The sequence below is a fragment of the Cynocephalus volans genome, chromosome 2 (assembly GCF_027409185.1).
Source record: "Cynocephalus volans isolate mCynVol1 chromosome 2, mCynVol1.pri, whole genome shotgun sequence".
In the NCBI taxonomy this organism is placed as follows: domain Eukaryota; kingdom Metazoa; phylum Chordata; class Mammalia; order Dermoptera; family Cynocephalidae; genus Cynocephalus; species Cynocephalus volans.
Genome location: NC_084461.1, coordinates 168,598,942 through 168,737,994, shown reverse-complemented (window position 1 = coordinate 168,737,994; position 139,053 = coordinate 168,598,942). Strand labels below are relative to the sequence as shown.

The following is a 139,053-nucleotide window of genomic DNA, read 5'->3' as shown; positions in this document are numbered from 1 at the left end:
AAAGACCGTGTGTAGACAGACTTCCCTCGGGCACGTATGATAATGCTGTTGGCCCTGAGTTGAGCGTGAATGAATAACCAGCATATATTATATAAGGTGTCTAAACAGGAATGTGTGTTCTTCCTCCTTGACAAATACACCTTCAGGATGGCCTGGAAAGCAGGGTTAAGTGATGGAATCTGTGCTGGAGAGCTGGGCCCTGGCCAGCAGCTCACTTGCGTCTTCCCATCTCCAGCTCTGGGGTGTGCTTGTGTCCAGACTCCTGGGGCCACAGGTCCAGCTCCGTGCACCGGGGCTTAGGTGGATGGATGATGGGAGGGGTCTGCACAGGCTCTGGAAGCAATCTCAGGACCAGATGGGCAGGAAATTTTGGGTTTAGGGTACCTGGGACATGGTCTAGAAGGTTGTGTGTCGGGGAGAGGGGGTCTCTGGCCTCACAGATTTCTTGCCATATCCAAAGTAAGGCTTCTGAAGGTGCAGGCCTCGTGAAGGGCCTCCTTTTGTCTGGAACTGTCTAGATGGCTTTTAACCCTTGCAAGCCAGAGAGTGAGGCTTGTCCATTGGGGGATTTTTCTTCATTTTCTGTTGAATGTTTCTCACATGCTTGTGGTGCAAAGCAGTGAATGGGGACCTTGTGCCCGAGATGGGAGGAGCTTGTCCTTCTCGGTGCCAGCGCCCTCTCCTCCGGATTTGTATGCTGCAGAAAGGGAGGACGGAGGATGTCTCTTCTAAACATGGATGTGAATTCTTCCCACACCTTGATATTCCCAGCTGTCCACACAGTGCTGAGCCTGGAGAGGAGAGTCCCTTTCTTTCCTCGCTACACGTTTACCACAAAGTGACAGGACCCCTCCCGCCCTTCACATGGGTAGCACACAGTGATCGCCACTACCTGGGAGCAAGGGTATTAACTCTGGTGCTCACTTTCTAAGTAATTAAAAAAGGTCTTACTGAGATGAATTTTGGGAGGAAAAACTTTCTGGAAACAGTATTTACTATCTGGAGAATTTCAACCCTGGTTCCTAAAACAGCCTCCCAGCAGCAAGGTTGGAAGTAGCTGCAGAAGGAATAATAACTTTCATCGGCTCCATACAGGCGTCCACCTTTTCCTGGGGCTGGGTCTCTCCTTGGCTTCCTCATCAGAAAGTCAGGAATCAGATTGTATCAGCCCACGCACGGGATCATGAAATTAGTCAGGGGCTGCTTCATACAGCTGAGCAGAAGAATGTTGAAATTATGACACTTGCTTTGGGAACCGGAGACTAGTGTGGGGACTGCAACCATGTGCCCCAGGATGCCCCAAGTCTTTATAAATGTCCCATCTTGTTTTTAAAACTGCGTGCCCCAATTTCGAGATGTGAGAATATTGTCAACTGTGGGTAGTGAATGTGCTTTTGGAGAGGAACCACACTGAACATTTTATTAGGAGCTTTATTACACGCTGTGGAGAATTTTAAGTCATGCTCTAATTTAGGGCAGCACTTGAGAATTTTGCATTGCAGCGTGTTCCTATTTCTTCTTTGCCAAGAAGTGAGGTTATGAGAGGGAGAAAAGAGGAAGAAAAGTGGAAGGGGCGAGTCCCTGCAAATGGGGAGAAGCTGCAGCAGGTGGAGTCAAGGGCTGGGTCATCAGCCAGTGTGCAGGACACTTGGGTAGCAGTGCATGGGCTGTCAAGCCTGCTCTTCGCAGCTGGCTTTAAAGTCTGTGGTACGTTCCTTTTACGGTTGTGGAAACTGAGGCACAGCACAATGAAGAAGCTGCTCAGTTTCCCAGCCATCGAACACCAGCGTCATGTTCTCATGCTTTGGCTGTAATTCCCACAAATACCTGTTTAATACACGTGTGCTACTTTCCTCATCATTAGCCTGTTCCCCCAGGCCACGGGCTACCTCCCACTCGCTCACAGTATTCATTCAAAGTGCAGAGCGCGCCCGTCAGTTTCTTTCAGCAGACTTCTGCTGGTTCTAGATTTCAGCCTTCAAGAAACCGTCCTTGCAGATATGAATCACTGTTTGGTAATTGACTATGGTCATTGGCCCTCCATTTATCTTTAGTAGGCTTCTTCAAAAGCTGAGCTCCTTAGAGAGACCACCGCCCTAATCCTAACTCCATTTACTGCCTGATTCCCTCCCTTGTTTGGGAAACCTTTATTAACTGGCTGCTATGGGTCAGGTATCTTGGAAGTTAAGATAACCACTGCTCCAGAAGAATGTATAGTCCAGTGGTGCTTAAACCCTGCTCTGGGGGGTCCTCGAGGCTCTTCAGGGTCACCAGAAAGAGGTTGTGTGTGCGCGAGGTGTTCAAGAGGTTGGGGTTTTACCCCACTCCGCACATTGTTCCAGAATGGTTCTGAGTTTCTCTGTTTTGCATGTTGGGCTTCTGAGTAAGATTTTATCCAAAGAAAGGATTGCACTGTTAAAAAAAGTTTGAAAACCATTGACCTATTTTTTTTCCATTGAATTTACTCTGAACAGCTTTTTATAGTGGTTTGACCTTCCTGGTTTGCTTTTGCCCAACAGGATCAACAGACTTATCTTTCCAGCACATTAGCACAGGTCACACATGGGACAAACAGAGGGGACCTTTGAAGCTGTCCCCTCAGCTGATGAGGCCCACGTTTGGCATTTGAGAAAGATCTTTTTGTGGTCAAGGCTAGTACTATTTGTTGTAACAAGTAAATAAGGAATTTTGGGGGGAGTATCACATATAAATTGACTCTAAAGGCAATCTCAAAAGAATTTCGAAGATATTTTAGGCAGTGATAACACTGTTGAAATACGTTTATGGCCCTCAAAAATGCTAGAAACTCTGAAATAAACTCTCAAAGTCTTTTTATAGGACTCATAATATCAAGCTATAACTTTCCAAAGGGCAGGAGACTGGACTTTGCTTTAACATTGTGGTATGTTTGTTAAGGTGAAAACTCAGGGATCTAAGATAATCAGGGACTGATCAATTGCTCAGTCACTGACCAATAAAAACGTATCTAATATAATCATTGAGAATATCTGGCTCACTCTGTTTTTAAAAAGATATTTAAAAGAGCCACATATTTGCATGTGCATAGAGCATTTCTGAAAGATGTTCTAGAATGTAAGCTTCGTGGGGCAAGCCTTTTTTTCTTCCTTTCCCTGCTTTGTACATTAGTGTGTCCCAAAATGATATCTGGCATATAATAGATGTTCAATATGCATGTGTTGAATGAATGAATTCGTGAGAAAATGGTAATGGCGGCTACCTCCAAGGAGCAGGACTGGAGTTGGCGGGGCTGTTAGTTTTCAACTTATACCACATGTGGCATGTATGGGGAGGGCAGGAAGAGTGTTTGCTTCTGTCCTTAGGCTTGTGCCTTTGCCCATGGAGAGGAAGAGACTTCTGTCCTTGCTTTCACTGTTGTCCTTTGACTATGGGCTATGACTTCCCCACCCTTTCCTAACCAAAGATGAAGGCATAATCTGGCTGGTTGTTCTTGGACCTCGTATTCTTCGAGGGCAGGATTCCATTCTCCCTTGCTCATTTCCCACCCCCATTGCTTATGATCAGGGCCTCACTCCCAGAAGCAGGCATGGCCATGGTTACACTTGCAATTTCAGCTTTCCTGCCAGCGTCTTGCTCATGGGGCTGGATGGATGTGGGCATTAGAGTTTGTCCTCGTCTTAGTCCATTCAGGCTACTACAACAAGAACACCATTGACTGGTGGCTTATCCACAACAGAAATCTATTTCTCACGTTCTGGAGGCTGGGAACTCCAAGATCAAGGTGTGGGCAGAGTTGGGGTCTGGTGAAGACCTGTTTCCTGGTTCATAGATGGTGGAATGTGTGAGGGAGCTCTCTGGGGTCTCTTCTTATAAGGACACTAATCCCATTCACGAGGATTTTACCCTCATGATGTAATCACCTCCCAAAGGCCCTGCATCCTAAAACCTTCACGTTGGGGATTAGGTTTCAACATATGAATTTTGGAAGGGCATTTAGTCTATGGCATTCCTCAAACCTGCACATTCTACATTCAAGCAAGTTGGGAGTAGGAAACCCTGAGTGAACCAGAACAGCTCAGCAGTGATGCTCTGGATTTGGGGACACAACTTTCCAGGGAATTAATAAAAATTGTACTTTGTTTCCCATTGGGCTCATATGTATGGCGATGGATAGCTCCTGCATAGGACAAATGCAGGGTGGTATGTAGTGCCACTCAGGCACCCAGAGCTCATCCCAATCCCATGACACTGTGGTGCTTTTACTTACTTAGTTTACCATGTGCATAAATTATTTTTGAAATGAGTGTATGGATCAGAACATAATCATAAGTAAGGAATGAGTGCACGGATAATGGTTTTTTCCTCCACCTACACAACAGAATATTTTTCATAAATTCTGTTGAAGGGAATTTGTATTTATAAACAGAAGTGATAATAATTGTCTGGCAGAATGATTTGACATTAAGAAGTTCTTTGTCTGAGAAAACTAGTACATAGAGTCATTAAATACTTTGGTTAAAATTGAAATGTAAAGGAGCAGAATTATCACTCAAAAATTTGAATCAGGGGGTGGGGGTAAGGAGTCAATGCCATATGATGTCTGAAAAAAGATTGAGATATTGTATATGTTTCTCAGAAGAGCTGCTCCATGGGAACTGACTGTGGATGAACACTTTTGTTGTTCTGAGATGCTTTGTGCTTACACGAACCAGTATTGTATTAACAACATCAACAACAACAATACAACAACAACAGCTAACATTCACTGAATGCTAACTGTGAATTTACACCGCAGGAATAGACAAATACCACCACAAATCATGCAGTTGTATTTTTTTTCTTCCCTGGAGGTCTGGTCGCGTAACATTACAGACACATCACTTGATAGGATTCAAACCCAGGCACTTTGACTCGAGAACATTCAGGCAGATGCATGTTTTCAGGCCAAAGTATTGATAAGCGTATGAAACATTTTCTTATTGTTCAGGCCCCTTTTATCTGGCTATTCTGTTACCTGCAGCCCAGTGCAGCTAATTGATTCCTAGCATTTCCTCGTAGGGTTGTTATGGGGATTCAACGAGACGATGCATTTGAACTAATCAGTACAGGGCTTCATGTAGTAAATGTGAACTCTGCTGTGAATGAACGCACAGCAGAGACACAGCCCTCACGTCATCGAAGCCATCTAGTTCCAATTATTTCTCTCCCTTCATGGGAATTAGTGCACAGCATAACTACCTCATCTGCACTTTATCTCTCTTCCATAGCGTACAGCCCAAGGCAAGAAATAGATGAGTTAAAGGCAGAAGTCCTCAGGATAATGCAGCGATGTTAGTCCGCAAACCAGTAATGCCACTTTCAAGTTCCATGAAAACAAAACCTGAGCAATCGAAAACTTCTGTGTACCTTAGGGTACCCCCCGCCCTCACATCTGCCCTCACTCCCCACCCTCTGTGGGGCTCTGGGGAGAGAGGCCAAGGTCATGCCAGCTGAGCTTGGACTGCGACCAGCAGGACATCTGTAGGACATGACACCCTCTGCAAAACCCAAATCAGTGTAGGAGATGTGGCTCTGTCATGTGACTTAAAAGCTAAGGAACTTGGAAATAATGATCTCTCCTCAGCAGGAAGGAGATGCTTATCTTTGTGGGTAGCCAAAATGACAGCCACACCGAAAACTGAAAGTTCAGTAAGAAAAAGAACAGGTTACACTTGCTGAGTGCTTGCTATATCAGGCATTTTCCTAAACAACATTCTACATGCGTTGTTTTATTTCAACATCTCAGCAGCCCTCTGAAGGATGCACAGTAAGTGTTTTCATTTTTTTTTTTTTGTGACCGGTAAGGGGATCGGAACCCTTGTCTTGGTGTCGTCCGCACCGTGCTCAGCCAGTGAGCGCACCGGTCATCCCTATATAGGATCCGAACCTGCGGCCTCGGTGCTCCCAGCGCCGCACTCTCCCGAGTGAGCTACGGGTTTGGCCCAAAGTGTTTTCATTTTTGAGGAGAGATGTTGAGTCACTGGCTGGAGATCACATAGGTGGCAAGTGGCTGAGGGAATGTGGAGACCGTAATGGGTCCAAGACAATCTGACTCCAGAGTTCATGTCCCCAGTGAGGATACAATGCTGCCTAAGACTCCCACTGAGGGAGCTTCCACATTCTGAGACCACGGTCAGACAAGAACCTCTATCAAGTGATTGTCCTTGGACTGTGTTGTCCATGACCTTCTCTGACCCCTCACCCCTGTACCCTATTGTCTTGGCTCTGGTCACTTCATACATCCTGCCTTGAACACATCCAGCATTCTCATGTCTGACTTCCACCACCACCTTCCCCTCCTACCTGATCAAGTTGTGTTCTGGTTCTCACTGTGTCCTTGATGTGGCCAGCCCACATACCGTATGTTCAGTCTGCCCTAATATTTAGCTGGCTAAAGACACCAGCTCTCCTTGTCTGAACTAGCCACTCCATTTCTCAACGGACATATTATGAACAGCATGTCATGACTGAAGGACTACAGCACAGGTGTTTAAAGAAAGAGGTTTAAAATATTTTATTAGAGAACATACATCAATACTGAACAATTAAATATGTAGCATCCATATTTGTAAGGACAATATAAATTCTTATAATTTGGATACTTTATTAAACAGATAAAATAAATTCATTATTAGCAGTGGGCTGCATGATTCATAAAGTATATTTTTTCAATAATTTATTCATCTGCTTAGTAATATGTACATTCATTTTCTTAAAAACAAACAAACAAAAAACCCAAAATGACAGTGTGATGGTTTACCACATCACATCATAAACAAATGGACCTGTAAGAATGGCATGTAGGAAATTCAGAAACACTTAAACAGCACATTCCAGGGATACCGAGTGCTTGGAAGCCATTGTAGTCAGCCTGGGTGTCTTATATGCATCAGTACAAAATGCTGCAGGAAATTCAAGTATAACGATTCACACGCATAAACACACGCAATCTGACATGGGTGGAACCCTCCCTCGTATAGCATAGAGCACATGCCACACTCTTAGCAGGATTCAGATTAACTATTTTTTTTCTTTTTTGTAACATGGAAGGAAAGGTAACGAGATCATCAACTCAGTTGACCAAATACAAGACCTGGAGAAGGTGGTGTGGTTCACAAACCTGGTGCGGTTAGGAACTGTAACTTACGCGGATCTCATTTGTCACGACAATTGTAAAGGTCACAGGAAACCATAGCAGCTACAATCAGCCAGTCATCACGTGTCCGCTTCTCTGGCAATGTGGAAATGCTGTGTCTGCATTCTGAGCAGATTTAATGAGGAGACAAGCAGAAAAGCTGCAGCAAGCCAGGCAAGGTCCCAGGGGTCACGGCATCAGCTTTATTTACTAAAACACAGTTTTAATTTCACAGGCAAAATGGACCTCCACATTTGTTTTCCTGAGCCACGTCAAGTCTTCCTTGATTGCTGGCCCATGGTAAAAGTGCAGCTCCAAGGCCTTCACTGCCCCTTCAGTTTCCTGCACCACCTTTGTAGTGTTCAGGTTGACATAAACTACCAGGCACCCCTCCCCATCCCTGGGCCCTGATGTGGCATAAGATGTCCACACTTCCATGACACTGTGAAAGCCAGTCTTGACACTATTATAGTGATCCAATTATTTTCTGCATTTTTTGTAAGAAAAACTCTTTCTTTCAAAGTGTATTGCACAACTTTTCTTGCTAAAAATGATTTCCCAATTTTTAATAACACTGAATTGCCTTGTATACGATTTGCTTATTAAGGCATCTGAAGCTTCTGGTTATTCTTATGGATTAGCCATCTTGTGCTCGAGCAAATGTTTATTTGCCTGATGAGAAAGAAATAGATCTTTTCGTATGTGTCTTTTGACATCCCATTATGATGCCATGCTAAGCCTTGAGAATAAAGAGAATCAGGCACCTGGGAAACCGAGGCCTTTCAATTTTTAGCAAAGTCAAACCTGGTAACTCCGTCAGGAAAGCCCTTGGAATCACCATTTACTGGCTCTTCTAGGGAGTTCTTCCTTGGCTTAAAAAGTATGAGAAGAAAAGCTGGGGAATGGGACTCTGCAGAGCTGAGTGATCTGTAAGCAAGCCTGATTTCCACCTGCCCTGACAGACTGGAGAAGGGGTGGCCCTAGGGCCTTTGCCCAACTCATTCCTTTCTTGCTAGGAGCAATTCCCACTGTTCCCCACTCATTTTGTCCTCCAGGATCCAATGTAGAGGTCACCATGTCTGACAAAGCTAACTCCGAGGTGGGGCAGGTACCCCTCAGCACCTCGCATCGCCCTGTATGAATGCTGGTGTCACAACACTCACCACACTCTGCTGTCATTGCTGGCTTGCCTGTACCCTCCTAGACCCAAGGAGCTTTGAGGGCAAGGGCTGTGTGTCCACCACTGTTGTCCTCCACCTCCTGGACTTGGCTGTGGAGCACAGTCAGCCTTCACTGAATATTACAGAATGGAGAATGCATGGGAGAGAGAGCAGCTCCCTCTGGGAGAGGATGATTCTTTTTTGCAGCATGGTGTCTTTTACTTCTACAGATGTGCTAGAAAATGAGGGACACGACAGGAACTTTAGTGTTTAACTTTTAACAGCGCAACAGGGGGAGTTGTATGAAGCTGACTTTCAAAACATTGAGCTATTTGTCCCCCAAACCTGCCTTCCTCTTTGTATTTGCAGTCATTCTTTATATTACTGGTGCTCCAGCGTTGACAACAGAACATGACAGTTTAGTGCCTTAGTCAGATGAAGGCTTAATAAAAATGTAAACCCATGTGTCAGGCAAGACTCATCGGTTTCAGAGGTGGATTCAAAAGACAGGAGCAGGAAAGGAGACTGGGCTGTATATCTCCCACCCACGCCCCTTCCCTGGGCACTAGGAGAACATCCATTGACAGGAAGCTGGCTTCATGCAAGGGTGTATGTCTGCTTAAAAAACAAGGTGGATTGACTTTTAATGAATCATATCATACTTTTAATATATTAGGTGTCATGCATCAACATGACCAACATTTTATCTTTCTGTAGAGTAAGAATTCTTACTCCAAACCCCACATATCCATCTTTGTAAGTTCAGACTTGGGTAGACTGAGTTCTTCTTCAGTCGAGGTCCCTGCTCACTTCCCCATTAGCCATGCCGCCCACCTTCTGCTCCCTGTTGGTTTTCTTTCTCCCAGCACTGAAACAACTGATAACTCTTTTTAATTTGGGCCAACACCAACCTGTTCACCCTTGTTACAACTCAGCAGCTGCTTCTCAAAACCCAGAGACCGAAATAGTCTCAGACTGTGTTTATACAAAGCAGAGTTGGGCCAAGAACCCCATCCCCGAAAGTGACTTTTTCCCCTTCGTTTAAAACAAGTTTGAGATTCTGAGTCACAAGGGACCATTTGGCAGAGAGATGGTGGCAGGTCCCTGCCAAATATTGCCTTCGAGTGTGGCTGACTGCCCTAGTCATTCCAAGTCACGGTGAGAGAAGCTTGGAGTGTGGACCCTGCTGTCATTCCACCTGCCCCGAGGGGCCCCCAGAATTGCCTAGACTTTGACTGGAAGAACCTGAAATCAGAACTGCCTGTTCATAATTGGGAATTTGCTATTTAGTTTTACAAACATTTACTTTTGACAGTTGCCCAGGCCAAGTGGTGCTCAGCCCTATTTATTTAGATGATTTTAAACCCAAGCTTTGCTTCAAAGGCTGAACCTTCTTCCAGTGGTCAGAATGACTTCCCTTTCTCATAACACCACACACGACCTGTTTATATAATGACTGCCTTTTATATAGTGTCTTTCATAGAACAATTGTGATAACTTAAAATACTTCTTTTTGCCAAGTAAGTAGCCAATGTGAAAAAGATTGCAAACACTAGCAAGGCATATTCTTGTTTTGGGCTGTCTATAATCTTGAGAGCATGGTGGAAAGCTTCAAAGTAGTATAGTTAATCTGATTTAAAAAATTAAAAGTTCCAAGTGGGGATATTTCCAACCCCAAGAGAATAGCACAGTGGGAAGTGGATAACTGAGAGTGGGAATTTGGTGCCCAGCACCCCTGATTTAGGAAGGTAGCACCCAAGCAGTCACACAGCACTTGCTCTATGACTTCCTTTATGATCAAAGAGAAACCAGTGTCTTCAGTGGCGATGATCAACTCCTGGAAACACATATGCCCGAAATAGGATGAAACGTAAAAGAAAGTGATAGCCTTACTCTGTCTTTTCCTGCCCAGGAAGTTTGCAGTGCTTGAAGATCCTTAAAGGAATTCAAATCTATAATAGTGTCTTATTTGGATGACATTTGGGAGGGAAAATAAAGACAGGGAAAAGGTGCTAGTATTTATTGGGGGCCTACTGTGATTTCCCAGCTTTGATCAACTCATGAGGCATTTTCACGTTCCCCATTCCACCTGCTCACCCCATTTCACAGGTGAGGAAAATAGATCAAGAGAGGTCAAGTGATTTATCCAGATCACTTAGGTGGGTACAGAGGTGGGGTCCCCACTGCAGTGAAGTCCAAGCCTGTAACTCCCAGGCTATTGCCTTTCCCACAACACCACTTTCAGATCCTCCCAGTTCCCCTTCTATGATGGGCTCCAGGGGCAGAAATGGTAAGGTCAGTTCAACAAGCCAAGAGGTCAACAGGAGAACTCCATGGGAAGGTACATGTAAGCTCAGCTTTTTCCCTGTCTTTCTCTTTCTCCCAAACTCCCTACAGACTTTCCTCTTCTCATACCCATATTATTGTATTGGTTCTTTGTGAAAATGTTTCTTCTGTGAAATGACTGTAAAAATCTTACACCTTTCCATATCAAAGTGTGCAAAGGGCCTGGCATGTAGTAGATGCTTTAAAAATATAATTTTTTTACTATTTACATTTTCTCTCTCCATAATTCATCCTGGGTGTACTATAGGAAGCAAAATCATTCTGTTGTCAGCAATGTTGGGTTAAGTTTCTGTGCTAATGCTGGAAAGTGGACTGCCTGTGACTTGTTATACCCAGAGACAAAAATAGCTGCTTTCCCTCACATCTGATGAAGAAAACATATGTTTTGTTTCAGGCTTTTGATGGAGAAGCAAAATTTCTGTTGCAGAGTGTCGGCTCTCACTTGGTGAAGTTTAGGTATTAGGGATGTGTGTGATGTTCAGAATAGGAAGGCGGGGGTCCAGAGCTGCTGGAAATGGAGGGGAAAGCAAGCAAGGGACCTCCTTTTTTTATTCAATGACTCCTTAATAAATGTTTAACCTGTTGAAAACTAGCAATAAATTATTATTCAAATATTTGTAATACTTGCTTGTTTTGCCTTTAAAAATGCTACACAAGCGTACTTTTTAATAGCCATCCTATGTGTCAGGGCATCCTTATTTGTAGATGAAAGCTGCTCATATGCCTACCCATTCATCAATGTCCCCTCATTCTCCGCTCTTTACAGCCACTGTCACTTCTGTGATGACCCAGGGACTGGGGGTGAGGGAGGTGCTGAGGACCATGAAGGGCTCGCCCTGATGCTCAGCTTTTGATTAATGGGCCTTGGGGCTCCCAACCCTTGAAACTTCAATTGGCTGAACTCTTTTTATGATGAAAGATACAGCTGGGTTTAGCAAAAGGAATGGAGACCGGGGTGGTGAAAGATCAATTTTTTTTTCAGTGGATAAATCAGTAAGCCATTGCTACACATTTGAACCTGTTTTTGGATGGCTTTTGCTATTTTAATGAATGCTTTTGTAGACCCTGCCTTTTCCTGTGATTCCCCCTCTAATTACTAGGTTGGACTGAAGCTGGTGAATCACCTTGCTCTGGTCAACAAGGGCATTCCATTGTGGTCGAAGTGGTGGGTCCAGGAACACTTCCCATCTGAGAGACACCAGGAAGGTGGCAGGGGGTCAGGGAACCAGAGAAGCATTGTCTCCTGCCCAGAAAACACAACAGCACATGTTATGCAGCTAGCATGGTCCTGATTCTTCCAAATGAGGAAAAGTGCTCTTTGCTTCTCAGCAGGAACCAGGGCAGAAGAGAAAACATCACTCTGTGGCTCTCAGACCATATGGGATTGGGTAGAATTTTGCAAGAGGAGCAAGGAGGGCAGGCCGAGATGCTCTGACACCAGGCTGAGTGTCAGCAGCACTGTGTCGCTACCATCACTGCAGGTGTGGGCAGTGACAGTGGGGGTGGTCTTCAGAAGATCTGAATGAAATGCCTTTAGTAGGGAGTGGATGTCTATATTCTCACATCAAATCAAGTCCGTGCAGGTTCCCTTCCTCTTTTCTTTCTTAGGCTATGAGACAGAGTAGAGGAACGTTGCCTGAAAGCCACTGGAGGCTCTTCGGTACTCATTTTCCAAGTCAATCCTGATGTGGGCCCACAGTATCAAAATACCCTTAACTCACCTATCGCTGGGTGGGGTCCCTGGGCGACCACAGGGCTTCCATGAGGTCCTCAACAACTCAGTTCCCAGAGTTGGGCTCTGCCATTTGCTCTTGATGCCATCTTGTCCTCTCAGAGTCTGCCCTGTTCGGTGATGGGGCTCTGTTTTCCTGGGTGCAGATGTCTCTGGGGTGACCATATGCCCACCTGCTCAAGACAGCTGCTAGCCTGGGATTCCCCACTGCTGGGCTTTGCACCTCTAATTAGCACCTGACCGTAACTTTTCAGAAACCCCAGGGTTGCCAACCTCAGCCTTCCTGGGTGGATCTTCTGATGTTTCCAGGTTCCCGTGGGCCTGGTCTCCCAGTCCCTGCTGTAACTAGTGGTTGGATCTTATCGCTTCTATTCTGCCTCCTCTCTCCTTGTCTGCTCGGGAGGGTCCCCGTCCTCAGGGCTGGAGCACTGCTATGAGCACTAAATGACATGACCGTTCCAGTCCCCAGGAGTTTTCATCCAGTTGAGAAGACAGAACCTACACACGTACAATGTATACAAGGTACATTTTAAAATATTTTAAGTAGATACAGACTTTAAAAGGCAACAGGCAGGTCACAATAAAGCACATAATTAGTTGCCTAATACATTTTATAGACAATTACTGTAGGAACCCAAAGAAAGATTGGAGTGATCAGGAAGGGCTGAATTTAACTTCTGATCTGGGAAAAGAATTACAGGTACATTTTGTATGAGCAGAAAGAAGAGAGTGGGGAGGAGGGTCATATGAGCTAAATTGAGTCCCCCCACCACAAATTTTAATGTTGAAGTCCTGACCCTCAGTACCTCAGAATGTGACTGTATTTGGAGATAGAGTCTTTAAAGAGGTAATTAAGTTAAAATGAGGTTATATGGGTAGGCTGTAATCCAATATGACTGATGTCTTTATAAAAAGTGGAGATTTGTACAGAGACATGTGCATGCGAAGAGAAAAACCACGTGAAGACACAAAGAGAAGACAGCCATCCATAAGCCAAGGAGAGAAGCCTCAGAAGAAACCAAATCTGATGACCCCTTGATCTTGGACTTTCCAGCCTCCAGAATTATGAGAAAATACATTCCTGTTGTTGAAGCCACCAGTCTCATTTGCACTGTACTGTAGGTGATGGCACATTATAGCTCCTGGGCACAATCTGGCCCATAACCTGTATTTTTTGAGCTAAGAATAGTATCTACATTTTTAAAGGGTTGCTACCCCCACCCCCCAAAAATCAAACAAAGAATATATGATAGAGACTGTATAGCCCACAGTGCCTAAAATAGTTACTATCTAGCCATTTACAGAAAAAGTTTGCCAACTCCTGGTGTACATTAAATAGATTTTTATTTTTTGGTTCATCTGGGAACATCCTTCCTTTCCCCCATTTATGACAATGCCTCTTGGGAAAATGCATTCTTGACTTCTACACAGATGAACTTGGAATCCATCCAGCTCATAAACCAGGGACTGTCTGTGCCTCTCTGTATTTTTTGTGCCAAGAGCAGTGCCAGGTGCAGGAGAGGTAGTTTGCTGCTGTTCACGATCAGGGTGGATACAGTGTCCCGCAGGCTTACTGGGAAGAGGACTACATATTCCCACAACTGCCTTTGGGAACTTTGCGTCCCTGAGGACCTTAAGGTGACAATCGCTTCTGGCTTTGCCTGACATGTCACCCTGTTGAGCAAACCCACAGTGTCATGTCCTGCCCATTCCCTGGCTCTGTACCTGCCTCTCTAGGGGGAAAGAATGGAATTACATGTGCTTGTCTTTCAGCCAAGGAGAAAAGTATAGACAAATGTGCACTCAGCTTCTAGAACAATCCTGGGCTGCCCACCACGGCAGAGGTCTAGCAGGAGACAAGGTGCAAATAGAACTGGAATCATGGGTTAGAGATGAATGAGTGAAATATGAAAGTCAGGGTGGCAAGAAACACAGTGGATGTGGAGACAGGGAGGTGTCACGGAAAAAGGAGTTGGAGGCTGGACATGGGGATATTCAAAGAAATCCTTAACACCCCGGCCCTGCCCCGTTTCTTCATAACCTAAGTGTAGATAATAATCACTTCTTTCTCTATCTGCTTGTCATGGGCAAAATCACTTTGACAAGTAGAAAGTGTTCTATAAGTGGATGGAACTATTAAACTCAAATCGAGGTTTTCTGTCCTGGCTGCTTCCCTAGTACATTTGAATACACCCACTATATTCAAGCTTTTTAACAGGCCAGTGCCTTCATTATTTTTTTTTTCCAAACACAGTATAAATCTGCCCTTATATTTTTTACCTAATTAAGTTTGTATTTTCCATAGGTTAGCAATAATCATTTCCAGCTCATAACATAGCTACACTGAATACGATATGGAGGGAAAGTACTGTAATAATTCCTGAGCCAGGTGAAAAGGAAAGGCAATTATTTTGTCTTTTGAAATGAGTGAGCAACCAGCTTTAGGGCAGTTCCTTGCTTGTCAGTTTCAGCAAAGCATTACTAAGCCAACCTGCGTTGAGCAATGTCTATGGTAAGTCATCCCCTTCCTCAACAGTCCCTTCCTTTCCCCCACAACTTTCCTTTTAGGTGGGAGAACCAGAAATCCATGTTGCAGTAGCAAAGAAGAAATGATGTTTTCCTGCACAGAGCAGATAAAGCCACTTCTCAGCCCCACCCCCATGACATTTGGGTCTGGGAGCATGAATGAGAAAGTGCTGGTGGCAAGGGGCCTGCGTCCTCTGCTGAATCCTCTCTTGCTTTTGCCAGCCCAGCCCCACAATAGCCGTCTCCACTCACTCCTCTTGCAGGGACTTTGGAGGCCGGAAGGCCACTGCTGCCACTGCTTTTGCAAGATGATGGACACCCCACAGCCTGGCTCAGCCCTGCTCCACAGCACAGCGTGTAGACCGGAGCAGGTGCCAGTAGCGTTCCAACTGGGCTCGACTGGTGCTGTGTGCAGGTGGTTTCATGGTTAAGAGTCCTGGTAGTGTAAAAAGAGATCAGAGTAACCAGTGGGCACACCTCCAAGGTCTCCACATTTGCCACCTCTGCTTTCTCTTTAGTCACTCTGGCTTTTGCTTGGAGAGTATACCTTCCACCTGCTCGGGCTCCCTTTGCTGATGAGCAGAGGTTTTGTGTTTGTTTGTTTTATTTTTTAAATTAAGCCATCAAGTACTCGTACACAGAGGCAGCATCTTTTTGGCAAAAGGACCTGAGCAGAACCAGCCCTAGCAGCAACTGAGAATGCCTGGGAAGCTGTGAATAAAGAGGGAATAGTCACCTGCCCAGGCAAATAGTTCCCCAAATGTTCTCACTCTCAGGCCATAACCATGAAACCTACAGGGCCAGGAGGTCTGCATGATGGCTCACTTTGAAGAGGGGGAGAAGCCCAGATACTCTGGACACACAGCTTTCATGTGTGAAAGGAAATCCAGGAACAAGCAGATGCCACCTGGTAAGGAGCCTCAGCTGCCAACAGATACCTCACTTTCAAAGACTGCCCAGGCCTCTGGCTACCTGGAAATCAGCATTCTGAACCCTTTTCCCATGATGACATCTGTGAAATTCACATGCTCGACACACTCTCTGCAATTCCTGCTGAAATACCTGTACTCCCTCCCCCCTCTCCAACTCAAAAAAGAAAAAAAAAAAAAGAAAAAAAACAAGGTGGGATACAGGTGAGTAAGAATGAGTGATGTTGTGTTTGTTTTCATTTATTTTTAAAAGGGACATACTTCCTAAAAGTGTTCATATTAACTGTGTTTGGAAATCAGTAATGTGAATACACCACCCAATGTGTTTTATATCCACAATTGTGTTTTGCTGTTCTTGGCCAATGAGGCTTTTCTGCACTCTCTTATAAGTCCATCTTCTCCCACTTTGGTATAATATGTCCTTGCGAGGCCTTAATAACATTCCAGGACATTATCCTTTAAAAAAGTGGTGCTGTTTAATAGAATTGCAGACACCAAACCTTTCCAACAGCAAACTGCTCTTGGGTTTGGCTGGTTTGCAGATTTGGCAGCATATTTTCCAAGCATATTTGCCTCCAACTTGGAGGCAAATCCCAAGGAAATGAAGCATCAAAAAGTTTGGGTATGGTTTGGTGTTCTCAGAATATCCCATCCTGACTGAAGGATTTTTACCCCCACTATTTATGAACTGGAGGTGCAATGGGGAAGGTACAGGCTGAGAGTTAGGGAGACCCAAGTTTCAATCATGGTTCTTCCTTGACCTTAGGCAAGTCTCGACCATCAGATTTTCATCTCCAAAATAGGAATGACAGAGTCACTGTAAGGTTTAGAAACAATGGGTGCAAAATGCTCTGCAGATGCCTGGCATACAGGAACATCTAACAGAAAAGCCTTAAGAGAACAGTTACTTACCCTAGTACTACTCTTTACTATGGATGGGCCAATCCAAGTAGGGGGTGAGAGAGTTAGAAGCCTTAATCTTTCGGAGAGTGTTAGATACACTAGGTGATTACAGGCAGAAGCAGTCTTGAGTGAGACACGAGACAGGCAAAAGGAAGAAAACTGATGAGCACAATACATTTCTGAAATCCTTGCAATAGTCTGGGGGAATTTTCAAATAAAGGGATTCAAGGTCTCTCTTAATACATACGATTTGAATTGCAGAATAAACTCAAATTTCACCGATCCTGTAATGTCACGTTGATTTTTGTGATGTTTAAACAATCCCAAAGCAACTGCTTTTTATAACACATTAGGGAAGACATTTTAACCAGTTACTCTGGGTAAATTCCTCTAACTCCAAATAGAAGCAGTAAACATGGGAGTATAAATATGACAATCATTTGTGTAACTGTAATAACAATTTTAGATCGTTTTTGGCATGCTTAAAGGTACAGAAATTTTTGTGGATGAGTAAAAAGTAACTCAGCTCCTATATTGTTTATTTCATTTTGACCAAGCTTTGGGTGACATTATTAATTTCTCATAAAATCGGCATGTTTATACCCAATATCATGCTATGGGAAAGGAAAAAAATGTTAAAAATTTGTCTCCCTGGAGAGAGAAGGGCTAGAGGAGAAAGCAGCAGACAATTATTCACAGATGGTTCTACATGGATACAATGTCATGGTTTTTATCTGATGACCTAAAGATCTTCTAGTTGGTTCTTTTGATTAGAAGTGGCATTCATGCTCATTTTCTGGTGTTCCTAAGCTTTCCCATATCTAAAATTTAAATTTGTCTGTAAAGGTGTTTAAAGATCATCTCTAACATGGAACCATATTTTATAGAAGAAAACTCTGACCACAGAGACTCTCTTCCCGTAAGTGGGAGGGAGAGCAAAGTTCTTATCCTGATCCTGAAAGAATTGCTTGTCAACAATGAAACTTATCTTTCCAATCAAGGGAGAAGAGAAACAGGGTTTGCATATGCCAGTTCTTCCCAGATGCCTGACTCCATAACTCGACACTCACATCTGGTAGAGCTGCTGGGGCCACATGGAAAGACCAGAAGAGTTGAAAACTCCAGCCAACGTCTAAGTGCCAGAATCCAAGTTCTGAACACAAGGCTGAGTATCTATCTGGCCAATAAGAAGATGTGTTCCAGAAAAAAGGCTGAGAAAGCAGTCATATTCTAGGCCCAAACACAATCAGCTACAAAACCCAAATACACATGCAAATGTACCATCTATTGCAATGTGGAAAGAGATGTGCCTTTTAGAACAATTTAAAGAAATTATCATTTTGCTGCAAGGGAAGAAGGGAAAGACGATGAGGTTACTACCCTTGCTTAACTTACCCTTACATAACAGCTACACTTGCTTTGAAATTCTTAGAGGAAATGACCCAAATTGGGGCAAGAGGCCAGGGAAATGATCAGTAGTGTTTGATCAGTGATTCATGTCAAGAATTATTCCAAAAATATAAATTCTATTTTAGATTCTTATTGTGGAATGACAGGCATATTTGAATTTTTACATATAGTTCTCATCATTATTAGTACTGTACTGAGTAATTAAGGTTTATCAAAATTTGGTATACATAAAGCAAAAAAATTGCATATTCCCCAAGTTCCTGCATAAAGTAGGTATAGTGGGCTACTGAATATTTTACCGGAATAAATGTTTGCAAACTACTGCTTTAGACAGTTCTTTGGTGACCAGCCAGTATCTGTCTGAAGCTAAGCATAAGTCTCTTTCAAATTTCAGGAAGGATGTACCTGGATTACAAAGTGCATTTCAGCATGCACAGGTGAGCCTCATCCATTATGCAATAGCAAAGCTGAAGAGAAGACACGGAAGTTATATCTCACCCTTCAAACTATTATCTACTTTAGGTTTTCATAAAGGAGTTCTGGGAAAGGTAAGTGATTTACCAGGAAAGGCCTTTCTAGATCACACAAAAGGCTGTGGAGTAATTTGGCATCTTCTGTGTTAGCATGAAGTTAGCACCAATCTCACCCCAATGTCTTGATCTTTTTTTTTTTTGGTGGCCAGCTGGTCCAGCCATCCAAACCCTTGACCTTGGTGTTACAAGGCGGCTCTCTAACCAACCGAGCCTAATGGCCAGACAGATCTTTAAGTATGTTACAGAATATGCCTTTCTTCTTCTGATCTTGGAATTGCTTAATGGATTTTTGTCCCTAGTAGTTAAGTTGAATAAATGACCCTTAGGTCTACTCTTGGGAAAAGCCACACATAGTCTGCCTGATTGGATTTTTTCAACACTCCCCAGACCCAAGAGCAGAAAACGTGCCTCCATTACATCCTGAAGCATAACAAGTGCCCCTCACCCTCATCTTTAGGGAATAAGGAGCATATTCAGGCAAAGTGCAGCAAAAGGTAGATCTCACTGTCAAGTTTCCCTCAAGTTGAGAAACTGAGTGTATGTATCGGAAATGGCGGAGTTTTAAAAACTCTGTCTAAAAATGATATGGCTGGGTATCAGCCAGCCTCTCCCCCCTCTCAGCCCTCTCCCCGTAAATGTCAGATGTGGCTGTCAGGAAGTTTAGCCTGAAAATAAAATCCCCTCACTTTCATCAAGAACTAGCTCCAAACTTAGAGTGCGTGCTCAAAATATTCATGATGAAATCATAATCCTATATTTATAGTCTTCTGGATTGTGTATGAAATTCTGTTTCCCATGGTGTTTTTCATTGAAAGGGCCAGGCGTGGAAAGCAGGCTCACAGGATGATTGAGAGAGCATTCAACATCACCCCGGACCGCTTGGTCATGAGACATCCTCCCTCTTCCCTGCACCCCGCTCGCTACCTGATGAGCTGGGTCTCCTCCCCTACCCACTTCCAGATGGTCCCTTGTTTGATGGTCCCGTCTTGTCCTCCAGGAACCGTGAGCTGGCCTTCCGGAAAGGGAGTGGGCTGGATACCTAAGGTCATCCTCCCTTCCTCCTGACCTTTCCTGTCCTCTAGACTTCGTCCCCATTTTCACTGAGGGAGATGGTGTGGATCTTAATGGTTGGAACTTGATGGTTCTCTCCAAGGCTGGGGCTTGAGGGCCCCACACAGCAGCAGACCTGCAAAAAGCTTTTACTTCTCACCCGGGCCGTGGTACAAGCTGATTCGTCTTTGGGCACTGTAATCCTGGCAGATCCACGGGACAAGGAAGAGAAAAATTTCCATTCACAAACGCCCTCTGTCTTGGAGATTTTATAGAAGGTCTCTCTTGATCCCACTGGGATACGCACTGTGTCTCGGTGCTGGCCCTCCAGGGCTTGGCTGGGTGGGTGCAGGGTATAGCCCAGGGCGTGTTTGTAAGACTGCTTTCTGCGGAGACACTGAATTCTCAAGACATTCTGAAAGGCCTTTTTGAACTCTTGACTGGAGCACGGGTAGATGATGGGGTTGATGCAGCTGTTTAGGTATCCGAGCCAAAATACTATTTTAAAAACTGTTTCCGAGGGCTTGAAATCAGGGAAGAAAGACCCTGGAAGAAAACACAGATTTGTACATATTATTTGTAAGCCAACAGGCTACGAAAACAAGCAAACATTTTTAATATCTTTAAAAAGTCTCAAATGATTCCAGATGCTTTTGAATTTCTCACATTTGATTGACTAGCCTCTGTGGATGGAAACCCTTTTTAATATCCTCAAAGACCATCCTTACTTGGTACCATCAATTACGGGGCAGGCTCAATGAACAGGGTTGTATTGGCTCTCAGTGATTGAATATAACTTGATGGCTCTTGTGAAACCTTAAAAAATAAAAACATGAAATTTAGCCTGTGTTTACATGTGTAAGTTGTTTTGCCCGAATTTAAAAATGAGTTGAAATCCATTCAAATAATCAATATTAAAATTCAGTTCCCTGGATATCCCCTTTATTCTCCAACGCAGTGTTGTATAGACACAGCCTAAACGTTTATGAATTCCTTCCCTCCTGAATACTGGAACTATGTATTTTAATGAGAATATCAAATTTGGAAAATATTAGCTTGGCCAGTGATTCTCAATCGTTTTTCCTAGGTGACGCCTTTAGATGTTTTTTATTTTTATTGTTTATTTATTTATTTATTAATATTACTATTTTTTTTTTTTTTACATTCTATGATGCCTTTTGATGTTACATACACTCCCCTTCTCAGTGTCTGCCCTAATGACTCCCAGATGTTTGTCGATTGCTTGACATGTAGGGTCTTCCACAGACCCTGGCCTAGCCAGCTTTCAAACATTATTGCTTTATTATTCTTTTACTCTAGCCAGACTCACTACAAACTTTTCCCCAAGTCATTGGTCATTTTGTTGTCTCAAGTTGAACCACTGTGTCTTCAGTGTCCTTTCCCGTCCTCTCTGCCTACCCACATCTCATCATCACGGGGCCCGAACTGGTCTCAGGTCTTTTTACATCCTGCACAGTGACTACCACAGAGCTCTTGGCAGCAGAATAGCAAAACCATGGAGCCTTAAGGTGGGAACAAGCTTAGGCATTATCTTATTCAATTTTGAATTAAAAAATGATTATTAAAGAGCTTGCCACAAACTTGATAGCTATAGTACTAACATAAGATGGATAAAGGGAATACAGAACTCCTAATCCGGTGTTCTTTATTCTCTGCTCCCCAGACTTTCAGCAGTTCTTAGTAAAGTTGCTTTATGAATTACATGACCCCAAGCTTCCCTCTTTGCTCCTTTCTTAGGCTGTAGAAGAATATCTGAATTTTCGTTTCTCCTCTTTTCTTTTCTTTCTTTACTCCCCAACTCCCATTCCTTCTTCCACCAGTGTTTAGTCTCAATTTTATGTACACTTGGCCGACTGGCTTTGGGGCAGTCTTACTATTCCTTTGGGCCTCAGTTTTCATATCTGAAAAAGAAGCAGATTAGATGGATAATTTCTAATGGCTCTGCACACAGTTTTTCTTTGTTTTCAGCTTGTGGTCTTGTTTATATGTTTTTATTTTTCTCTTTGGCTCTTTGGGCCCATCAGAGTCATGATAGAGTGCTGGGTACACTTAAAATCCACTCTGGCAGTTTACCTGGGGACCTGATGCATGGAGAAGGGGACTGGACCCCACTCCCACAACCAGGCACACCACGCCAGCACCTTGGGCCCTGCCCAGGGACGCAGGGCATGGAGAAGGGGACCAGACCTCCCTCCCACAACCAAGCACACTGAGCCAGCACCTTGAGGCACACCCAGGGGCCCAGGGTATGGAGTAGGAGACCGGACCACCCTCCCACAACCAGGCACAACATGCCAGCACCACAGAGCCCACCTGGTGTCCTGGGGCATGGAGAAGGGGACTGGACCTCTCACAACCAGGCACACCAAGCCAGCTCCTCGGGGCCCACCCAGAGACCCAGGGTATGGAGTTGGGGACTGGAACTCTCTCCCATAACCAGGTACACTGCACCAGTGCCTCAGGGCCTACTTGGGGACCTGGGGCGTGGAGAAGGGGACTGGACCTCTCTTCCACAACCAGGCACAAAAAGCCAGTGCCTCAGGGTCTACCCATGGTCCCGGGTTATGGAGTTGGGGAGGAGACCACCCTCCCACAACCAGGCACAACATGCCAGCACCTGGGGCCTGCCCAGGGACCCAGGGTGTGGAGTTGGGGACTGGACCTCTCTCCCACAACCATGCACACTGAGCCAGCGCCTCGGGGTCCACCCAGGGACCCGGAGTATGGAGTTGGGGACCAGACCACCCTCCCACAACCAGGCACAACATGCCAGCATCTTGGAGCCCACCCAGGGACCCGGGACATGGTGAAGGGGACCGGACCTCCCTCCCACAACCAGGCACAACATGCAAGCACCTTGGAGCCCACTCGGGGACCTGGGGCATAGAGAAGGGGACCAGACCACCCTCCCACAATCAGGCACACTATGCTAACACCTTGGGGCCTGCCCGGGGACCCGAGGCAAGGGCAAGGGGAATGGACCTCTCCTCCACAACCAGGCACACCACGCCTGTACCTCAGGGCCCACCCAGGGACCCAGGACATGGAGAAGGGGACAGGACCCCTCTCCCACAACCAGGCACATGGTGCCAGTGCCTTGGGCTCTGCCCAGGGACCAAAGGCATGGAGAAGGGGACCAAACACACCACACAACCAGGCATACCACCAGTGCCAAGGAGCATGCCCAAAACAGCACCCCCATGTGGGTGGCCCACCACAGCCACCACAATAACCATGGTTGCTGCAAAAGCAGCTAGACACCACAGCCACTATGCAGATGGTTCACCAACCACAGAGTGCATTGACACAAGAAGAGTCACCAGCAGAGACAAAGAAAAGAAGAGGATGTCTCTTTCCACAAAACCTATTTCAGAGTGACAGAAGAAGCATCTGCTCTATGATAATATTGGGGGACCTGATTGCACCTCTCAGCATTGGACAGATCATCTGGGCAACAAGTTAACACAGTACCCATTATTCTTTCAGAAGGAGAGAAGAAATCTAGGGCAATTAGAGGGCGGAAGAGGAGGAAATGGGGGAAGGGGAGAGGTTGGACAAGGGGCATAAAGAATAATTATGATTTGTAACAATATATACGCTAGTAATACTGATTTAATCAACATATCTCAATGTTCAACCCCCAAAATATGTATAATCGATTTTGATTCAATAAATAAATTATTTTTTTAAAAAACAAAAACATCCACTCTGGCAAACAGTGCTCTGAAGTTTAGCAGAAGATCTCATAAATATAAACAAAGAGTAAACTTAATATTCTGCAGAACCCAAAGAAGACCCAAAAATGGTGTGGTGGTTAATGGGATCATTTATTCCCTCTGAAGCGTACTACCTGCTAAGCTCAATGTTTCTCAAAGAAATTAACACGCACACGCAAGGATGTTTACTTAGGAAAACATGTGAAGTGTGAAAGTTTTATTCTTTAGCTTCAAAGCTTTGAATGTTGTCCTGTAATTACAATAAAATTGACAGTCATTGAGTGCTTGGTTAGAGCCAGGCACTGTGCTAAACACTTTACATAGAATTTAATCATCATTAATACCATAAAGAGTTATATGACTCCTATCAATATTTCCATTTTACAAACAAACAAACTGTAATTTAATGAGGTTGCATAACTCAATTAAGGTCACGCAGATAGTTCCTGGCAGAGCTGGGGCTTGAAATTTCAGGGCCTATGTTCCTTTATGGACTCTCAAAATATACTGTAATATACGTTTCTTGGAACAGAGGATGACATACATGGAGTGATGAAACATACTGCTGGCGGAAGCAGAACTGAAAAGATGCTTTTGCAAATTTCGTCTGGGCGGTGGAAACAGTGGCCAATACCAACATGACTGGGGGTTTGTGTGAATACAGTCAGATTTGAAAAAAATTCATCTTCCATGATGATGCCTATATATTCTCTAATATTTCTTCGTAATAATGACAGTAAGGTGATTAAGGGAACCCATTTTACAAAGTCCTGCCTAAGCTGTGCTTAATGATGACAGCAAGGAGCCTGAGCTGGGTACACCAGAAAATACCCTGTTGGGGAATGTCACTATTCTGTAAATCAGCTACAGAGGGGAGTGTATTTCCCTTATTTGAAGAATTTCAGTTAAAAAAGAAAAGTAAAAAATATATGAACTATGAATGTGAATGCTAACAAAGTGACTGGAGAGCCTCTGAATTTTCCCCGATTCCTTCAAGGACATTCATGTGGCTGGCAGGGCCCAGTTTCTCATTCATAAATCTCAGCATTTCCTTTGAGTTCAACTGAGCTCTTGGGCTCTCTCCGCTCTGGTCTCCCCGCTGAACTCACATCTTCAGAGGAGTCCTTTCCCTTTGTGCACACGTTCAAAACACCCATTTCTTCACTGTGGCTCAGATACAGGGTGAGAAAGGGAGTTGGTTAAAACTAAAGTACACTACGATTTGAATGTCAGAGTCCCCAGCCTTAATCCTCCAGGGATATTTTCTTGTTAATCCAAGCTATTTTCTAGATGTTGGCATTTAAGACATTGTGTGAGAAATGCTTCTGGGCCAGAGACCTTCCCATGTACGACACCATTTAGTTAATCCCATGAAGTGTGTGACTGGACCCAGATGTGTCTAAGTCTTGCACAGATTCCCCATTCCTAATGTGACAATTCCACCCAGGGCAGGTCACAGGACCCATTTCTCCTGCTTGGAGTATTCTTCCCTTGTGGGGAGCCACGTGATTCTCCTTGAGCAGCTTCTGGCTGGCTGAGGTTAGGAGAGGGACTCCTAACTGTACTTTCTTCAGGAACTTTCCAAAGGGTGAGAAAAGACAGAAAAGGGCTTTTCCCCTCTTAATTTACATTATTCTCATCCTGAGATCTCTTCCCTCCGTTCATTTCTCCTCTCTCAGGAAGGTGAGACTGAGCTGGAGTCAGGCTGGTCCCAAGCAAGGTCCCCTCATCCCGCTGTCACCTCTGCCCAAATTTTCCCGCTCAGGCCCCGTCTTCTCTGACTCCTCTCTATTTCTATTCCCAACCTCAACTTCTTCTTGGATCCCTTTCCTCTTGAGGACTGCTGGTGCTTTCTAGAGTGGGAAGACAACTGGAGAAAACTCCTTCTAAGTTCTCCCTCCATCATGACAGGGAGCACCAGGGTGGAACCAGCCTGGTCTGGGGTGGACACCTCTGACCCAGTTGCTAGGTTGTCATCTCCATCTGAGAAGGTACCATGTGAACTTTGCTCACATATGGAGCTCCAGAACCCAGCGCAGTGCAGGAATCTTGGAGGCATTCTCCCTGTTTTTGTTGAATGAATGACTGCAGGAATGACCGTGTCTCCTCTACCCCGTGGTTCTGCCTGGCAGCTGTAGCCCTTGTTTCTCTCTCTGCCTCTGCCCTCCTCGTGTTATCTTGTTCACTTCTTTGCTCACTGTTTCTGCTCATCATCTGGTTTTCTCTGTGACGGTATTTCACTATCTTTTTTTCTTTGTTGCATCATTATGTATCTAATATCCTGTTTTTTTCTCATCATGCTTCATAGAGAGAGCCAGACTTCTGAATTACCCACGTGGGAATAGGGTCTCTTATTTATCTTGTCACCATAGCTACATTCTGATTCTCAACAACCTCTGCCCAAACTCTGCTTCAAGAGGAGCCAGCAGCTCCCAGCTTAATTCCCTGAACACCTCGTTCTGCAGGTGGGGTCATCCTTTGCACGTGAATTTGCCTGGCTTCACTCTTGGGCTCTTGAAAACCACCAATCCCTTAGAAACTATTCTTTTCACTGTTTCCTTCCACTATTTGTTTTGCTGCAGATTTTCTGACTTTTTCTGATTTCCAAACACCCTGAATAACTTACGTTGGCCATTCTGAGATGGCTAGAATAGGTGTATGTGGCTGGCCACCATCATCAACATCCTCATCCCTGGAGATTCAGGATCCATGCCTCCACTGCAGGGGAATGTAGATTCCAAGGAGACATTGAAGCAAATGATTTCCCTGATGCCTTTGTGTCTTGTTACTCAATGTTCTATCCATTGGGAACATTCGACTTTTCATTTTTGATCCAGGGCTCATCTGATAGGCTCATGAAGGGGGACACTGGGAGCCATCCTAGTAAAGGCTTGGCCACAAGAGTTACATTTTAGCTATGAAGTTGCAACAGAGTTTTCTCTCAAGGCTCCCAAGACAAGAGAAAACCATTTTTTTTTCTGCAGCTGTTGCTCTCCTATGTGAGTTTGTGACACCAGTGCTCCAGTTTACTCTAAAACTCAGTGAGAGTAGAAAGAGAGTCCTCAACTTCCAACCCAGCCCTGGTAATTAGAAGGTTCCTCTTCGGTGTGACTGTTTCTTTTGGAATCGGGTGACTTGGATGGAAGCTGAAAGCCACGAGTCTGTCTAACCTCTCAGCTTCTTATGCTTTGTTTTACCTCCTGGAAACCTTGACATCTCAATGACAACTTTGAGAGACCCTGGGCTATGGTAATCCCTAGTTAGCTGTAATCACAGAACGCCAACATGTGGAGACTGGCAGGAACCTAGAGATCGCCTGTGACAGCCTCTCCTTTATAGAGGGGGACAGCTGGGCTGAGAAGGGCAGTAAGTTCCAAGATCACACGGCTCTTCTGTGGCCGAGTCAGGACTAGACCCAGACTCTGCTCCACCTCGTCCACTTCTGCTCCTGATCTTTGGGTGCCATTTAGCAACCCTACAATGGCACGGGAAGGGTTAATTGACACTACGTCCAGCTTTCACTGGATGGCCACAGGTTTTGCAGAGATAATGAGAAAGAAAGAGGAGGACAGCACCATCAACAACTACGTTATTTAAAAAGTCGGAATGCACTGTTCAGAAGGGCTTGTCCGCAGTGAATCATATTGTGAAAATTGGGGTTTAAATGACTCCTGTTAAAAAATGTGGACTCCAAAGGGGAAGCTAATGTTACATGATCATGGGAGAATATAAGCCGTAATTGTTTCTCATTGTCCAATCCGTGGCCTCTCTGATGTGACTGGTACACATCCAATGAACAGAGGAGAGAAACAAGCTGTCACATAAATTAGCGGCCAGTTCCCCAGGCCAGAGAGATCCAGTGCCAAGCAACATTCAAGCCGGACCAGTCAGCCCCTGCTTACCAGGAAGAAAACTTTGCACCATCCAACTAAATCCCAAAGAAAAGCTGCAAAAATCAGAGTAAGAGCAGACCAAGTTTCTTATGATCCCAGGGTTTACCAGATGCCTTTGTGCTGAGTTGCTAGTTTGGCTGTGTCTCAGTGACCTGGGGGGTCACACAGGGCCAACCTTGGGCAGTTCTCAGCCAACAAGAAGTCTTTAGGTTATGTGGAACAGTGGCCAGGAATCTCTAAGAATGCTGGACAGATTAGCCACAGACTGGAGCCCTAGGCTCACAGCCCAAGGTTCACGGACAGACCTCCTGTGAAACTAAACGTGTATGTACAGACTTACATTTTCCTGGGATGAGGACTTCTGCTTCTCACGGTGGACTGCGGGGACAGTGCAGATGGCAGGCCATGCTGTACCTCTGGCTGGTCTACCTCACTTAGCTCGTGTGTCCTAATGAGAGAGTCACGCTCATGTACAGGACAAGCAGATGACACGTCAGCACCTCTTTGGAAGGACCTTGCCTGGTCTTTTTTCCCCCTGTTTAACTGGAGCTTGAAATCGCACAGGGCTTGTCTTGTGCCTCTGAGTGAAGCATGTTGAGTCTTTTCTGAACTTTCTGGCAGGACGCTTGAATACCAGGCAAGGTGAGGAGGGCTGGAGGCATGGGAGGCACAGTGGTAAGGGGAAGAGTGCCTGCCATGCACTGGGTCTATGCACAGCCCCGAAGGGGACACCTGGGGCAGCACAGGACCTGCCTGCTATGCAATGGGAGTGCAGCTCTCCCCTTCTGGGACTGGGCTGCAGTGGCCTATGGTTACCATTGTGGAAGCATTGCTACCTCCCAGGTAGGCAAGGGAGGAGGTCACCTGGGAAGATGTCCTCTCATCCCTCATCCTGTGAGTGGCAGATAAAGCCCTCTTTACAGGACCCTTCTGGCTGGCCAAGAATCTCCAGAATCAGGGATTTCACCCTGGGGGAGTCCAAGCTATTCCAATTACAGCTCTGCAAATGGTTTGTCTCACCAGTTAAAGTCCCAAGCAGCACTTCTGCTCTTAGGGGAGCACATCTGTCTGCCAGAATGTGTGTGTTGGACCCGAATGCCCCTGTAACTGGGGAGAGAACAGCCCTGCAGGCCTAGACCCACTGAGAGCATGTCTCCCCAGAAGACCCGTTTGTGTTGAATAAATAATTCAAAACATCTCAAGAGATAGCACAATCGTTCTTCCTTTTATTTAACAAAAGATGATTTGGTTCAGAGAAGAGCTAGCCATGGAGAAGTCATCATGTTCTTTTATGAGCTGTTTCCTTAAAAGCAATCTCCTTTTATATGAGCGTACTTCAAAAAGTTCATGGAAAGATTCCCATTATCTTTTAATTCTATTTTCCGATGAACTTCTTAAAGTACCCTCATAAACCAGCTTATTTTCCAAATGTGGTCACTTTTATCAAGGTCACCATTGTTACTTGGTCTCCCATTTAAAACATCTTCTGCACACAAAAACTGTCCCCAGCACCCAGTCTAAAGGACGACCTCAAACTCACACCTGCTACTGTGGTTTCCCTCTCTCCTGGCACCTATCACAATTTGTCAGTTTTCCCATTTACTTGTTTTCTTTGATTGTATCAGTGCACAGTCCCTGAAAGAACGTGTGTTTGGCTCTTCCCTCTCTTTCACCACTGACATTCCAACGGCTCACCAAGCCTCACTGATCTTTTTCTTTCAAACACTTTCCGAATTTATCTCCGTTTTGCTCGCATCCCCAGTGCCCCTGCATGGTGGACCGCTTGTCAAAGCTGGATGAGTCACTTTCCCCTCCTGGGCCTCAGTTTCCTCATCTGTAAAATTACTACCCCTTCCTTTCTGTAAAATCCCATGCTTCTGGGCAAACCAAAACTGTCCAAAGGGGAAATCAGGCCCACTCCAAGCAGGATGATGAAGGGAAGAGGATGGGGCTTGGAAGGAAGGGAACCCAAGGCATTGGGGAGAGCTTCGGAGAGGGCAGCCTGATGTCTGTCCTGGAGATTTGTGTCTGAGCACACGGAAAGAAGGGCTGGGAGGAGGAATGCAAGGGCTGTGGTCATGAGACGCACCTGTGTAGGGCACAGGTGCTCCTGAAGTCCACTGCCAGTGAGTTATGCCAAGCAGGAATGGCTTTCACTTTCCTGGTACATGGAGCACAGCTGCTGGCTCCAGAGCTCTCGTGCTCCTTGATGACATACAGGGTGTACGCATGCACATCTGGACCTGAGAGGCTACAGCAGTGGTCGTCTGGTCGTCTCCAAGGAGATGCCAGAAAGGGAAGAAAGGGTGGAAGCCATGAGGGAAAATTCCCAGAAGTAACTAAAGGGAGGGGAGATTTGTCAAGGGCTCAGTAATGCAGTTAAGGGAGCCTCATAACGGTGTATCTGCCAGGATATGTGTGGTACATCACTTTTTGCTGCTGGTAAGGTCAAGTTCAAGCTTGTCACCTGTCGTTTGAAGCCTGTCATCATTTGGCTTCACCAGCCCTACATAAGCTTCTCTCCCATTATTCAGTCACTGAATGTGTAATTTATGCAGCACCTCTTCAGGGCCGGGCATGGTTGTAGATACCAGAGATGGAATGATCAGGAACACGCACGGGTTTCTGCCGCTGGCATTGACACTCTATGAGTATTTCCAACAAATGCCTGTTAAATTGAATCGTGAATTTCCAGCACAAGGCTTTCCTCCTGTCATGGTAGACTTTTCCCTGTCACTTTGTAATCTACCGAGGTGACTGTGGCCTCAGCTTGCATGGTTGTGGTTCTCCGCTCCATTCTCTGGCTCTTCTCTTGGTGAGCTGTCCCTGTCCCATCTATCTATTCAAATTTGAGCCTATTCAGATTTTCTCTGTCTGTCTGTCCCCAAGGCTGTGTCCCAAATGCAGCTCATCCTTGCACCCTTCCTTCATAACAATCCACTTTGTTTTCTCACCATTTTGCTTGTCTTTAGCACCAGTTACTTTTCTCTATAGCACTGATCATCTGCTTTATACTTATATTTCTTTTATGTTGTCCCTTTTCTTGAGTACAAACTCCTTGAGGATGGTGCTTTCTGCTTTTTTAAAATTTCACTGCTGTATTTGCAGCACTTGCAACAGTTTGTAGCATATTGTTGAATGAATGATACCTTTAATCCTTATGATTTTAGTTTCCTTAAAGACACATACGCCTTCTCACCCTTCATTTACATCTCTCTGTGATGAACACAGTTCTTGGTGCATGTTCATTGAACTGATGGATGACATTTGTTCATGAAGAGAATGACATTTTGAACAAAACTCCTGCTGTAACTACTCACTGCTGGAAAGATGCTCCAGTAGAGAAAGAGAGTCTGTCTTAACTCACATTCCAAAACTTATCTTCCCCGTCTTTATGACATTCATATTTATATGAAATCAAGACCTTTCTACAAATAATATTATATAGCTAAGTTGCAGGCACTTCATAAAATTATTACTTCCAGTACTTATAAAGACGTTTTATGGGGTCCTGTAGGAAGGGTTGAAGCCTGTATTTAAGATGCGATAACCATCATCTCCTCTCATATTTGTGGATTCTCATGCAAGTCCAAGGCCAAGCACCACAAATTCAAAGCAGTGACACCAGCAACCAAAATTGGTCTCCCAAGAAGGAAATGTGAGACTTTCTCAGCATGATGTCCCTTCACGTGTAGCTTAAAGGCTAAGGCACGTTCTAGTCTAGATTCCTGCCAGCAAAGACATGGAGAGTCGGCTGATGCTTGTGCAGGAAAAGGTGAGCAGGGGAGCAGGCAAATGGATTTTGGGTTCTAGGATACTGTAAAGATTCCTAATCTGAATTCTCTGGACAATTGCCTACTTGAAAAATACATGCCAGGTCCTCTCAATGGCCACCAGGTCATCTGGAGGTGTGGTCCCCAACACCGCAGCTGTCTTCCTGTAGCAGCATTTACCTGTTTACAGTAGGAATGTGAATAGCACCTGCTCTCCACTCCCTGCTCCTGAATGTCCCTCCCCTGCCTGCTTCAAGCCAGGTGGGGAGGTTGTCTGTGGACCTGTGCTATTTCTCCTCAGCTACATCGATCACTAACCTTAGGCTCAAACTGGACTAGAGACCACCAGAGTGCCTGACCTCCATCAAATGTGGGTGGTATTCAAATGGACTTACCAGGTATCTATATCTTTATCTACATCTATAACTATGTCTATATCTATGATTTTTTAATAGCTCATTTAAAGAATAAAAGATGTCTTTTTGGAAGCTATAATATGGCTTCTAAGAACAGCAGGACAAACCAATTTTAAAACACAGAAAGGAGTTGGGGGAAGTTTTCTCTTTAATTTTAAAAGGCAACAGAGTGTGGTACTATTTTGATTATAGACATCTTTGAAAACAAGAATTGGCCATGCCTCCATTTTTTTTCTTTTTCTTTTTTGTTAATAAATGCAACATTTAGGAAGCTCAGCTTTGCTTGCAGGGGACATCCTCACTCTTCTCAAACTTAACCAAGCCTGCAGTCTCCACTGGTAACTGGCACTTTCAGGGGGAAAGTCAAGGTCAGGGAGACTCATATGTTTCCATGTCCTCAATTTCCCTCTTTGCCCTGATGACCCTCAAATCTCTACCTGCAGACCAGATCTGGCTTCTGATCTCCAGTTTTGCATACACAACTACAACCAGACAACTCCCTGACGTTCTCAAACCCTGTCACTGTTAACACAACCTAACTCACCCTTCGCCTCTCACGAAACCCACTCTTTCTTCTCTGCTCCACCCTCAGCACAGCTGGCAGCCTTCCTCTCCATCATCCAAGCCAGAAACCCATTGTTCTCTCCAACCCTCACTTTTCCGTCTCCTCCACGACATCCAGTCACCCAGTCGTGACCACCGAATCTTCATTCTCCTGTCACCATCCATCCAAGTCCAGGTCACCATCATCTCTAGCTAGAAGCCTGTATCAGCTTTCTAACTGGGGTTCCTGCATCTGGTCTACCTCTTTCCAGCTGATTTCCCACAGAAATTCTGATTATATCCCTCCCTTGATTAAATCATTTCAATGACTCTTCACTGAATTCTAGATGAAGTACAGATTCTGTATTGTGACTTAGGGAGACTGAAAATACACTTTGTTGGATAATTACTTAGTAGATCATGGTGATCTAAGTGCCCGTCCAAAGACCCTAATTAGCGTCATAGAAGAGCACAGATAAACGACTGACAGAATTTGAGCTTTTGTGTATGTGTTAACTCAGCTGAGGGATATGGCATCTTTTGTTCACTAGGATGTGGTTTAGTGTTATAGTGGTTGATATATCAGAGGTTAATCCTAAGAAGTAAGTATATGGCTTCTAGATGGCAGCATGTGCACTAGAAACCACTCATGAATTTCCAACTGTTCCACTGGTAGTGAAAGAAAATATTGTAAAACCTGGAAGACCCAAGCCAGGAATGAAGATGTCTGAAAGTAAACGTGGAAAGTGGTGAAGAAAAATTAAAGATAGAGACAGGGTATTCAAGTCTGTCTCAAAAGATCTAATCCCTGATGCAGTGACTTTCTGTTACCCAAAACGGCCATATTTCTAAGGAAAGATTGTTTACCACTGTTGTGATTCCTCTCTAAAATGCCCATCCAATATCTGCTCCAATTAGGTGATTAATTCAGAACACATCAGAAAACTACAAATAATATTTTCTGGCTGGGCTGCTAAGGATCAGTAGTGTAATTCGGAGACTCTAGCACAATGGTATTAATTCCCCAGGCAAGCGTGAAAGCTGCAGAATTTTCACCTGGCTGTACTTGAGAATTTTCTCCCAAATCAATAGAAAAGTTTTCAGGAGAAGAGAAGGAAGCTGGGATAATTTGTCGAAATGAAAATAATGATACTCTTCTTTTTGTTTATCCAGATTTGATTCTGGTGATTTAGAAGTTAGCTTCACTTATGTCTCAAGTTAGGTATCAGTGTTAGTAAGTGGCTGGCTTAGGAATGTGCTAGAACCTTGGGCACTGGCAGGTTTCCATTTTCCTAATTTTTGCATAAGACATACATTTATCTAAGAATAAATAAAGAAGGAGGCTGCTAGGGTGGGGAGACCAACCAGGAGACTAGCACATCAGTCTGTCCAAGGTTGGAACTCTGACCGATAGTTAAAAGCTGTAGGAGGAGAGATTTGGCTTGCCCCGGAAGTTGGCTTTCCCATTAGCGATACATCAGAAATATCCTAAGAAAGGTTGGATAACCACTCCCACGACATCATCCTGGGAATTCAAGCAACACAAAGTGTCCTATTAAAATACTCTTCTGGAGGCATTCTAACCCTGAAGTTTTAGAATTTCCTGAGAATGCAAACACGATTGGTGGAGAGAAGGTTGGTTGTTTTGAATGTCTTACTTCCTTTTTAATATTGCAATAGAGAAATTGCACATTAGAAGCATTTTAAAAAAAACACACATATATGAGAATATGGACATATTATTGGATATGACAAATTATTTACTTAGCATGATTTACCTGTTTCAAAGAATGGGACTAGTCTACATGTATTCTGATACTTCTTAAATTTTCCTCATAGTCCATTTGGGATCCACTGTACACATTCGATCTAAGTTATTGTTAACATCATTTCTAATCATCTTCTATAAATCCTTGAGGCACCAAGAGCAGAGCTGTCACCTGAGCTCCAAATAGGTAAGGGTGTGGGCACTCAGAATGTGTAAGGCACTTGCTCAGGGTTCCACAGCCAGTGAACAAAAGGGCCAGATGAAAAACTCTGGTCTTCAGATCCCCAGTTTAGATCTTTCTCTTAATTAATACACTGAAATTTTCAATTGCAAGAGTAGCAGTAGCCTCTAGTAATTATTTGTGAGCTCTCAGAAAACCTAATCTAAAAAACATGGCCACCTTAAAGATTAATTAATAAGCATAAGTAACATTTAACCATCAAGACTGTAGTTTCAGTCCTTGCTCATTTTTTGAGTTCATGTTCATTCACCTCGACTTAGATGTCTCACAGGAACCTCAATATTAATGTGTTCAAAATGACACATGCTAATCTGCTTGTCTTTTAGAGTTTTCCATCTTTATAAGTGATATTTAACATTTACTCACTTGTTTGATATGAAAATGTGGCGATCAATCCCGATACCTTCTTCCTGATGTTTGCAGTACATTATACCTCTTAATATTGCCCAAGACTTTCCACATCTCTCCATCTCCATTGTCATGGCTTCTTCCAAGCCACTACCACCTATCAACCTGTAAGACGCTTCTCACTGGTCTCCTGCACTCCCATGTCACCCTCCCTAGGGAGATCTTTATAAAATGTAACTCCAATGTGGTGACATCTCTGTTTATATGCCTCTAACTCTTTCCAGTGCTCTTAGATGAAACCCAAAATCCCTAAAGTGGCCCATCAGGCCGTATGACCTGGTCTTGCCTCCTCGTCCTGCCCTGCCCTGCACTACCTTACCTGACGCCTGCTCTGATCGCCCCAATCTTCTCTTCATTTACAGGATGATCCTCTGCCTCGGGACCTTCACTCCAGCTGTTCTTCTTGCAAGGATTGTTCACTGCAGCTTCATCCCATTTAAGGTGTTAACTCCTACTCACTCATTAGGATTTAGCTTAAATTCTACTTATGCAGGAAAAGAATATCTGATCCCCTCCACCCATCCACACAAATGAGACTCCACACCAGGAGGGATTCTCCTGTTAGATGTGACCAAAGCATCCTAAACTTTTCATTCATAGCACCTATCCCAATTGGTCTTATATCATTATGTGTGTGATGATTTGTTTGGCGTCTCTCCCTATATAAGTTTCGTCAAGATAGGAATTGTGCCTGGCACACTGTAGATATTAAATAAATATTTATTCATGAACAAAACTTTATTATGCGCTAGACATCATGCAAAATATTTCACAAACATTATCCCATTTGTAATGTGAATATATTATCAATCCCATTTTACAGAGAAGGAATCTGAGGCTTAAGGAGTTCAATTCACAACTAAAGAAAATGGCTAAGCTCAGATTCAAATCCAGGTTTGATGCCCAAACTCATGTTTTTAATCTCCAGATTATGCTGTGTCTGTCCCTGCTTGGCTGGCTTTACAGTGAAAATAGTGCACAGTGTTATAGTACTCAGAGTTCAAAACAAAGACCATCATCTGTGTGGCCAAGAAAATTAATCACACATTCCATGTACTTTTTTTTTCAGAAAGCAGACATGTCTAATTCAACTAATTAAAACAAAAATAAAATTCTTAAATGTTAATAATTATGTTTGTTCAGGATAGAGATGTTTTTCCTATGTCTACGGGGAAAACCACGCACACTATATTCTGTCCAAAAACCCCTTGACAAAATTCTATTAATAGATGACACTTAAAAAATGATCAAGTAAGACTATGTTATAAAGTATGATTTGTCATTTATAACAAAACATTACTCAAAGTCCTCACCTCAAAGAAAAGCTATAATTTGCAGTTCCTGAACTTGGAGAATAGGCAAAGGTGAAGGAGAGACGGTAATGGAAATAGTCACCATCTCGTGTGTTGCATAAAAATATCCATTACTGACACAGACTTTTTCCTTCTTAGCCTTGTTCTCTGGAAAGGAAATGCTGATAGCTTGCTTAATTGTCCAGGGATGAGGGCAAGTCTGTCACCTTCTCTGTGTCTTGGTTTCCTGGTACTTGTAAGCGCGGGGGCTGGCTGTCACTGCAGCTGAGCTGTAACCACAGTTTGCTTGCTCCACAGGTGTCAGCTCTGCACCTACTTTCAGGGTCTCCCCTCACTCACTAGTGCTATCTTATCTACTTTAGCATTTGGGCATAATTTCCAAGGCTGGAAACTAAAACTTCTGATCACCTGTGAGTACGTCTTCCTACCGAGTTGCACCTGCGTCTCCGGTCTGTCTGTATGGCTCTGGCCACCTGCAAGTCCTACCTGATAACCAGTGCAGTTGCTTTGACCACCTTAAATGATGGCCAGCCAGCCATGTCACCTACTATTTTCTCAGAACAGCTGCTCTGAGAATTCCTGAGTACTTCGAGAAAATTTCCCTCATTCAGGGATTTGGGAAAAGGTATACTCACAATAAAATGTATTCACATTTCTGAAGTTACTTGCTGACAGATAATACCTAATTGTGGCTATTAAAAGAAAAAGTTCAGTTTTATCCATTTGAGAATTTTCCTGGACTAGGTTGAACCTAATTAGGTAAACAATAAGTGCTTTTTCCAAGTTGTGCTATGTCCAGTCTAGAGCTAAGGCCACCTAGTTATCACATAGGATTTCTCACTGGCATTCATTCCTCATGAAGAGACACCTGGGCTTTCCACCACCTCTGGCACTTTGCTTCATATTTTTCTCTGTTTTAGATGACAAGCATTCAGTGAGTTAGACATAATTTTTTAAAAAGTTTTTAATGTTTTGTTCCACTTAACAGGTACAGAAAGAGAAACACCACATGTTCTCACTTATTTGTGGGAGCTAAAAATAAATAAATAAATAAACACACAAACAAATCAAGGCAGGGGGAAGAAGACACAACAATCACAACAATTCTTTGAACTTGTTAAGACAATTGAACAGATATGATGTTGGGGGGAGGGGAGAGAGGGAGGGGGTAAGAGGAACGGGTCATGAAAATCAACCACAATGTATATTGAGAAGTTAAAATAATAAAAAAAAAGTTTTTAATGTTTTAAAGATTTTTTAAGTTTCCTGATCCCACAATACCTGCAAGAGCTGTTCAGAGCACCACGAGGGTGATGGTGAAGGTATTAGTAATAATAGCTGCAATAATAGGTGTAATTTATCGTGCATTTTCAAGTGTCTGGCATTGTGTTACATGCTTTTCATGTATTACCTTGTTACTTCATCTCAACCCTGAGGAAAATGGGACTTAGGGGATTTAATAACTTGCCGCAAACCAATCAGCCAGTAAGAGTGAGGTAGGTTCAAATCCACACCTGCTTGGCACCAGGTCCTACATGCATCCCTAATTCTGAGCTTGCCCAGAATCTGCATGGCCCTCTGCCTGGCTTCTCTACTGCTGTGTGGTGCTGAATGCTTCCTGCTACATTTTCACTGGAAATATCAGATCCTGATTTAGACAACAAAAGTAAAGTAGTTTGAACTGATTATTAGGAAATTTGTTGAAATTTCCTAAAATAAAAATTTATAGTGACTTTCTTTCTGGGATGAGTTTACCTGTATGCAGGCACCAAAACAGTTTGAAAAAGACCATAACAATGAGGTTTAAAAATTGCTTTTTTTTTAAGTTACAAAATTAATACATGCCAAATTTGTATGATCTGTAATATCCACAATCAGTGTGTCCTCCACACAGGCGCAGGCACACGTTTGTGTACATATGTGCACACACACACACACACACACACTCACACACACACATGCCAAAAGCCAACCATGTGCTACAGTCTAAAAATAAGAACATATTTTAAACTGGGATTTTATTTACAGCACATGCTTTTGTGACTACCCTTTTTTCACTTGATATATTATGAACATTTTTTCTATTTTATTTTTATTCCAGAACACAATTTTCCATGGCATCGTACCATTTCATCACACAAACATAAAAAAATTTATCTACTGCTAATTTGAACATTTTGGTTCTTTCCAAGTTTTCTTTATTGCAAATAACTATGAAATAAACACTTGCGTGGATAGATCTGGAGTATTTTCTCAAGATAAATGCCTAGAAAAAGAATTCTGGGTCATAAGAAATAAATTTTTATAGATCTTTTGATGCATATTGCCAAATGTTTCTCTGGAGAGGATATACTTATTTATACTCATACCAGCGATGGAAAAGAATGACAGTACTGTGACATGATGACAGCAGGGGAGGATGAGTGCCCCCAGGGGCTAAGCTCCTAGCTCCTCACCTGCAGCAACTGCTGTAATCTTTCCACCTGTCCGGTGAGGCTGAGCGTCACAAAGCCTGTTTTACACAAGATGTTATTTATCCTCATAAGGGAGAAAAAATAAACCCTTGCCGAGAACTACAAGCGGCAGCCTGATCTGTCCTCTGCCATTTGGCAAGGAAACATTTAATAGTCATGCTGAACCTCTTTCCATTCCTCAAACTTTCAAGATTTCCCAAACCCAAAGCATTTGCATTCATGGTCTCTCTTCTTGGGATGTTCTTCCCCTGGGTTTTCATGTCTAGATCCTCCTGTTTTATGTCTCAGCTCCAAAGCCACCCCCTTCAGTGATGCCTTTTCTAACATACTGTCTAAAGGATGCTTTCATTCCTAACACCCACCACCCCTCACAGCAGCCTCCCTTTCACATCAGCTTGTTTCATTTCTTTATTGGTTCTTGTTCCTTCCTGAAACATTTAAAAATTGTCTGGTCCACCCAGGAACTGTAATCTCCCTAAGGACAAGGAGCACTAGAATAGGGACTGGTAAACAGCAGGATCTCAATACATGCTTGCTGGCTGAATGAATAAATGCTCGTATGAAAGAGCAGCTAGAAAGAAGCCACCAGCATAGGAACCCAAGTCTGCTTCTGAAGTTGATTTTATCACAATGTACAGAGAATGCCCACCTCCCCCATTCTCAGCAGCAGTATGTATTTATTTTCTCTTTACTGATTTGATAGGCAAAATATACCATTTTACACTTTATTAGTCATTTGTATTTCTGCTTTTACCAATTACCTCTGCCCATTTTACCCATTGGGTGGACATCTTTTCTAATTATTTGTAAAATGTTTACTAGGCCTATATTTTCTTGCCAGGTAAGAACAAGAGATACAAAAAAGAAGAATCTATGATTAATTTGATAGAAATGGGAAGGCATTAAGTAAAATTTATCACCAATCCCAGATAAATCCTCCTAATGCACATGGACTGGATGGACACTCACTTAGCACAAAGAAGAGCTATCAAGTTTTATCATAATATTTAACAAAGAAATACTAAAAGCACAGATTCTTGAGTTAGTGTTTTCTCCTTAACACTTTGCCTCAGTTTCTTCGTGTATTAAATGCTTGCCTCATGTTGTGAGAATCAGATGAGTTAATATATGTAGAGAATAATATGTAGATCAGTGTCTAGAACATACCCATTGGTAATTGTTGTTATTGCTACTATGTAACATATACTATTAAAATAATACACATGTAAGCATTCATTAACTGTTGCTTATATTTTTGATATATCTGTGCTCACCCTTTGATGAGTAAAATAAATTACAAAGGTATTTAAACATGTGAATTGCAAAAATAAATGTAAATGGGTTAAAGTCCTGTATTAAAAGACAAAGCCTCTCACATCAAGTTAAATATGAAAATTAAATATATAATGTTTATGAAAGACACAAAATACAAAATAAAATATCTTTGCATGGTTAAAGAAATAAGATGGTTTGAAAATATATACCAGGCCAAGGTAAAGAAAACTGGGACAGCAACAGTTGTATTAAAAAAAAGCAGAGTGCATGGCACAAAGCATTTCATGGGATAAAGAGGATTATTTTATGTTGATAAAAGGCACACTTGCCAATAGGGTTATATTTGTTAAATTTTATGTATTGAATGATAGCAAATATGTATGTATATGTGTACATGTATGTATATAAAAAAAGCTCCTTGAAAAAAATTGGTAAAACTATACTCAAAGTAGATGACTAAGATATAAGCAAAACAAAATATCTACCAATAATTTTTTAGTTGAAGAGTAAACAAAAACTGCAATGTCAAACAACTTAAAAAATACTGTACTGACAAAGTTACAATTAGATAAGAAGACTAAATTCTGGTGTTCTAGTGTGACTATAGCTAATAATAGTGTCTTGTATTTTTTGAAATAGCTAGGAAAGAGGATCTTGAACATTATCACCACAAAGAAATGGCAAACATTTAGGTGCTAGACATGCTAACTACATGGAGGGGATCACTGGGTATTCCAACAACAATTTATGTGCCCCATAAATACGTACAACTGAGAATTAAAAAAAAAATACTGTAGTGAAAATGACAGCCTCATGCAAGAAGCCAAAGTTAAACACTTCTATGGACCCTCAGATGGGTTATATCTAGACAAGCAAGATAGAAATAAATGAAGTGGGCATTCGACTAAATTAGCTGGAAAAGAGCCACAAAATTAAAACAAGGAAAGCAAAAATTAATGAATTAGAAAACAGAAAAGTATTAGAATTAATTAGTACATTGAAGCTGATTCATAGAAAAGATCCCACATCAGACATGCCTCTGACAAAATTGACCAAAAATGTAAGAGGAAAAGCATAATTGTCCATTTTCAGATTCTGAGAACAGCAAAAACAACTTCAGGAGAAAATGGTTTGCAGATAATCTGAAGAATTTAGGTAATTTTGAGGATATTTGCTTAATTTTATTCAAGGAGAGATAGAATATCTGAATACTGTAATGACTATAGAAGACATAAAATTGACAAATTTATCCCTAGAAATTTTTGGATCCAAATAGTTTATTTTCATGCCATATGAATATTTTCAGAGCCTTTATGTATATAAAAGCCTTCCCAATTCACTTTCAGGGCTAGCATAGTTGTGATACCAAAACTGAGAAACAGCCCCAAATCAAAACAAAACAAGTAAAAAAAATCAACCACCCTTTACCACCACAAAACAAGCAAAATAACTCCACAGATTAGTATCATTTAGAAATAGAGTTGAAATACAATAAAACTTAAGTCAATTTAATCTACCAGTCTGTTAAATGAACACACACCGTGATGGGAGGGGGAGCAGGAACTGGCAAACTTTTTGTGTAAAAGTGCCAAATAGTACACATTTTAGGTTTTGCAAGCTGTATGGTCTCTGTTTCGACTACTCAACTTTGCAACTTTGCCAATGTAGCATGAAAGCAGCAGTGGACATTATGTAAATGAATGTGTGTTGGCTGTGTTCCAATAAAACTTTATTTGTGGACACTAAAATTTGAATTTCATATAACTTTCTAATTTTATAATTCATGTTTTAGAATTACTGCTGACTTTTGTTTAGATATGATAATGGCATTATGGTTATGCTCTTCACAAGAGTAATGTCAGGGTGATGTCATCAAGATGGTGTAACAGACAGTTGTCGGCATTGTCCTCCCCCCACAAACGATCAACATAAAACTATCAAAGTGCAAAAAGTGCCATCTTGAGGTCATGGAGCTTGGGAGAAGAGGAGGAGTTCATGAAGGTGTGAAAGGTCATGGCGAGGGGGAAGATGGACCACTCCAACTATCCCGAGCCCTGGCTCCCTCTGGGGCTGGCACAGTACAAGGCAAGGAGCAACTGCAGTACCTGGAGCAGCCACCAGGAGATGGCAAAACCACAGCAGCAGCCTTTGTGTTAAGCTACTTAGAGTCTGCAGGAAGAAGGGTGTTCTGAAGGGCACCATCCCATCACCCAGGCCAGCAAAGCCACTGCAAACTTCCCCTGGACCCACATAGCAGTGAAAGGCTGCAATTATGGCAGGAAGGAACCACCCAGAAGTTGGTGAATCTTCTCTGGGGACCAGTGCATGGCTTGCCCCACTGGAAATGTTTGGGTGCCAGGGGAGAGGCTGATCCATTGGGGAGCATTAGGGCACAGCACAGGCAGCTAATCTGCCTTCTAACTGACTTAGGTGCCACACAGTGGAGACCAGTCTGGGCAATGGAACTGCAGGGGGTGCAGTTTGTCAGAAAGACTCAGTCCTGGGCTGGAATTTCTGAACAACTCAGTTATGTCTGTGATGACCTCAAAGGACTCAGCAGTGACTGAAAGACCGAGAATTAAAATGTAATCTGCAAAAAAAGCTTTCCCCCAGTTTGAGAAATAGCAGCAAAGCAATAATTTAGCTCAAGCATAGAGCTCAAGTCTCAGTCCCCACAGGAAGTTTCCCCCAGTTTGAGAATTAACCATAGGAAAGCAAATTAGTTCCATTTCAGAGTTTAAGTTGTGATGGTAGCTATTAATCTGCCACAGGGTGATAAACAAAACAAAACAAAACACAGACCAGAGATAAAGCTCTGATATCACCCAGTAAAGGTCTAACTCCAGCAAAGAACAACTATAAAATCTGGAAGAGGTAGCCATCTCCTCAAAAGCACAGGCATCATCTTTGTAAAGATACAAAGATTGCAAAAGAACAGAAATATATGACACCACCACAGGACACACGCAAAGCACCAGCAATGGAACCAGAAGAGCAGAGGACTTATGAAATATCTGACAAAGAATTAAGAATAACCCCATTGAAGATGTTCAGGGAGTCACAAGAAATATACATAGAAAATTAAATGATATCTAGAAAACAATTCAGGAGCAGAACAAGAAACTTGACAAAAGAATACAATCAGTTAAAAAAAACAAATAGAAATTTGAGAAATAAAGAATACATTATCTGAACTGAAAAACTCAATAGAAAGCTCCAACAGCAGACTTGATCAAAAAGAGGACCTAAGGGCCGAGCCCGTGGCGCACTTGGTAGAGTGCTGCGCTGGGAGCGCAGCAACGCTCCCGCCGCGGGTTCGGATCCTATATAGGACTGACCAGTGCACTCACTGGCTGAGTGCCGGTCACGAAAAAACGACAAAAAAAAAAAAAAAAGAGGACCTAAATTTGACCCCAAACTATGAAACTACTAGAAAAAACATAGGGAAAATGCTACACAAAACGGGAGTGGACAATGCTTTTTTGAGCAAGACTACAAAGGCACAGACAACTAAAGCAATAATAAGCAAATAGGACTACATCAAACTAAAAAGTTTCTGCTAAGCCAGGGACACAATCAACAAAGTGATGAGACAACCTACAGAATGGGAGAAAGTGTTTGCAAACTATACATCAGACAAGGGGCTAGTATCCGGAATATATAAAGAACTCAAACAACTCAACAGCAAAAAACCAAATAAGCCAGTTAAAAGACGAGTAAAGGCCCTGAACAGACATTTCTCAAAAGAAGACATACAGATGGCCAAAAGGCACATGAAAAAATGTTAAGCACCATTAATTGTCAGGGAAATGCAAATTAAAACTACAACGAGATATCATCTCACCCCAGTTAGAATGGCTATCATCAACAAGACAGAACATAACAAATGCTGGCAAGGATGCAGAGAAAAAAGAACCCTCCTACATTGTTGGTGGAAATGTAAATTGGCAGAGCCACTGTGGAAAATAGTATAGAGGTTCCTCAGAGAACTAAAAATAGATCTACCCTATGACCCAGCTATCCCAATACTGGGTATACACCCAAGGGAAATGGAATCAAAACAACACCTCACCTGCCCTTCCCTGTTCATTGTAACACTATTCATAATAGCTAAGAGATGGAATCAACCTCAATGCCCATCAACAGATAAGTGGATTTTAAAATCTGTGGTATTTATACATGATAGAGTACTATTCAGCTAAAAAAAATGAAATTCTGTCATTTGCAGCAACATGGATGGAACTAGAAGCCATCATGTTAAGTGAAGTAGGTCGGACACAGAAAGACAAAACCACATGATCACACTCATATGTGGAAACTTAGGAAAAATAAAAGTGGTTGTCATAGAAGCAGAGGGTGGAATAATAGTTCCCAGAGGCCAGGAATGGAGGGGATGAGGGGACAGAAGAGGTGGACTGATGGGTACAAAACTACGCTGCTCTCCCTAAGTGAGTCACTGTGAGTACACGTGCATATGGAAACAACACATTGTACCCCATAACTACATACAAGTAAATGTTAAAATAAAAAAAGGTGTGTTGTTCAGAAGTACACAGTGAAATATTTAAGATGAAATGAATTGCTGTCTAGGATTTGCTTCAAAAGGATCTGGATGGAGTGAAGAGTTAGAATAACATAATACTGCCTACATATTCATTTGTCATCATTAAAACAGGGCGATAGGAACATCAGCTTCACTACAGTATTTTTACTTTTGTGTATATGTGATAATTTCCATGATAGAAATTTAAAGAGATTAAGAAAAATGAAAGCACATAACTCTAAAAATAATTCACTGGTTACCTATGACTTCTTGTCTTTATCTGCATTTTCGAGTTTCCTAAAACTCTCTTAAATGAGTTTGCTTTTTAATTCATCCTGCTTGTAAACTGAATGTGTTCAGGACTGTAAGTGACACAAAAAGGGGAGACTTTGTAGCTCCTGAATTCATATGAACCAAGACTAGTAGAAATCTAACAGTAATCCACAGCTGGAATGCCATACCAACCATCAGAGGAGACTGTCATTAAGGCAGGGAGCATTCCTGGAGGAAAGAGTTGGGGACAAATATACCCTACATGTGGCTTCAGAGAGCGGTCATTTGAGGGAAGGGAGTGAGGGCATTTTATGTAAAGGGAACCATGCGAAAGGAGGCTCATGAGGCACCTTGGTGGAGACGTTATTAAATTCATGGCAGGATGAAAGGAGACTCCAGAAATCAGGCAGAGGCATTCAGATTTGATACGCTGATGATCAGGCAGCCTCTGCAACGTGTGATCTCAGAAAACTCTGGGATACGGCTTTGTTTTTAAGGCAAATATGTTCAAGACATGCTGGACAGGTTTATTCACTCACTGAGCAAATATTTACAGAGATGGGACCAGAGTCGAGTGCGAAATGAAGAGTCATGTTAGAGCATCAGTTCTCAATGTTCTCAAAGGGTCTGCAAGGTGAAAGATAAATTCATAATAAACTAAGACACCATTTGCCTTTTTCACTCTCGTTCTGTCACAGAGTAGGGTGGAATGTTCCAGAGATGGCATGGTGTGTGTGTTTTGTAACAGATTGAATGCAGAATCAGATATGAGGCTCCGTCTGCCTTTTATAGCCAGACATTAAAGATATTTGCAAAAATGTAAAACAAGGTCACTCTTCTCACTTTGTTTCGATTTGGAAAATGAATTTTTTTCCACAAAAATATGTTATGTTAAATGTAATGGGTTTATTATTTTTATTTTAAAATAATTTATAAAATAAAGTATAAAACAGTGGTTACTGGGGATGGGGTGGGGATGGGAGAGAAAACAGGGAGTTGTAGTCAGAAGCTACAAAGTAGCAGCTCTGCAGGATGAAAGAATCTAGAGATCTAATGCACACCACGAGGACTATGAGTAATAAAATTGTACTGTGTTTGGGATTCCTGCTAAAGGAGTAGATTCTAGCAGCTCTTGCCACAAAACCAAAAAAAAAAAAAAGAGCTAACTATGTAAGATGATGAATATGTTAGTTTGCTTTGCTATAGTAACCATTTTACCATCTGTATGTATCCCATAATATCATGTTGCATACCTTAAATATACACAATAAAATTATTTTTTTAAAAAAGAAGGGAATTCATAAATATTTAAAAAGGCTTTAGTTTTAATTTTAATATGGTAAATATTGACAAATAGAATCCACATAAACAAAAACTCTTCGAGGTCTGGCATAATTTTAAGAGTGCACGGGGCACTGACACCAACAGGTGTGGGGATTGCTGGGTTAGAGTGTTTATCGAGGCTTCATAGAAGAGGGACTTCAGAGGAACAGTGGTCACGACATGGGTCTTCGTCTTGAATAACTTCTAGTGGTGCTCCAAGCTGTCTGGCCTTTTACCGTGGTGGATGGGCAAGGTTTCATACTCCTCTCGCTCAGAAAAGCACAGCTTTCTTATCCTATCTAGACAGAACATGTTCTAAAAGGGACTCCCAATCTACTAAGCAGACCTAAATATACTTATGCTTTTGCTTACACAGTCATAAGTCCTGTCTTCTCTCACCTACCTCTTCCTCCTTCTCATTTATTTCTGTTAGAAGGACATTTTTCATTCCCAAATTATTTCTCCAGACAGTCAATAATTCAGTAATCTTGACATGTCATTTACTGCTTGTGCAGGGAAAGCCAACCTGTTTAACTTATTCAGAGTCTAATGAAAAATAGAACTAGAATGGTCTCTGCCCGTAAAAAAGACACAAAGTTTATAAAATATTCTAAAGTTTACAAAAAGAAAATGTTGGGGTTTCAAGATGGCGGCGGCTGCAGCGGCTGGCGCGGAGTAGCTGAGGTGGAAAAGGTGGCCACTGGGCCTCAGGCAGCCGGGAAACTTGTGGACCTTCCTCTGGCCATCTCTTAAGGGAGGACTGCTGCTGCTGGCCGGTCGTGGGGGCTCAACGCCACTTTGCCCCCGGCAGGAGAGGCTGCCTCATTTACAGGCAACAGCTTTGAAGTGTGGAGCAGGAAAAGAACTGATTCTTAGCTGCAAAAGTGAGTCTTGAAACAGGGAACACGGCGCCAGGGCTGCTGTGGATGCAGCCAGGATCCCGGAGACCGGGGCCGCGCTGAAGAAGGCGGCCAGCTGCCCTATTCAGGATTCGAGGTTTCAGGCCGGCATTAAAGAAGATTCCTGGGAGCGCCCGAGCGGCGCCGCGACTGAACAGCCCGAGGCGGCAGCGCCGAGAACACGGAAGGCAACAAACCAGAGACAGAGCGAGCGCCCGACCTGGCACAGCACTGTGAGTGATCCCTGGCACAGCTCTGTTCGGGGGGGTGGATGCCCACGCGGCTTCCGCCTGCACCACCAGGCCACTCATTGCCCCGGTGCTGCCTCCATTTTCCCAGGTGCGGGCAGCTCCGCCCTGCTCGGCCATCACTGAGCCCATTTGCTTGGCCTGGCGCGGGGCTTTCCGGGCCCTGCGGGCCGACCTCCTCTCCCACTCCCTCCACGGTTCTCTGGCAGGGCTGTGGGTGTGGGGCGTCCCGACCAGTTTTGGGAGGGCTAGGAAGTACGGGTGGGCCGACTGTCACTCCACCACACCCTGGACTCCGGCCCCGGTAAACTTCCTGTTACTGGGAGGCAGATACCATCTCTGCGACCACCAGTTTGGAAAAAAGCCTAACGAATTTCTGGTTGGGAATAGTGTGGTAGGAGAGTTCCCAGGTCCGCTTGAACCTGCCGGAGAGCAGGCTGCAGGCGGGCACTAGACTCGGTTTATACCGGGGGGATACAAAGGTGAACAAGACCCGAAAAAGATCTACACAGTGCTACAAAGGCACCCAGAGAGACCGGTCGTCTGTGCCTAGCAGAAACCTGGTGGACTTCCTGGGCGAGGCGGTGCTGAGCAGGGTCTTGAAGGCCCAGCTGATAGACGAGGGGTGCAGAACACACGCCCCAGCCCAGCACAGTGTGCACAGAGGGGGGAGACGTGTGGCCAGGGAGGCGGAGACTCGACAGGAACCACACACCCGGTGGGGTCGCCACTGCACGATCTAACAGCCTGGGCCAGAGCACACGGAACGGGGAGAAGTCCTGTACAGAAAGTGAAAGCTCAACAGAGATCACACACCCTGTGGTACGTGATCCACCAGCCCAGCAGAGTCCAAGCTGACCAGAAAGGTGGCTCCCCAGAGAAGCCCAAGACCCGAGGCAACCACACACACAAGACACTAGAGGCCAACTGAGCAGTCACGGCGGGAGCCATACCAAATTGTCAACCACAGCAACATCCTAGTTAGTCATTAGTCTTAAACCGGTGGACTGTGAAACCCCCTGCCACAATGAATAAACACCAAAAAAAAGACACCAGAAATACAAAAAATCAAGAAAGTACACCACCAAAAGTTAATAAATCTCATACTCTAGATCCTATAGAACAAGAAGCCCTTGAAATAACTGACAAGGAATTTCGAGTGATAATTCTAAGGAAACTGAATGAGATACAAGAAAACTCAGCTAGACATCATGATGAAATGAGGAAAAGTATACAGGATCTGAAAGAGGAAATATACAAGGAAATCAATTTCCTGAAAAAAAATGTAGCAGAACTTGCTGAACTGAAGAAGTTATTCAGCGAAATAAAAAACACAACGGAGAGTTTAACCAGCAGGCTTGTCGAAGTTGAAAAGAGAACCTCTGAACTTGAAGATGGGCTGTTTGAAATAACACAAGCAGACAAAAAGAAAGAAAAAAGAATCAAGGACATGGAAGAAAATCTGAGAGAGATATCAGACAACCTCAAGCGCTCAAATATCCGAGTCATGGGTATTCCAGAAGGGGAGGAAAATGGAGATTCCATTGAAAACATATTCAACAAAATAGTGGCAGAAAACTTCCCAGGTATAGGAAAAATCACTGATCTTCAGATCCAGGAAACTCAACGATCTCCAAACGTATTCAACCCAAAAAGGCCTTCTCCAAGACATGTCATAGTCAAATTGGCAAAACTCAGAGACAAAGAGAGAATCTTAAAAGCTGCAAGAGAGAAGCGTCAAATCACCTATAAGGGAGCCCCAATCAGGTTAACATCAGACTTTTCATCACAAACCCTAAAAGCTAGAAAGGAATGGGATGATATTTTCAAAATACTAAAAGACAAAGATTGCCAGCCAAGAATACTCTACCCTGCAAGGCTATCCTTCCGAAATGAGGGGCAAATAGTATATTTCTCAGACAAACAAAAACTGCGGGAGTTCACTACCACAAGACCACCCTTACAAGAAATCCTCAAGGGAGTACTGGGTTTGGTTCCTGAAAAATAACTACCACTGCCATAAAAACCCAAGAAAAATCAAAACCCGCTAGTACAATAAAAATGGCATTCATGAAGAGAAAACAAGCTAACAAAAACACTATCTACAACCTAAGGAACCAACAAACAAAGAAACCAAACAGTAAACCAGAAAGCAAGGAACAAAAGACACCTAAGACAACCAAACAACCAATAAAATGCTAGGAATAAATCAACACCTTTCAATAACAACTCTTAATGTTAAAGGCTTAAATTCCCCAATTAAAAGACACAGACTGGCTGACTGGATCAAAAAGCAGGACCCAACTATATGCTGCCTACAAGAGACCCACCTCACCCATAAAGATTCACACAGACTAAGAGTGAAAGGATGGAAAAAGATTTACCATGCAAACAGAAAAGAAAAACGAGCTGGAGTGGCTATTCTTATATCTGACAAAATAGACTTTAAACTAAAAACCATAAAAAGAGACAATGAGGGACACTACTTAATGATAAAAGGACTGATCCATCAAGAAGACATAACAATCATAAATATGTACGCACCCAATGTTGGAGCAGCCAGATTTATAAAACAAACTCTATTAGACCTAAAGAAGGAAATAGACACTAATACCATAATAGCAGGGGACCTGAACACTCCACTGTCAATATTAGACAGATCATCTAGGCAAAGAATCAGTAGAGAAACACAAGATCTAAACAAGACTCTAGACCAATTGGAATTGGCAGATATCTACAGAACATTCCACCCAACAACCTCAGAATATTCATTCTTCTCATCAGCACATGGATCATTCTCCAGGATAGATCACATATTAGGTCACAAATCAAGTCTCAATAAATTCAAAAAAATTGGAATTATCCCATGTATCTTCTCAGACCACAATGGATTAAAACTAGAAATTAATAACAAACAAAACTCTGGAAACTATACAAACACATGGAAATTAAACAGCATTCTACTTAATGACATATGGGTCCAAGAAGAAATCAAGCAGGAAATCAAAAAGTTTATTGAAACTAATGAAAACAATGATACATCATACCAAAACCTGTGGGATACTGCAAAAGCAGTATTGAGGGGAAAATTTATTGCATTAAATGCTCACTTCAGAAGAATGGAAAGATGGCAAGTGAACAACCTAACACTTCACCTTAAAGAACTAGAAAAACAAGAACAATCCAATCCTAAAGTTAGCAGACGGAAAGAAATCATTAAGATCAGAGCAGAACTGAATGAAATTGAAAACCAAAAAACAATTCAAAAGATCAACGAATCAAAAAGTTGGTTTTTTGAAAAGATAAATAAAATTGACAAACCATTAGCTTGGCTAACAAAAAAAAGAAGAGAGAAGACTCAAATAACAAAAATTAGAAATGAAAAAGGCGATATTACAACTGATTCATCTGAAATACAAGGAATCATTCGAGACTACTATAAACAACTATACGCCAACAAATTTGAAAATCTGGAGGAAATGGATAAATTTCTGGACACACACAAGCTCCCAAAACTGAACCGTGAAGACGTAGAAAATTTGAACAGACCAATAACAATAAAGGAGATTGAAGCTGTTATCAGAAGGCTCCCAACAAAGAAAAGCCCAGGACCAGATGGATTCACAGCAGAATTTTACCAAACATTCAAACAGGAATTGACACCGATTCTTTACAAACTATTCCAAAAGATTGAAACGGACGCAAATCTCCCAAACTCATTCTATGAAGCAAACATCATCCTGATACCAAAACCAGGTAAAGATATAACCAAAAAAGAAAACTACAGGCCGATATCCTTGATGAATATAGATGCAAAAATCCTCACTAAAATACTAGCAAACAGAATACAGCAACACATACGAAAAATTATTCATCACGATCAAGTGGGATTCATCCCAGGGATGCAAGGTTGGTTCAACATACGCAAATCAATAAATGTGATACACCATATTAATAAACTCAAACACAAGGACCATATGATCATCTCTATAGACGCTGAAAAAGCATTTGATAAAGTTCAGCACTCATTCATGACAAAGACCCTCTATAAGTTAGGTATAGAGGGAAAGTATCTCAACATAATTAAAGCCATATATGCCAGACCCACTGCCAATATCATCCTGAATGGGGAAAAGCTGAAAGCTTTTCCTTTAAGAACAGGCACTAGACAAGGATGCCCACTCTCACCACTCCTATTCAACATAGTGTTGGAAGTACTAGCCAGAGCAATCAGAGAAGAGAAGGAAATAAAGGGCATCCAGATTGGAAAAGATGAAGTCAAACTGTCCCTGTTTGCAGATGACATGATCCTATATATCGAACAGCCTAAAACCTCTACAAAAAAACTGTTGGAATTGATAAATGATTTTAGCACAGTAGCAGGATACAAAATCAACACACAAAAATCAGTAGCATTTCTTTTCTCCAATAGTGAACATGCAGAAGGAGAAATCAAGAAAGCCTGCCCATTTACAATAGCCACCAAAAAAATAAAATACTTAGGAATTGAGTTAACCAAGGAGGTGAAAAATCTCTATAATGAGAACTACAAACCACTGCTGAGAGAAATTAGAGAGGATACAAGAAGAGGGAAAGATATTCCATGCTCTTGGATTGGAAGAATCAACATAGTGAAAATGTCCATACTACCCAAAGTGATATACAAATTCAATGCAATCCCCATCAAAATTCCAAAGACATTTTTCTCAGAAATGGAAAAAACTATTCAGACATTTATATGGAACAATAAAAGACCACGAATAGCCAAAGCAATGCTCAGCAAAAAAAATAAAGCTGGAGGCATAACACTACCTGACTTTAAGCTATACTACAAAGCTATAATAACCAAAACAGTATGGTACTGGCATAAAAACAGACACACTGACCAATGGAATAGAATAGAGAATCCAGAAATCAACCCACACACTTACTGCCATCTGATCTTTGACAAAGGCACCAAGCCTATTCACTGGGGAAGGGACTGCCTCTTCAGCAAGTGGTGCTGGGAAAACTGGATATCGATATGCAGGAGAATGAAACTAGATCCATACCTCTCACCATATACTAAAATCAACTCAAAATGGATTAAGGATTTAAATATACACCCTGAGACAATAAAACTTCTTAAAGAAAACATAGGGGAAACACTTCAGGAAATAGGACTGGGCACAGACTTCATGAATACGACCCCAAAAGCACGGGCAACCAAAGGAAAAATAAACAAATGGGATTATATCAAACTAAAAAGCTTCTGCACAGCAAAAGAAACAATTAAAAGAGTTAAAAGACAACCAACAGAGTGGGAGAAAATATTTGCAAAATATACATCTGACAAAGGATTAATATCCAGAATATATAAGGAACTCAAACAACTTTACAAGAAGAAAACAAGCAACCCAATTAAAAAATGGGCAAAAGAGCTAAGTAGGCATTTCTCTAAGGAAGATATCCAAATGGCCAACAGACATATGAAAAAATGCTCAACATCACTCAGCATCCGGGAAATGCAAATCAAAACCACATTGAGATACCATCTAACCCCAGTTAGGATGGCTAAAATCCAAAAGACTATGAACGATAAATGCTGGCGAGGCTGCGGAGAAAAAGGAACTCTCATACATTGTTGGTGGGACTGCAAAATGGTGCAGCCTCTATGGAAAATGGTATGGAGGTTCCTTAAACAATTGCAAATAGATCTACCATACGACCCAGCCATCCCACTGTTGGGAATATACCCAGAGGAATGGAAATCATCAAGTCGAAGGTATACCTGTTCCCCAATGTTCATCGCAGCACTCTTTACAATAGCCAAGAGTTGGAACCAGCCCAAATGCTCATCATCAGATGAGTGGATACGGAAAATGTGGTACATCTACACAATGGAATACTACTCAGCTATAAAAACGAATGAAATACTGCCATTTGCAACAACATGGATGGACCTTGAGAGAATTATATTAAGTGAAACAAGTCAGGCACAGAAAGAGAAATACCACATGTTCTCACTTATTGGAGGGAGCTAAAAATTAATATATAAATTCACACACACACACAAACCGGGGGGGGGGGGGAAGAAGATATAACAACAACAATTATTTGAAGTTGATACAACAAGCAAACAGAAAGGACATTGTTGGGGGGGAGGGGGGAGGGAGAAGGGAGGGAGGTTTTGGTGATGGGGAGCATTAATCAGCTACAATGTATATCGACAAAATAAAATTTAAAAAACAAAAAAACAAAAAACAAAAAGAAAATGTTTTGGGGGTTTTGTAGGTTACTATTCTTCAATACCCAGATGAAAAGTTACTTCTTCAAGAAACTTTTCCAAAACACTATTTACCTACCACCATCGCCATGTCCAAATTAAACTCTCTCCCTTTATTCCTTTGAGCACTTTGATTCTCTTCTCATGGCTTTTATTGACGTCTGACATATGACAGTTTTCCCTCTCTGCCCAGGGAGCTCTTTCAGAGCAGGTATTCTGCTTTTTTCCTATTTGATTCCCAACAATCCCCTATATGGTGCCTTCTATAATTGCAAGTTTCAACAAAGGATGTTGAATTTAATTAGCTAAAAGAATCCGGAGAGTAGTGTACATTGCATTTGTTTATTTAATGTATGTGTGGTCAAAAAGTTTATCACTGGGTTCCAGCCATGACACAGTAATGGGTATCGACATAACCTCCCACCATAAAATATGATAGAATTAGACAGAATATCTACAGCACCTGTTTTTAAGTATTTAGGTTTTTGATCCTCTACAGAAGGAAACCCATGAAATGAGCCTACGTTACCCTGGCCTTCTCCCTAATGGCATTTTCTAAACTGTGCACGGGGAATTAGAGCCCTAACAAAGCTTGCCTCTGGGTAGAGGAAACAGAGGTGTTACTGAGGGATACTGAGGTGGATGAAATTTGCAAGGCAACATGCCAGGGATGAGAAATCTATGCAGGGAAGTCCCAGCAATCTGAACAGGCTCCCCATGAACCCATTGTCAAATGTTTGTCTGTGAGAGGTGCCCGTGAGACAAGGTGGCAGCAGATCAGTTTGATTCTGTTGAGGGTGGGCCTTAGGCTTGCCTCAGTCCCAGTCTAGAGCAGCCCTGCTCCTAAAGTATACTCTTCTGGGGTTTCGGCTGAGCCCAGATTATAGAAAACAGTCTCCTCTCTTGCTTTTTCACACTCAGTCTGTCCTCACATGTGTGACCTCTGGAATCCCTGATGAGCTCACAGCCCCCAGGGACAATAAGTGAGTATTTTGGATTATATGCCAATAAATTCAACAATCTAAATGAAATAGACAAATTCTTTGAAATACGCAAATGTTCAAAACTGATTTAAGAAGAAAGAGAACATTTGATTAAATCAATTTATGTGGAAATGCAAATGATCTAAAATTGCCAATGCAATTTGGAGAAGAACAAAGTTGGAGCAATTATGCTACCTGACTTCATGGCTTATTAAAAAGGTACAGTAATCAAACCGTGTTGTATTATTAGTGTAAGGACTGGCTGAGAGATGAAGAGAAGAGAACAGAGATTCCAGAAAGAGACCACACATGTGCAGTCAACTGATTTTTCAACAAAGTTACAAACGCAATTCAGTGGGGGAAAGGAATGTCTTTTCAACAAATGTTGTAAGAATAATTGGATACCTATATATATAAAGATGACCTTTGAACTGTACCTTACATGATTCACAAAAATTAATTAGATATGAATTATGAACCTAAACATAAAAGCTAACACTACAGAGCTTTTAGGAGAAAACACAGGAAAATACCTTTGTGATTTTAGAGTAGGGAAATATTTCACAGACTTACAAAGCAATAGCCATAAAAGTAGATAAAAAAGCTCGATCAAAATGAAAGCTCCTGCTCATCAAAAGAGAGCATTAAGAAAGTGAATAGACAAAACACAGCCTGTGAGACACTAGAGACAATGTAAATATCTAACCAAGTTCATTATCAAGAATATATGCAGGATGCTACAACTCAATAATAAAGAATACAATTAAGAAATAGATAAAACACTTGAAAAGACATATCATGTAGGAAGATATGTAAATGGCCCATAGATACATGAAAGATGCTCAGCATCATTAGTCATCAGCAACACGCTCATTAAAATCACAATGACACACTACTACACACCCACTACAATCACTTTGCAAAAAGAATATTTGGGGAGTTGCTTAAAAAGTCAAACATATGAAGGTACTTCAAAAAATTCGTGGAAAAATAGAATTGAAAGATAAGACAACCTTTTCCATGAACCTTTTGAGGTACCCTTGTAAGCTGATCAAACGACCCAGCCATCTCTCTCCTCCATACTTACCCATAAGAAATGAGAATATATGTCCACACAAAGGCTTGTATATGAATGTTCAAGAAGCTTTATTTGTAATAGCCCCAAACAAGAAACAGTCCAAATGTTCACCGATAGGTCAAAGTATAAAAATAATATACATATTACTCCAGAATAAAAAAGAACAAACTATTGTTACACAGAATATAGATTATATATCAAAATCATTATAGTGAAAGAAAGGAGTCAAAAAAGGCACATACTGTATAATCCCATTCATGTACAATTCTAGAAATTGCAAGCTTATCTGTAGTGACAGAAAATAGATCAGTATTTGCCTGGGGACAGAAGCCCATAACTCCATGGATTCCATGGGCGTCAGAGTTGTGCTCTGAATTACTCTAACATATGTCACTGTTAGTTGAATGAGCAAATGATCATACAAAGGGGAAAATCTCTAAACTAAAAGTTTGGGGTCTAATTCCAGAATGACCGGTAATCGCTGTGTCTCACTGAAAAAACATCTAATGCTTCAGAGAATTATTATGTTAGAGATCAAAGGAGATGACATGTGTGAAAAATAATTCAATTATAAGGTCTGATAGAAATTTAATTCATTCTTATTGTTTGTTATTAACAGCAAGAGAAAGCCATGAAATTGGAATTTCATAGCTCATCAGTGAGAGAAACCATGGGTTAGCATTGAAATCAGCTTTGGAGACACACACACACACAGACACACACACACACAGACACACACACACACACACACACACACACACACACACTCAGGTTCCATAGACGCTGATCCTGGAGATTTGGGTCATGGCTCTAAAATTTTTTTAATGCCACCTGTGATTCAGATGCTCATTTTAGGCCAGGAATCAAATTCCAAAAGATTCGTTAGGTGGTACCTCATTGTGACCCCTGAAAATGGGGGTCTCATGTATGCCTACCTGACTCTTCACTCAAAGTCTCCTTCTGAATTTGCCCTGGGCAGTCTCAATTTATGCCGGTTGTCACAGCATGGTTATTAAGAGTGCCTACTTTCATTCTTTAGAGTATCAGGAGCTGGACAATAAGTTAACAAAGAATTAATATTTACTGGTTAAGATCTACAAGGTGGGAGTTATTTCTCCTTTAAAGATAAGGCAAATTGCTTGTCGATTGGGCTACCACGTTGCTGTACAGAAGGGAGACCCAGACTGTAGGTAAAACAAGACCCAACACAACATTTATTGTGTGGTCACTATGTGCCCAGTACTTTCTAAATGACTTTCATATATTATCTCTAATTTCCCCAAAATCTTAGGAGGAGAGTAACACTTGAGTATTATTACAGATTAGAAAACAGGCATGAAAGGCTTAGTAACTGGCCCAAGTTAGCAGAAATGGATTTGAACTTCAGGACCTGGCTCCAGAGCCCCTGGTCTCTTTCTACACCTATGTCTTCCCATGGTTGGCTGGGTCCTCTGATCTGAGAAGGAGCGGGCATGTCCACCCAGCGGGTCTCTTCCTCTGAAGGAAGAATGAAAATCACTGTCATGCTCTCATTCCACCCCATCCCAAGCATGACCCACTGTGGGGAATTATTATGGCCCTATTTTTAACTGAGCTGCAATTCATTCAGCCTCCTGTGTTTGTGTTAAAATAATTTCCCCTACAGCCTTCCCTGGGATGAGGTGGAACAGGCCCCAGAAGCTGAATGTTTACACCAAAGAGTATTTTTTTTAATTGAAATCTACTTTCTGTTTCACTCTTCTCTTGTACTATGGTAGGTAAAAAGGTGCAAAAAGCCCTTTATCCAGTTAGTAGTGGCCCTAGGTGGGAGAAAAAGAGCCCAATTCAAGTTTTCTGTGACTTCTGGCTCAGTTTTAACAGAATGTAGGTGCAATGTCAGAGCCTGATAAAAATAGAAGCACTCCAGTATCCAGCTTTGTCCAGATGGTCTATGGGAACCCAGAGAGTGACTTATCACTAAGAGGGGCTGCCACTAGTCAGTGGGAAGACGTCACACCTCAAATTGGGTGGTAAGTGAAATGGCTGATAGTGTAGAGTGAAACCTCTGATATTGTCAGAGAATCCTGGGTTGCACCCTGAGGCTCTTTACTCTGGCTTAACGGAGAGTTTGATTATTGTATAAAGCTGCCATGTGCTTTGCAGGATGAAATAGAAAGAGCAAGAATACGGGCCCTGATTAGAAGTGGCCTATGGGAAAGTCCTGGACAAAAAGTGGGACCCGCCATGCATCTGCAGAAAAGGCAAGTGACATTCTAGACTCCACCTAAGAGAAGTAATCCAAGAAGGCTAGCGACCACCACTCAGCTCACCAGAGTGGCTGGGGATGGAGCAAGGAGAAGCCGAATGAGAGAAGGGTCCCGGCTTAGAGATGTAGCAAACTCTGCTTTCTGACCGAGGGCCTGCAGAGCTTGATGCTGGCTTGGTTAATACTGTCAAAGCTGAGTGGGGGAAAAGGCTACAAAAATGAATGTGCTTGTTATGTTAAGTAAAATAAGCTAAGCACAGAAAGACAGATACCGCAAGATTTCACTCACATGTGGAATCTAAAAAAGTAGTGCTCACAGAAGGAGAGAGTAGATCAGTGGTTTACCAGAGGCTGGGGAAAGTAGGAAGGAAAGAAGGAGGGAGAGAGGTTGGTCAGTGGGTACAATGTAACGGTTAGACAGCAGGAATAAGTTCTGGTGTTCTATTGCACAGTAGGGTGACTGCAGTTAGCAATAATGCAGGGTATATTTCAAAAGAGCTAGAAGACAGGATTTTGAATGTTCTTACCACAAAGAAATGATAAATGTTGAAGATAATGTATATGCAAAATACCCTGAATTGATCATTGCACAATGCATACATATATAGAAATACCACATTGTACCCCCTAAATATTTACAATTATTATGTATCAATCAAAAATAAAATAAAGCTTGAAAAACATGTTCAATGAATGAGCTTACCAAAATTCCTTAAACCCTTGGCTCATCAATGCTCTATTACCAGGTAGAATCAACACAAGAAAAGAGAGCCACGTAATACTTTTCACAGAAAGTAATTATTTCCCTTCCTAAGGATCACAAATTTCACGCTTCCCACTAAGCATAGCCTCCCAAGAAGAATTAGCTTTTGGCTTAGGGCGAGCTGCTTAACTCTTCAAGTCTCCTCTTCAGCAATGTGGTGAGGGTGATGAAACGTGTTTTCACAGGGCTGCTTCTTTCGGCAATTAAATAAGAAGGTGCGAGAATCAAGGAGAGTAACTATGCATACAGGTGAATAAAATACTAATTGAAGAAATCAAAGTAATATGAATGATTTGCATCAAGTTAGAAAGAGAGGTACCACTCTAATTTTTTCTGACTCAAGGGAGTCTTTCCCCTGGTCAATTTTCTCTAATTGTTACTGATTAGAGTAAATGTCACCTGTCTGAGAAGCCGTTCTGGAAGGCCATGCTGCATTTTTAATCTCAGCGTCTGCTTCTCTTAACAGACAGTGAACTTTCAAGGGAGGGATGGTGGCTCTTCCAGGTCTGGGGTCTATCACAGCACCGAGGTGCTTGGGTGTTTACTGAAAAAAGGAAAAAAAGGAAGATTCATACTGGTAGGAGACGCTGGGAAGGGGTTTCCTTGGGCAGGAATACAGCATGATCAAAAGTAGGAACATGCTAAGAATGTTCAGGAAAAGACAGGAGAGGGGTGGCCTGGCTAGAGAACAAGGATTGGGAGGATGAGCAAGAGATATGTCCCAGAGGCTGGGACCCACCCACTTTTGCTCCCCACCTGTAAATTCAGTCCCATCTTTTTCAAGGCCCACGCCTCACAGGATGGCTGATTCTCTCCACCATCACCTCCTGCTCCTCTTTGCAAACAGAACCACGGTTCCCGAGCTGCTTGTACACCAGACACAGGGCCATGTGCTCTGCACTTCCTTATTTTTCTAAGTCCATATTTTGAAAAGCCAATACATTTATTTGTTTGGTTCAAAAATTCGAACAATATAACAAGGTATACCCTGAGATGTCATACCCCTTGACTCCATCTACCCTGTTCACTCACAATACCTATAGGTGACCATTTCTAATAGTTTCTTTTTTATTCTCCCAGTGCTTTATTTTATGTAAATATAGGAAAGTATGTCTATGCATTCTTATTTGCTTACGTTTCCTACACAGAAGGTGGTATACTATGAATGCTTCTATATCTTGTGTTTTTTCACTTAATACACCCTAGTTCTCTCTTCCCTATCCATGTGTAAAGACCTTCTTCATCTTTTTCTATAGCTGTGTAGGATTCCATTGTGTGTATTTAGCATAGGCTATTCAACCAGTTCCCTGTTGCTGGATATCTGTGTTGGCCCCTATCTTTTCCTATTATATACTCTGTGGAAACAGATGACTAGAAATTTTGAAGAGTTTTTGAACTTGGTCTTCTACCTGCTTGTCGTCTTTTCTCCCCTGGTGATCTTGGATGTTCTTAGTACTCCCAGACCACTTCTTTGCCGATGACGACGCCCTCTTGCCGACGTGCATCCCCTTCCCTGCCTCCAGCTGCCTGCCGAATTTTACAGTGTTGTTATCTTACACACATCTCAGCTGCAACTCCAAAACTGACCTCATTCTCTCCTGCCACTCTTCTCCACTTAGTAGGTTTTCCTACGAGAAGTCAGACTCCCTCTCCTACTTGTGAAGATGAGAGATTCTGTTGCCTGTGACTTCCTCCCTTCCTTGATCTCTATGTCCAGGGTAGCAACACACAATTTTTTTTCCTGTGCAACAGTTTGGACATATATCCTTGGTTTTTTTTCTTATTGCCACTATTTAGTTCATTTATACTTGGACATTGTTTTGACCAACAAATAATTAATTTTTTCCTTTCCCTGTTATGTGGCCACTACAACTTTCTAGAAAGTCTGGGAGGAAAGCCACCACAAGCTTGGTGAAATCATTTTTTCTCCATTAGGGGTATCCCACTGCTTAATGAAGAAAGTGTACATCGCTGCTTGTAATTAGAGACTTAGCTATTTCCCTGTCAGCGTGTGAGCTGTGTAAGAGAAGAAACGTGCCTTGCTCACCATTATACCCCTAGCACCTGCCGTCATGCAGGTCACATGGTATGTGCTCAGTAAGTAACTGCTGACTTTGTCTCTGCCATATAATTTCAATGGACATTTCCCATCTTGTCTCCTGCTATTCCCCCAAATGAACTTTACATCAAAGCCAACTATGTGAATTATGTCCAAATATGCCATTTAGCTTTCATGACTTGGATTATGCCATTCTCTCTGCCTAGAATGTCCTTCCCCCATATGCCACTCTGGCCACGTACTGAAAACCCATCAGTCTCCAAAAGCCGGTGCCCCTGAGAAGGTCTATCTGATCACTCCAAAAGTGCTAAGGACTGAAAGAAAGCAACTTTCTCCGCAGAGAAAATGGAACCAGAATCCTGGTGTCTCAGCTTCCATGAGCCTAGAAACAATAGGGATATTAAGATTGGGAACAGCTCTTGCTTTAGAAGGCTAGAATGATACTTGCTGTATAACTTTATTCAAGAATAGGGGGAATCTCATGGAATAACAGGTATAGTAACCATTTGTAAAAGCACAAAATTGTGTATACTTTAGTGAAGTATAAAGAGCACTATATTCAATTAAATGAACATGCAATTAGCTCTTATGTCTACTATACACTATAAGAGGAATGGTCTTTTCCCTCAAAGGGCTGAGAAAGAGACAGTTATGGCCACTGATTTAGCTTCAGTAAATGCAAAATGATGTCACCTAAAAGAGTGACAATCCTAGACATGGCTTACTTCTCCAAATAGCTTGTTATATAATTTTGGCAAAGATTTCCTAGATTGTTGTTGAGACTCTCTCCTTAGATTACCACACCCTGTTCTGTATCTCAGCTTGCAGCTTTTATCACAGCAGTGCACCTCTAGTTCTAAGAGGGAGATCTTTCTTTGGAAACCGGCTGCTCCCATTACCTCCTACACTTCCCTTAACTAAGCTCCACTGGCTTGTACACATCTTTTTTTTGTTAACTGTTAATGCTTTTGTAAGATCGGAGGTCAAATCAATATAGCCAAGATCTTGACCAATTGTGGTCATTGCAAGCACCAAAGCAAATTTTACAAAAAGGTCAGCATTCGAACTCCAGTAATTCAGGCAAATTCCACTTCGGGTTAATTTCACGCTGCATTTCTGAATTCCCACTGCAGTTTCAACAGAATGCAATCATGATTGAGGGTTTTTTTCCTTGCTCCATCCTAAGAGTTGGTGACAGGCAACAGGCCTAAAACAGCCACTCTGCTTCAACAGGGAGAGAGGCTGCATGTGTGCCCTGAATGAAACCATCTGCTAGAATCTTCCAGCAGTGTGCTAAGGATTGAAATGATGGAGAATTTTTCAAGAAGCTCAGTTAAATGTAACTGGGTATTTATGGGAAGATCTGAAACAACTTAAATAAGATGTCAATCTCTTATTAACATCCCCCTACTATGTCACACTGATGAGGTAGCTCTGGCATGTTCCAACTTAACATATGCTTGTAGAAAATTAACTAGTGAACTAGGGAGATGGCTCAGAAACTTTAGAGGAGACCAGAACCTATTTTCAGGTCCCCATTCCAATTCCAACACGCCCACTTCTGTGTAATCATATATGGCCAATAAATCTTTGTTCCTTGGATTGTCGAATTTTGCAATTATTTTTAATGAGTATGTTTCTTACTCAACTGACCCCAAATAGTTTGGAAGTAAAATGAAAAACATCACCTTAATTTCAACTATGATTAATCAATTAGTTAAAAAAGTACCTGAAAAGACTCAAGATTCATCTGGCCAGTCATTTTTTTTCCCATTATTTCCTTTAAATGTGCTCCTGTGCACAATCAGCTTTTGGAGTAAATTAAAATAAAAACGCAAATTTAAAGGAAGTGTCTTGAATCTGTACAAGATATTCTATTTCAAACGCTGGGTCCACTAATAAAAATGGACTAGCTCTGGGTACGTTGTTCACCGTCATTTCATGTGAGGCTCCTATGGGAGAAACAAGGAGGTAGAAAGCTGGGTCATGCTCGTAAACAGCTCATCATGTAGCTGTCTAAAGACAGATTGATCTCTACACCAGTCTTTCTTCAGTCACTGCCACGAAACTCCAGTCCACTGGAGGCCATGCATAAAACCTTTCTCAATCCACTGCAGCATGCAAGTGAAGATCCACTCTCAAATTTCTTCCATTTAAAAAAGCATTGATCACGCAGTTGAAAAAAAGAAAAAAAGTTGAGATATAATTTAAGACTTGTAAAGTGTCAAATCTTTAGTATCCAGCTCGATAGTTTTATGCATATGTATACACACAGGAAATTGCTCTCCAGATCAAGATACAGAATATCCACAGCACCTCAAAAGGCTCCCTCATACCCCCTTGCCATAAAGGTAATGACTGTTACGACCTCTAACCTTTCAGCTTAGTTATACCTGCTTTTGAACTTCACATAAATGGGGTCGTGCAGTACACACTCTTTCATGTCTGACTTTGTTCACTCAATGTTACATCTGTGTGCTCATCCACGTTGCTATATGCATCAGTAGTTCGCTCTTTTTTATTGTTGCATAGTTCTCTACTCTAGGAATGCAACACTGTTTACTTACTCGACAGGTGATGGGCATTTGTGTTGTTTCCTATTGTTGAGCTGTTACAAATAAAGAAGCTATGAACATTTTATAAACATCTTTTGGCAGACATAAGCCTTTTTAAAAGAAACCCAAATGTTTGATTTGATACATTAGGTATATTTTGTATATTTTTATGTTTGGCAGAAGAAGACAATGTGATCTATTGGACAGGGAGGCTGAAAAAACTGAACTGATCAGATGCATCCAGAGGTAACTTACGCAAAACAGTGTCTTTTCCATCTTTGTGATCCTCAGGCTCGGCTCTTCACTCTCCTCTGCCTCCACTCCTAGAAGTGGCACTTCCTACTCATCAATTTTTCTTCTGAGGCTTTTTCCATACTCTCTCCATACTATGTCAACCGATATCCACTCAGAAAAACTATAATCAAATAACTGATATTTAGGTTTAAATAATAATGACACTATTTTCCTGATGATACGTGCATATTTATGAGAAACAAAAGGATCTATTTTTGATAGAGAAATTTTACAAGTCGGTAAGTTTCAGAAGATAGTTTTTGAGTGGGGAAGAGATCTTTTTGGTACCAGAAAATCATAAAATAAGCATCTTTCTTGTGAAGCCAGCTCTTCATACAACCAAAAGAGAGTTGCCTTTTTACAGTACATCTAATTTTTTTTTTTTTAAATGCTGGTGACCATCATTCATTCTACCTACACTTCTTAGGGTTCTGCTGCAGTCTAACTACAAATTTTCAGCATTAATTGCAACCATACCCTTCCTGTCAATTGCAAGCTAAGGAATAGGTAATAAAAATTATACTTGCTTTTACAGTAAACAAAATAGAGGAAAGCTTTGTTTTAGTTGGAGTTTCAGAGCAGTGAAAGCTGTTCAATTGCTCTGAAGGAGCAAAAACTGATGAATATTCACTTTCTGCTGTTATATCCACGGTAAGCAACCTAATCTAAGTCACCAGAGGAGTGGGTAGAATTATAGTCAGTTATATTATGGGGCCAGTACTTTTAAAGCAGGATTGGGAAGAATGCAAAACAACTATTTGGCGCCTTTTTTCCTTCCTTTTCCCAACCCACTCCCTAAACTTTCTGCCTCACTGAGCTTCCTTACAAAGAAGTGAATTAATGAAGATCCCACTTGGAAGAAAGATCCCTCAATGGGATCTGAACTACTCTTGCATCCATCCATCCAACCATCCATCCAACTATCCATTAAATACTCGGCCTGGATCCCAGACCAGTATCTTACATCGTGAACATCCGTTCTATGCTTGATTCCCTCCAGTGATATGGGATTCATACAATCCAAGCAGCCAGATCATTTCTGACAAGGTAACAAAGTTACCTTATTGGAAGTAACCAACAAGTAGTTTTGATAAGTTGGCATTCTTTTATTCTCATTCTTTTATTCTTCATTGCTATAACTTTTTTTTTTTTCAGCTACTGGGAAGATAGGATATTAAAAACAAGAGGAAATTTCGTATGTAAAGGTCTTTTAAGACAGAACTAAAAAAAAACTGAACGCAATGAAGAATGATGCTGAGACCTGACATTTTTCTAATCTGACCTGGAGCAGGAGAAACTTTTCTCTACAAGTGACATGTCCTGAAAAGCCAAACCAGTGATCCTCAGACCAGGTTAAGCTTTGCAACTTGAGGCCCACAGATGTATTTTGTTCAGCTAGCACAATATTTTTAAAATAATGAGTTAGTTGCCAAATTTTAAAATTAGACTATTCCACATAAAATGTAAGTCTGGCTTATCTTAACAAAAAAGGGTGCTTAATGATTTTCATGATCTTTTTTCTTAACTTTAAAAGAGTATTTTAAAAGAGTACTTTTAGTGATTACTATCTCTTATGAACAAAAAACACTTCCTGGAACTAAATGATCCCTTCCGTTTATCTTTATTTAATGTCTTCCGTTAAATAATTTAAAATTATATTTGTTTAAAATAAAAAAGTGCATATGATCTGTTTTATGTTTTTCTTGTTTTTCTTTCCATCCATCCATCCTTCCTTCTAGAGAGATGTCTAGATTGTGCTGACCAAAAGATAGTGGTGATTATCTCTGAACGGTGGAATTTTTGGTGCCCTTTAATTTTCTTTTTGTATTTTTCTAAGTTACTTAAATTTTTAGTGTTCAACACATATCGTTTTTCACATACAATATTCCTTGTCTTTAAAAAATCCTTTAAAATTAAAATACATTTCTTTTATCTCTTGAGCTGAACTTTTAATAGATGTGATTAAATAAAATCTAAATGAATGATGAATTTTATTTTTCAGATTATAAGAAAAGTTTTAAAGTCATGGCTTTCCTTTTGGATAGCCTCTTCCCCCGATACCAACCCTATGTATTTAACTCATTTTAATACTTTAGAAGGACATGTGTTTTATTCCTTTTATTGGTCAATATCATCTAGACACGTGGGCCAAATGGCAAAAATTTCTTTCCACTACCAAATTCTTACCAAGACATACTAGATTAAATTTTGCGGTAAAAGACAGTGAAATAATACTCTTAAATAGGCACTTAAAGAACACTCGCAGATTTCCATTTCCAGAAATAGGGCAGTCTATAATAATACCTTTTGCAAGAGAACACCTAGGCATAAAGAGTAAAATTCGATAAGCCCCCTTTTACAAAGGGTCTTCAAAGAGTTCATTCATATTATCTTTTAATTCTATTTTTCCACAAACTTTTTGAAGTACCCTCGTACATGCATGTTAAGCTTACAAGATAGTAAAAAAATTTCTCCAAGGCTCAACAATAAGAGGTAGCTGAAAACCAAAGTATTAATGTAACACTGACCCCAAATTACCCAATGGGCATTTGTTAATCTTGACAATCAAGAGATGTGGGTTTCATTAACCACACTGGGACAGAAGATGAGGCCTTGGGCTTACATAAGCTTGTCGGAAAGTTAAATTGAGATCCCTGCATACAAGCTGGAACCCTCAAAGGGCCACGCCTTCAATAAAGAGATAGATGACTAGGAACTTTATCAGTCTCAGTCTGGATGCTGTTTTGGGAGAAAAAGCTCTCTGTTGAGAACTGAATAATAACAAAAATAAAACATATCAAAACCTGTAGAGTACAGCCAAAGAAGTACTTGGAATTCATAGCCTTAAATACTTCTATTAGAATAAAAGAGAGCTGAAAATTAATGATCAAAGTATCTGTCTCTGTTTCCTATAAAACAAAGACTGAGGCAAAGAGTAAGTGCTAATGCTTTTTTTGAGAAGTCTGCTCCTGGGGCAGAAAGAATTAGAGAAAAGGGACAGGGAAAGATGAGAAGCAAAGACAGGGGGTCATGTCAGTGTGCTGATCATTGCTTTGTGATGAGCCGTGATAGGACCCACCTGGTTTCTTGGACGGTGTGCCCATTCAGCCACCTGTATCTCCAGAAGGGCTACACAGAGAAACGGTGCCTCCAAACAGAATCCCGAGAAAGCATCCGTCTTGCTGTGGGCCTTGGGAAGAAGAGCAGCCCCTGGAGGAAAGGCATTGAATCCCACCTGGATCTGTCTTCCCTACATTTTTTATGGAATGAAAGCCTTAAACTGATATGTGAAGGGCAACAAACCCTGTCACCTGCAAGGGACTGGAGAAAACCCATGGAAACTAGGTAAAGGAACGGGGGAAAACCTTCTTCCAGGAGGGAAGGGTCATTCTTACTGGGTTCAGACCTGTACACTGGGGACAAGGCAAGATCACTGAGAAGACTCCTGCCCTGAGACCCGAGCATGCGGTGCCTGCCAAAGGCAAAGGCCTAGTCAGAGAGCACCATGTCTTGCTCCCCTGGGGCAATGAGTAATGAGGGACTGTGGTCTATGGCTGGGCGAAGGGCAAAAGCATGAAAGAGGCCCCTGTCATGGAGTAGCTTTTCTATATCTTGTTTATTTATGGTCATAGCATGTGACTAAATACATTTGTTATAACTCACAGAACTGTACACTACAAGGGTAGATTTTACACTATGTAAATTAAAACTTAAAAATAGTATTAAGTAAAAAAAAAAAAAAAAATTCCCTGGTGCCTCATTGTTCAAAGACAACCTTTTAACATTATTATTTTTTTTTTTGGTCTTTGAAATTTTCCAGAATCATTTAAAAAATCTATACCCAATACTTCCAACACATGAACAATAGGCCTAGAAAATTTTGCAGATGAATGTCACCGAACATTCAAGGAATTGATGATTTAAATATCTTAAAACATAATGTGTCCAAAAAGGGGTACAATTTGCTCAGATCATTTGATATGATTCTATATCCTCGATGCCAAATCAAGCAAGAAGATTATCACAAGGGGAAATTATGTTCCAATTGCCTTTATAAAAATAGGGGAAATCGTAACCAAAATGCTAGCAAACTGAATCTAGAACTATATTTTAAAATATATATATTATTACTAGTGTTTTATCCCAGGAACGGTTTAATATTAGAATTCTAATTCATCTATTAGAAAATATTAGAAAAACCTATAAATATGTTTCACCATATTAACATATTATAGGGGGAAAACTATATGTCCATTTTAAAAGATTCAGGAAAAGCACTAATAATATTAAACATCCATTAATGACAAAACCTGTTAGCAAAAAAGGAATAAGATGAGATGTTCTTTTCAGGTAAAGAGTATCTACCAAAAACTTATGGTTATGCTAGGCTCAATGATGAAATGCTACAAGTGTTCTCTTTAAAGTCAGAGATAAAAAAAATAACGGCTGCTACTAACATTTATTTCAGCATTGTACCAGAAGTCCTGGTCAATGCAATGGGACACGAGAAACAACAGATTGTAAAAAAAGAAACAAACTGTCTTCATTCCCTGATGATATAAATGGCTATGTAGAAATCCAAGAACCGACAGACAAATCACTAGAATTAATTTTAAAAACTCAACAGTTTTCTGTATATCAGATCAATACACAAAAATAAAATTTGTTCCTATACTTTGCAACAAACTATTAAACAAAGTGTTTAAATACAATACAATTCACAGTAGCAGCAAAATGATAAGGTATCTAAGACAACTAATAAGAGATTAACTAAATCTTTGTGGAGAAAATTCTAAAGCTTCTTAAAAGACATTTTAAAAAATAAATAAATTGAGAGATATAGCATGTTTTTGCATGAAAAGACACATTATTGAAAAGATAGCAATTCTTTCCTAATTAATCTACCCTGAAAATCAATTGACTAGTTTATGATAATATGAAGGGCCAATAATACCCAGAAAAATTTGAAATAGAAAAATAAGGAAGAGGAACTCAACTTTTTAAATATCAAGACACTGTAAAGCTATTATAACATAAGCTGGTGCACAATAAGAAAGCACACAACCCAATTTAACAAATGAGCCAAAGACCTTAACAAACTACTCACCAAAAAAAAAAAAAAAAAAAAAAAAAATATATATATATATATATATATATATATAAAGTTGGAAAATAAGCACATGAAAAAGATGTTCCACATTACATGTCATCAGGGAGTTGTAAATTAAAACAATAATGAGATCCCACTACACATCTACTAGAATGGCCCAAACCCAGAACACTGACAACACCGAATACTGGTGATGGAAGTCTCATTCATTGCTCATGGGAGTGCAAAATGCATGCAGCATTTTTGGAAAAAACTTTGGAGGTTTCTTACAAAACTAAACATACTCTTACCATACTATCCAGCAATTGTGCTTTTTGATATTTACCCAAAGGAATTAAAAATGTATGCCCACATAAAAACCCACACATGGATGTTTATAGCGGCTGTATTCATAATTGCCAGAATGTGGAAACTACTGATATCCTTAAGTAGGTGAATGAGTAAATAATAAACTGTGGAACATCCAGACAATGGAATATATTTCAGTGCTAAAAGAAATGAGCCATCACACCATGAAAAGACATGGAGGAAATTTAAACACATATTGCTAAGTGAAAGAAGCCAATCTGAAAAGGCTAAATATAATACAATTCCAACTCTATGACACTCTGAAAAAGGCAAAACTGTGTAGACGGTAAAAAGAAAAAAAAAATCAGTGGTTAAATGGGAGGAATGGATGAATAGCCAGAGCACAGGGGATTTTTAGAGCAGTTGAAACTAGTCTGTATGATACTATACATTAGACATTTGTCCACACCTACAGAATGTCCAACACCAATGTGAAATCTAATATAAACTGTGGACTTTGAGTGATAATAATGTGTCAATGTAGATTCATCAATGGTAACAAATGTACCACTCTGGTGGGGGGTATTGATAATGGTAAAGGATATGCATGTATATAGGTAAGAAGTATCCCCGTTCTTTCTGCTCAATTTTGCTTTGAACCTAAAAAGGCTCTAAAAAATAAAGTCTATTTGAAAAAGTAAGAAAAAATAATATAAAATAAGCTGGTACTATATTGACTTAGGAATAGACAAATAGACCAACAGAAAAGAATGAAGAGCCCAGGACCAGTTCTGTATACATGGAATATTACTGTGTAACAGAGGTTGTATTGCAGATTAATGGGTAAAAGACATGGTGCTGGTACAACTGGTTATATGAATGGCAAAAAAAGTTAAATTGGATTCCAATCTCATATTATTCACAAAAAATTAATTTTGGGTAGACCAAAGACAGTTTTCTATATATAAACAGTAGTATATATATACTACTGATTCATGCAACAAAATGAATGAATCACAAATATGTGTTATGCTAAGTGAAAGAAACAAGACTCAAAGGCCACCTACTGTATAATTCTGTTTATATAACCTTCTTTCAATGGCTAGACTGTAGAGATAGAAAATAGATCAGTGGTTGCTAGAGAGCAAGGGTGAGAAGAGGGGTTGACTATAATGGAGCATGAAGAAAGTTTGAGGATGATGGAACGTTTACATATCTTGGTTGTGATGGTGGTTATATGACTGCATGTGTTTGTCAAAACTTACAGACCTGAATAACAAAAGAATAAGTTCTACTGTATATAAGTAATACCTCAACAAAGTGCCAATAAAGAACTTTCTATTAAAAACAAACGTCAAACAAATAAACAAAAAACTAACCATTATTAATCTCTTACCATGTGCCAAGCACTGTGGTTAGCATTTCTAAATGCATCCTACTAAGATTGAATAATACAGAAATAGAAAGTCCAAAGAGACCAATAACAAGTAAGGAGATTGAATAAGTAATCAAAAACCTTCCAACAAAGAAAAGCCAGGACCTGATGGCTTCATTGGTGAATTTTAACAGCATACCCTGATACCAAATTTAAACAAGGACACCACAAGAAAAGAAATTACAGGCCAGTATTCTTAATGAACATAATTGCAAAAATCCTCAACAAAATACTAGTAAATTGAATCCAACAGCACGTTTAAGGAACATACGCCACGATCAAGTGGGATTTATCTCTGGGATGCAAGGATAATTTAAAATATGCAAATCAATAAATATGATACACCACCTTGACAGAATGAAGGGTAAAACCATACGAGCATCTCAATAGCTGCAGAAGAAGCATTTGACAAAATTCCATATCCCTTCATGGTAAAAACTCTTAACAAATTAGGTATAGAAGAAATGTACCTTAACATAAAAAAGGCCATATATAACAAGCCCACAGTAAACATCATACTCAGTAGTAAAAATCTGAAAGCGTTTCTCTAAGATCAGGAGCAAGACAGGGATACCCACCCTGACCGCTTCTATTCAACATCGTACTGGAGGTCCTGGTCTGAACAACCATGCAAGAAAAAGAAATCAAAGGCATCCAAACAGGAAAGGAAGAAGTAAAGTTATGTCCATTTTCAGATGACATGATATTATATTTAGAAAATCCTTAACTCCACCAAAAAACTGTTAGAATGAATAAACAAATTCAGTAATGTTACAGGACACAAAATCAACATAAAAAATCAGTTGCATTTCCATACTCTGATAAGGAACTATCTGTAAATAAAATTAAGAAAAAAACTTCATTTACTAGAGTATCACAAAGGATAAAATACTTGGGAATAAATTTAATCAACAAGGCACAATATCTGCACACTGAAAACTATAAAACATTGATGAAAGAAATTGAAGATGACACAAATAAATGGAAAGATATCTTGTGTAGATAGACTGGAAGATTAATACTGTTAAAATGTCCATACTATCTAAACAATCTGGAATAAAAAGAACAAAGCTGGAGGCATTACATTTCCTGATTTTAAAAAATATTATAAAGCTATGGTAAAAACAGTATTGTACTAGCTTTAAAAAAATGATACATGAACTGGTGGAACAGAATAGAGAACCCAGAAATGAATTTATACATTTACAGTCAACTGATCTTCGACATGGCTGACCAGAACACACAATGAAGGAAGGCCGGTCTCTTAAATAAATGGAGTTGAAAAACTGGATATCCACATCCAGAAGAATGAAATTGGATCCTTATCTTATACCACACACACAAATCAACTTGAAATGGATTAAAGATTTAAATGTAAGGCCTGAAACTGTAAAACTACTAGAAGAAAACATAGGAAAAAGCCTTCTTGACATTGGTCTAGGAAATGATTTTTTGGATATAACCTCAAAAGCATAGCGAATAAAAGCAAAAACAGGTAAGTGGAATTGCAAACTGAAGAGCTTCTGCATAGCAAAGGAAACAATCAACAGAGTGAAGAGGCAACCTACAGAATGGGAGAAAATATTTGCAAACGGTATGTCTGGTAGGAGGTTAGTATCCAAAATATATAAGGAACTCAAACAACTCAATAGCAAGAAAACAAATAATCCAATTAAAAAACAGGCAAAGGACCTGAATAGACATTTCTCAAGAGAAGACATACAAATGGCCAATAGATATATGAAAAAATACTCAACATGACTAATCATTAGGGAAAGACAAATCAAAACCACAATGAGATGTCACCTAACAACTGTTAGAATAGCTATTATCCAAACTACAAAAGATAACAAGCATTGGCTAGAATGTGGAGAAAAAGGAACCCTTGTATGTTGTTGGTGGGAATGTCAATTAGTATAGCCATTAAGAAAAACAGTATGGCATTTCCTCAAAAAACTTAAACATAGAACTACCATTTGATCTAGCAATCCCGTTTCTGAATGTACATTCAATGGAAATGAAATCAAGGTCTCGAAGAAATATCTGACCTCCCATGTTCACAGTGGCCAAGATATGGAAGTAACCTAAATGTCCCCTGACGGATGAATGGATAAAGAAAATGTATACAAACAATTGAATATTATTCAGCCTTAAAAAAGAAGGACATCCTGCCACTGGGGACAGCACGGTTGAAACAGGGGGATGCTATTTCAATTACGTTAAGTGAAATAAGTCAGAAACAGAAAGACAAATACTTCATTTTTTCACTTTTGTGTTGAATTTTAAAAAGTCAAGTTCATAAAAGCAGGGAGTGGAATGGTGGTTACTAGGATGGGGGATGGAGGAATTAGGAGGACATTGATTAAAGTCTACAAAGTTTCATTTATTCAGGATAGATAAGTTCTGGAGATGTAGCATACAGTATGGTGACTATAGTTAATACTGTATTGTATACTTGAGATTTAAGACAATAGATCTTACGTATTCTCATCTCATACACACACATACACACACACACAGTAAATATGTGAGGTGGTTCATAGGTTAACTAGCTTGATTGTGGTGATCATTTCACAATGTATATGTACACCAAAACATCATGTTGTATATCTTAAATATATATAATTTTTATTTGTCAATGATATCTCAATAAGGCTGGGAAAAAAATCCTTAAATTTAAATCTCAGCTCTGGGCATAATTTCTTGACTAAACATCATTGATCACCAACAGTTTACAACTTTATCTCTGCTCGGCTAGATAGTGCAGCCATTCCTTTCTATGTGTAGACTTTTCACCACCTTCCCCATGGCATATACCAAGCATTTTCTGCTTCTTTGCTGCCAAGCACTTGTGGGCACATGCAATATACGAACACTGTTAGAAAAGAGAATTGGTTTCATTACACTGAAATTTTGGCAAGATGCTTCTTCTGTAAGTAATCAGTGCAGAAAGCCAGCCACAGTTTTTAAAAATTAAAATTTGTTTTTGAGTTTATGGTAGATTCATATACAATTGTAAGAAATAAGACAGACAGATTTGGTGTACCTTTTACCACTTTTCCTCTAATGATAACATCTTGCAAAACTATGGTACGCTATTACAACCAGGATATTGACAATGATACAGTCAAGATACAGAACATTCCCACCACTGCAAGGATCTCTCCTGTTGCCCTTTTATAGTCACACCCATGTTCCTCCTGCTTCCACCCCTCCTTTACCCCTGGCAACCACTAATCTGTTCTCCATTTCTACAGTTTTGTCCTTTTAAGAATGTTATTTAATGGAGTCATACCGTATGTCATCATTTTGGGAGGCTTTTTTCTCCTAGCACAACTTTCTGGAGATTCATCCAAAGAGCACTGCATATAACAATGGTTCAGTCCTCTTTATTGTTGAGTAGGGACATATCACAGTTTGTTTAGCCATAACTCACTGAAGAACATCTGGGTTGTTTCTGGTTTGGGGCTATCACAAATAAAGCTATTATAAATATTCCTGTACAGGTTTTTGTGTGAGTGTAAATGTTCATTTTTCTGGGATATATATGTCCAGGAGTATAATGACTGGGTTATATGGTAGTTGCATGTTTAAATTGTTAAGAAATTGCCAAGCTTTAAGGAACTGAATATAGCCATTTCTCAAAGGAAGATATGCAAATGGCCAACAGACACATGAAAAAAATGCTCAATATCACTCAGCATCAGGGAAATGCAAATCAAAACCACATTAAGATACCACCTCATTCCCAGTTAGACTGGCTATCATCAACAACATGGAGAATAACAAATGCTGGCAAGGATGTGGAGAAAAGGGAACTCTCCTACACTGTTGGTGGGACTGTAAATTGGTGCAGCCAGGGCAAACAGTATGGAGGTTCCTTAAACAACTTCAGATAGAGCTGCCCTATGATCCAGCATATACCCAAAGGAATGGAAAGCTTCATGTCGAAGAGATACCTGCACTCCCATGTTTATTTCAGCTCTATTTACAATAGCCAAGAGTTGGAACTAACCTAAACGTCCATCATCAGATGACTGCATAAGGAAACTGTGGTATATATATGCAACGGAATATTAGTCAGCTATAAAAAAGAATGAAATATTGCCATTCACAGCAACATGGATGAACTTAGAGAAAATAATATTAAGTGAAATAAGGCAGGCACAGAAAGAGAAATACCACATGTTCTCACTCATAAGTGAGAGCTAAAATAATAAACATATAAATAAAAGAAAGAAAGAAAGATAAAAAATTCCCAATAATACACTGAACTTTCAAAAGGACAACTGGGGTACTAGAAGTGGGAAGGGAGTGGGGAGAGAGGAATGGGTAAAGGGCTACTAATAGCAATGACATTGCATATTATTGAATGTAATAATTATTCTGAAGTGAGCATCACACATTGCACGTGGGTGTTGATGTTCAACTCTGTACCTCACAGATAGGTACCATCAACTTTATTACAATAAAAAAAAAAAATAAATTAATTAATTAAAAAGAAATTGCTAGGCTTTTCCAAAGTTTCTGTATCATTTCATGCTGTCAGCAGCAAGATATGAGTGATCCGTTTCTTTGCATCCTTGCCAGTATCTGATGCTGTCACTATTTTTACTTTAGCCTCCTGATGGTTGTACAGTGATATCTAAACATGGTTTTAATTTGCGTTTCCCTGCGGCAAATGATGCTGATCATCTTTGCATGTGCTTATTTGCTACCTGTCTGTTTTCTTTAGTGAAACATCTGCTCATGTCCTTTGCCCATGTTCTGATTGGATTGTTTGATTTTTAATGTTGAGTTTTGAGAGTTCTGTATATATTCTAGATGCCGGTTCTTTGTTGGATATATGGTTTGCAAATATTTTCTCCCAGTCAGTAGTTTATTTTCCATTCTCTTAATAGGGTCTTTCGTAAAGCAAAAGTTTTTTTGTTTCATTTTGTTTTGTTTCGATAAAGATTAATGTATTATTTATTCTGTTATGGATTGTGCTTTTGGTGTCAATTCTTGCCTAGGCTTAGAGGCCAAAGATTTTTCTCTTTTCTTTCACATAAAAGCTTTATAGTTCTGCATCTTACATTTAATCCTGTGACCCATTTTGAGTCAATTTTTGTATAAGGTGTGAGGTTTAAGATCAAGGTTCAATTTTTGCCTATGGATGTTTAATTGGTCTTCACCATTTGTTGGACAGGCTATCTTTCTTCCATTAAATTGCTTTTGCACCTTTGTCAAAAATTTGTGATGATGAATATACTAATTACCCTGATTCGATCATCACACATTGTATACATGTATTGAAATATCAGTTTCTACTGCATAAATATGTACAATAAATATGTTTCAATTAAAAATAAATTCCTTTAAAAATAAAAAAAATCAGTTGGGCATATTTATGTGGGTCTGTTTCTGGGTTCTGTACTTTGTTCCACTGAGTTGTGTGTCTGTGCTTCTGCCAAGCCACATAGTCTTGATTGCTGTCACTCTGTAAGTCTTGAAATGGAATAGAGTGATTCCTCCCCCTTTAAACTTCTTACCCAAGTGGTTTCAGCTATTCTAGTTCCTTTGTCTTTCCATATAAATTTTAAAGTAGTTTCATATATAACTATAAAAAATATTGTTGGGATTTTGGTAGGGATTATGTTAAGCCTGTATATCAGTTTGGGAAGAACTGATATCTTTACTATGTAGAGTCCATCAACACAACACAAGAATGTCTCTCCATTTTATTTAGATCTTCTTTGTTTTCTCTCATCAGCATTTTGTAGTGTTCAGCATACAAATCCTGTACATATATTGTTAGATTTACATCTATTTCATTCTTTTGAGCAATTGTAAATGACATTGCATTTTTAATTTTGGTGTCCATGTGTTCATTGACAGTACATAAATATACAATTGATTTTTTGGTTTATCTTATAGCATGAGACTTTGCTGAATTTACTTATTAGTTCTAGAATTTTACTTGAAAAATAGATTTCTTGAAATCTTCAACATTAATATCGTGTCATCTACAAAATGAGAGTTTTATTTCTTCCTTTCTGATTTTTAAAAAATTTCTTTCCTTTTCTTGCCTTACTGTACTGGCTAGAACTTCCAGCAGTATGCTGAATAAGAGTAGTGAGATTGGACATCCTTGCTTTGCTTCCTGTATTAGAGGGAAAGCATTTACTCTTTCGCCATTACGTTTAACGTTACCTGTAGGTTTGTCGTAGGTGTTCTGTATCAAGTTGAGAAAGTTTCCCATCTAATTTTCCTTTTTTTCAGAAAAAGTTCCTATTTTCTGAGAGTTTTCACGCTTGTGTTGAATTTTGTCAAATAGTTTCTGCATCAACTGATATGATCATGTGATTTTCTTCTTTAGCATGTCAATATTATAAATTACATTAATTGATTTTCAAATATTAAACCACACCTTTATCCTTGGAATAAAACCCACTTGGTAATGATATATATTTTTTTGTATATTGCTTAGTTCTACTAGTTATTATTTTGTTAAGGATTTTAGTATTATATTTTTGACAAACATTAGACTGTAGTTTTTTTTTTTTTTTTTAACTATCTTTGGTTTTAGTATGAGGGTAATGGAAGCTTCATAATTAATTTGGAGGTGTTCCATATTCTTCTATTTTCTAAAAAAGATTGTGTACAATTGTTGTTAATTCTTCTTTGATAAAATTCTCAATTAAAACATCTGAGCCTGGATTTTTTTTAGTAGTTTTTATGTTATGAATTCAATTTCCTTAAGAGCTATGGGGCTATTTAAATTATCTATTTGAGTAAGTTGTGGTAGTTTGCACTTTCCAAGAAATTAGTCCATTTTATTTAAGTTGTCAGATTGGTGTGTGTAGAGTTGTTCATAGCATTTCCTTATCCTTTTGATACCTGCACAGTCTGTTATGATATCCCTGTTTCATTCCTGATATTGGTAATTGATGTATTCTCTCTTTTTTCCTTGGTCAGTCTTGCTGGATGTTTGTCATTTTACTGATCTTTGTAAAGGATCAGCTCTTTACATCATTGATTTTCTCTTTTCATTTTCAATGATTTCAGCTCTTATTCTTTCTATTTTCTCCCTTCTTCTTGCTTTGGGTTTATTTTGCTCTTCTTTTTCTGATTTCTTGAAGCAGGAGCTTAGATTACTTATTTGACACTTTTCCTATTTTGAAAATATAAGCATTTAGTATAAAAAAATTTCTCTCTCATCACCATGCTGTGTTCCACAGATTTGATATGTAGTATTTTCCTTTTCATTTGGTTTAATGTATTTTTTAAAAAAATTAGGTTGAGACTTCCTCTCTGTCTCATGTATTATTTAGGAGTGTGTTATTTAGTTTCAATGTGTCTGGAGTTTCTTCTGTTATCTTTCTGTTGTTGATTTCCTGTTTCATTCTATTGCAGTCAGAGACCACATGTACGATTTAAATTCTTTTACAGTTGTTGATGTGTGTTTTGTGGTTCCAAATAAGGTTTGTCATGATGTATATTCTATGGGTGCCTGAAAAAATGTGTATTCTGCTGTTGTTGGATAGAATGTTCTATAAATGTTTACACTCTGTTGGCTAACAGTGTTGTTGAATCCTTCCACATGCTGGCTGATTTCACATCTGAATGTTCTGTCAATTGTTGAGAGAGAAATGTTGACATCTCCAAGTATAACTGTGGATCTGTCTATTCCTTCTTTCAGTTCTATCAGTGTTTGCTTCACATATTCTGCATCTCTGTTGTTTGGTGCATACACATTTACAACTGCTATGTCTTCTTGGTGCATTGACCTTTTTACCAGACTAATTTCCATGCCATGAAGTCTGTTTTACCTGATACTAGTATAACACTTTTGTATTCTTTTGGTTAATGTTTGCATGGTACATTTTTTTCATCATTTTACCTGCAACCAACATATATTACTATATTTGATATGAGTTTCTCATGGACAGCATAGAGTTGAGTCATGTTTTTAGAATTAAATTTGCCAATCTCTGTTTTTTAAGTGGTGTGTGTAGCCCATCTATATTTAGTTTAATTAGTGATATGTTAGGGCTTAAGTCTGCCATTTTATTTTTTATTTTCTGTTTGCTCTTTTGTTGTTGTTGTTGTTGTTACTCTTTTTTTTTCTTCCTGCCTTCCTGTGAGGTTTGTAAACCCTTTTTAGAGTCCCATTTTAATTGGTCTATAGTTTTTGTGAACATATCGCTTTAATGCCTATTTGTTTGTGGTTACTGTAGGTAGTACATCATATATACTTAACTTATCAAAGTCTAGTAGTGTTGACATTGTATCAATTTGAGTGAAGTATATAAACCTTTATCTTATTTGGGGTTTACTCAGCTTCTTGAATCAGTAGGTTTATGTCTTTTGCCAAATTTGGGAAAAATTCAGCCATTATTTCTTTGAGAACTTCTTCAGCCCAGTCTTCTTTCTCCTCTCATTCCAGGAGTCCAGTGACACAATGTTAGATCTTTTATTATAGTTCCACAGGTATTTTAAGCTATGTTTATTTGTTTAAGTACCTTTTCTCTGTTGTTTAGGTTAGATAATTTCTATTGTTTTATTTTCCAGTTCACTGATTCTTTCCTCTGTCCCCTTCATTCTGCTTTTGAGTCCATCCACTGAGTTTTTTAAAAAATTTCAGTTATTGTATTTTTCAGTTTTAACATTTTCATCTGGTTCTTCTTTATATCTTTTTTTTCTTTGCTGAGTCTTTTTATTTTTTCATTTGTTTCAAGCATGTTTGTGATTGCTTGTTGCAGCATCTTTATAATAGCTTCTTTAAAAACTTTGTTTTGTAATTCTAACATCTTTGTTATTTTGGTATTGGCATCAATTGCTTATGTTTTTAAATTCTGCTTGAGATATTTCTGGTTCTTGATATGGTGGGTGATTTTCAACTGAAATATGAACATGTTGGGTATTATGTTGTGAGACTCCAGATCTTACTTAAACTTTCTGGTTTGGCTGGTTTCCTCTGACACCACTCCAGCAGTAAAAGGGTGGGGTGCTGCCCCATTACTACCACATGGTATAGAAATTCAGGTTCCCACTTGTCTCCATTGACACCTGACTGGTGCAGGAGGTGCTCATCATTACCTCTGGGTGATGGTGGGAATCCCACTTCCTACTTGGCCTCCACTGACACCTTCCCAGCTTGGAGGGGGGAGGGTGCTTTGTTACTTCCAAAAGTGCATGGAAGCCCAGGCTTCCCAGCTGATCTCTATTAACATAATGGTGGTGGTGGTGACTGGGGTCTTTTTTACCACTTGGTGGGGATGAAAGTCTCAGCTCCCTACTCTACATTCTCTGCACCATCTGGTGGGAGGTTCAGGTACTTCATTACAGCCTGGCAAGGTGTAAGTCTAGACTCCCCACTTGGCCTTTGCTGGCATGAGTGGTGGTGAGACCACAGTTTTTTCTGTGGTGTTTTTACTGAATCAGAGTGGTTATTGTCTAAACATTTTCTGTCTTCTTCTGTATGCCCCTGTGTTCTCTGGCTGGTGAAAACAGGCTTTGGTTGGTGCCATTTTTGTCTGTGCCTATCTGAGTTTCTAGGTTGCTGGCTTCTTTAGCTCCAACCCTGCGACATGTGTGGCAAAGAAGAAAACCCAGGGAATTTATCACTGGATCATTTCTCAGGTCTCAAGGTCTCTAGCTCGTCTGTCTTCTTCTCACCGTCTTTCAGAATCTTGTGTTTCCTTTTGTATAATGTCCAGGGTATTTAGTTGTATTAGTCAGAGGAATAGGAAAAAGTACATCTACTTCATCTTTCCAGAAGCAGAAGTCACTAGTCACATTTTGTAATCATCTCTTTGTTGCCATTTCTCCGTCAGGAGTACAGTATGACACGGTGGTTCAGAGAGGATATTTTGGAGCCAGACTAACCATATCCACCACTCTTTTGCTTTATGTGATCTTGGCTAGTGAACAAATTACTCAGACTTAGCTTCTTCATCTGTAAAGCTGTGCTTACCTCATAGATTGCTTTTGCTGAGTTGTCTGAGGGCTAAAAGGGATTTGCATAGAAGTACTTAGCACGTGGCTATTGAGAACTTAAAACATGGCTAATAGGACTGAGGAAGTGAAGCTTTCAATTTATTCAATTTTAATCATTTAAATTTAAGCAGCCCCATATAGCTAGTGGCAACTCTATTAGATAGCACAGAATTTACATTGTTATAAAATGAAGATTACAATAATCCTTACAGGGTTGATGCAGTATATAAAAAAAAACCCAAACAAAAAAACAAACCAAAGAACCCCAACTGCCTTGAAGACATTGTAGTGTATAATCTAAGGTGATATTTGCAGTTAACACAATAACTCAAGGATGTTTTGGGTACAGGCCAGGGAAGTTTCTCCCCTCCCACAACCTGCAGGCTGACATTTTTTTAGTGGCCTGAATAGAAGAATAAACCCCATAAAGAAATGACAAAAATAGAGAAGGGCTTGGCAGGAAATAAAATACGTGGCTAGCTTTTTTCCAAAATGTGCTCCTCTGTGTGCCACATGCTCATAAGACCACACGATGTGGTGTGGATCCCACCTTCCACACTCGGTTACCTGCTGGACTCTGCCCTGCATGGTGGCGTGGTGCTGGATGCTGGGCACAGCAGTGATTTCTATGCGCTTCCTTTCACAGAATTCATTATCATTATATTATTAATTCATCATCTCACAGAATTCGTTATGAGGATAGGTCACCAACGGGAATGTACTCCAGCATGAAAAATTGGTCCCTGGTGAGCCCTATCTCTGGTTCCTCTCAAAAAATTATCCAGGGAAAGTGGAGAAGGCTCACTGACAGGTAGTTATTATTTGCCCATGAAAGGTGTAAATCCATGAAGAGAAAGAACCTTCTTTCCATCCTGGAAAAGGGGACAAATGGACTGGCCCCAGGATTACTGGAGTAGGCAACAGGCTGCTTGGGTTTTGCACACGTTTGTGGCACCAACTATCTATGTGGCACCAGGAAACTCAACTCCCTTCTTCCTGTAAAACAGAGGATCTGGGTCTAAAAGCCCCACCAGGACCGTAATTCCATATTCACACCTGATATTTGTATGTTTTTGCAACTTCAAGGGGACAAGCACTCTTTGGTGTGTATTATAATTACAGTTGTAGAGAATAAGAACCATACTGTCTACATAAAACTATGGCTTGGTCAAATTCCCACAACAAAAGAAGATGGTGGTAGAACTAGAAATAAAACCCAAGCCATGGGTCTTTTCTCCCTCCTGTGTTGCTCTGAGCTCATCTAGAAGAAAGTATTGCCCAGGGTTGGAAAATGGGGTGCCCAAGGAATAGAACTGCTTCTCTCTCATTACCCCACCCCTCCTTGCTCAACTTCCACCTGGTTACACAAGCCTGAGTTTGGATGTGGGAGGAAAAAGAAGAAAAGCAGAATAAAAGCAGAGAAAGGTAGAAAGTATGCTTAATTGTTTCCATCTGTCTGGAAAGAAAAGCACTCAGAGTTTCAGAAGAGTCAGCATCTTTACTGAACCGTGGACAGTCAAAGAAAGCAAAAGGACAGACAGGTGAGGCCACTCATTCCAGACAGCACGGGTCTACGGAGTGAGTAGAGATGCACGACAGACAGCAGAGCCTGGGAATTCAGGCCAATGGAAGTTCCAGCCCGTGGGCTTTCTTGCCCACCAGCTGGGAACCTTGGTCAAGGCAGCCTCTCTGAACTTTATTTTTCTCATCTCTGAAAAGGAGGTCACGATACCAACATCGTGGGGTTATTGTGAGGATTAAAAGAGATGGCGCATGTAAAGCAGCTGTCCAAAATAAGAGCTTAATAGAAGAGAACATTTATCAGTTTGGACCAGAACCCAGATATTCCCTTCCAATCAAGTGCTCTTCCCGTTATGATGTTGTAATATGCTGCTCCTCCTCTTCACTCCCTCCTCCCCACCAATGCCAGCCTGCTCCCTTACGCCTTCTAATTAGCTAAATAAAGAGCACAGACAGGGCCCATGTAAAAAAATGCTTTCCAAGCCAAGCGAGATCCCCAGGGAAGTGAAGAAAACCACATGGCCAATTACCAAAGCATCATTTCATTTCCTTGGAGTGACTAATACCCAGAGACAGTCACTTAAACACTAATCACAGGAGAACAGGTAGAAATCATGTGAAATGAGCCCATCTTTATTCCTGGAGGAAAAGACAGCAAGGCCATCCAATCTATGAGTATGCTTGCTTCTAATCATCAGCAGAAAGAGAGGCGGCTTCCGTTCCTGACCGAACATTGGATTTCGATTGCATATGTAGCTGTCCTTAAGCTAGCTGGCAGATCCACAGCATGGAGCTGAATTATCAGCCTGACAGTGTGCCGGCTCCATTATGTCAGCACTTGATTCTTCTGAATCCAAGCACTGCAGAAAACAATGCTTGCATGCTGCAGAGAAGCCATTGTCACCCACCCTGAGCTTGCTAGACCTTCCGGGGCCTCTGTCCCCACTTCTGTGTTGGGATGACGGGCAGTGAGCTCCTTCGCTTGAGGGGGTTTTATGGAAATTTCCTCACTGAGGGTTGCTGTGAATTTTCACTCCCTGTCCCTAGCTAGTTTTCCTCTTTCCATCTGTAGCTTCTTTTCCTTCTTCCGTCTTCTCCATCCTGCCTTTAGCCATTCTTCCATCCAATCCCAAAGTGAGAGAGTTTGGTTGTTTTACAAAAGACGGGGAGGGTGGGGATGGAGGAAGATGGATTTCCTTCATTTCCTAACTCTGTCCTACTTAATTTCTTACAAAGTGACCATGAGCACATTTCACTGGTCATCCTTCCAAAAAGCTGTGTTCCCCCCACCCCCGTAAGCTGTCAGTCATTATTGTCAAAATGTCCTGATCCCTTCTACTTACATCCTACTTATTCTCTAAATTCCAGGTCAAGTGCCACCTCCTCCAAAAAGCCTTCCTTAACTACTTCAGCCCTTACAGAGCAATGGTCGCTTCTTTAGGAAGAATAAGAGCTTAGCTCCTAATTTATACAAATTGTATTGTGCATGTTAATTTGGACTCCCCATCCCAATTTCATGATCCTTAAGGGAAGGGAGCAAATCTTCTCTCTCCCTTGTATCCTGTACAGGTGTTCTGGCATAATGCTAGGCACAGAGTTGTTTGTCTGTTTGATACCTGCTTAAAACAGAACACTCTCTTCTGAGTTGTGCACACTGGTGTTTGCATGAGGGCATGAGCTTCATTTCTTGGATTCCTTCAATGTTCCAAGTGCTGAGCTGGGCATTGGCCATGCCAGAAACACATTCTATCCAGAGATAGCCCACCTCTCCTTCCTAAAGAGATGGCCAACCCACCTGCAAGCTGACCTTATTCTCATCGTGGGGATAATAAAAACAGGGTGCATTCTTCCTGCGCTACTACTTCTTGTCTGTTGAGACTGAGCTCAAGTTGAATTTCCTTCTGTGACCTTTCTCAGACTGTGTCACCCCAAGTGCTTTGATTTTTTCTAACAACATGAAATGAGGATTGCTTGAGTAATTGACTAAGGTCTCGTGGGATGATCTCTTGAATCTGTTTCCCATTGGTAGTTGGGTGTTTCTGATTGGCAGGCAGCTCTCCTACATTCTCCACCTGAGGCCTTGCCACCCCAGTGCCCAACAGGCAATGGCAGAGTCACATTATAACTTTCATGGTTCTGGTTACTTTTGCCTTTATGGGCCCTTTCTTCCACACAAAATATTAAATATTATATTTTACAACTCTGTTGGTATAAAGATGACCATATTGTGTGTGAATACATTTTCTTTGATCTATACATTTATTTTTTGTTGTGATTTTAAAGAAATAAAAACATTTCTATAAGGCCTTGAAAGTACTGTGGTCCACAGGTGTGCTCACCTGGTCTCTGCTCATTTCTTCCTGGGCTGACCCTGTGGTCTCATCTGCCCCAGACCCTTTGCACCAGCTTGTGGCACCTTGCTCTGCTCTTCCGCTATGCACACAACAGTCTCCCAGACAGACAGTGAAGTCTTGGGACTTTTGCTAGCTCTGGAGCCCATTGCATTGAGTCTTGCCTGGAGCTAGGGCTCTGTATGTGTTGATGACATGGTTGTGCACGACTGGGCAAGTTCCATAATGGTTGTGCATGATTGGGTAAATTCCATAACACATAAAGCCTCAGTTTTTCCATCTGTCAAATGTACTGCAAGAAGTAAGTCCTCCTCATGGTACTGCATGAAGATAAAATTAGATGACTCATGCAAAATGCTTAAAACAGCTTCCGGCACGAGGTAAGCATCAGATAAATGATAATCTTTTTTATTGTGATTTAATATGACAATGACTTATATTTATAGAGTACTTGGGTTTTCTAAGAACTGCCACAGGATGATAACATAGCTATAATTTTCAAGTCTCATTACAACCAAAACTTGCTTATGGGAAATGTTGAGGTTTAACAGAAATGTTTTGGAATAAGACAAACGTGGATATAGATCCTAGCTCTGCCACTCACCAGCTTGGTAACTTATGTTACATATTTAATCTTTCTCAGTGTCTTAGTTCATTTAGGCTGCTCTAACAAATTAAGTGGCATGGTTTACAAACAACAGATTTTTTTTTTTCTCACAGTTCTGGAGACGGGAAGTCCAAGATCAAAGCACTGGCAGATTTGATGTCTGGTGAGGGCCCACTTTCCAGTTCATAGATAACACCTTCTCACTGTGTCCTCATGTGGGAGGGGATGAGGCAGCTGTCTTGGGCCTCTTGTATAAGGCCACTATCCCATTCAGAAGTGCTCCATCCTCATGAGCTAATTACCTCCAAAGACCCCACCTCGTAATACCATCACATTGGGGACTTGGTTTCAACATATGAATTTTGGGGGGACATAAACATTCAGACCATGGCACTGAGACTCTGTTTTCTCATCTGTAAAATCAAATAATAATAGTACTTTTTCACAAGTAATAAAAGCCTGTCCTGGGTATCCCTGTCACCAGGCTGCCTTCCTTTTTTGTTAAGGCAGACAATTAGTGTCTAAACAAATACCTCCTACTCATCTGTGGTTACTAAAGCCTCACGTCCTCATTAGAGACCAGTTTGGGTGCCTCGCTCAATAATGCTCGCTCCCTTCCCTTGTCTTTATCCCTGTTGAAATAAAAACACTGTATGCCTGGAAAGTGTAACACATATGTCTTTCAGTCATGGACCCCTTAACCCTCACGTGTGTCTCATCTCTAGAGAGCAGGCTCTATCAGCTGGGGAAAGGAGAGAAGATCTAAGAATGCAGGGCTGGAGGCAAAAGACCTGAGATGCAGGGCACTGACTTTAAAAAAAATTTTTTATTTTTTTTTCTGTGATACTGGCATTGCTATAATATGATGATATCCTCTGATTTTAGAGGCTCACACTATCTATGGGACTCTTCCTTAGTAAATGAAGTCATAGAGTGAGTATTTCAATTCTTTCAGGTCTTTGTGGTCAGTGTCTAACATTCAGTTGACCTGAACACTGAAAACAATATTTATGCCAATGGCCATTTGCTAGGGACACATAACAACCACATGCAGGATGCCCTGGGTAAGAGCCCAGGACCTGATCCCAATCCTGCCTTTCCCAAACACCAGCTCTGTGAGCCAAATCATTTAATCCTGGGATTCCCCTGTTCCTCCCTCTATAACTTGAGTAATAACAGCACCTGCCCTATAGGGCTGTATGCATGAGGTAGTGTGTGCCAAGTGTACGGTGGCTGGCATAGAAAAATTTTGCAAAAGTGTCACATCTCAGTACAGCAGAGCTTACTCCATAAGTGATTGCTGGTATCTGAGAAACACCTTAGGAAATGTGGTGCCTTCTGGCTGTCACCTGAGTGGGGACTGAACCATCACCCACAATGACCTATAGCCGTGGGCAGCCTGTCTACCTTGCCCACTGGGAAAGCCAGAGTCTAGATAAATCCTGCTTGGCACAAGACCATATGAAGAAAGACAAAATACAGGGCTGACAAAAAATGACCAACAGACCAGGCACCTTCACGTGGCTGCTAGTAGTATCTATAAAACAGAACTGCCTTGGGAAAGGAGCAACCAGAAAACGAGATAGTTCCTGAGGAACATTCTAAAAAGTGAGAACATTAAGTGATTTGTGTGTTCCTTAAAGAAGAGAATGTTGCAAAGATTCCAATTCATCTCATCTTTTTAATAAACATGCCATTCTAATGGAATTTTCCTTGGCACTTAAATTATATTTTAATTAATTTAACTGATAGAAAATTATATTTTAAATTTCACCCATAAGAAAAAAATGGTTAGGGAAAAGATAAATGACTGAATAAACGGAAAAAGGAAAAACAATAACAGATGAAAATTAGGCACTATGGTAAAATGCTTAATCACATATCAAAGCAATGCAGCTGGAGGTTATATAATCTTTGATTCCACTTCTGAAAACATGGAGCACTCCCTGTACTTGGAGTTTATTGTAAAGATGAGCAAAGAGGCAGTGATGGGATTCAGAAGAATCGTGTAACAGAATATTAAAACCTGGAAAACCTGAACAGAACATTAAAATCTGACCTTTCAGCAACTCCATGACATGCCACTTATGGATATCCCCACATGTCCCTGGTAAATTTCTGCAGAGGAAACACTGAACATCCTGCGCTAAGGCACAGACAAACCAAGCAGAGGCTGATTCCTCCAGGAAGTAGTGGCTCCACATTTCTAAATGCTGAGGGGTGGGGGTGGGAGGTGCTGTGGGCTGCAGTGTTTCAGAGAGAAGGAAAATCAAATGATTAAAAGAGCACCAAGTTTATGTGAGTGTGGCCACTGCCCCGAGCCTCTAATAGACTCAATTCTATGATCCGTGTCAAAACCACTGAGGACCTACCCCAGCCCAAGAGTCTGAATTTCTGGAGGGTGGGGCTGGGGATCTATACATGTAATAAGCTTTCCGGGTGGTTCTTGTGCTCACCACAGTTTGAGAGTATCTCCAACCCAGAGTGGTCCCTGTCAGACACCAAGAGACCGTTTCTGGGCAGGTCCCTTGCGGGGAAGGTGGAAGGCTGGGTGGACACACAAGACCAATATCAGCAAAAGATGCTTCATGGCTTACCCTATCTACACATGCTCTCGAACCTTGAAGGCAGCTCTGGATACCTTTATTTCAAAGAAAGGGGAGGAACTCGGCTGTAATATTATGATGCTCCTAAGATCTCACTGTCCAAAAACTGTCTCTGAGCCTTGTTTTCTTGGGCTGTTTCCAGAACCTCAAACTTAGTCATCAGGTCTCTCTTGTTCTTGTTAGGATGACACATATCTGGACCACAGGGAAATGACCATGAAAAGATGACACCCTGGAGCCAGGCAATATTCTCTTAACACAAAAAGGGGAAGAGTTCACAGGAGGTAAAGCCAAAGACTGTTTGGCTGGAGGGACGGTGCAGTTGAACGTTCTCATCGGTTGTGGCCGCAAAAAGACTTTGCAGAGATGATAGTTTATTTAAGGAATTAACCCAGAAATAATCTGTTCTGTCCACAGTCATCTCAGCTGCCAAAACCCAAATTATTTTCCTACCCTGAGACGATCCAAGAAAAAGAATGATCCGAGCTCTACCACGGTGTCAATTACTCCCTCTGGTCTTCGTATTAACTCCTTCAGAATATTCAAACAGTGTCTGTGGCCCATCCGAATGGGTCTGGGTTGTAGCGGTGGCTTCCCAGATGAGGTCAGGGTCAATGGGAGTCTCTCTCACACTATTCTGTTCATCTACTGATTTGCACAAGGTTCAGTGATTTGATGAAAGCCCAGGCTGTGTCACCGATGCAATGTTACTTCCTGAATTTCAGGAGATTGAGGTCTTTCATGGTTAAAGAAATATGCTTGAAGATGAGTGTTGGGGCTGGAGCATGAGCCTCTGGAGCTGCAACTTAATCATGTATTCTTGGCAGCAAAGGCAAGATCCCCTGCTGACTTGTCAAACTCTCACATGGACGTTAAGAAGATTAAGATAATAGCATGCCTAACATAGCTGATAAGAAACATTTAAAACAATTGGCAGAAATAGATTGAGTTATGAAATGCTTATTATGGATAATGATTCTGTGTCACAAAAACAGCATATAGGGTCAGCTTAATTTCACACTCCAGCAGGAAGAGAGGAAGCTGATGGTGCTGAGGTGGAGAGGGGCCGAGTCCACGGCGCTGTGCTGCACCCGGCGCTCAGGTGGGCAGGCTGCCCGCAGCTCTTCTGGGCCACACCCCATCACTGATGGTGACCAGTTTGGGAAGGGTGGAGAGGTCACGGAAGTTCCAGATCACACCCAATGTCTCGGACGTTGAAGGAGGTGCATTTATGCCCGAATATCTTAAATGGATTTTCTTAAATTTAAGAATAGTCACGAAGTCATGATCCAGACTCAGCAGATCGAGAAAAGTACAGTTTCACTCACAAGGGATGACTGAGGACACTTTAGGGCTATGGGGGAACATGCTGCCTGCAGCTGCCTTCCCATCCTTCCTGCATCTTTGCTGTGTACTCCTCCTCTTTACGGTCATCTGGGGCTGGTAGCTGTGGGCTCCCTGCCTTGTGTTGCCACATGCTGCAGGTTGGCTCATGCTTCTCCCTGGGGGACACCCGGCTGTGTGGTTTGCAGGCTGGAGCAGGGAAAGGGACCCTCCTGGCCACCATTACCTATCCACTTAGAGAAAGGAGCCACCCGAGAGCCTGGGGACTTTTCTCAAGCCCCTCAGTCTTCTCTTCCACTCTCCAAACTCCCGTCCCATCAATAGAGAAGGGACAAGATTGGGTCTGCAGTGAGAAACGATGCTCCTGTGAACAGCCTTTGGTGTGGATTGGCTATTTGATCTTCAGGTGAGGTATTAAAGGTGGGAGTGTAAACAGCAGGCTACTCTCCTGCATTGCTGGTGAAATGGTCTAACAGACTCCTGAGAAAGTTACCTGGCAACATCTTTTAAAAATGTAACACATTTGTGGAGGCAAAAATCTGAGAACAAGATGAGTGTCCACTGACAGCAGAAGGAGTGAATACAATAAACTATAGACCATAGAAAACAAAGTGAAAATACAGGGAGGGAAAATATGCGCTCATACAAACCAGGTTGTGAACATGTGTTTTCTTGGGAGAGATCAGTGTGGCTGAAACTGGTATATAGGACAAGAGATGGGGTGGGGTTGGTCAAAAATAAAAAGGAAAAACCATGGCACTTTAAAAATTCAAGGGGATTGCACAGGTCAAGGAGGTAGACTGAGATACAGCCTCTGGGAAGCAGACCCTGAGGTGGAGGTGTGCCTGCAAGGGGCCTACAGCAGCTGCCCTCAGCGGCTCACCTGTGGGGGACGGAAGCTGACCGTGGTGCCCTCAGGACAAAAGCCCATCCCCATGGGGCTGGCATTGCTCTGGCCAGTTGTCCCGAGTTCAGACATCCACCAATTATTGGACGGGCTTTCCCCAGGAAGGAGGCAGCTGCCGGCAGCTGCCACCAGCTGAGGGCAGCCACCAGGAGGTGACTCAGCAGAGAGCTCCAGCCATCAGCACTCCCAGTCCTGGAGGGAGGGACCCAGAGGGGGCACATCACAGCACATGGTGCATGATCATGTGTAGATGTATTTGTAAGGTTATGGATATGTGTGTGTAAATATATAAAGAAAAAAAGAAAAGCAAAAGAATAAAAGAGGCTTTTGATTCTCAGAGTGTAATCCTTATTTCTAATGCCTGCAGCTCCAAAGCCTAACTGAACTCCATTCCAGTGGGAAACAGACAAGATTGCCCACAGGGGCAGTTCTGGTGGCAATACCGTCCTGGTGATCTCCTCTGCCTCGTCACAGTGGAAACCAGGCACCCAGCCTCCATCTGAACTAATGTCAGCTCCTGAGAACTTGCGCTGATTTCTATTTTTGAAGGGGTTGGAAATAGTACCAAGGGAGAAATTTTGTTTCCCTTTTGCTTATCAGGGGTGGGTACCTTGAATATGGGTTTAAGTTGGAACCAAGAATAAAATACAAAGTCAAGCCCTCAGAAGGACACCCCGATGTCACCTGGGAGGCAGAGCTATGCAGGATGCTGTGAAATTAAGTCAGTTGCTCTTACCCAGTCCTAACTAAGGGTCCTAGCTATGTCTCAGTTAGGCAATTAAGGAGCTATAAAAAATGTAGGAACCTCATAACTAGACATAAAATCAGCCCCTAAATCTCACCTTCTCCTTGTACCATATTATTAAGGCAAAGCAGAGACAACACATTCAACCTGCATATTTCTCCCAAGATTGTCTTTCATCATCCTCTGAACAAGCTTTATTTCTATCAGCAAGTGTCTGAGGAACTACGGAAAGGAAGAGGAGTCTGGCATATGACGTCAAAGTACAGTAACCTGTTTCTGTTAATATGCAAAGGTCCTGCAGTCTGTTGCATACCAACAGGATATTCCTAATTTATTTTACCTTGTTCTGGAAATAATAGCTAATGCAATTAGCCAAGAAAAAGGTAAGTTATATATATTAGAAAGGAGAAGCAGAGTTAGTACTTGTTGATAATTTTTGTGTACCTGGAACCCAGAAGTATTAGCTGGAAAAAATTATTAGCACTATAATAAAAAAGAAGGGAGGTAGTTAGGCAAACATTAAATATATTAAAATCTCTAATTATCTTATATACCATCATTAATTAAAATTAGAATGTAATGTAAGACAAGAGTCCATTCACAGTAGCAATAAACATAAAATACCTAGGGATACATTTAACAAGAAATGTATAGAATAAACACTAGAGAAAGATATAAAAAATGAACGGACTTGAATGAAGTGATACTTTCTTGGACGGAAAGTCTTTCTATTGTGAAGATATCAGTTTTATCCATTTTAATATATAAATTTTATGTAGTAATATAGGGAGACTACAGTCAACAGCAAAGAACTTTGTATCTTTGAATACTAGTCAAGATGATGTTGGATGTTCATACCACGAAGAAGTGACAAATGTCTGAGATGATGGATATACCAAGCACTGTGATATGATCATTGCACGCAGTGTGAATGTACCCAATTAACATATTGTACTCCATAAATGTATACAATTATCATGAGTCAATTAAGAAAAATAAATTAAAAAGAGGGAAAAAAGAGAGAAATGGAAAGTAGAATAGTGGTTGCCAGAGGCAGGGACCGGGGAGTGTGGGGGCCGGGGAAAGGTTGATAGACTGACACAAAGTTACAAAGTTACAGTTAAATAGGAAGAATAAGTTCTGGTGCCCCGGAGTGACAATAGCTAGTAATATTGTATTGTATATTTCAAGATAGCCAGAAAAGAAGACCTTGAATGTTATAACCCCAAAGAAATGATGGTGATAGATATGGTAACTATTCTTATGAGATCATTATACAACATATGCATGTGTGGAAACAACAAACTGTGCCCCATAAACAGGTACAATGAAAAAATAAATAAAATAAATAAATATATAAATTAACAAAATTCCAATCAAGATTTTATTTAGAACCAGACCAAGTAATTCTAAATTTCATCTGGAGAAATATATGTGGATGAGAAGCCAAAATGAGATGGAGCTTTCTCCATTTGATATTAAAATGTGTTTTAAAGTTATATTAACACTGTAACCAAAATACAAATCAGGCTTTCTGCCGGTCATTCTGCTGCTTGGATGTTTCAGCCATGGAAATTAGCATCCTCTCTTTCCCCTTTTGAATCTCATGCAGGTTATTTAGTTTCATGGCCGTCTCCACACAAGTGCATCAGCCCAGAAGAGTCATCAGCCCTCGTGGTCCCTGGCACCATCTTAGGACAAGCAATGGAACCCTGCCCTGCTCTTTAGGCCTATATTCCTTCTGATGCTCCAGAGTGAGTCTCCATGGTCAGGACATGGAAGCAGTCCTCTGGCTCTTTTTGGTGCAGGACACTAGGGCTTGTCAGAGAAGCAGCCTGTCCAGTTGGAACTCTGGAGGTTTCCCACTTCCTGTTGGCCTCTAACTGAACAGGCAAAACACACAGAGTCTTATCTTAATTTTTCACTTGTCTCCTGGACTTTCAATGCCTCACATACAGGGGCTTCTCAAGGGCCAGTTTCCCCTGCCCAAATCCATAGTGTACCAGTACTTTTTTTTTTTTTAAAGTACTTTTTACGTTTTAAAATTAAGAAAAATAAATTGTAAACAATGAAATGGGAAAAAAAAGCCAAGCAAATACAAGTCCCAATTTCTGTTATTATATCAATAGACATAAAGTTACCTTGTCACAGTGCTGTAAATGTCTCTAAGCAGTTACTTTCTTCGGTGGCCTGGCACTTGTTGATGGACTGCACCATTATATAACTCATCGGGGACAGGCCAGCTTCCACTTAAGCTAACGATTCTTCACACTCTGTGGTCAACGTAACAAGACAATCTTACCTTTTTATGATAGTTGACTTTTTGCAGTACTCAGATCTTTTCTCTCACATGTCTCTCCAACAATACTACACTGAGAGAATTGGGGTAGCTTTTTATATACCCCATTTTGCAGGTAAGACATGCAGGCCCATGTAGAGACATGCAGTGGTATGCCCACAGTGGTGACGGACAAAGCTGGAATGCACCAGTAATGTTCTGATTCACCATCCTGGGCTCTTTCCACTCTTCAACGGAGCCATGTTTGTGACAAAGAACTGGAGTTCTGATTTATGACTCAGTGGGTCTGATCTCATGGCCCTCACCGACAAAGTGTTGTATGTAAGTGCTAATATTGCTAAAGTCCCTCCCTATCTTTCTTCACCCCATATCCTTACAGAGAAAATCCAACAGACTGTCCAGAGCTCTTGGGCTGTGACGTCGATCTCATACTGCGTCACTGCATGAGGAGGAAACTTTCAAATGACCCGGCGCTTAGAAAGCACCAATATTTCTCAAAAACAATAGCAAATACCACACTGCAGGAAAATCACTAAAACTCTCATTCAACTCTTTAAGAAGAGAAGTGTAGCAATTATATAGGCCGCATAGCCGTAACCAAAGTGACGGTGTTGCTCTGATAGCTGTTTTCTCAAACCACAGGTGACATATGGAAGAGCAAGCAAGCAGCCTCTCTATCATCTGCCCAGTATGCAAATACGAACCACAAACAGATCTCAGAAATTTCAAACAAAATTGGTCATTGCTCAGAAGGGGACGCTCTTCTCTGTATCCTGCAGGAGAAGCCAGCTGTGGTGTTTGGGGTGGGTGGTAAGTTGAGGTGAATGCTCAGGTCACAGCACAGTGCTGGGGAAAGGCCTCAGCTCCACAATCCCAGGGCCCCAGTTTGAGTCCCACTTCCTAATTGGGTAATGAGCTTTCTATTTGCTGTGCCTAATAGGACCAGGATTATTAAACAAAGATAGATGTAAAATGACCATCACATAAGTGCTGAGAAATATTTGTCCTTGTGAATAAAAAAATAATCGTATAAGGTTCACTGTCCTCTACCAGACATCTGCTCGCACCTTTTCAGCCCCTTTCAAAAGTATTTTTTATTTATTTTTTGCCCCACATTGATTAGATGGAATGAAAATAACTTCAGGTGGGATGCAAAATCTACACACAGACACACACACACACACACACACACACACAAAAGTAGTAAGGGTTGCAGTAAAGTCTACAATAGCAGTAGAACTAGACAGACTAACTAATGTCCACCATGGGGATGTGATACAGGATGTGAAAAAGTTTTGCTTTATGAAACAGTTTTGCAGCAGCAATTCTGACGCCCACTGCAGTGAGCTGACATGTATTCAGTGGCTTCACCGACTGGTAGTCAGTAGCTCTGATTCATGGCTTAGAGTGTTCCCACCTTTCCTGGTTTTGATTCCTACCTCAACACATTACTTTAGTCTCTATAAAACAACACAGAAGACAGAGGAATAGAATTGTCCTTAAGCCACTGTGAACAGGACAACATACAATGAGGACAATTCAGATTTTTTTTTGGCTTGAGTTGCTCCAGTTGGCTGTCTATACCGATCACGAGACTCCTGTTTCTCGGAGCTGTGTAAAGTTAAGCCAAGTAACTGAGTACAAACTAGGACAGGCATTGAATCATACAGATGTTTCACACTGTGATATTTATTTTTTTTCAGGCACCAAAAAGCTGCTCGGATACTTTCTTTCATTTATAAGACTGCATTTAAATACTTTGGATAGTCAATTTATTTTTCCCTTCTACATTCATATATTTAATAACCCAAGGCACAGGTCCAGGCCTTGTATGAATCTACATCTGAAGAAACCACGTTGGACCAGCTTAAAGATCCAAGTCACCAACGCCCCCCCTCTGAATCCTGGTGACAGGTAGACAACCAGACTCCTTGATTCTGCTGCTCCTGTAAATAGAACACAGTTGACCGGGATCTCTGCACTCTCCAATGATGTAGAACTGGACTTTGATTCTCTTTAATTCAACAAATATTTATTCAATACTTACTACTGTGGTTAGGTCCCAATGATTCAAAGCTGGTTAAGACTGACTCAGGTTAGGCCTATAGAATACAACTTAGAGCTTAACAGATAATCACCTAAGCCAAACTTGTCATTGTGATGATGAAGAACCAAGGCCTAGAGAAAAGGAAGTTTTCCAAGGGTGCATAGTGAGCTAATTCAGAAGTCTGAAATCATGGTTAAAGTATGGGTACCATACTATCAAAGATATGGTAGAAGATAAAAGTAAGTAAGTGCAAGTCATCCATTCTGTAGCTTTTGGGCTTAGGTTTCAATCCATTCCCTGCCTGGACACAGGGTCACCCCCTCACATAAGCTGCCTATGTATCTTCCGACTGTCTCCTCAGTTCAGGAGGCAGAGTCAGGCCACTATGGCCCTCACTGTGTTCTCAGCTCTATTCCCAGCAAGTCAGATATTGAACTCAGTATAGTAAAGACCAGGTTTTTACACCTAAAATTTTTGTTATTTAAGGAGATATCAAGACAGATGTGCATGGAAATGTTTGTTTAAGATGTATGATATAATCATATACTGTGCATGCTAATTATATTAGAAGGCTATGAAGAGAGCTAAAGTCACTTCTTTAGGAAGAGTTTTGACAACCTGCCCCCCAAACTGGTAAACCAACCTCTTCTTTTTTTTTTTTTTTTTTTTGACCAGTAAGGGGATCACAACCCTGGGCACGGTGTCGTCCACACCATGCTCAGCCAGTGAGCGCACTGGCCATCCCTATGTAGGATCCGAACCCACAGCCTCAGCGCTCCCAGCGCCGCACTCTCCTGAGTGAGCCACGGGGCTGGCCCTAAAACCAACCTCTTCTGATTATTCCTTTACTGGGCTTAATTATGTGTTGGTCTCCACCCTGAAGTCAATCTGTTTGTGTCAGGCACCCAGTAGGCTGTCAATGTTTCTTGAATAAAGTAAATAAAAGATATTCTGAGGTCCTAGTTCACTCTAGGGTGACTTCCCAGAAGTGGAAAGCTGGGATTTATTTTAAGAAATGGAAATGATTTGGTGGAAGGAGGCATATTTCTTCCCAAGTGTCTTCACTAAGCGTAGAAAATAGGAGCAGGGGTTGGGGCAGGGGTTGAGGGAGGGTGCGGGGGGGAGCAGAGGGACAAACTCTTCCTGTGACTGTCCCATGACTGAAGAGAAGCTCTTGGAGGCAGGCTAACTATGCCAAGGTCAAGGAAAAAAACAGGAAGGGAAGTTCTGACCCTTTGCACAACCTCACGCCATATGTTCTCCATATAAGACACCTGTGTACTGAGCTTTGCCCTGACCTTGGGAAATCATTTCCATCTGGACACCTGGGTGAATCACAGGACGGCGATATGCAGTTTCTCAAGTTTGCATTTGGCTTGGACTGTCAAATCTGCATTCTGACCCTTACGAAACACGATTACCCAAGTATACTCAGATGAATGCAATGTTAGTAAATTAAAAACCCATAGCTGTAATTCGTTTCCAATGGACACAGTTGGATATATAGAGAAGTCACAGTTGGATATATAGAGAAGTCACAGTTGGATGCAGCTGGTGGTCTGACTTGGAGAGAATGGTGACTCTGGGATGCTCCCAGCACTTGGTCAGTACAGTAGCAAAGCACTAAGGTTTGGGGAGGTGGTGGTTTGGTGGGAGAGGCTGTTGCATGCAATGTTTTTCTTTCTGGTATTTGTCCCAGGAGATCTATTTGATATTGGCACCTGAACTTTGTGACATAGCCAGGCCCTGCTCCACTGACTTCTATGTAAACAGCATGATGTAAACCAGCTGGTGTAAAAGCAATTACCACGGAAACCCCCAGACTTTAGTTTAGAAAGTAACAGTAATCTGTACGATGACCAGCAATGGTCTGTACCAGCAATCCTTGGGAAGTTCCTTTTTTATCCTGAACTTTAGCATCCCCCCACCTTTTTTTTTTCCTTGCCCCACAGAATTTGGTAAAAGTAAAATTTAAAATCAGATTGGAAATATTACCTTCCCAGTTAAATAGCTGAAACAGGAGGTCTTGGCTTATTCAAACCATATTTGCTGAAGACAAATTTAACTCTAAATGGAGAAACTGCTTAAAGGTCACGTTTTGTCTTGGATACTTTGAAAGAGTTGCTAAGCATTTCATCCTCTGTGGAGGCTGGGTTGACACTAGGAGGTGTTATTTGTGTTATTTGCCCATAACCATTTTTCCACCTCTCAGTAACGAGAGGAGAATTATGGCCACAGAGAGCAAACACTTCCTTATGTGGGCATGATGGTAGTTGTGGCCAAACCCGTCACAATAGCAGGAATAGACTGGTCACATTCGCACACTGGTCGGAGAGCACCAAGGACATTAAAGGCAAGAGACACGGCGCCAGAGAGAACCAGGTTCCAATCCCTCCTCAGCCACTTACTTGCCACGTGACCCCGGGCAAGTTACTTAACTGTCCTCTGCCACAATTTCCTCATCTTTGAAGATAAGAACCAAAGTACCTGTCACTCCAAATGCTGTCAGGGAATGAATGAAATAGTGCACATAAAGCATTTAGTATCAGCCCACAGGAAATAAAAGCCAAAAGTAAATCCATCCAAAAGAAGACATGGAGCAAAAACAAGTGGATCAAGTGGACACATTCTCTGGCTCCAAGTGACTGTTCCAGTCTCAAGACAGCAGCCCCAAGTCCACCCACAGATCCCATTACCCCTGAGCCCCCCAGAGCCTACCCCTCTCTTCGTGCCCCTTTCTCATTCAGTCCTATCCCTGAAGGCATCTGGTTTTCACAGATACCCTCTTCGTTCCGATCCTCTAAACCAAAACCTGAAGATTCCCCTTTCTTGTGTACCCATCTTCCTTTTCTTGAAATAAAACAAAATTTGACCATGAAGCCCTTGCTGGTGACAGTCCAATCTCTCTCATGCCTCTCCCTTTCCTCCAGCAGCTGCTCCTGCCTGCACCTCATCACCCCACATCCTTCTTGATGAGCCTCCTGTCCCTAACACTCCACTGAAACTGTTCCGAGATCCTGAGCTGGTGATGTTCCTACTAGTTCCTGATGTTTTACATCAGGCATGATAGGTCGCAGATGACTTCGGATGACTAAACTCGCCTTTTCCCTGGTTTCCTTTCTCTTCAACTTCTCTGCCACATTTGACATCGGCACTGATCCTTCCTCACTGAATTTTTCTCCTCTTTTTGCTGCCAGGATTTTATGCTATGCTGAGTCTCCCACTTTCCCAAATCCTAAGGTGATTTTTGCCTGTTCTTCCTCAACCTATCTATTTCAGCTTCATACATGCCCTAAAATTCAGCCCTAGACCCTCCTCCACAGAGGACTTGACTGCACCCTTTCATATTCCCATGACTCCCATCTCAAGAGCTCTTCCTCAGCAAAATACTGACGTTTGCTTCTGATCTCTGGACCAGTCCTGTCCAATAGAACATTCTAGATGATGGAAATGTTCTAGACCTGTGTTGTCCAATATGGTAGCCACCAGCTGTATGTAGCTATGGAGCAGTTGAAATGTGGTTATTTTGACTGAAGAACTGAATTCTAAATTTTGTCTAATTTAAATTTAATTTGCCACATGTGACTAGAGGCTACCATATTAAACTGCCTGGTTCTAGATAGTTTCACTTGCACAACATAATTAAAGACTAAAACAAAAGGCCTTCTGGAACCTATTCCTCTCCTAGCATCTCTGTTTAAGACACCACCAATCCATGCCACAAGCAAAGCTCAAATACTGTTTTTTATTAAATCCACTCTGATTTCTCATAAGCAGCTTGATTCCTATTGAGTGGCCTTGAAATATCCCATGCTCTGCCCCGCCCTGGACATCTTACTGTCACACTCCTATTCATGTACTCATCCACACCTTCCACACAGCTTGACATCTCTGCCAATCTAATCTTATTTGAACACTGCTCTACTATGTCCCTTCCCTGCCTCCAGCCCCCAATGGCTCCCCCCTTCCTCTTACTTCAAGGCCAAACTCTTTATTTTATTTTATTAAGAATATTCATGAAATACAAAGCTAATTGTCACCCCATGTGCCCATGATGTGAGGGCCAGATTCATATTTGGGGCATATCCCTTACCAGAAATTACATTTGTACCCCATGGTTGATTGGATCAGGAAACTATGGCATAAATACACTATGGAATACTACTCTGCCATAAAAAAGAATGAAGGCCACATTCTTTGTCTGGTTTTCAAAAGACATTGAGGATAACATTGTCCTACCAAATCTGGTCAATGTTGTCTACCTTGACTCTTTCTCTCTCCACACACACACACACATAAGGATTATCTCACTAGCCCATGAACATGCTATGCTCACTCCTGCCTTGGAGCTTCCAATGGCTTTGCAGATTTTACCTTTCAAGACCCCGTTGAAGCCTCACTCCTCCATGGAGACCTCTGTTACTATCCAAGCCCTGCCTGACAATTTGCCTCTGGATTCCTAGAGCTTTTATAATGAATATTATCTTGTTCTGATGACCATGGTTATGTATGTGTTATCCTTTCTCCCCAGTTAGACTTGGAGGCAGTGGGTCTTCTTCAGTATCCTCTGTAAGATGTATCTCAGAACTGTGCACATGGTAGATGCTTAGTGCTTCATGAACACTTCTTGATTAATGAGCAAGTTCAGGATAAGACTGGACATGAAAACATCTGAGAACTCAGTGGACATTAGATGCACGTTGTTAATAATTTACTCCCTGCTCTGCTCCCTTCTGCTCAGTGCTCATCCCTCTCTTTGTCCTGGCTTTTTCTTTGTCTCTCATTAGTCTACTTCTTGCCTTTGTCCAGGAAACTAGAGGAGCTAATTAAGACAGTAGGGAGTCCAGGATTTTCTGTTTTCTTCTGGGGAAGGTGGTCATGACTAATGATCACCGTGGTTCTACTGAGGGAGTTAACAAGACATGGGGGGGGGGGAATCATGACAGAGCCTCTGTCACTTACCAGCGTGGTGGCATTGGATAAACTATTTGACCTCTATGAGCCTCATTGTTTTGGCAGGTAAAATGAGGATAAAAATACCTCCTAATTATCTTTTAAGGGAATGATGGAGTTAAATAAAATAATACTTGAATAATGGGCTGAGTATATAGGATTTGATGTACCAGAGGCAGAATGCACACAACTCATGTATGGCATGAGCATTTTCATTTTAAAGAATGATCCAGAAGGGAAATGTTTAAACCAAAGGAACTGATTAAAGTGGAAGATTCCAGACTCTGTAACAAACTGAAGGAGGAGAATTATCTGGAAATTACAAACAGCCCACATGGCTGCAGAGATAGAGCAGTCAAGTGAGTAATACATTAGCTAAGATGGGTTGGTTGTGACATAAATGTAAGTTGTATAAAAAATTGTGATTGTTTCTTGTAGTGTTTTTCTAATCAGAGATAGAAAATCATCAGCATTTTGGGCGTCATCATGAGATGATGACCAGCGTTGCCCATACAGAATGATATAGGCCCACCATCCTTTTCTAAAATCTTTGGTGCCAGGTGTGTTTTGGAATTCAGGATTTTTCAGATTTTATGTAAGTCGTATGGATCCTATATTGTATATTGTATCACATCACCAGTGGGGTGCGGGTTGGCACCCCATAATCAGACATACACATGTTTTTGTAACATGATAATGTGAATACAAATCTTTGATAAACTCACGTGAGCCCAGATTGGGTTTATTACCAATGAGTTCTGATCAGAACAGGTTTTGGCCTCAAGTTATTAATGCAGAACTTTCCCTCTTCAGTGCTTTTGAACATAGAAATCCAAAGGAATTGTGTACCTGTGCTATTCTATGTAGCTTTCTAAGGAAAAGAAGTAGTGCTCTTCAAAGCTTCCACTACATTTTGGAAATGTGAAACATAGTGGATAGAGATTCCAAAATGTACCACAAAGTTACAATAATCAAAATAGTGTGGTAATGGCATAAAGATAATAGACATACAAAATACAGAACAGAATTCCATTCAATGGAATAGAATTGACAGTCCAGCAATGAACTCATATATCTATGGTCAGCTGAATTTTGACAAAGTAGCAAGACCACTCAGCAGGGAAAAAAATAGCCTTTTCAATAAATACTACTTGGACAACTGGATTTCCACATGCAAAAGAATGAAGTTGTAAGCTTACCCCACATCGTATATAAAAATTAACTAAAAATGGATCAAAGACCTAGCTGTAAGAGCTGAAACTATAAACTCCTAGAAGAAAGCATGGTGATAAATCTTTGTAACCTTGGATTAGGCAATGATTTCTCAGATATGAGAACAAAAACACAGGTAACAACAACAAAAAAGTGGATAAATTGCATTCAGGGAAATGCCAAGTGATACCACCTCACACCCACTAGGATGGATGTAATTTTTTTGAAAAAGGAACATAACAAGTAATGGTGAGGATATAGAGAAGTTGGAACCTTCATACATTGCTGGTGGAAATGTAAACCCAGGCAGCTGCTGTGGAAGACAATGTGGCAGTTTTGTAATAAGCTAAACACAGAAGTACCATGTGACCCAGCAGTTCCTCTCCTAGGTATATATATATATACCTAACAGGTATTCGAACAAAAACTTGTACCCGAATAGTCACAGCAGCATTCACAAAAGCCAAAAGGTAGAAACAACTCAAAAGTCCATCAGCTGATAAATGGATTAAAAAAAAGGTATATCCATTAATAAATATTATCTAGTCATAGAAAAGGAATGAAGTACCAATACATTCCATGACATGAAATAAGCTTGGAAACATTACACTCAGAAATAAGAAGCATGTACAAGAGACCACATATCGCATGATTCCATTTGTATGCAGTATCAAGAAGAGGCAGGTCCATAGAGACTGATGGTTGTCGGGGACTTGGGGAGGGTGGAATGTGGAGTCACTGCTAACAGGATCCAGGTTTCATTTCAGGGTGATAAAAATATTTTGGAACTAAACAGTGTGATGGTTGCACAATATTGTCAATGTACTAAATGCTATTGAACTGTATAATTTAAAATGGTCAAAATAGTGAATTTTACGTTATGTGAATTTTACCACAATTAAAAAAAAAAAAAGAATTGACTCTCAATTCTTGTCTCTTTATTGCGGCATCTGGAGACCTCAGTTTTTGCTTTTTTTTTTTTTTTTTTTTTTTTTTTTTTTTAATCTCTGGCTACGATGTTGGAAACACAGTAAAAAAATAAAATCTGAATAATAATAAAAATTGGTTTTCTGCTTTAAGTGTGGTGTTTCTAAAGTATTTTGATAAATTTTAGGAATTCCTACAGCACACACCAGAGTTTTTCAATGTTGACTATTTTGCCATTTTGGGCTAGTTAATTCTCTGTTGTGGGGAGCTGTCCTGTGCATTGTAGAATGTTTAGCAGCATCCCTGCCCTAACACACTGGATGCCAGTAGCTTCTCTCACCCCAGTAGTGACGCTGTGATAACCAAACATTTCTCCAGACATTGCCAAGGGTCCCCTGGGGGTCAATAACATCCTTGGTTCTGAACTGTTGATGTGACCTCTTTAGCAATGGTTTGTTATTCTGGTTTTTCAACCTCTCCTAGAGTTTCCTTTAAAAAATCCATTTCAGACAAATTTTCTAATGACAGTGAAATAATGAAACAAATCAAAACAAAACACCATTGCAGATTGTAGGTAAACTTCAAAAACATTCCTCATTATGAGGTACTAAACTGCATGCACAACTTGTAAAAAGCAGGTTTCTAACAGGCAACTAAATGCCCTGGCCATAAGCTAAATGTGGACAGCACAATAAAAAAAAAAAAAAAAAAGTGTGTAACGTTCCCTTTTCAAACCCTTTTTGGGCAAAGACTCCTGCCCTGCCAGCATTCCAAAATAATGACAGCCCATGTGCCCTTGGTCAACTTTGCCTCATTTTCCTTTGAAAATGCAAACGCCGCTCCTTCCAGAACTTCTGATACCATTTAATGAGCCTGGAGTCAGATGCTGTCAGCAAAGAGAGCAACCTGTACTCCCGATCCCCCCCGAGGTGGCTGCTGCCAGCAGTGAGGGGAGGACTGCGTGTCTGAGACTCAGGTTTCCCCAGCTGCTTCCACCAGCTGAACTTCCAGACCCCCTACAAATAATTACAATTTGTAAGAATGAATATGCTAATATTATTGATTTGATCAGTGTATGTTGTACACTGGTGATTGTAGTCAACACTGTACCCCCAAAAATGTATAATCAATTATGCTTCAATAAAAAAATTTAAATTAATAAAAAAATAAATTTCAATACATCTAAAAGAATATACAGATAGGTAAAATGTTACATCACTGTTAAAATCCCTAGGGAAAGCCAATATGCATAAGCCAGCATCTCTGAGAAGTTTCTGGAAACTACAGTTCGGTTAGGATCAGCCTGAATGAAAGATTGATGAGTCCCCAGTTGACGTCAAGGAAAGAGGGTAAAGGTGAGGTGGCGCCCAGTTACTTCTCAGTAACACTCCCTGGGGCTTCCAAATGACAGAAACTGGAGACACGGATAGGCCCAGGGCAGCTTTCCAAAGACAAATCTCAGTGGTACCCAAGTGTCTGAGAAGAATGTCAATGCAGGTAGAAGCCCCTTGGCTGTCCCAGAAAAGGTCGGTGTACACAAGGGGAGGTTCTCTGGGATGGCTACCAGAGGGCCAGAATCATACTACCCGGAAGAGAGGCTGCTACACCTACTGTGCCAAGCAAACAGGACAAAGCAACTCTGCTGCACAAGTGAAACCCTTTACTTCTAGCACCTTCTCTGCTCTTGTGGACAAACAGATCTACACTCTGGCCAATTTAAGCTACAACAGAGACAATCCTTTTTCTTCTCCCCTTAATCTGAGTCTGAAAGATTTGAACAGGGATGCATCCAGTTTCAAACAAAGCCCTTTTTCAATTTTAATACTAGGTCACCTTCCATGAGGTTGAACAAAAAGGGAAAAATTACTGTACCCAAGAAAAGACTCAGCTATTCAGTAGAGGAGATCGATCTGAGGAATTAGAGCAAGTGTCTACCTTTAAAACAGTGATGTGAAAGAAGATCTCTAAATTGAACTGAAATGAGACTTAAGGAGATGGTGGGTTTATGAAACAAGTCTAGGTGATAATGAAGATGAAAATCAGAAGAAAATGGTGAAAAGGTGACTAATATGAGAGAAAAGTAAGAAAAAAAGGGAACGGACACAAGAAACCCAAAATATGGCTAATAGAAATTCCAAGAGAAAGAATAAAGCAGAGGATGTGAGCACTGAAGGATGCTAACTTTGGCTTCTGAGCAAAAAGGTGCGATGGGTCTCAGGCAATAGCAATGAACAGTTATGCCAAACCAATATTTTGAAATGTAAAAAAATACATAATCTGAATTCTATACCAGGTAAATTTTCTTTCACATGTTAAGGTTCAGGCCCATAAAGGCTCAGAAAATGTGTTTTGTTCATATTATTATTGTTAAATTTTATTTGGTGTTATACTCTTCTTTTATAATAAATGTTTAAACTTTGTGGGCTGTACAGTTAAGTCTGTTACTGCAGCATGGGAGCAGCCACAGGTGATATGTAAACAAATGAGTGTGGCTGTGTTCCAATAAAACTTTATTTACAAAGACTGGCCACAGTTTGCTGACCCCTGTTCCACATGGTAGATAAAGCAAAATCCAGAACTCAAGAGTGAGTAAATCACAGTATCTAACAGAGGGTGATTTGAATTACTAAACCAAATTACAGAAAGATACAAAAGACAGGATAGGCAATAAAAATTTTAATAGAAATAATTTAGATTTAAAATGCAAAGTTTTATTAACCAAAAGATATGGGTTTCAGGGAGGAGAGAAAATGAAAGCGTGCTCTACTTTTGTATTACATGGGCAAAGGCGGGGGCTGGGGTGATGGTGAGAGAGAAATGAAGATTAAAAAAATGCTTTTGAAAATCTCAAAGCTAACCTCTAGAAGAATTAAAAACAGAAGACAACCTTTCCAAAATACTGCAAAATTAAAAAGCAAAGAAAAAAATATGGTTCATTTTACAAAAGACAGAAAGCAAAGAAAAAAAAAAAAAAAAGGAAGTAAGTATAAAGCCAGAAGGTATAAAACAAAAAGACAAAAATCAAACCAAATAATCTGTTACAATAAATGAAAATGAGTCAAATCCTTGTAAAGAGACAAATATCCAGATTAGAGACACAGATTATAAAAAATCCATTTGATGTGAGATACACAAGCTGGTACATAAAAAGATGGCCAAGGTATATTGGCAAATGCAAACAAAATATATGGTAGATTGCAGCATTAATTTTTTTAAATGTACATATCAAGGAGAAATAATTAAATAGGACAAAACATCTAACTTTAAATGAAGGTATTATTGACTCAGTCTTTTATGTATAAAGCAACAGCATCAGCACATATAAAGCAAAACCTACTAAAAATATAAGAAATAATTGAAAGAAACTAAGCAGCAGAGGGAAATTTTATCATACCTGTCAATATTTGACAATAAAGTAGATAACGAATAAAAGTAAAGATAAAAGAAAAATGAATAAAGAGGATCTAGAAAACACCATCGTTAAATTTTAATTAATACTTACTAAACATTAAATCTATTAAACATGTCAATTATTGATTATACATTAAGTCATAAAGAAAACCTCAACAAATTCCATAAATTAGTAATTATTTAGTTCACACTGTCTGACCACAAAGCAGTAAATTAGAAATTAATTTTTAGAAAGCAGGGGGTAAAATTATCAATTATTTTCAAACTAACAAACAGTAACAAAACAACAAATCCTTTCCTGCCTACCCAGGACGAAGGAAATATTAAAAGTAGAAATACAGACCAATTGAAAAAAAAAATGAAATACAGACCAACTGGATGACAACATTGCCTAATAAAACATAAGGGAAGGATCTAAAGTTTGCTTAAAAGAAAATGTACAGCTTGAATTGTTTTTAATCTTAGACAAGAAAGAATTAAAATACATGAACTAAACATTCTGCTTAAGCTAATATGGAAAAGCAAAATATAACCAGAAAATGAAAGACCGAAATCTCTAGAGATTAAATTAATGTACTGGAAAACATACTTAAAATGATTAATAAATTCAAGACCAGAATTGTTTGAAAAAACTAATAAAATATACAGTATTCCAGGAAGTCTCGGTGAAGACAGAAAGAAAGAAAATACAAGTACATGATATGAGAAGTGAGAAAGACAGCAAAGAAATGAAAAATTACAAAATTTCATGTAGAAACAGAACCTCGATGAGAAGAAAAATGGAAAATGAGAAAATAAAGATTATCAAATCTGACAATCAGAATAGACCATTATCCATGGAAGAAATAGAAACCAGTCTCAAAGAATTGCATCCATAAAAGGAGCTGTGCCCAAATGTTTTATGGGCAAGTTTTTCAAGCCTTCAAGGAACACATAATTCTTATGCTATTTAAGCTGTTACAGGTCGTAGGAAAAAAAGGAAAAGTGCCACGATTTGCTTTACAAAATTAACATAAACCTGATACCAAGATGCAACAAAGACAGCACAATAAATAAAACGTAGACTCATTTCACATAGAAATATAGAAGCAAACGAGAAGTAAAAATATATAACATAATATAGTAACATCAAAAAGAATAATGCCACCTGATCAAGTAGAATTTCATCCAAGAATACATAGATGGGTTAACAGTATGAAATAAAATTTATCAAATCGATGTCAATGAAAACAGATTGTACTGATGTGTATCAAAAAAGCAGTATCTGATAACATAAAAAATTCATTTTTGATAGAATTGCACTTCAAAATGCAAGAAAATTCAAATGAATTTAAAGTCTAGGTCCATACAGTGTTGTAAACTATAGAAAGATACTTCCTTGATATGATGAAGTCTATTGATCTAAAACTGATAGTCAGTGCCGTGTCAAATGTCACAATGCCAAAGGAGCGTTTCCCAACTTCACTGTTGTAATCAGTTTTATAATTTGTTAGTAAGTGTGATTACAAATAAAGTGTAAATAACAGTTCAAAAGTAGTTTGAGAAGTAAATGAAGTTACAAAATGAGACCAGAGTTTTCCTGGATGATGAAAGAAGGCTAGACAAGATAATTTAGAAAAAGAATATTTATCCAAAGGCCTTAAATCAGAAAATATTAAAATGTATTATGAAACCACAAATTAAAATAATGTGGCACCAGTGCTGGAGCGGAGAGACAGATACATGGAACAGAAGTGGGAGGCCCAAAATAGATTCAAGATTCTTTTTAAATATAGTGAATGTAGTTTTCCAAAGAAGACAAAAAATGATGGATTCTTTGATAAATCTTTTGAGACTCTCTGGCTAACTATTTCAAAATAACTACAGTTAGACGTCACCTACCAAAAGACAAACATGAGTTCCAGGTAGATTACAAATGATGCTCTAAAGGAACTAGGAGGAAATAGATGTTATCTGACTTATGGCAGGAAGGTCTCTCCAAGATCCCTGAGAAGGTTCATTCCAGGAAGAAACAGATTAAAATATTTGACTACATAAAATTTTCAAATGTCCATGTATTTGTAAATATCATAAAACAACAAAATGCAAATAACTCAATGGAAAAAATAGTTTCAAAATATGTAGAAGGGTTATAATATTTTTAAATACTCCACATCTTTATTTCCTTTTTAGTAAATCTCTCTCTCTCTCTCTCTCTCTCCCCCAGCAGTCCACTTGCCATTACTATTCCATAGACGGGGGGCGCCTGGGAAGGAGGAGGGGTGTCCCATTTAGCCAGAAAAAGGAGGAAGAGGGACTTCCCTGTCTGCCGTGGAGGACTGGGTGGAAATGGATGGAGGTAGTGGAGGTGCAGTTGGGCGTTTGTCATGAGCTCCCCTCTCAACAAAGATGTGGAGGCTTTTGTGAATGTCTGAGATAAGGCCAGAGGTGCTTTTCCCCACTTTCTGCTCTGAATGTCGGAGAGAAGGTGGTCCTCACATAAGGGCTACCACTCCTGTTAAAGTGGCAGCCAGCAGGGTAGGACAGAGAGTGAGCCCGGGGTAGCAGCCTGCGTGGCCTGGAAGGAACCCACGGAGATGTCCACACCCTGAGACGACTGGGACGCAAACGTTGCTGAGTATTTGGCTCAGAAGGTTGCCAAAGGTGTTCATGGGAGCTGCAGGGACAACGTGACTTCCTGACTGACAGCAACAGAGCAAGGAACCAGTGGAGTCACAGTCACACCTTGAGAATTGTAGCTGCAGTGAGGGCTGGGTGGGGCTGGTTCATCAGGTGGGGACACAGTCTGTGGGCCAGCAGCCTCAGACTCATTGGGTACAACAGCTCGAGGGCTGGGATGAGCATCTAGGAGCCGATCACTGGACTGAGCCAACCTCCCAAGTGCAAGAAGCTGCACAAACACAAATTTTAAAAAGCAGGATTAGGGCCAACAGCCCTAATTTACAACCCCTCCCTGACTGCCAAGGGGTTATATAAGCCTCTTAGCCTGGTCAGCACATTACAGGACAATTCAGAAAAGCAGAGAACTGTGGTCTGAATGTTTGTGTCCCCTCAAAATTCATGTGTTGAAATCCTAACCCTCAATGAGTATAAGGAGGCAGGGTCTTTGGGAGGGGACTGAGAAAGAGGCCCCAGACAGCTGCCCCACCTCCTCCACCCGGTGAGGACACAGCTGGAAGGCACTATCTGTGCCCCAGGAAGCAGCCCTCCCCCGACACTGGAGCTGCAAGTGCCTTGATCTTCCCTTCCAGCATCCCAAACTGTGAGAAGCATGTTTCTCTTGTTTATAAGCCACCCACCTTATGGTGTTTTGTTATAGCAGCCCGAATGGACTAAGACACCAAGTTATACAAAAGAGAGAGAGTTTGCAAATGCTATGCATAAATTACTAGATCTGATGGCGCTTACTGGATTTATCTGAAACCGTGTGTGTGTGTGTGTGTGTGTGTGTGTGTGTGTGTGTGTGTGTGTATTTTCATGGCTGTTTGTGAAAAAGATTACGCTGGTTTTTAGAAAATTAAGAAGCTACATTTTCTCAGCACGTATTTCTCAGAATATAGTGTGCGAAGACTGGCAACCCAGAATTTATGACAAATAAGTGATTAATATCTTCAATGTATAAAATGAGCCTACAGATAAAAAAAAATAGAAAAACCACTGTGTAAAAAGTGGTCAAAAAGGACTGACAGGCAGTTTCTCAAAAGAAGAAATAAATGACTAATGCAAATAGGGAAAGAAATTTTCAAACGGTAAAGAAACATTATATATATATATATATACACATATATATTGACCGGTAAGGGGATTGCAACCCTCGGCACGGTATGGTCCGTACCACTCTCAGCCAGTGAGCGCACCAGCCATCCCTATATAGGATCCGAACCCGCGGCCTCGGCGCTACCAGTGCCGCACTCTCCCGAGTGAGCCACGGGGCCAGCCCCAAGAAACATAATATTTAAAAATGAAAAGCCGCTATGCAAGTGTCAAATTGGCAAATCAAATAGCATACATCAACCTGTTAGACAACAGAAATGCCTTAGAAAAGTGTCCTCACATCCACCATGAAACTCTGAGGTAGCAAAACACAGCAATGACTTGGTTACTAAGTGACTAAGGAGTTATTACTCCTTCAAAGCAATATCTTGCAGTGCTATGGCATGATTTGAGAGTCGGCTATTGTTCAAAGCGTTGTTAGAATTCATTGTCAGTGTCTTCTGAGCCTGAAGCACATTTTTTTGAATATGATGGCAAATCTTCATTGACAGATTTGTCTTGTGAGAAGAGCCAAAATTAATTTAAAGCCAAGTCTGGTAATACTATTTGCGATCACAAGAAAATTTCTCATAAATCTAAGCTCTGAAGGCAATGACTAAGGAGGCATTCCAGAACTCTGCAGCAGCTCATGGAAACAAGTATTTTAAATGGCATGCTAGAAGGACCGTAGTTGGCAGGATATAGCTCACCCTCTCCGAGGTAATGTTCTCCCAACTGGTCTATCCACAATCTTCTTTTCACGAAGCCTCTGATATTTTGAAAGGTAAACTTGATCATGTCATCCGTGGTCATCTTCCGATAAAAACTAAAACTCATAAAATGGCTATAAGGGCTTGTTTAGTCTAGTCCCTCTCTTTCCAGCTTCCTTGGACACCAGTTATCTCTTGGCCTCTCAGCTCTGGACACAGTGGCCTTCTAGAAAATCCTCATAGGCATCAGGCCGGCCCTGCGAGAGTCTTTGCACATTCTGAACCCTCCCTCGCCTTTTAGACACTAAACACCTACTCATTCTGCAGCTCTTGGCTCAGAGGTCAAGCCCCCCTTATCAGCAGGACTTTTCTGCTCTCTCTGCCCTGGACCACCCTTATCCACAGTATATGTTTTCAAGGTACCATCAGCCTTCATTGCACTGGACACAGTTTTGGATTATTTCATGTGGTTATCTGATTAGTGTCTCTCTCCCCCTGGAGATGAGAAGCCTGCAGGGAGGCAAGGACTCCGGCTGTCTTTACCGGGTGCATTACGTAAGCCCAGCCCAGCACGGGAGGGAAGTTCTCAGTATAACAGATGGATGAAAGACAAGTGGTATTTGACATTCTTGTGAGGCTGGTATTCTGCAAGAGGACCACAAAAACCCCCTCTCCCCTGTGAACCTGCTGCTCTGCCATCAGATGAGTCCATTTCCCTTTCCCTCAAACCCAGGCTGGTCTCATGACTTGCTTTGACTGCAGCAAGATGCTGGGCCCAGCTCTTCAAAGGCCTGGCAGCTCTGCCATGGCTCTTTTGGAGAGAACTGTCATGCTAGAAGAAAGCTGGTTTAGACCACTGGAGGAAGAGCAGCCGCCAAGACTGACAGCCAGATTAGCTGTGGCTGACCTATTCCTGGCCCACAGAATCATGAGCCACAAGATGGTTATTGCTTTAAGCCACTATGTTTGGGATGGTTTATGTGGCCGTAAGAATAACTGAAAGACTGGCCTCTTGTCTTGAAATAAATCCTACTGGCTGTTCGATTTTCTTCATACAATTATCTCTAATAGGTCAACCATTTCGGTAAAATTCAGGAGTCCGATCCCTTTGTATCTGCAGCAGAGCAACACTTAACCCCTGGTTATCTCAGGCATCCACTGAGGAGTCAGAGTCATATGCCGTGTATATAAAATTACAAGTACTTGTCCTTTTTCCTTGCCATGTTTCACGTGTTACCATCTGAAACTTTGCTAGGTGTTTAATTATTCACATTTTAAGTTCATGAGGGCAGGGATTTGCTTGTCTTTATCACTAGCGATTGTCAAGCTGCCTGGCTTATAGTAGCTGATCAATGAAATTTTGCTGAATAAATAAATCATTCTCTGCCTCACTACTTTCATCTGATAAATCCCCTGCCAGCTCCTCCTCTCCAAAATCCAATCCAAACCTCTCCACCACTGAGCTGTCTCCCATCCTTTTTTAGACATAATTCTCAAATATCCTATGTGCATATGAGCTTCATCTCAGCCTGACATTGCCTCTGTTGATTCAGAGATAATAGTAATGGCTTTGGTCAAATATTAATGCTGGGTTTTGCATTTAAATCAGATAACATGTCCAGAATTCAGACCTATAACCACATGGTCAATGAATGTTGGCCCCCTTCATACCTTTTTTTCTGATGCTCTCTCTTTCTCAGACCTTCAAGGACCTCCTGGCAACATCCGCATGTCAACATATGTCAGTAATGGTCTGTAACTCATACGAATTATGGTAAGAGTAAAATTTACTGCCATTTACCCTGTGTTAGGCACCATGCTAGGCAGCTGACCTGTACAACAGCCTCTGTTTTATGAAAAAGAAAGCCTAGGTGTACATCTCAGGCCAGCATCTTTTCCGCCCAGCACCTGCCTCTGGAACTAGTAGGTTCTGGACAACAGGATGAAATATGCCAAGGCAAGTCACGTTTTTCCCCCTTCCTCCTATTCCATAAGCTGATGCTGACAGTGTCATGTTCTCTCTACTCATCTCCATGATCAAAACTTGTTTTTTAAATGCATTCACTCCAGGGTGTAAATGACTGATAACGACCTCAATTGTGACCTCTCTCTGCTGAAGGAGTCCTGAATTTCAGTCATTTAGGATGCAGAAAGGAAAGAAAACTAGCAAGATGTAGACCTGAAAGCAGGCGAGTCAGATGCCTACCTGCAATCACAGCAAACAACCCAGTGTTGGCAGGGACGAGCGTGGGAAAAGAGAAGTGTGAAGGCTACGGTGAGGGGACAGAGTCTTCGCAGTGTAGAGCAGGAACTTACGGCGATGAAACAGAGTCTACTCACCTGATTTTCTTGGTCGGTTCCTATAGCATGTGGGCACTTCGCCTTTTGGCTTTGTGTACTACACTCATCCCTGCCCGATTTTAGATCCAAATCCCTTTGCTGTCCAGCAGCTTAGCACAGACTGATAACCTCTTCTTCCCTAGAGAGCACTTGTCATTCTTAAGAGCTTATGTCCCTTGTGTATGATAATATAATGGCAAATTTATGCTTCTGATCCCATTTTGCATGAAAAATGTGCTTAAGATAGTTTTAAAAAAAAACAAATAACATCTCACTGATTGCCCAGCAGAAGTAGTGCTATCTTCTTAAGTCCCTGCTCAGTCAACAGCAGTACTTCTGGAAGCTTTTGCAGTGACTTCTGGAACACAGTTAATGATGTATTTCTCAGCACCTCCTGATACCGCTTTCAGCATCAATCCCACAGAGTTGAATTAATTCTTCACAATTTGTCTCCTTAACTACATTGTGAGGCCAATGAGGGCAGGGAATGGGCTTCATTCATCTTTTTGTTCTGTCTAACTCACTGCCTGGTACTTGTTATACAGTCAGTACATCCTGGAAGAAACAGTCTCTCCTTCAAGGGTGTAAAGAGGAAATTGTGGACCCCAGATGGCGAGTTTAGGGATCCTTCACCCTACTGAGCAACCTACTCAAACACTGCTAACTCTGTGTTCAATTTTCCTCCCATCGCACTACATTACATGATTGAAAGGAAGCCCACTGAGTCTGAGTGCTCTTGTCTGACCACAACTTCTCTCCACCATAACATCTTCCCATCGACATTATTGTCCCCCTCGAGAGCAGATCCAGGAGGGAGGCTATCATTAGACCAGTGCGTCCACCTTCCCCTAGAGGACATCAGGACCCAGGCCATCCTGCACATCCCCCGAGATAGCTCAGTCTCCACCATGAGTCTGAACCGCCCAGGGCACCTACTGTCACCTGGGTTCTTTCCACCACCTGACCCAGTTGGTGTCCCTCCACAAACGCCCCTTCTCACCACGCTCCTAGAACTCATGGTCATGAGCAGTGTCCCCTGTATCCCTCAGCCTCTCAGCTGCTGGAGAGCAACATGCAACCTTCTTGACTGTTCTGCTTTAAAATGATGACCGTAAATCTCAAATAGGCCCGGAGGACTCCCTGATGACTCACCAAACTTCCATAATATATTTACTCTTCCTCTCTCAAAGATGAATATTCCATATCCCCTCTTTGCTCTTCAAACTGCTGTTATTTCCTATTCCTTCCTCTCTCTTAGCTGATGATCTTGTTTCTTAATTCACAGAGGCCCCAAAAAATATTCTAGAAGATCTCTGTCTCTTCCCTCCATATCTTCTGCTTTGGTGGTCAATCCCCTGTCCTTCCTTGTCACTTTCCAAACCTCCACATGGGCACTGAATCCCATATCCATTTTGCCCCACATCATCCATGCCCCCCTCTATTCTATTATTTCCATCAGAATATAGACATGATATCCTATCTCCCATCTTTGGAAACTCTGTATAGATTCCTCCAGCTACACTAAATTTCTGGCTCCACTGTCTAGCAAAACTATTTAAAGGATTTGTCTAATTTCCTTGTTCCCAGTTCTTCATTTTTTGTTCTTTCTAGGAAGCACACAGTCAGGCTTTTATTCCCATCACCCACTGAAACTCTTGGCCTCATGTGACCTCTTCATTGCCAAGTCCAGAGTTGGTTCCAGTCTTCTCTTACTTGACCTAGCAGCTGTATGTGGCACAGTTGATTACTCTTGCCTTCTTGAAACATTTGCATTTGGCTTTGGGGACAACAAACTCTTCTGATTTTCCTTCTACCTCCTGGGCCACTCTTCCTCCAACTCTTTTGCTGGTTATTTCTTTTCTTTTTCCAGACCCCCTAGTATCGGAATGTCCCCAGGCTCAGCTGTCTCTCTATATCTTCTCTCTTGTGGATCTCTTCATTCCTGTGCCTTTAAATACGTTGATGTGTTCCAAGTTTATATCTGTAGCCCCTCTTCCCCTCCAAGCTCCAAATGCATAAATCTAACTGTCTACTTGTCAACTATACTTAGGTGTCCAGTACAGACTTCTCAACGTAGTGCATAAAAATTAAGTACTCCTATTTCCCACTCCCTCCAAGCCCTTTCATGCCTGTCCTCTGGTTTTCCTCATGTCAGTAAAATGCACTACTACTTACCCAGTTGTTCGGGCCCTGAACCTTTAAGTTATATTTAATTCCTCTATTTTTCTCACAGCTTGTGTCCGAACTTGTCAGATCTACATTTGAAATAAGTGCTGCATGTGATGACTTCTCTCACATCCACCTGTCCCACCTGAGTCCAAGGCACCATGACCCTTCTCTTCTCCTGCTTCCGCTCTCACCCTCAAACAGCCCATTCTTCACTCACCAACCAGAACATTCCTTTAAATGTATGAATGAGCCACTTACCTGCTAGAAACCCTCCAATGGCTTCCCATCATGATTTGAATAATATGCAAATTGTACATATATTACTCTGGCTTACAAGACCCCCCCATGACTTTGACCTTGTCTATCTGCCCAGTCTCTTTCTGACCTTGTCCTCCCCTTCACTGTCTGTTCATCCACACTGGCTTCCTTGCTCTTCTTAAACAGTTCTGGTCCTATTCCATCTCTGTGCTTGCTGTTCCCTCTGCTCGGGAAGCTCTTCCTTCCAGATCTTGCAAGGTCTGCTCCTCACTTCTGTCAGGTCCTTGCTCAGATATCATCTCTTCAGACAGGACTGTCTGACCACCCATCCCATTGACTTTGTCGAACTCTCACCTCTTATCCTGTTGACATTTTGATACTGCAATAATTAATTCTTGACTTTTTAGGATATCTCTGTATGTTTTTGTCTATTCCTCTAAAAGAATGCAAACGTCTCATTGGCAAGCACTGTTCTGCCTTGATCACCCTAAGTGTCTAATAAACACCTGTGGAGTGGGCAGATGCATGAAAAATGTGCAGTTCAGGAGGCAGGAAGAGATGGGATGCAGGAAGGTAGTAAGCAGGCAGCGGCTCAGGTAAAGAGTGTTATTTCAATAGATTCAAAGCTGTGATATACTTCCAGGAGCAGAGTAAGAAGTAATGACGGGCAGGCGTGATGGAAGAACAGGTGGTGGGCTGAGAAGGGGCCCTCTGGCAAACTTTTAGAACAAAAATTTCTGCAATAAAAGAAATGATCTATATCTCTGCTGTCCAAAGCAGTAGCCACTGGCCACATGCAGCTATTGAGGGCTTAAGATGTGGCTGGTGGGACTGAGGGACTGAGTATTAATTTTATCTAATTTAAATAACTACATGTGGCTGGTGGTTATAGGTATTGGAAACTGAAGAATCCCTTCCCTCCACTTGTGACTGCAAGATAATAATGTGTACTTCATCGATTGTTGAGAGGACTATTGAAATAAAAAGCCTGGAAAGTATCTGGAACATAGTTGGCACTACAAAAACAATACCTGCTGTTATGATACAGAGTTGCAAATTAAATGAAAGTACACGCTGTTTAAATTTGGATCTAAACCACCTGAAATGGACTTTTATTAATTTTTTAACATGACTTTTTTTTAGAATTAATAGATAACCAATGTGTAAGTCTGTACTTGAGCTTACAAACTAAAAATAGCAAACAACCATTTTGGGATCCCACTGAAGGCCTTTCAGAGATACATGACTAATCCAAGTGGATCAGCTTGCTGATTGAGCAATTAGTTTTGACAATAGTTAATTTAGCATCTGCAAGAATTGGATTTGTAACATTACTGTTTTATTTTCAAACAGTGTCATCTTCAACTTCCCAGATGATTTTGGAAAAGAATAATGTTTGCTTTAACACTTATTATTAAAACAAAGGAACAGGTATTTACTTAATCAGAAGCACTATGATGAATTCTTTAAGGCTTAAATTGGTTTGAACATAAAATCATATTTTTTTCTTCTTAGTGGCTCACCGTACTTCCTTCCATACTGAATCACAGAAAATAAAATTAACACAGATAAAGAACAACACAAGGAGGCCATTGGTCTTTATGAATAATCTATGGTAATAAAATCACACATTTTCCCAGAATAAGCACGGGGCTTCTTTTCAGGACAAGAGAATTTGCAGTCCCTAGCAGAGTGACAGTGGCATTCCACAGCCTGCCTAAGTACTTGGTGGAGACTTGAAAGAAGGCAGATGTATTTAAATTAAACACATGCTTAAAGACGTTAAGAAAAGTTGACATTCTTATTAAGGAGACCGGATTAATCTGCATCAGTTGCAAGCCTCTTTGCAGGAGCTGAGAAAGTGCCCTAGGACCTAATATAAATAAGAAAGGAGTGGAAGAGAATGGAAATCCACATTTCTACAACGGAGCCTTTCCCAACTGCCTTATAGCTCTGCAGTTTGAAATGCAGATCCTTCCTTTTCCACCCTTGAATGTGTCTAGGGTAAGGGAGAGGGAAGAGGGTGAACAGTAAATACTAAGACCAGGTGTTGTCAAGACTTACCAATGGGCATCACTAAGAAAAAGGGCAGCCAGCAGAGGACGAAGCAGCCGACCACGATGCCCAGGGTTTTGGCGGCTTTCTTCTCCCGGGAAAATTTGAGGAGCCTCACCGAGAAATGCGTCTTGTTCTTGGCGCTGGCCACCCCGCTGCCTCCTGCGGGGACGTTTTTCCGATGGATGCGAAGTGTCACTTGCTCCGAGTCCGACTTGTCGGTCTTGAGGCCGGACTTGAGGCCCCGGCTCTCCCTCTTGGCCACCACGTAGACCCGGCAGTACATGACCAGGATGATGGCCAGTGGCACGTAGAAGGAGCCCAGCGCCGAGAAGAGCACGTAGCCCGGCTCCTCGTTGATCTGACAGATGGTTTCGTCCTCGGGGGCCGGCTGCCTCCAGCCGAACACGGGCCCGATGGAGATGACCAGGGAAAGCGCCCAGACGCAGAGCAGAGCCATGAGACCCCTCCGCTGGGTGACGATGGTGGGGTAGCGCAGCGGGTAGCTCACGCCGATGTAGCGGTCGATGGAGATGATGCAGAGGCCCATGATGGAGGCCGTGCAGCACAGCACGTCCACGGCCGCCCATATGTTGCAGAAGACCCTGCCGAAGGCCCAGTAGCCCAGGACCTCGAAGATGGCAGAGAAGGGTAGCACTGTAGACGTGAGCAGGAGATCGGCCACCGCCAGGTTGACGATGTAGTAGTGAGTGACCGAGTGCAGATGCCGGTGACAGGCCACGGAGAGGATCACTAGGATGTTCCCCAGCACCCCGAAAAGGATGAGGCCACCCAAGATCACCCCGAGCAGGATGGCCTTGGAAATGTTCACCGGTGCCGGCGGGTGGGTGCAGTTGGAGCTGTCGGAAGCATTTCCGGAGAGAAACACCATGGTCCCAGCCGGGCCGGGCGACGTCCGGCTCTGGAGAGCCACCCCCGGGGACGGGGCGGAGGCGGGAGCGGGGAAGCAGGTAATCAAAAGGTTTGGGCTCAGGGGAGCCCCGCCAGCCGGCTTTGGCTGAGGGTGAGAGAGAACGCGTGGGTGGGAAACAAACCCAGCCAGCCCTGGAAACCCTCAGAAGGCCACGCTAAGGGGCAGGGCATTAAAGGCGACATGGCCAGGGGCCTGCGGGGCTGCCCCGGGACGCTCTCCACCCGCTGCGCTAGCCTGGGACCGCACCTCTCTCCCTACCCGAGGCTTGGCGCGAAGCTCGAGGAGATACGTTGCAAAAAGCAATTCCAGAATTACAGGAGTACGCTTTTCTGCGCTGTCTGATCCGCCCCGGTGGGGTGTAGATTCAGCATTCTGCACATAATTTGGAATTCAAAAATCCAGAGCCAGTCTTTCCCCAAACCACAGGCAGCTATGGACCAGCTGTCGTCTCTCAAGGGCAGGGACCGTAGGCACCTGGGCGCTGCTCCTGGCCCGCAGTTACCCACATTTTGAGCCGCCCCACCGTGGGCTCGTGCTGGCTTCAGCTTCTAGCTCAGGGGCCGTGGGACGTCGGTGTGAAATATTTGCCGACACCGAGGTGGCTGCGGAGTGTCTGTTGTCTGCGTCTCCCTGAAAGAGCGCAAAGAGAAAGGCGGGCTGTGAGCCAGGCGCCCTGGGGAGAGAGGCCGTTCCCGGCTCGACAGGCAGTCGGACCCCAGCAGGCAGCCTGGCACAGTCTGCGGTCCAGGGCCGGCTTCGCCTGGCCACCGCGGAGGCGACAAGGGTGTGGACAGCGCGCCACGTACCCGGCACCTCCGCAGCTGGGAGCCTGCCGTAGCGCGCTCTGCCGCGCCGCCTCTGACAGAGTTCAAGATCAGAAGCAAAACCAAAAAACAAAAACAATACAAAAAAAAAAAAAAATCAGAATATTCAAGCTGTAGCGTGCGGCAGGCTGGTTGCGAGCGCCGGTACCGCGGAATTAAAACCCCGAACCCCCCAAGCGCGTTTGTGGCTAGCGTGTGTGTCGCACCGAGCCAAGCCGGTGGAAACGGAGGATATACCCGGCTGTCATTTGAACAGGTTGCCTCACAGTCACCTGGAGGGGGCGGCCTGGGAGAGGGAACCGCTGCGCCCCGGGGACCGCAGGGCCAGTGCCACGCGCACGCTCACGCCCGAGGAATTGGCACTTGGGTTTAGGGAGCGCGCAGATCTGTCGACCAGCCAAGCCGGCCTGAGAGCCGCGTCCCGAGCAAAGCCGGGAGGGACTCGAGGGCTGAACGCGACTTTTGTCGGTTCAGGATGCATTTCCAAGCCACAGGGTCCACCGGCCCAGGGGCTTGAGCTGCGAGCCACACCCGGACTGCTGGGGCACGGGGTAGGGAGGGCATCACTCCGCAGAAGGGACTTTGCAAGTGCCAGTCACTGCGGATTTTGCAGGCGTAAAGATCAAGCCGGCGTGCCAGCGGACAGGGAAACCTCTGGTTTTCTAGGCAGGGGACCGTGATCTGCGTAAGAAACCCGGGTTTCCATCACTGCAAACGGAACGTAGAAACTCGGGCATGAGTACGGGGCGTGGGGACGTGCCCACCCAGTCTTCTGGATTGCCCCGAGGTGGGACCTCTCTGCAAAGGCCGCTGTGAAAATCTCAAGTTCAAGACCTCACAGGTGGTACTAAAAACATGCCACTGCGTTTTCTCCTACCTCGGGGCGCTAAGTGCCAAGCACGGGGTTAAAAAGACACTTGTTAACTAGAAGGTAACTTCCCAGAACACGAAAGGGAGCCGGGGTGAGGTAGGGGCGCTGGTAGAAGACCGCGTGCGAAAGGCGGGAGGCGCTTAGGGTAAGTGGGGATCCGTCTCATCCAGGGGCCCGGGGAGGTCGGCTCTCACCCACCCTCCCTCCTGGATGCTCGCGCCCCGCGCCCCACGCACTCACCTGAAACCCCCGTGGGGAGGAGCGCGCCCGCGTGCGGGGGACCTGCGACCCGGCTTCAGTCCCAGGAGCTGCCTGCAGCCCTTGGCGGGGGGGTGGGGGGGGGGGTCAGGGGGGGCGTCTCTCGCAAGAACCAAATCTTACTCCTTTTGTACCCGCTGACTCACCCCTCCACCGCAGATGCCTTTAAGCTCCTGGCTCGCTATCGCTTTACCTGGATATTTGAAAATAGAAAAGGAAAAAACCAAACAAACAAACAAAAAACAACCAACCAATAACTCCACAATCACCCTTTTAATATTCAGCTCCCCGACGCCAGAAAAGAATGGCAAGGAACTTTGCAGCTCTCGCTGACGTAACGCAGGCAGAAGCCCAGCTAGTACCGTAATCTCCGGCTGTTACCGTATTACTCTGTGGCAACAGGCACAGCCGCGAACAGTGGTAGTTTTTCCCTCCTGCGTGTGTGTGTGTGTGTGTGTGTGTGTGTGTGTGTGTGTACGTGCGTGCGCCTGTGTGTAGAGGGAGTTATTTGTAGTAAAGAACTTCTTTAAATGGTCTAATTTAAAAATAAAGAAAAAATGATACCCTTGCCAGATATTACTGTGTGTGGTGCTTATTTTGAACAGCTTGATTTGATTAACACTTGGACTAGGTTCTGTTAAAATCAAGAAGCATATTGGGATGCCAAAAATGCAGGTAAATTATATTGTTTGCAGTTGTTTTAAAAAGCAAGTAAAATCAGATAAAATTCAATACAACTGACTGTAAAATAAAATTATATTTCCAGGAAGATAAAGTGAGCATATCTAAACCTTATTAAATATGACTCATCTATTTCTTTAGACAAATGGATTTAAAAAACATTATAGTCCTACTGAAGTTTCTCACATAGTTCAGTGTTTACAAAGTGTCACACATTCTTTTCCAGTTTTCATAAGAAAATGTATCCTTTAAGGAATGTTACTTCTCTTTAATTTTCTATAGTTTATTAACAGTTGGATTAGGAAAAGCTGGCACTACCAGTCTTATTTACTTTTTTTCTAGTAAATTCCATGTTCTGTTTACCTTATGTTTGAATAAAGCCATATGTGTTTCAGAATATTGGGAACATACAAGAATTTTTCCCACTCTGATTTCCACGTTCCAAGTCATCTTCTTTCATCTTTATTGATTCAGACAAAGCACAAGGTTTTTAAAGTATTTACTAGGATCCCTTAAACCTAGTTACAAAAGGGTAACTTTGAGCAGTGTCATGCACTTAAATTTCCTCCCCTGAATAAAAATTTATTAATATTATTAACTTTTCCAAATGAAATAATGTTTGGGAGGCTCTTTTGTAGCAGTAAATCTCAAAATGCCACAGAGGAATGCCAATGAAAGGGTAAAGAAGCCCTATGTCTTTGAAGACCTAATATTTAGACTTCTTCTTCTTTTTTTTTTTTTTACACAGAATCCTCTTGCACCTCCCTATGTCTATACGGATAGTCCCACACATCTCACATTTCGTTTGACTTTAACATTACTTAAAAAATATATACACAAATGGCTGTTCATCCATAAACTGAATTTTATGCTATAGAAGGAATCTACAGGTTGAGCAGACAGCTCTCTGGTCACACAGCCAGTTGCTTTCTCTGGAATTCAGGTGGAGGAGGCTAGACTATAATTCCTTGCAACTCTTACACCTTATTACCAAATATGTGTATAATGTCTGTTGCCCAGAATTCCCATCCACCAGAAAGACATACATTGTTTAGTTTCATATTCATTAACCTGTGCCATGAATGTGAGTTCTCTATTAAAATCTGTTCCATGGTAGATAAGGGAAGTAGCGTTATCAGCAAGAAAAGCAACTGAAAATTGCTCAGCTCTGCAAGGTCAGAATTTACAAAGGTCTTTGGAACTCCCAACCCCCACCTCCTGACAAAGAACAACACACACATTCCCCGTCTCCCCCTAGTAACTAACTAGCCAACGAACTAGCTAATGCCAAGACTGGGAAAATTAGCTACCAGGTAGGTCTTTAAAATCTGCTTCTCAGCTCGTGAATATCAATGTTTGCAAAATTAACTCTTAGAACCAAATTTTAAGTTGCTAACCATCAACTCAGAAACAGGAAACTATTCATCTGTTGGTTACTCGTTAAAGAATAATTGACATGGTTGTCCCGGGATGATGTGTCTGAATTAGACGCTGTGGGTAGGTGTAGTGAAGAGAGACTAGTCTGTGGAGTTGCTACCCTCCTATGATACCATGGCAAAATCTAGCTTTTCTGAGCCTGGGTTTTCTAATTTTTAAAGAGAGACAATGATACCCCCCAGGGCTGTCATTAGGGTTAAATGAAATTACATTTCTGAAGAATGCATCTCATAGTGCTTCTTAACTCTTTTATTACTAATGTTATTGCCCCTTTCCCTTTCTGCTCATTTTGTATGCTGCTTTAAGGCAAAATATACTTCTAACCCAGAGTAGTCCAAAAGCACTGGTAGGATCAGCTGGAGGACGTGCTAAATGACCTGGGCATCACACTTGGGCCCAATGGTGTACAGAATGACCCAATGTGGCTGAGGTGGGAGAGCTGGATTTGCTCACTGGCTACTCCTTTCTATCCCTCCCCCCGTCCTTTTCCCATGTCTTGAGGGGCCATGCAAATGTATGAGAATTTCAGTCCATACACCCAGACAGCTGCCCTTGGGTCTTGGGGTACACAAACCTGTGATGTTGTCTGCCCTTGAGAGGATGGGCCCAGGTAAAAGGCCTAAAAGCCCTGAAAGTGGTTGTGAGGACAACTGGGGCAGGGCATTCTGGGTCCCAAAGGTGCAAGCTCTGGGTGGGCATATCACATTAGTCCTGTGGACTCTTTGCCCCAAGGGTAAGGCCATAGCCAGAAGGAGTCGGAGCTAGGCTCACTAAAGCCTGAAACTCAAGCCAGGAGACCCGCTAGTCTGGATCTAAGGCTGCTGCTCTGTAGACTCCAGGTATGATGGAAATTGATAAGTCCACTGAAGGGAAGGTTCTGAGAAGACTCAGGGGATATCACTTGACGCAGAGCTAGCAGGATAAGCAGGACCAGACTGGTGGACAAAAGGGAGAAAGGCACGTCAACAGCAGATGCATCCTAGAGTGAGGTATGTGTGTGCTTGTGTGTGTGTGCATGTGTGTGCGCATGTGTGCATGCATGTGTGTATTCAGCAACACTGGTAGAGCCAGTCAGATTTGAGAAGAAGAGCTGGGCAATTAACATACACCTGATGCCTTCTGCTGTGGGTTGAATCGTATACCCCAAAGGTTCATGTATTAATTCCCACTGTAGCAGTCTTAAAAGGGTGGGAAATCCAGTTATGGTAATTGGAAGGTGCAGCCTTGAAGAGGTGTTAGATTGTGAAAACTGTGCCCTAGTAAATGGATTGATCCCTTCATGGAGTAATAAGTTGATAGTTTAATGAGTGGTCATGGGCATCATTCTGATGGCTTTATAACCAGAGCAAGCGAGCAGGTTAGCTTTCTCTTGCTCAAATCATTTGCCATGTTATATCCTGCATCACTGTGGAGAGTCACCACCCACCACATGTGGCTCCCTCCAGGTGTGTTCCCCGGACTTTGGACTTCCTGGCCTCCAAAACTATAAGGAATACATTTTATTTCTGTATTAGTTATCCAGATTCAGGTATTCTGTCATAAGCAACAGAAATGGACTAATACACCTTCGATTGGCAGGACTGTGTTAGTGACTATTGAGAAAGTCAGAAAGTGTGGGAGGCTTTGAGGTAAAAAAAAAAAAAAAGAAAAAGAATCTGTCAATCGTTCTCTTAGAAAACAATACATAATGGAATTAGGAGAAGTTTTCTGGGATTTATGATTCTAAGTGGCAGGGTTAGAGGGTTTAATGTTAATATCGATCAAAAAGACCTGGCTTTTCAACTAATACTCCTAAGGCTTAAAACGTTCAAGGGGGAGGAAAATGAAAAACATTGCTCAGAAAGATATCGATGTGGTACCAAATCACAATTCTCCAAACAAGCATTGTGTTCTAATCCTTTATCGAACTGAAAAAACTGCACAGTGCACAGACAGTGCTGAAGGAAGTTTTTGATGAGATAATAATTCTGTCCTTGGCATCATTTGCCCAGATTCTCATTTCCCTGAAAAAATAACTTGCTCCAAATCTTATGAGGTACATCATCCCATCCCCACATTATAGGGATATCAGGGTGGGAATATGGGGTCCAATCAGCCTATAGCCGATCAAGTAAATTATTCCTTTAAAAGAAGAAAACTTTGCTCTTGCATAGTAAATGCGAGTGGAGGCATATCAATCAAATTCTCTCAATAACTTTGTCAAATATCATCTGAAAGAGGAAGTAAAATACCTAAATCAATATCTGTACCTAGGATATAAACACTTCACATCATTTCTCCATCTGCTGATGAGCTGTTTATAGGCGCATTAAAATGGATATTGTTGGCCTGCATTTGATTATAAAATATGTGCTCATATTAGCACATTTCAAAAAGTCAGAAATGTCTGATAACAAAATTCCTGTAATCCTACCATTGGAGAAATATATGTATATATATTTTATACACACACACAAACACACTCACATAGGAAATACATTATATGCATGTATTTATTATGTGGGTAATATATATATAAATACACTGTATACATTATATACAATACTGTAATCATCCTGTATCTACAGTTATTTACAGTTATATATCTTACTTTTCCACTAGATTATTTCATTAACTTATCCTCATATTATTACATTTGTCCAGAGACATGATTTATAACAGCTGTATAGCTATTCCATTTTATGTATATGCTATGGTCTGAATGCTTGTGTTTCCCCAGAATTTCACGAATGGTATCAGTGCCTTTATAAAAGAGGGAGCCTCTTTTCCCTTCTGCCATGAGAGGGCACATACAAGATACCATCTATGAGGAAAGGTCCTCACCAGACACCAAATTGGCTGGCTCCTTGGCTCCTTGATCTCAGATTTCTCAGCCTCAGGACTGTGTGCAATAAATTTCTGTTGTTTATAAATTACCAAGTCTAAGGTATTTTGTTATAGCAGACTGAATGAACTGAAATAGTACTTGTCATGATAAATTTAAATATTTAAATATTTAGGCTTTTCAAAAATTTCTGTTCTATAACTTGTACTGTGATAAATACTCATATATAACATCAAACTCAAATTTTTTCTTGAGATTATTTCTGTAATTGTAATTAGAGTATCAAAATTTATGAACATTCTAAAGGTTATAATAGATATTGCCTTCTAAAAGTTTCTAGAACAGAGCTGAGCCACCAAAGGTAGGAAAGGGGGATTAGCAAGAAATAAGTAAAGGGCCATAAAATTGATTATATTGTGTAATTTTTTTTTGCTGGGTTAGAAAGTATTTATTTTATTTTTAATTGAAATGTAACATAATTGATTATATATATGTGTGGGATACAGCATTGAATATCAATAACTGTGTGCAATGTGCAATGCTCAAATCAGGGTAATTAGTATATTCAACATTACACAATGTAATTATTTTTTGTGTCCCTTTACCAGTGTCTTGCTAACCACCCCCCACCCCCTTCCTGCCTCTGGTGGCCTAAGTTCTGTTCTCTCCTTTTGAAAGTTATTATTGTGATTGTTGTATCTTTCTCTTTTTGTTTGTTTATTTTTTTAGCTCCCATTTATGAGTGAGGACCTATGGTATTTCTCTTTCTGTGCCTGGCTTCTTTCACTTAGCACAATATTCTCTAAATTCGTCCATGTTGCTGAAAATGGTAGAATTTCATTCTTTTTTATGGCAGAATAATATTCCATTTTGTATATATACCACATTTTCCTTATCGAGTCATCTGTCAATGGACATTTAGGTTGGTTCCAGCTCTTGGCTATTGTAAATAGAGCTGTGATAAACATGGGAGTGCAGTTATCCCTTCGACATGATTTCCATTCCTTTAGGTATATACCCAGCAGTTGGATTGCTCGCTCATCTGGCATTTCTATTTGTATTTGTTTGAGGAAACTCCATACTGTTTTCCATAATGGCTGCACTAATTTACAGTCTCACCAACAGTGTAGGAGCGTTTGCCTTTCTCTTCATCCCTGCCAGCATTTTTCTTTTTGATAATGGCCATTCTAACTGGGGTGAGATGATATGTCAGTGTGGTTCTGATTTGCATATCCCTGATACTGAGTGATGTTGAGCATTTTTTCATGTGTCTGTTGGCTATTTGCATATCCTCCTTTGAGAAATGTCTATTCAGCTTCTTTGCTCAATTTTTAATTGGTTTACTTGATTTTTTACTGTTAAGTTGTTTGAGTTCTTTGTATATTCTGGATATCAATCCCTTGTTGGATGCATAGTTTGCAAATATTTTCTTCCATTCTGTAGGGTGTCTTTGCTCTGTTAATTGTTTCTTTTGTTGTGCAGAAGCTTTTAAATTTGCTATAATCCCATTTGCTCATTTTTCCTTTGGTTGCCTGTGCTTTTGGGGTCTTATTCATAAATTCTTTGCCCAGTCCTGATTTCTGAAGTGTTACCCTTATGTTTTCTTTTAAGAGTTTTGTAGTTTCAGGTCTTATGTTTAAGCTTTAATCCATTTTGAGTTGATTTTGGTATACGGCAAGAAGTACAAGTCTAGTTCCACTCTTCTACATGTGTATGTCCAGTTTTCTCAGCAACATTTGTTGAAGAGGCAATCTTTTCCCCAATGTATGTTCTTGCCCTTCTGGATCCATTTCTGGGCTCATGCCACACTTCCTGTGGGCCACTCCCAACCAGTGGCTAAGCATTGCAGAGGTTCCGGTGTGGCCCATTACTACAAGGCACAGGATTTCTTGAATGGGTGACCTTCTCTCAAGTCTGCTAAAACTTTCTCACAACTGTGCAATAGTTTGATGCTTTTCCTTCGCAGTCCTTCTCTCTTCCCTTTTCTTCATTGGGTTCCAACCTGGATCATAGTCCGGAGGTTCTTCTTGCCTTTGCCATCTCCTCCCCCACTTTTTCCTTCACCAGCATTTCCCTAGTAGATCTCTTGTATGATTAATCATGTCTGCTTCTTGGAAAATTTATACATATATTAAAGATGTTAGCATTTTGTGATTTTTTTTTTTTGTCATTTCTTCTGGTCATAGACATTTAAAGAAAAAGTTCCATAAATTTATATAATAAGAGGGGTGGTCTACATAAGTTCTCCTATAATCAGCACAAAGTGTCATATTTATTTATATCTGGGTAACCCGTGAACCTCATATGCCCATATTTTGTGCATATTTTATAGGAGTTTACTTATCAGTGATTTTTCTCTATGATCAGAATGGTTGACTTCATGAAAGAACTTCCAGGAGTTTCCTTATTTCTCACTACTCAGGGAATTTACCTTCCACACTTAGGGAATTAATTTCAGAATGAAATTAATCCACATAAAGACAATGAGCATCTGCACCAATTTGAAACTTCTTTTTAAAGATCTTCTGAAATGAAAACCTTGTAGAGTGGGTATTGGGAAGGAGTGTCCCTTAAATTCTTCTGACTACAGTTCAAGAGATAATACACTATAATTTCAAAGGCTTAAAATAAGATTATTTCCTGTCTTTTATGGAAGGATAAGTTTGAGGTCTAGATTGATATTCAGAGTTTTTATCCAGTCTTGTTAATTTAACTGCCATTGATGCAGTTTCTCTACTTTCTGGAAGAAGACGTGAGACATAAGTTGATAAAATGATAAGATGGTTTTGTTCCTCTGTCCAGCATAAGAAAAGGCAAAACAAAACAATTTTTAAAAATTATTTTTATTTCTATTGCTTATACATATTTATGGGGCAAGAACTGACTGCCAGCACCGGTGCCCAAGTTGTGCTGAGTAAATCAACGCTATCATCATGCCCACCACCTCAAATTGCAATTATTTCCTATGTCCCCTGCCCAACTTCTCTCCAATGTCCGTCTCCCCCCGTCCCAGCATCCCTAGGTCTGTTCTCTTCCTCTGTAAGTTCAACACACCACTGTGGTCTTTTTTTCCTTCCTTCTTTCTCTTTTAGCTCCCACTTATGAGTGAGGACATGCAGTATTTTTTCCTTCTGTGCCTGGCTCATTTCACTTAACGTAACTTTCTCCAAGCTCATCCATGTTGCTGAAAATGGCAGAATTTCATTCATTTTTGTGGCTGAGTAGTATTTGATTGTGTATATATACCACATTTTACTTATCCAGTCATCCGTTGATGGACATTTAGGTTGGTTCCATATCTTGGCTATTGTAAACAGAGCTGTGATGAACATGGGAGTGCAGGTATCCCTTCAACATGATGATTTCCGTTCCTTTGGGTATATACCCAGAAGTGGGATTGCTGGATCATATGGTAGATCTGTCTGTAGTTGTTTGAGAAACCATCATACTGAACAAAACAATTTTTACTGTTCTTTTTTTTTTTACCTTCTGAGACAGCTTTCATCATTTTTTTCTAAGCCCTTGTAGCAGTAAAGTGAATACAATTAAGAGAATTATAATAAGCCTATAATAAAAAAATTAACATCAGAAGTCAAGTCAATCTGATTTCCTTAGAAGCACCAGTTTTAACTGGGAAATCCTTAGAAAAAACTGTTACATTATCAGCTGAGACAAACTTGAAAAAATAAAAGCCTAGAAAGCTGAGGATCCCAAGCATCTATTTGACACTTTCAGTGACAAGTGAGTTTCTAGATATGAGAAAGTAAATTTTTAATGAAGTAAATTAAATACTAGTTTAGACTAACATAGGGACATTGATCTTCATCAGCATTCTAGCTGCAGTTCTGACAAAAACATTAAATTGTAGTTAAAAAATGTACTTGTTGTGTAAACTCAACTTCAAAGCAAAATTCATAGCCTCCCTCTGTAACCAGATATGCCCCTCTCAGTTCCCATGTACAGAAATTCTGTAGCTAACAGTCGTTTATGACAGGAATAGCAAGATGGATAATCAAGGTACTGATTATAATGGGAAAATAAATGTCCCTAATGACTATTGATCTTGATTAAATTTGTGGCAAGATAATTTGTCAACTCCTGTGTTGGTCAGAATAAGAGCAAGAAACAGATTGTACCTGGAAAAGAATTTAACTGCAGAAAAGTTAGTGAAAGTCCTCTAGACGGTGCTTGGACTTTGGATAATTTGGATTAGAAAAAACATTTTTTAAATATGACACAAAAAATAGGACTTGTGAAAAAAATGATAAATCGAACTATATCAATATTCAATACATCAGTGTGATAAAAGGAACAAAGGAGCGATGTTAAATTATGACTTTAATTGGGAGCAAAATATTGGGAAATATTTAACAAACCAAGATTATTTTCTGGAATATGTAAGTTATATCATTTTCTGACCTCCAGTGTTTTGGAAAAGTCAGTCAAATATCTATCAGTTTCCGTGAAGGTAATGTGTCATTTTTCTCTTGCTAATTTTTAAGATTTCTCTTTAGTTTTGAATTTCATCTACTTGACTATAATGTCTCTGTGGCTTTGTTTATATTTTTCCTGCTGAGCTTCTAAGGTCTGTAAATTTAGGTTTTTCACCACCGTTAGCCATTATTTCTTAATTTTTTTTCCTGCCCCCTTCTCCCTCTCTTCTCTCCTGGGATGTCAATTACACATATGTTAGGCCACTTCACCTGCTCAGCTGGAATTTCTCTTTGCAGGCTGCAGTTTAGTTTTCATGACTTTCCTTGGAATCTCCCCTGTGCATCAGTAGTTCAGCACTTACCCAATGATTTAGGCAGATTTTGTAAGCAGATTTTGGTGCTTTTGCTTTCTATGACTTTCTCCTTTCTAGGATTCCCTTCTTAATTTTCCACCTGCTTTGCCATGTTCAAACTCTGTGCTCTGCAACCCTAAGTGAGTAAAATTAGATATTTCTGTCAATTTTTTACTTTTGCATTACCTGGAATTTTCTATGAAGACAATTACCTACATTTAGTAACAAATTTGTCTCTTTCTTTTAAAATTCTTATGCCTCTTATTTCTTCTTCCTCTTCTTCTTTTTTAATTTCATTAGGTCCTATATAATGCTAAATTTTAGGATGATTATATGAATTCTTGCCTTGATCTATTCTTTAATGGGTATGCTTATAGACTTTAGTATGAGATATCTTTTGGTAAATAATCTTATCTGTTAAAGGAGCTCCCATATACTTAAAATTTGCAAAAAGCCTTTTTTAAAATCATATTTTGTTTTCTCTTTATCATCCCTTTTCTTAGATTTTCTTCTCCTGTTTTTCTTCTTTTCATTTTATTGATAAAGTTATTCTGTATTCATCCCTGCGTCCAATTTTGGCTTGAAAAATTGTATATTTTATTTTTCTTTTGTTTGTAGTTACTGTCAAATTTTTGTTATTCATGCATAAATATATGTTATGCAAGAAATGGCTAGAAAAACTATGCTATGTCTTTTTTCCCTCTCCTAAAACCAATTATGTTAGCATGCTTTAGTTTTCTATTGAACTGCATTTCCAAATTCCTCATTATTGCTGGTGAGAATTTAATTCGCTCTTTAAAAATAAAAATTGACAATTAGTATCTATAATTAAATTTACCAACATATTTCCTAATTCTTCCTTGCTTGTTGCAGCCTATTCCTTTCCTCTGGGTTCACTTTTCTTCTTCATTTAATAAATACTTTTGAGCACTTGCTGTTTACCATGCACTATTTTAGGTAGTTAAAACAGATCAACGAGCAAAGGAAACAAGCATTACATTTTTATGGATCTTTCATTTTTGTTAAAATGAAACCCTTAATAGTACTTTCACAGACGTTTACACCGTGTAAAATTTTCTTAACTTGTATATATCTGAAAACATCTTTATTTCATGTTTCTCCTGAAATATACTTTTATTGGTGATAAGTCTGTTATATTTTCTTTTCACCATTTTGAATATTTATCATTTTTTATGATGTTATCAGTTTTTTTCTGATGGTAATTTTGCTAGCAGTCTAATTGTCATTTATTTGTGAGTAATCTTTTCTCTCTCTAGTAGCTTATAGCACTTTATTTTTTCCATTTGTATTCTAAAGTGTCACAAAATGTGATTGTTTTTCTATTCTATTGCATACTAGTTGTGTCCTTTCAAAGTGAAGATTCATGTAATTTAATTCTTGAAAACTCTCATCTATTTTTGCTGTGGATTAATTGAACTGTGCCCCAAAGTCTGTATATTAGAAGATAAATTCCCACTGTCACTGGTGAGGGTGGGAAATCCTATTATGATAATTGAAAGGTGGGGCTTTGAAGAGGTGATTAGATTCTGAGGACCATGCCTAGTGAACGGATTAATAATGGTGGTCATGGACACAGTTCTGAGGGCTTTAAAACAGCAGCACATGAGAGTCTTTCTCTGTTCTACCATTTTCTGCCATGTGAGACCCCTGCCTTGCTGTAAAGCCACCACCAGAGAAGACCCTCACCAGATGTGTTCCCTGGACTTTGGATTTCCCAGCCTCAGAAACTGTAAGCAATAAATTTCATTTTCTTTATAAAAAGCACGCAGAAATGCTCTAATACAATTATCTTCTGTTTAAACTTTTTATGTAGAAGCAAAATACACCTGCAAAAAAGTGCACTTTTGTTAAAATACCACCTTTAATTGTTCTTTCACAGATGTTTTGTAAGTCATCTAAAATTTTCTTATTCATTTTCTTAGTTGTGCATTTACAATTGTGAATGTACAGCTTGACAGATTATCACAACTGTCCGTGTCATGAATCAGAACACTGCCAAAACCATAGAAGCCTCCTTCATAGACAGTCATTGTCTTCTTCTCCATAGGTAAATACTATCTTGATGTCTAATTTTACACTTATGCCCATTTTTGATCTTTATACAAATCATGCAGCATATATTTGATTATGTCAAGCTTCTTTAGTTCAGGATCATATTTATGAGATTCAATCATGCCGTTTTCTATAAATCATGTAGATCATTTATTGACATTGTTTTATAGTGTTTCAGTGCATCAATCAATTTTTATTTATCCTTTCTACTCTTGGTGGGCATTTAGATTGTATCCAGTGTTTAGCTATTATGGATAATATTGCTATGAACATGCTGTAAAAGTCTTTAGATGCACATGTGCCTGAATTTTTATTTCAATTTCTATTTCTAGAAAAGGAATTCTAGGATCATAGAGAAAGTATAAATTCTACACATTCCACTTTAGTAGATATTGACATGTGCTTTTCCAAGGTAGTGGTACCAGTTACACCTTCATCAGCAGTACAAAATTCTCTGTTGTGAGTCTTAATTTTAGCCATTTTGGTCTGTGTATGTAGAAATAGCTAATTGTGACTTTAACTTGAATTTTCCCAAGTACTAGTGAGATTGAGCAATTTTTCATATGTTTACTGGGCATTTAGATGCTTTTTTTGTGAAGTATCTGTTCAGGTCTCTTTCTGAAATTTTGATTGTTATATATTTTCTTCTTATTTAGCTTTATTTTTTAAATAAAAATTATATTGAGGGATAACCTTTGTAAAGACAAAGCAGTAGAATCATAAGTGTAGAGCTATACAGGTTTTCACAAAGAAAACTTCCCCATTAAGAAGTACAAATCTCACCAGAATCCCATTAGGACCATCATGCACATTCTCAATTATTACTATCTATTTCCGTACCAAAGGTAACAACTATGCTGACTCCTAACAACCTCGATTAATTTTGCCTATTTTCTGGATATTTATACTAATTACAGTATATATTATTTTATGTCTGGTTTCTTCCACTCAACATTTTGTTTGGGCATGTAGCATTAGTCCATTTCTTCTCAAGTTTCTAGAACAGTGCTTTCCAATAAATCTCTGTAGCAATAGAAATTTTCTATACCTGTGCTGTCCAAGATGGTAGCCACTAGCCACGTATGGCTATCGAGCACTTGAAATGCAGCCAGAGTGACTGAGTAACCGAAATTTTCTAAAATTTAATTTTAAATAACTTAAATGTAAATAGCCACATTTGGCTAGTGGCTACCATATTAAATAGCACAGCTCTAGAATAATTCATGTATAAATAAGCAACACATTATTTACCCGTTCTACTCTTTACAGATATAAGAATTACTTCCATGAATAAAGCTGCTATCAACATTTTTGTACAAGTCTCTTGGCACACATAGGTACACATTTTTAGGGGAAGGTTTATACCTAGGAATGGAATTGTTGGGTCCTAGGATACGTATATATTAAGCTTCAGTGGATAAATGCTGAACACTTTTCAAAAGTGGCTTGCACCAATTTATTCTCATATGTCAGTATATGAGAGTTCTAGTTCCTCCACCTCCCCAAATATCTTTTTTCTTTTAGCCATTCTAGTGGGTGTGTATTGTATCTTATGGTGATTTTAATTTGCATTTAACTAGTGCATAAATGAGGTTGAACATCTTTAAAATTTTTGTTAGCTATTTGGATATTCTCATTTTTGAAGGCTTTTGTTCATTTTTCTATTGGATCCTATTTCTCTTATGGATTTGCAGGAGTTCTTTATACATTCTGAGTACTTGCGTTTTGGTGGTTATATGTGCGACCGATCTCTCCTCCTAATCTACGGCTTGTTTTTTTACTTTCTCAATGGTGTCTTGATGGAAAGCAGGACTTTCCATCTTAATGTAACAGATGTATCAGTCTTTTTCCTCTATGTTTAATGTGTTTTATGCCTCAAGGCCATGAAGACATTATCCTATGTTATCTTTTGAGGCTTTGCTGTTTTACCTTTCACATTTAGATCTTTAATCCACCTGGAATAGATTTTGTGTGTGGTCTGAAGTAGGGATAAAGATAAATTATTACTCCTGCGAATGCCAGTGGTCCCATACTCATTTATTGAAAAGCCCATCCTCTGCCTACTACTCAGTAGTGTCCCATTGGTCTTAAATAAATTGTTAGAGTATATGTGGTCGGTTTCTGCTCTTATTCTATTTTGTTGGCATACTTGCCAATCATTTCACCATTTCTAAACTGCATCTTTCCAGTGACTTTGGTGTCTGCTAGTTTAAATCTTCCAATTATCTTCTTCAATATTGTGTTAGCTGTATTTGGCCATTTACACATCCATGTAAATTTTAGAATCTCTTGCTAATTTCTAAAAAAAAAAAAATCCTTGCTGGGACTTTGATATTGAACATAAAAAATATTTGATATACATATCTTGAACGTGTACATAAATTTGGATAGAATGCTATTTTTATGGTATTAAGTCCTCTATCTGGGAGAACATATCTCTCCACTTCCTTAGTTCTTGATTTCTTTTAATAAAATTTTGAAGTCTTACAAATTTCTTGGTAAATTTATTCCTAAGTATCTGATATCTTTATGCTATTGTAAATATATTTAAAAGTTTATAGTCTTTTAGTCACAAATATATGAAAAAACATTTGAATTTTGTATATTATTCTTTTAAAAATATTATTTATTATAAGCATATTATTATTGCAAATCACGATTTTTCTTTGTGCCCTTTACCTAGCCTATCTTTCCCCAAACCCTCCTGCTGCCTCACCTCATCTCTAGTATTCTGAAAGTTCAAGGAATTGTTTAGGTCTTTTCTTTCTTTCTTTCTTTCATAGCACCCAGTTGTAAGTGAAAACACGTGTTATTTCTCTTTCCTTGTCTGGCTTATTTCACTTAAGATAATTTTCTGCAGACTCATCCATGTTGCTGCAAATGGCAGAATTTCATTCTTTTTTATGGCTGAGTAGTATTCCATTGTGTATATATACCACATTTTCCTTATCCAGTCATCCATCGATGGCTATTTAGGTTGGTTCCATATCTTGGCTGTTGTAAATAGAGCTGCAATGAACATGGGAGAGCAGGTATCCCTTTGACATGATGATTTCCATTCCTTTGGATGTATGCCCAGTAGAGGGATTGCTGGATCACATGATAGTTCTATATGAAATTGTTTGAGGAACCTCCATACTGTTTTCCATAAACTGCCGAATTCATTTATTAATTCCATTAAATTTATTTGTATATTTTTTTGCAATCTTTATGTACACAATTACATCTGCAGTTGATGACAATTTCCTCTCACTTTTCCAACTGTTATTCTTATATAATCTATTTTGCCTTTTGGTACTGGCAAGATTTCCAACATAATGCTGAATAGACATGGTGATAGTGGTCATCTTTGTGCATTTATCATCCATGGAAAATCTTAGGAAAATCTTAGGCTTTCCCCCCAAATTTCTGCTCTTTATCACTCTTAGTGTACACCAAGTGAATTCCTCAGTTGTTCAACTATTCTAAATATAGAGTTGGCCACATCCGATAAGTTGTTTATTTAAGTAACTTTTTTTTAAATTTTAAGAATTTAAATTTTTTCCATGTTTATCTATCCGTGTTTCATTTCTTTCTATTTTTCTTTCATGGTGTCTTTTTATTTTATGGATTTTTTCCCCTTTATATCATTGATCATTTTTAGAATGTTTATTTAGTGTCATGTTCAAATTACTGTATTATTTTCATTTTAATGCCATTGAATTCATCTCCACGTTTCCAGATTGTTGGTTTCTTTTGGCTATTTTTCTTAATATTAATACTTAATATCTGCTTTACTATTTTTGTGTTCAATTTCATCCTGAACCCGAATTATTTCCTGCTGTCACTTTTATTCTTTCCTTTTTTTGTCAATACTCCTCCCTTAGTTGGTCTGTATTGCCCCCATCTTAAGCCCCTTGGCCCCACATGACTGCTGCTCAAGTCCAGAAGTGCATCTTATAGTGGTAGCTTAGGGCTCCCACCTTATTTTAATATTGGGGCCGTGGTGGTTTCAGTCCCTGAGCCACTGAGGGCTTTGCCAGCTTCTGTTGGTTTCATTTAAGAGCTTTCTATTGCTTTTTGCCCCTTTCAGCCTCTTTTCAAGATGTTGAACCAGTAGGGCCCCAAGTTTCAAGCAGTAGATCTGGCTCTGGTGCTCTGCTGCGTGTGGGGCACTTTGTTCCTCATTGTTTTTTAGAGTAAAAGCTTTGTCTCTCTCTGTTTCCATGATCTGGGTCCAGCAAACCTGTTTTCAGCCCTCACTCACTGCTGTATCTGTTTCTCCTTTCTATTTTGAATCCACAGAGATATTTATCTTGTTAGAGTATGGCTTTATATTTTTAGGCTTTTAAATAGTTTGATGTTTTGTGCATTGTTGCCATTTATAGAAGTGGCAGGAGGAAGGTAAAAATAAAAGCTTAAACTCACCATTTGATAAGAAATCCCTGACATTTTTTTCCTCACCTTATCTCTCCCTATTGCTCCTTTATCACCAGCTATGTTGAATTACTCGTCATTCACAAAGCTTTGTTCTCACTATTCATTCAGCTGATTTGCTTCCTCCTCCAATATATCCATGCATAAATATAACTGTATTTCAAAGCTCATTCAATTGCCCATTTTTTGGTGATAGTTTCCCTAATACGCCCAGCCAAAATTGATCTCTCTCTACCAAAATTTCAAAAATCTGTTTATATAATTTTTTGGTAACTATCACTTTGTACTTAATTTTATAGTTATGTTTTAATTTTACTCCTGTAATACACCTTACATTCTGTGAAGTAGTATCTGTTTGCATTGTATACACCTCTGTATTATGCATGATTTCTAGTGTAGTATTTGGTTAAGGTGGCCACATGTTCCATTTCTCAGGACTGCCCAATTTATGCTATTGTCTTGATGGCAGATAGTCAGCACTTTTTTCTACGAGGGCACTTCAGAAAGTTCATGGAAGGATGCCCATTATCTGTCATTACCATTTTTCCACGAACCGTTTGAAGTAACCTCATTCTCTCATCATTTCTTAGGCTTATATGGGGGGTTATCCAGTCACCTTACTCATTAAAAGCTAAAACAAACAAAAAAAGACAGAATCGACAATATTGATTACTTAGCAATTAAAGTGATGTTTAGTGAAGAAAAGAAGATATTTCTAAGTGGCTGAAAAATCATGGTGACATTAATAGAAAGAAGACAGGGGGGCAAGATCTGTGAGGTGGCTGATACATGTGATGAGTGTGGCTTGTATAGGTTGTTCGTGAGTACGGTTGTTGAGGTTGCTGGTGAGAAATGGGGCGGAATGCAGAGTTATAAACAGAGTGTTGAGCAGTGGTGATTAAACCAAGGGGAGCTGTACTGTGAGCTGTGTTCCATAGTCCTTACGTAGAGATCAATCAGGGAACAAAACAAAGGCCCTGTTCACATGCCGATTACAGCCTAATGGGCATATGCACATTAGACAACTATTGTACAAGTAAGAAAAATTTTATTTTCTGAGGGATGGAGCTGAGTAGAGAGTAACTCCAAAATAAAATCTTTCATAAATAAGCAAATAATAGAAAGGTGCTTAAGCACAATTTCTATTTATTTCTGAAAGCAAACAGATTAGTATGTAGATAATTTTACTTCGCCTGCATTGGTTCTGATGCAAAAATGATTGCTTACTGCTGCTTGAGAAAGTCAGTCTTTTTCAATAATAAAATTAAAAATCAGTAGACAAAGGAAAAAAAGCAAAACTGATGAGAAACACTCATGTTTTCAAGTCAGGCTGATGATGAGGACCCAGAGAATGAAAGGACTCAGAGAGTTAAATGACAAAAGCTTCAAGGTTTTTAAGAGAAAGATATGGTATGATGTTGGATGCTAAGATTAAAAATGAAAGACTGGAGATAGTTTGTAATATACATTTTAGAAATGGGAACATTTTGTAGCCGGCATTTACCACAATTTGTTGTTCTTAATTAGCCTTTTTTTTTTTTTGCAACATATCTTAAGAATCATACCACCCTGAAGGCACCTGATTTTGTTTAATACCTTAAAAGTCTCATGGAAAAAATATAAAATCATTTTTCTCTTGTCTGTTACCAAAGTTTGGTGATATTTAATAGCTGTTCACTTGCTAAATGTATTAGACAAGAAAACATTGTAGCCACAGCCACCCAATACCATTTAGTTGAATATGCATTTTCTCTTTACCAGAGTATGTTCATGTTCCATTAATTTTCAGAAAAATCTTAATTTTTCTTTTTCTGAAGAAATGAGTCTTCACTTGTCTTAATTTCAGGAGGATAGAATCTTGGACATCGGAAAGCTGGCTTCTACAAATAGTATTTACAAAAATATATTTTTTCTTTTGTGGTTTTTTTTCCATTGAATGTGGAAAGTTGGGAAGCCACAACTTGTTTTCCTTACAGATAGTTCCCATACAAACAGAATAATAGCGTCTGAGAAAAGTTTGAAGCTTTCTAATAATTTATGATTTAAACCAATATTTCTCTGGGATTTTCCCACAGTCTGTCACTGGAACTGTATACATATAAACTAAACCATACTGTCATCAGAGTAATTATGTTTTCTAGGAGTTTAGTAACATTGACAATAATAATAGCTAACATTTACATAGAGTTTATAGTTCACAAAGACCTTTCACATACATTATTTCTTTGGATTCTTTGAAAAACCATATAAAATACTCATTCATGACCCACATTTTTAAGATGAGATAACTGAAGATTAGAAAAGTCAAACGAGCTGGCCCAAATCACACAATGACTTAGAAATGGAAACCTAGGTTTTCTGAACCTAAGTCATTAACATTTTCAATAAGAAAATGCTCAAAATAAAATGAATTTATTGTCACATTGAAGGTTTCATCAGAGTGAAAGAATAATACTAATGTCCAGCCAGTCAATTTGACCTTTTTCAGGGATTGGTATACTACACCCCACAGGCCAAATCTAGCTCCCCAGCCTAATTTTTTGTAGGGGTTCTCCAACTAAGAATTTAAAAATATATATATATTTTTAAGGTTTTTAAAACAAACAAAAAGCAAGCAAACAGAGAAGAATATACAGCTGAGACATACCACAAAATCTAAAATACTTAAAATTTGGTCTTTTACAGACATGTTTGCTGAGCCCTGTTTTATGGCACTGTAGGGTTAGGTATAGCAGGCAGCACCTGCTTTCCTGGGAAAGGCTCCACCAGGCTGAAGTCTGCAGGGGAAGTTTTGTCTAAGCTGTTTTCAACACACATCTGAAAGTGGTACACCTCACAGAAAGTCTCTAGGAACTGACCTATGTCATTTCAGAAACCAAGGAACTGAACCTGAAGAAAAAGGAGAGATTTACTCTAGGCCTGCTTACCCCGGGCTTTTGCTTCTAGGGACAGGTTGGCTGTGCATTTGGTCTTGAGCAGCCTTTGGTGGGTGTATGACAGCAATTATGGAGCCACTCTATATTTCAAATGTCTCCAGTAATCTTCTGGAATGTCTGGGTGTAGAACCCTGTGTCAAAGTAGCCTAAGGAGTATTTTTCAATAGTGAGCATGAAACCAGGCTAGTTTTCCCATTCTCATGTTCTCACTCACAACAATTGTGTGAGAATTTCAAGGGGCTCAGGACGTTGGACAGGGATTCTTCTCTTTGACATAATGCTCTAGTCTATTGTATCTATCACTTAAAGGATTTCATACAAGACAATGATTGCTAGAGACAGCCTTTTCAGAGACTTTTTTGGGTACCTACTTCATAAAGGCACGGTGTCAAATGCTAGAGATATGAAGTTGAGTGAGACACTGTACCTGTCCTTGGGGACTTCATGGACTGATGAGAAAGGTAGACTTGTAGATGATTACAGTAATACATTATGATGTAATTTAATAGAAAGAGATGAATGCATTTTTGGCATTGAGTATAGCTGAATCTTGACAACACCTATAGTTCTTTTGCTGCTAAAAGTGAGTTTTATTTATTTATTTACTTAACAAAATTACTTTATTTTTAAATTTTAATTTATCAGTATACAATATAGTTGATTTTCATGTCTCTTTACCAATTCCTCCTTTTCCTCCCTCCCTCTCCCCCCCTTCCTTCATCAACATCATATCTGTTCACTAGTCCTAACAAAATCAAGGAATTGCTGTGATTGTTAGAAGTAGCCCCTTATCAATGACTGATTAGTGGAGGTCCAGTTAATTCACATTTAGGACCTCTTCCCTTCCACCTAGGAAAGTTCTACAAATAAGAC

General features: G+C 40.7%; 1 protein-coding gene across 1 annotated transcript; it reads right to left on the bottom strand.

The window, feature by feature from the left end:
• Positions 1 to 19,770: 19,770 nt before the first annotated feature.
• Positions 19,771 to 117,032, bottom strand: ADRA1A (adrenoceptor alpha 1A). Its single transcript, XM_063087324.1, has 2 exons — positions 116,150 to 117,032; positions 19,771 to 20,288 (listed from the first exon to the last, which is right to left on the bottom strand). Exons 1-2 carry the CDS (start codon positions 117,030 to 117,032, stop codon positions 19,771 to 19,773), a joined length of 1,401 nt encoding a protein of 466 aa, XP_062943394.1.
• Positions 117,033 to 139,053: the final 22,021 nt, after the last annotated feature.

Excerpts from the sequence above, each read along its gene's own strand:
- ADRA1A (XM_063087324.1), bottom strand. The coding sequence starts at position 117,032 with ATGGTGTTTCTCTCCGGAAATGCTTCCGACAGCTCCAACTGCACCCAC. Across the intron at positions 20,289-116,149 it reads TTTCTTAGTGATGCCCATTG|GGTCTTTCTTCCCTGATTTC; the intron begins GTAAGTCTTGAC and ends GTTTTCTTCCAG.